Source organism: Saccopteryx bilineata, chromosome 4 (genome assembly GCF_036850765.1).
Source record: "Saccopteryx bilineata isolate mSacBil1 chromosome 4, mSacBil1_pri_phased_curated, whole genome shotgun sequence".
Lineage (NCBI taxonomy): Eukaryota > Metazoa > Chordata > Mammalia > Chiroptera > Emballonuridae > Saccopteryx > Saccopteryx bilineata.
The window spans coordinates 198,941,524-199,063,419 of NC_089493.1; the positions used below are offsets into that span (position 1 = coordinate 198,941,524).

The following is a 121,896-nucleotide window of genomic DNA, read 5'->3' on the forward strand; positions in this document are numbered from 1 at the left end:
AGATAAAATATTTAGGAATAAGCCAGATATACAGAGGTGGTCAAACGTAGGTTTATAGTTGGGAGTATATGAAACAGTTTATTCTTGTATTATTAACCTACTTTTTCCCCACCCCTGTATGCCTCAGGCAAAACTTAAACACACTCATGAAAGACACAAAAGCAGACACCAGCCCTGGCGGGGTAGCTCAGCTGGTTAGAGCATCATCCTGATACACAAAGGTTGTGGGTTCAATCCAGGTCAGGGCACATACAGAAACAGATCGATGTTTCTATCTTTCTCTCTCTCCCTTCCTCTCTAAAACCAATACATTAAAAATAATAAAGATATTATAAAAGTAGACACAAGTGCAAAAAAAAAAAAAAAAAGAAAAGAAATAGACACAAGTGCATGAAAAGACAGCTTGTACTTAGAAAAGATCCAGTATCATAAACATGAACTTTTTATTTAAGGTAATTTTAAATTGGAGAGGATTCTAATAGAAATACCAACAAGCTTTTCTTCTGAAACTGGACAAGCTGTCACTCGAGTTCATCTGGAAAACTAAGCATGAAATAATAGCAGAGGGAACACGAAGAAAGGGTTGCAGAGAGGTGGCCGTACTTGATGTGCCAGCATACCACGGGACCTCTGTCGTTACAGCAGTGTTGTGCTGCACAGGGGCAGAGGGGCCGAAGGGGATGGAAAATTCAGAAACAGACCAGGTGCTTGGGAACTTAGGACATGATGAAAGGCATATCAGCAGTGGTCCAAGAGAGACTGGTGTTGCTTCATCTGGTAGCCATTTAAAAAACGGTAAGATTGGATCTAGACCTGAGATCATCGAGTTTCCGTCTTCATACGTCAAGGTGGTTAATTCTTTCGTGAACTGGTGTGCAGGTTCTATGGCAGATTGACACCCGTCTGGGGCTGGCAATTGAGAAACACTGCCTTAGCTCACACACAGAAAAGGACTCATCAGAAACCTGAATGTAAGAAATGAAACCCAGTGCTCTGGGTCAGATAGCTCAGTTGGTTGGAGCGTTGTCCTGATAACGCCAGAGTTGCAGGTTCGATCCCCGGTCAGGGCACATACAGACACAGATCGATGTTTCTGTCTCTCTCCCAAATCAAATTTTAAAAAAGTGAAACCCAGTAAGTACTAGAAGAAAACACGGGTGGAGTTTCTATAACTGGGGATGGAGAATGGTTTTGCAGCAAAGAAGCATCATAAGCAACATCAAAGGACAAGCTTGGAGAAAGTGTTTGCAACATACACCACAGATAAAGGTTGATGTCTACAATGTATAAAGAGCTTAAACCCCAAGGGAAAAAGATCAGACACCAATAGAAAGACGGGTGACGGGCATGAGCTGAGACACTAAAGTATCTAAGGATGACCCTTTGATATAAAGGCATGTTGAAGCCTCACTCATGTTAGCAGAGATGCAAAATACAGTGTGTTCGTCAAGTCATGATGCACTTTTGACCGGTCACAGGAAAGCAACAAAAGACGATAGAAATGTGAAATCTGCACCAAATAAAAGGAAAACCCTCCCTGTTTCATAGCTATTCAGTGCAGTTTGATGTGGGCTCACGCATAGATTTTTTAGAGCTCCCTAGGTAGCTATCCCGTATAGCCTCTACAGACTCGTCACTGATGGCCTACCAGAACGGGGTTTCTCCACCAAACTGCCGGTTTCCTTCCACTGCTTATCCCACCGAGTCATGTTATTCCTATGTAGTGGCGCTTCGTTATAAACACGCCGATATTCACAGTGCACTTTGGTCGTGGATTCGAATTGAGCGAGCCACAGAACACACTGAACTTTCCTCTGTACCGTCCACATCTCGACTGGCATGGCCGTGGGCTGCTCCGCTGTATACACGGTGTTATGTCATCATCTGCGCATGTGCACATGCTGCCACATCATCCTACAGACACTGGGAGGGTTTTCCTTTTATTTGGTGCAAATTTCAGATTTCTGTCGTCTTTTGTTGCTTTTCTGTGACCAGCCAAAAGTGCACCCTGACTTTACGGACACACTGTATCATCACACCGAGTTCCCATTTCTGGGGTAGACTAGCAGAAATGCAGATGTGGACAGCCTAATCTGTTGGCGAGGCTGTGCGATCAGGGTCCAACTTCATTCTTCTGTATGTGGGAGGCCAGTTGTCCCAGCGCCGTTCCTCTGTTCCTATGTCACAATCACTTCCTTTATAACTGGCCAGGAAGGACCTCTTCCAAGCACGTCTTGCACTTTCTCTGCCCCAGCCCTGGAATCAGCCATCTCTCCCAGGAGCCCTGGTTTTTTGTCTGCAGGGATGCTATTTAGAAACCAGGATCTCGCTGACCTGAGGTGGTCCAGTGGATAAAGCATCGACCTGGAACGCTGAGGTCGCCAGTTCAAATCCCTGGGCTTGCCTGGTCAAGGCACATACAGGAAGCAACTACTAATTGTAGATGCTTCCTGCTTCTCCCCCATCTTTCTCACTCTCCCACTCTTTCTCTCTCTGTCTCCCTCCTCTATCCAAAAATCAACAAATAAAATCTAAAAAATAAATAAAGAAACCAGGATCTCTCTGGGTACTAGGAGTGCTCAGTGCTACCAAATATCATTGCCTCTAAACCTTTCAGCATTCAGAGATACTTTACACTCCTATATCCTCCCTCAGTTACTTGAGATGACTTTAGGGGGGGCTTGGATGTAATGGTGGTCATCAAAAAATAGGTGGAGATGCCAGATCTGCCTTGATAGGGGCCAGGATGCATGGAGAGGTGAGCTTGTTAGTACACATTTATTACCAAGAGACCAGAGGACCCATCACTGATTTTGATCCCTAGAGGGCCCAAAGGACCTGCTTTTCACTAGTGGTAAGGGACATGCTGGCGAGGGAAACCTTGCCTAGTTGAGCAGCTCAGTGGTGGCTGTTCTCTATGGGAGGGAGCAGCAGAAGACACTGCCTTGGGGTTGAGCTGCGCAGTGTCGAATGGGACATGAGATTTTGGAATAGCAGAGACTGGCAAGTGCACCTGCCTGTCACAGGCACAGTGGATGATCTGGCCTTGCAGGTTTTCGACATTTACAAGTACCTTCTGCCTTAGCCACAAAGCTGTCAAAACCTCTGTTCAGGTTCTCAGCCTTGCAGTTGCTTCTTCCAGAACTGACTGATCCCTGAGTAAAAAATAGCCCCGAATGTAAGGCTTACTTCTTTGGGTTTCCCTTTTTTTTTCCTTCCTGTTTATCGGTCCCATATATGATTTCACTGTCATACTAATGCCATAGAACAGGATTTTAAAATATATATTTTGACCAGCTTTTAAAAATCGGTTCTCAGTAGGAGGGTGATCTGAATCACCTATTCCTGCATTACCAGAGCTAAAATGAAAAGCACAAGTAAATTATATTATTTGAGTTTATGGATAGATAAAACCTTTTTTTTTCTTTTTCTTATTTGTGTGTGTGTGTGTGTGTGTAGTCGTGAGGCCCAGTGGAACCAGTTTGAATAGTTTCTCCTACAGTCAGTAAAGTTGGACATGCTCATACCTGGGGCCCAGAAATTCTGAGTACCTGCCTTGCAGAAACTCTCACATATGTGGCCAAGAGACAGGCAGGATGTTTTTTTTTTTTTAAGATTTTATTTATTCATTATAGAGAGGTAAGAGAGAGAGAGAGAGAGAGAAAGAGAGAGAGAGACAGAGAGAGATAGAAGGGGGGAGGAGCAGGAAGCATCAACTCCCATATGTGCCTTGACCAGGCAAGCCCAGGGTTTTGAACCAGCAACCTCAGCGATTCCAGGTTGAGGCCTTATCCACAGATCAGGCCAGGATGTTTATTGTAAATTGTAACACCTCACAATTAAGAACAAGCTAGTTAATTATCCACAGAGAGTGACACTAGAGAATACTACTAGCTTGCTATTATTTCCCATCTAAGCACCTCCCCACGAGCTGCTGCCTCGCTTCCCTGTCCTCACCTTAGCAGTGAGCCTCAGAGGCTATCCTCCCCACCCGGCCCAGTTCCCTAAGTGTCAGGACTGTTAAATATCTCTAAGAACCGAACACGGATTTAACTCAGGTATCTGCCACTCATCTGGTTAATTTTACCAGTTTTGAATCAGAGACACCTCTATCCTTTACCTCCAACCTGAGGTGACCACTAGTCTGAATTTACAAAATTCTTGAAGATAGGACTCTAGAAAACCTTCGTACACGTGTAACGTTGGTGACATTTAAACATCGTGCGCAGTTTAAATTACAGCATTTATAATTTATATAAATTTATTACGTTTGAGACGAATCCTCGTAGATCACAAGAGGCGTCATCCATTCAAGCCCACCGAACCCCAGAATAGCAGCCTCACCAAAGGCCAGAAACCTCGGTGTGGGGCTGGAACCCTGACGGCCACACGTGAGGGGTTGCCTGGCAACCGGCGGCTCTCAGCGACTGGCGGCATCTAGAGATGACGTCACTTTCCCGGCCCCGCGCAACCGCTGCTTGCTATTGGTCATTAGGGAGACGGAGGCGGTCCCCGACCAATGGGCGGCGCCGCTCCGGAGGGCGGGACGGCGTTACCTGGGCACCGCCCCTGCCGGAAGCCGGAGTCGGCGGCCACGCGCAGGTAGGCGAGCGCGGTGGAGTCTGTGAGTGGCGGGGTGGCGGCGGTGCAGGAGCGTCGGCGGGGCTGGAGGCCCTCCGGGGGCGGCGGGAGGGACACGCGGAGGGCCTTGGCGTCCTTCGCCTCCGGGCAGCCCTGCGGAACCCCAGGACTGAGCCATCGGCCGCCTGGATCTTCCTGTCACCGCGCTTCGCGGGCTCCCAGCGCTCGAGGCCCCGCGCGACTGCCGTGCACAGGTCTGGCGCGCGTGCATGCACCAGGGAAGGGCCCGGCGGGGCCGAAGGGGCGGTGATGAGCGCCGGGGAGAAACATCCCGCGTGGTAGCTGGCGGAGCAGCGGGTGCGGGAGCTCGCGTGCGGGGGACCCGCAGGAGCGCGGCGTGGCCCGGCCACGTGGGCACAGGGGCGGGATGGAGAGGACACGGACCCGGAGCACCGCGGCGGGCGGCCGTGGCCGGGACCTGCAGGCCCGGGGGAGGACGCCCGCTTTCCCCTGGTGAGTGGGGGCCGGGGGCCGGGCGGGGCCGTGGAACGGGGCTGGGAGACCGGCCCTGTCTTTAGGGGTCGGCTGGGTTATTTTTGGCGGCCTTGTTTTTCTCCGGCAGGCAGTTTTAGGGGGGATTGGGGTCATTGTAAAGGTGTGGCCTTGGCTGTTAGAAACTGTGTGCTTTATTCAGGTCTTCGCAGGGAAAGGCCGAGGTCTAAGTGGGGAGAGGGCTCAGAGGGGCCGGGCCGCCGTGGGGCCAGGAGAGGACCTTTGTTATTTGTCAGCACGAGGGTGTCGTCGGTGGTTGCGATGAGAACACATTTGGTAGCGTGGTTGGAAGCGGGGACAAGGGGGAACGGCAGGAGGGGAGTTCGACAGTGCAAGTGGACCCGTCTTGAGGGTTTTTCCAGAGATGGAAGCGGGCGCGGGGTGAGGAGCGCATGGAACGAGGAGTTTGCAAGATGTGGGACCTTGTGGTTGATTCGCTGGAAGGGATGGAGAAATGATTTCAGGAGGGGAAGGGCCTAGTGCGCTGCCGCGGGGTAGGCAGGGGGGATGGGCCCCAGCGCACAAGAAAAGGGTTTGGCCTTGATGTGGGAGTGTGGACAGTTTCCATCGTAACAGCGGAGAAGGACAGATGATCCGTGGGTGTGGGACCTTGTGAAAGTTCAGTGATCGGGAATTGAAGACTTCCCGCGGAGAATGGAGAAGGGGAGGCGATACTGGAGCTTGAGGGATGAGGAGAGGTGAAAGAACGGCGGGTGGTCGGTCGTCCAGACGAGTGGCTGCAGGTGGGAAGAGTGGTGGAACTACTGGTCAGCACTAGAGATCCCCCTTGAGGCTAGTGAGACCAATCACCCTGGTCCTGAGGGTTTCTAGCCAGCAGGAGCAGGTAGGAGAGTTGGGGTTTTGACAGAGAAGGAGCTGAGAGTGTGTGTAAAGGTGAGTTGAACTAATGGACCATGGACATGAAGTGGATGAAGAGGGGTGAGGGTCTTGGTGAAGTTGGGTTATTGGACCTCACGGTGCCAAGAGGTGGTGAGCAGGAAAGAGCTAGAAGGATGGGAGGTGGGCTTGGAGGTAGGATGCTTCTTGTAACAGAGTTCAGAGTTTGGTGTGTGTGTGTGGGGGGAGTAGGGTCAGGGAGCGGAGGAGCAGAAGCTGGAGGCTGTTTGTCTAGGTGGGCAGGTCAGTCCTGGAATAGTCCTGCATCAAAGTGGACAGGAGCAAAGCACAGCCCTGGGTCCAGGAACTGGGACTCCGCACATGTGCTGCTGGGACTGGTCTCCTAGAGGGCTGTGGATTGTGAGGGCCCAGACCCTCCTTCTGGGGGGGCTCTGCCCAGTGAGTCCGGAGGTGCCTTTCCTGCCGAGACATAAGAAGTAACTTAGATGCTCTGGGTGAGAGGGGCGGTCTGGACTAGAAGGGATTATTTTCAGATTTAAAAAAAAGATTTTTCTTCCTAGAGCTGATTTTATTTTTTTATGGTCCTGTGCTGTTGCTCTTCAGCCGTGGCTCTCTGGCAGCCTGCTGGCTTTGACTTGTCCTGATCGGTAATTGCAGCCCAGCCCAGCCCAGACATTGAGCAGCCTCTCCTGTCTGTCTGACCTGGGCTGTCAGCTTTGTGCTGATGGAATGGTTTCCTTCACTGAGCAATTTTTTCCCCTCTTATTGCAGAAATTACAAGAAAATATAAAGGGGGGGTATTTTATATGTCTAATTTCTAAAAATGCATTTCCTTCTAGTTTTTTCCTGTGTACATATTTGTATAGAGTTTTTCTTACAACATAAGGGTTATATTGTATCTAGTCCATCCTTTTTTTTTTAATTTTTTTCTTTTTTTTTAATTTATTCATTTTAGAAAGGAGAGAGAGAGGGGGAGAGAGAAGAGAGAGAGAGGGAGAGAGAGAGAGAGAGAGAGAAGGGGAGGAGCGAGAAGCATCAACTCCCATATGTGCCTTGACCAGGCAAGCCCAGGGTTTCGAACCAGCAACCTCAGCATTTCCAGGTTGACGCTTTATCCACTGCACCACCACAGGTCTAACTAGTCCATCCTTTTGTTGCATTGTGAGCACTTACTTGTATGGCTGACTGATACTCCAGTGCATGGATAGACCACCATCAGTAGGTTGTTTTCATGTTTCCACCCTTTAGGATTAGGATATTATTGCTAATGCTGTAATGGACATTAGCGTTTAAAGTGCTGTGCGGATGTGTGCATTTTCCTGAGTAGATAACCAGGGGTGGAATTGCTGGGTCATCACATATGTGCGTTTAGGTTTTTGAAGACCTGCCAGACTGTTGACAAAGTGGCTGACCATTTTCTATCCCACCAACAGCAAGTGAGAACTCTGGTTTCCCCACATCATCACCAGTATTTATTGTTCTTACTTGTCTTTGAGTCTAGCCGTCCTTGTGACTGTGACGTGGTATGTCCCGTGGTTTGCATTTCTCTAATGACAAGTGGTGTTGAGCATCTTTTCATGTACTTCTTGGCCACGTGTGTATCTTCTTTTTTTTTTTTTTTTCATTTTTCTGAAGCTGGAAACAGGGAGAGACAGTCAGACAGACTCCTGCATGCGCCCGACCGGGATCCACCCGGCACGCCCACCATGGGGCCACGCTCTGCCCACCAGGGGGCGATGCTCTGCCCATCCTGGGTGTCGCCATGTTGCGACCAGAGCCACTCTAGCGCCTGGGGCAGAGGCCAAGGAGCCATCCCCAGCGCCCGGGCCATCTTTGCTCCAGTGGAGCCTTGGCTGCGGGAGGGGAAGAGAGAGACAGAGAGGAAAGCGCGGTGGAGGGGTGGAGAAGCAAATGGGCGCTTCTCCTATGTGCCCTGGCCGGGAATCGAACCCGGGTCCCCCGCACGCTAGGCCAAACGCTCTACCGCTGAGCCAACTGGCCAGGGCTTGGTTTTTTATTTTTTATTCTTTTTTTTTTTTTTTTTTGTATTTTTCTGAAGCTGGAAACGGGGAGAGACAGTCAGACAGACTCCCACATGCGCCCGACCGGGATCCACCCGGCACGCCCACCAGGGGGCGATGCTCTGCCCCTCCAGGGCGTCGCTCTGCTGCGACCAGAGCCACTCCAGCGCCTGGGGCAGAGGCCAAGGAGCCATCCCCAGCGCCCGGGCCATCTTTGCTCCAATGGAGCCTTGGCTGCGGGAGGGGAAGAGAGAGACAGAGAGGAAGGAGGGGGGGGGTGGAGAAGCAAATGGGCGCTTCTCATATGTGCCCTGGCCGGGAATCGAACCCGGGTCCCCCGCACGCCAGGCCGACACTCTACCGCTGAGCCAACCGGCCAGGGCCTTTTTATTCATTTTAGAAAGGAGACAGAGAGGGAGAGAGAGAGAAGGGGGGAGGAGCAGGAAGCATCAACTCCCATATGTGCCTTGACCAGGCAAGCCCAGGGTTTCGAGCCGGTGACCTCAGCATTTCCAGGTCAACGCTTTATCCACTGCGCCACCACAGGTCAGGCCATGTGTGTATCTTCTTTAGAAAAATGTATATTCAGATCTCTGCCCATTTTAAAATGAGGTTATTTGTCTTTTTTTTTTTTTTTTTGGTTGAGTCGCAAAGGCTGATACATTCTGTGTACAAGCCTCTTGTCAGATGTAGACTTGCAGGTGTTGCTCCAGGTCTGTGTGCAGGATGCCTTTTTACTTTCTTGCTGGCGTCATTTGTAGTACAGACATTTTGTTGTTGTTTGTATTTTTCCAAAGTGAGAAGCGGGGTGGGGGGGTTGGGGGGAGAGGCAGACAGACTCCTGCATGCGCCTGACCGGGATCCACTCGGCACGCCCACCAGGGGGCGACGCTCTGCCCACCAGGGGGCGATGCTCTGCCCATCTGGGGTGTCGTTCCGTTGCAAGTGGGGCCATTCTAGCGCCTGAGGCGGAGGCCATGGAGCCATCCTCAGTGCCCCAGCCAACTTTGCTCCAATGGAGCCTTGGCTGCCGTAGGGGAAGAGAGTGACAGAGAAAGGAGAGGGGGAGGGGTGGAGAAGCAGATGGGCGCTTCTCCTGTGTGCCCTGGCCGGGAATCAAACCCAGGACTTCCGCACGCTGGGCTGACGCCCTACCGCTGAGCCATCCAGCCAGGGCCAGCACAGACATTTTTAATTATGAGTCAAATTTGCCTGCTCTTTTTTTTTTTTTTTTTTTAATTTTAGAGAAGAGAGAGAAAGGGTGAGAGAGAGAAGGAGGGAGGAGCAGGAAGCATCAACTCCCATATGTGCCTTGACCAGGCAAGCCCAGGGTTTCGAACCGGCGACCTCAGCATTTCCAGGTCGACGCTTTATCCATTGCTCCACCACAGGTCAAATTTGCCTCCTCTTTTGCTGCTTATGTTTTTGGTGTATAGCTGAGAAACCATTGTCTAATGCAAGGGCATGAAGAGTTACTGCTGTGTTTTCTTCTTAGACTTTCATAGTTCAGCTCTGACATTTAGGTTTTTTATCCTTTCTGAGTTAAGTTTGTGTAGGGTGTGAGGTGGGGTTCCAATGCGGATGTTCAGTTGTCCCAGTTCCATTCTTGAAAAGACTGCTCTTTTCAATCAGGTGGTCTCAGCCTCTTGTCAATAGTCAATTAACTATAACTGTAAGGAATGGTCTTCTATACAAACATTGCCTCGAAATTAGAAGTCACCATCCCTTGGAACTGTTAAAAGGAACCTTTTTATAATTTGGCAGAGTCCCACTGCCCCCCCCCCCCTTTAGCAAGCAGGCTTAGTGATTAAACTTTTAAATAACTTACAGAGTGAATATAGGTTTAACTTAATTTTTTTTCTTTTTTTTCTTTTTAAAAGCAGGGAGAGACAGACAGACTCCCGAATGCGCTGGACAGGGATCCACCCGGCACGCCCACCAGGGGCGAAGCTCTGCCCACCAGGGGGCGATGCTCTGCCCACCAGGGGGCGTCGCTCTGCCGCCTGGGGCAGAGGCCAAGGAGCCATCCCCAGCGCCCAGGCCATCTTTGCTCCAATGGAGCCTTGGCTGCGGGAGGGGAAAAGAGAGACAGAGAGGAAGGAGGGGAGGGGAGTGGAGAAGCAAAGGGTGCTTCTCCTGTGTGCCCTGGCCGGGAATCGAACCCGGGTCCCCCGTACGCCAGGCCAACGCTCTACCGCTGAGCCAACTGGCCAGGGCCAGATTTAACTTAATTTTTATGGTAATTGTTAGGTAAATAATAAGCTTCTATTATTTCTCCAAGGTAATTTGCTGGCAGAGTTCTCTGTCTTTTCAAAGTCCCTGTGTCAACAGTTTCATTCTTTCTAGATTTCTTATCACACTGCTAATTATACATTTCAAAATATAAAGTCTTGAAAAAAGCAAAATAAAACTGAGTTATGAAAAAATAGTTTCTTGAAATACCACCCCCTTAGGTAAAGGCTTTGTTTGTATCCTTCAGACGTTGTCATATGTGTGTGACTGTGTGTACACAAATGGAACTTTCTCTGTTATTCTCTTAAAAATAAAATTGGATAACAGTACACATAGTGTTGTGTATTTTTCATCCTCTGTCTGTATGTAGCACAGTCTCATTTGTTGTAATTATTGAATGGGTCCCCTTGTGTTGGTTTGCCCTGGTTTTTCTATGTCGCCTTTTGTTTGTGTGTGATGGGTTGTGCCTTACAAGACCAGAAAGCAGCCTGACCAGGCGGTGGCGCAGTGGATAGAGCGTCGGACTGGGATGCGGAGGACCCAGGTTCGAGACCCCGAGGTTGCCAGCTTGAGCACGGGCTCATCTGGTTTGAGCAAGAGCCCACCAGCTTGAACCCAAGGTCGCTGGCTCCAGCAAGGGGTCACTCGATCTGCTGAAGGCCCGCAGTCAAGGCACATATGAGAAAGCAATCAATGAACAACTAAGGTGTTGCAACACGCAATGAAAAACTAATGATTGATGCTTCTCATCTCTCTCCGTTCCTGTCTGTCTATCCCTGTCTATCCCTCTCTCTGACTTTCGCTGTCTCTGTAAAAAAAACCAGAAAGCAATGTGTGTTTGCACACACTGGTCATCACACTGTCTCAGTCCAGGGGCACCATTTCCTTCCGTATGGGCGTGCCCGCATGGCTACTTCTGGGACTATGGGAAATGCTCTTCTGTTTCCAGCTCCCTGTTAGGCTCCACCCAGAGGGGCTAGAGCCGTCCAGGGGTGGGGAGGGGTGGGCTTCAACTTGCTCCTGCCGTTCTGCCAGGGCCAGCCTAGCCTGCACTGCTGCAGCTGGAGTCGGCTCCGTTCCTGCTCCTCCCGCCAAGGGTCGGCCTGGTCCCCCTCAGATGGCCGCCCCGAGCCCTCCGACCTGCCCTCGGGACCCTGACCTCCATCTTGGCTCTGGGTTCCCCATCACATGGTCCCACGAAGGCACTTGGTATTAGAATTCGTGGGCTTTTCTGTTACCACACTCAGAGTTCTAGCTCCTCAGGTCACGTGGCAGCCCGTCGTGTGGCCCCAGCTGCTGCTCCTCCCTCCCAGGAGGCCACCCCAGACACACTGTGAGCCTCCAGTGTGGGCAACCCATCGCCCTGCTGACGGTGCGTGTGGCCACGGGCAGCCTCCCTCGCTGGTGGGGAAGTGTGAGTCAGTCCATAAGAGCAGAAAATAAAAATAACCTCAAATTGTCAAAAATTAGGAAATAGACAAATTTTTATAATTTTCACTTCAGGAAAATTTTGACGGTCATTAAACTGATGTTTCTGCTTTGGCTCAAATAAAACCATAAAAAAATTTAAAATTATATTTCTCTTAATGTTCAACAGCTTCCTGTTGATGTTTTGTTAGAAATACAGAGTGTACAGTGTGCTAAAACACTCAGAAAAGAGAAAAGACATTCAGTTGTCTAAGGCAATGGTCCCCAACCCCTGGGCTGCGGACCGGTACCAGTCTGGGAGCCATTTGGTACCAGTCTGCAGAGAAAGAATAAGTAACTTACATTATTTCCGTTTTATTTATATTTAAGTCTGAACGATGTTTTATTTTTTTTAAATGACCAGATTCTCTGTTACATCCGCCTAAGGCTCACTCTGGACGCTTGTCTCGATCACGTGATATATTTATCCGTCCCACCCTAAAGGCCGGTCCGTGGCCCAGAAAAGGTTGGGGACCACTGGCCTAAGGTGATGAGCCTAGAGGTCTGAGTCTTCCCACCTTTTATGCAGTCTCCTAGTTTCTGAGACACCTTTGTGTTCCTCTCACGCGGGAGAATATGAAAAGACTGGCTCAAGACCTCTCATTCCCCGCTCGCTGTCTGTCTGTTGCAGGATGGCGAAGCAGAAGAGGGCCGCCCGCGTGCCCAAGAGAAGGAACAAAAAGGTGAAGACCGCGTCGGCCTTGGAGCCAAGGCCGCTGCCGGCGCCTGACTCCGCACAGGGCTCCACGGAGGTGCGTCCTGAGGTAGGTGCTGCGCTCCCGCGGGCCTCTCCTCGTGTCCTGGCCTGGAGGGACAGTGAAGGGTCACATCGCCGCGTCTGTCCGCATGGTGCAGAGGGTGGAATAAGTCACACGTGGTCATACTCAGTGCTCACCAAAGCAGCTTAGGACAAATAAGCATTTCACCACTTTTGGGTGGGAACACCATGGCTGTCTTTCTTCAGCCACCCAATCTATGTTTTCAAGGGGCTGTTCATGGCTCAGGGGAGGCGCCAGGGTGGCGACGGCTGGAGCTGGGATCTGGGCTGTGCCCTGGGGAGCGGGTGGCCTGGCGCACAGAGGGAGGCGGAGAAGTGCCGCCCGGGAACCGCACTGAAGTGTGTAGAAGTTCGCATCTAAAAATCTCATCTCGAGCTTAACGTAAATTCACCACAAAAATACCTGTACACATTTCAGTTTGTCGTCTGTTACCACCAAGTTCTGAGCATTCCCGTTTTTCTCGGTCTCAAGCTCTTTGTAATTCCTGGTGTGCGGCAGTCAGAGCAGCAGAAGACAGTGCACACTGTTCACCGTGTAGTCAGGTGTGACGAGGCGAGCAGCACTGGCTGCGCTGGGGAGGCGGGGATCAGCACTGCTCTGTCCCGTCCCCCGTCCCCCACTTCTCGTGCCTGCGGCAAGCCCGAGTGATCTGATTCCCACAGAATGGTAAGGGGAGTGAGTGGCTGGATCCTGAACCCCAAGAGCTTCTGGGGTATTTGGCACATGTCCTCAAAGTAAACTTTCATAGATCTCCTGAGAGCTTGATTGGGTCCTTCATTCTCTTCAGAAGGGAGATTGGAAACCGCCTGGCTTGGCCAAGGGTTTGTTCGCTGTTTGTACAGCAGTGTTTCAGACTGAGCCTGTGTGACGTGCAGTGTGACAGGTAGCCTTTCTTGAGAATGTGGGAAGGACCATTGTGCAGGGACATGGGACCAGTGAGCAAGCCCTCTTGAGCCTCTCAGAGTAGGTGTGAGCTTGAGTACGTGTGGCAGCAAGGTCCAGGAGTGGGATCCCTGAGACCACCGTGTTGGGGACACCTTGAGAGTCTGGAGGTCCCGCCGGGCCTGATGGCTGCTGGTCCGGATCACTCCAGGCCTCCATCCAGGAAGGCAGCTCTGCTCTTGGGAGGCGGCATGCACTGATTCATCCGTCTGGCTGGGCAGACAAGTGCAGGGTGTGTGTACAGAGGGCACTCACTGTGTCGGGGCACCTCCTCTCAGCTGCCACTGCCCAGGGCCTGGGGGAGGAAGCCCCCTAGTCCTGGGCACCCCAAGAACCTGCAAGGTCTGGGGGGTGCACAAGATCCCAGGCACCTTTCCTCCTGTTTCCGTGGCTCCTAGGTCAGGAGGCCCCCGCCGATGCGGCCGCCTGCCTTTCTGTGAATGCAGACTCTCGCAAACCTGTCCCTGGCTGACTCACTGCTCTCCCTTTCTCCACCGCTGGTCCCCGGGCGTCTGCTCTGTGGCCCGTATTCCCGCTGAAGCTGGTTTGTAGAGTGACCAGCGCTCCCATGGTCCAGAGCCGCGCAGGCCCTGCGGAGCCTCGGCCACACGTATTTCCTCGGACCGTTTCTCTCGGCCGCACGTGGTTCCTCGGACCGTTTCTCTTGGCCGCACGTGGTTTCCTCGGCCGCACGTGTTTCCTCGGACCGTTTCTCTCGGCCGCACGTGTTTCCTCGGACCGTTTCTCTCGGCCGCACGTGTTTCCTCGGACCGTTTCTCTCGGCCGCACGTGGTTTCCTCGGACCGTTTCTCTCGGCCGCACGTGGTTTCCTCGGACCGTTTCTCTCGGCCGCACGTGGTTTCCTCGGACCGTTTCTCTCGGCCGCACGTGGTTTCCTCGGACCGTTTCTCTCGGCCGCACGTGGTTTCCTTGGACCATTACTCTCGCACTTCCCTGCTTTCTAGACTCCCCAGTTTCTTCAGAGTGAACTCTACATGATCACCTCGGTGACTTTTAATTTTGTCATTAACTCACAATTTTCCTTTCTTCGTGATCTCTGCTTATTGCTGCTGGTCTCTGGTGGGACCCACAGAGCAGTGTGGCCTAATGGGAAATACTGGCACAGTCTTTTTTGTTAAAAGTGATTGTTTTTTGTCGTTAAAATACATGTTGATTAAAAGAAATTTGGAAAACAAAGGGGAAAAGCAAGCCTTTGGCTGTTTCTCTCCAGGCTGCTGTGTTGCCCAGGAGCTCATTAGGTCTGGGTCAGTGGACGGGTCCCTAGAGAGTCCCGTGCACTTCTGGTCAGTGTTCTGAGGGGCAGGACCAGCCCTGCGAGCCCCGGCACCGCCCTGATTGGCCAGCAGGGGGCGCTCTGGTTTCCTTTCAGGTGCTGGGGAGCCCAGACGTCTGGGACTTCCAGGGTTTTCAGGTGGGTTTTGGTGACTTGGGTGCTGACTTGTGTTCCCAAGATCCCTCTTGTCTTGTGGGGTCAGTCTCCCGTGGAAGAGGAAAGGCTCTTCCTGGGAGCACAGCCTGCTCTCTGCTGGTACAGGGTTTACTCACTCACACTCTTGTTCTCACGGGAAACAGGAAAAGAGGTGCCAGTGTCATAAAGGACAGAGTGTTGATCGCTACGCCTCAACTTACTGAGGGTGGGCCTACTGGGCCCAGAGCCTTGTCCTGCCCCAGGAGCTGTGGAAAAGTACTGTGCTGTCCCCGCCACCCCAGCCTGCAGGAGCCTCTGGAATCCAGTGGAGAGTGGAGACGCCCCTGTCCCCATGGGGGTCACTGTGTTGTCCTCCCGGAAATGTCCGTCTGGGGAGGCCTGCGGGTCCCTGTGTGGTCACATCCCGTAGCACAAGCTTGTGCCAGGATGGCTGAAGTATCCCCAACCAGTGACCCTTCGACTCCCCAGGGGTGTCCCCAAGTTAGAGTCCCCACCCCTGCTGGGCCCCGGGCTGTGTCCGCTGTCTCTCTGGTCCAGCTTCCACCATGTTCCATCTAGGGGCCGTTTGTGCTGCTCGGGGGTCGTGAGGGCCCCTGGCCACTCCTCACTGCTGAGTGTGCCTCGCTCACTAGCCGTTAGCCTGTGCTGACCCTGTGGGCCTGAACTGGTGGAGAAGAAGGGTGCTTTGTGAAGTCCCGTGTCCACAGCGTGGTTGTCATGGTGACTGCTTAGAGAGGACCCCGGTGAGACAGAGAGGGCATTCAGAGATGGGCTTCCAGGTCTCTCCTCTGAGGGAGATGCCCTCCACCAGGGGCTCAGTGTGCCCTGTCCCTGCCCTTCTCATTTATAGCTTCTTGAACCTTCCTCATGAGTTTGTGCTTAGGGGCTGGACAAACCAGGTCCCATCCTGTTTCTTCTAAGACCAGTTTCTTACTTGAAAGAAGGGGTTGTGAGGAGTTAATGTTAGATCAGTGCATGTTCAGACAGGGCTGCTGGCTCTGGTGCACCTGGCTGGTTGGAAGGGCAGGCTGGGCTGTGGGTTCTGCAGGCCTCTGCGTCCCCTCTGCCCTTGCTGGGGGTGGGGTCTCTGTTCTGCCCTCGACACCCAGCCCCACGAGGCACACTGCCACCACAGCCTGGCCTGTCAGGTGTCTGCACGCTTTGGAGGGCGCCTAGGCTGGCTGGACTGTGGGTTCTGCAGGCCTCTGCGTCCCCTCTGCCCTTGCTGGGGGCAGGGTCTCTGTTCTGCTCTCGACACCCAGCCCCACGAGGCACACTGCCGCCACAGCCTGGCCTGTCAGGTGTCTGCACGCTTTGGAGGGCACCTGGGCTGGCTGGCTGCCTCTCTGCTGCTGTAAGTGCATGTCAGCTGCCTGCAGACGGGAGGGGCTCTCGGCCGTGGTTCCGGAGCTCCCCTCACTGGTCTCGGCCGCGGTTCCGGAGCTCGCCTCACTGGTCTCCGTCGCGGTTCCGGAGCTCCCCTCACTGGTCTCGGCCGCGGTTCCGGAGCTCGCCTCACTGGTCTCCGTCGCGGTTCCGGAGCTCGCCTCACTGGTCTCCGTCGCGGTTCCGGAGCTCCCCTCACTGGTCTCCCTCGTGGTTCCGGAGCTCTCCTCACTGGTCTCCGTCGTGGTTCCGGAGCTCGCCTCACTGGTCTCGGCTGCGGTTCCGGAGCTCGCCTCACTGGTCTCCGTCGCGGTTCCGGAGCTCCCCTCACTGGTCTCCGTCGTGGTTCCGGAGCTCGCCTCACTGGTCTCCGTCGTGGTTCCGGAGCTCGCCTCACTGGTCTCCATCGTGGTTCCGGAGCTCGCCTCACTGGTCTCGGCTGCGGTTCCGGAGCTCGCCTCACTGGTCTCCGTCGTGGTTCCGGAGCTCCCCTCACTGGTCTCCGTCGTGGTTCCGGAGCTCGCCTCACTGGTCTCCGTTGGAGGCTCCCTGTGTGCAGAGCACTCCTCCATCACAGATCACCTCAGTCCTGGGTGCTCGGGGGCCTTGAGGTCTTGTGGCCAAGTGCACGTGCTGGGCTTCACAGACGAGTCCATCAGAGAGGCTGGGTCACCCACAGTCACCTCCGTCCAACTGGTGGTGGAGAAGACTCACTCGACGGGTTTCCAGTCTCTGGCTACGGGTTTCCAGTCTCTGGCTATGGGTTTCCAGTCTCTGGCTACGGGTTTCCAGTCTCTGGCTACGGGTTTCCAGTCTCTGGCTACAGCACGGCGCATTGCCTGCCCTGGTTCCGAGTGTACTGCTGAGCACTGTCAGCGAGGTGGCGTGGCTCCTGGGTCAGCCTTGCAAGCCCCATATAAGGAACTCACATACCTCATTTATCTTCTTGATGGTATTGTTGGGAGAAAGGCCTGTCATGTGCTGACCACACTGTCCTTCTCAGGGGGGGTCTGGAGTGCACAGTGACAGGTCACCTCTGGAAGGGTCATGACCCCTTTTCTTCCTTCAGAGTATCACGTATGCTCTCCATAGGCAGTTGGTCCCAAGTGCCCAGTGCAGTCTCGGTCCATGGGCTTGGCTGACATGCGGCCAGTGGGACAGCTGGGCTGGGGAGCCAGTGCTTTGCCCGTGGACTCCTTGGATCCTGGGTGCGGTTTATACGGAGAGGAAGCAAAGCTGCCTCCTGCAGACCATCTTTTCCTTTGTAATCTTGACAGCCCACCAAGAGCCTCCAGAGTCTCCTCCGAGCCAGGGTGCTCCCCACCAGTGCTGTTCTGCCTGGTCCGGCAGCAGACTGCTTGTCCTTACACCAGTGGGGGCGGGCTGCTCCTCTTGCAAGCAGTTCCCTGGGAGCCTGGTGGTTTTTCTCCGCAGAATGTCCCCTCTTGCATTGTTCTTGCTTTCTCCTCTGTGACTGCTGAGAGCTGGGTTGCCAGCACTGGAATTGTAGTTGATGGACTGGTGGGCTGAACGTGGGCTGAACGGGAACCGGAGACAGTCATCAAGCACATGTGAGAGACCAGAGATGCTCAGCGACGTCCCGGAGGTCCCAGCAGCTCCCCAGGAGAGCCCGTGTGTCGCTGCGCTCCTGTGTGACCCCTGGGAAGGCAGGGCTGCAGGGCAGGGGCTGTGCGGAGTTGAAACGAGGTGCCCCGGGCCCCACTCGACCTCCCAGGGCGCCTTTCCTCACGTTCCCACGGGGCAGAGTCTGTTTTAATTTACTCTCCTGCTCTCTAGCGAAGCAGGCATTTTTCTACTATTTATTTGCCTTTTGTCTTTTCTCCATAAGTTTTCTCGTCACATCTTTTGCCTATTTTCTTGTTGAAATGATTACCTTTTTTCAATAAGGACTTGAGCCCTGGCTGGACAGCTCAGTTGGTTAGAGCATTATCCTGAAGCACAAGAGGTTGCCGGTTCAATCCCCGTCAAGAACATCAATCTATTCCTCTCTGTCTCTGCTCTCTCTTTTCCTCTCTCTAAAATCAATAAAACATTAAAAAAAAGACAAAAATGATTTTTTGGTGTATATCTTATGCATACATTTTTCCAATTTGTTTCATGGTTTTTGATGATATTAATTTTAAATTTTTAACTTTTTTTAAAACTGAAGTTTGACATATGACATTAGTTTCATGTGTACAACAATTATTAACAAGTCTTTTTTTCAGTTAATTAAAAACATTTTCTTATATACTTTTCTCCAAATTTGGAGTCTTGATTTTTGTATTTTGCTTTCTAAACTAATTGAAATATATGTCTGTGTTTCATGTGAGGTAGCAGTCTGACTTAATCTTTTTCGAAAGGAAAGATGCAGTTGTCCCGCGGCACTTAGTGGACGTTCTGCCCTTGGTAAACATTTTTAACCCTTCTCCGAATTTTCCTGGGCTTGCATTCCATTCCAGTGGTTGGTCTGTTCTTCTGTTTTGTGTACAGTGCTTAAAAGTTGTGCTTTGATTAGGTAACATGGGCGTGATGGCAGAGTCCAAAGATATCGAAGGGTCCCGGCGAGACGCCGGAGCTCACCCTTCCGGCACCGGCACACGGCCCCAGGGCTCAGTGCCTGCCTGTCTGTTCTGGGCACCCACAGTCTGGGCCTGAAGTGTCCTGCCCCCGTCAGCTGTCATGTTTTATGAAGTAGTTATTTACAGTTTGGTCAGTGTTTTTGGTCACTATCCATCTCCCCCCTCATCAGAGAGCTGGTCCTAACCACATGCGTGTTTGGTAGATTTCTCCTGTCAGGCCAGCTCGGAAGGGCCTTGGGCTTGGTGGGCCACGGGGTCTCCGTCGCACGGCTCAGGGCTGCAGACGTGCATAAGCCAGTGGACGTGGTTGTGCCGACAAGTGTGTTTACCGAAGCTGCTGGGGGCGGGGCGGGGGCTGTGGTTTGCTGTCTCCTGGTCTGAGCCGCCGAGACCACCAGAGTGGAACGGGAGTTGGCTGGGCTCACAGCTGTGGCAGGTGTGACCTCCAGTCAGTCTGGCCCCAAGTCTGGATTGTCAGCTTCAACCAGCCCCCCCCCCCCGAGCTCTGGTCGCTCAGGCAGCAGACCCCGTGCCCCACCTTGCTGGGAGTCCTGTCCTCCTGAAAGAAAGCCCGGGGTTGTACTTGGAGTCAAGGACACAAGCCCTCTCCTGGGCCCGTGGCCTTCCTGAGCGGATGCTGGGTTTGTGGCAGGCGCTGGTGAGGCATGTGTCATCGCCGCAGTGACACAGGTTGCCATGGGCACCGCTTCATGGAGGGCTAATTAGGGAAAGAGTACGGCTTCTGTGAGCTGCAAGAGAACATTTGGTTTGAAATATAAAATTAGCATCTAGATAGATGGGAAGTTCAACCACTGGAGATTTGTGCTGTGGTCACTTTCCTGAGCTTGGGCTCGTACGTGCTGTCTCAGGACAGAGGCCCCCGTGTCCCGAGCCTAAGTGAGGGCCCCCAGCGCTCCTGTCTTACAGGAGGCTATTGAGTGGCGTCGCTGCAGTGGCCAGGACTGGCAGGCACACACACGGAGCTGCAGTGGCCAGGACTGGCAGGCACACACACGGAGCTGCAGTGGCCAGGACTGGCAGGCACACACGGAGCACAGAAGCCCTGATGGAGACTCCAGACGGAGCCTTGTTCCAGGACTCAGGCTGATGTACTGGGGTCACCCTGGCCCTGCTGCCTAGGCTCCACGTGGGGACGGCCAGCACAGGGCTGAACTCGGTGGGGAGAGCTGTGTGCTGTGTCCCTGGCATGGCCATTTAGTTCTCGAGGGGCCGTGTTGTCTGGTGGGCTCTGCACTGCTCTCTCTGGAGGTGTCAGAACCGGGAGCAGTGAGAAGTCACAGGGAGGAGTGCTGGCTTGCAGCAAGGTGGTGCTTCCCAAAACCCAGCCTCTGGGACAAGTGGAAGAGGGTTTGTCTGTGCCGGAGTTGCTCTGCTGAGACAGGGACGGTGTTTCCCGCGTGCACAGATGGATTCAGGCGTGTGTGGGAAGTGGGTGACATCTGAGCCCCCCCCCCCCCGCACTCCACATTCTGTCCCATCCACTGTGGTCCCCTAGGCGTGACAGAGACGGGTCTCACGAGCCGCGTGTCGAGCTTCTGTGTTCTGAACGTTGGTCTAAGCGCTGGGCCTGCACCTGGAGCCCCTGGGCCGGTGGACGTGGTGGGCGGAGCCTTTGGGTAAACAGGTCACCCTGTGACAGTGCACACAGAAAGAGCTGGGGGTCGTGTCACCCTGTGACAGTGCGCACAGGAAGGGCTGGGGGACGTGTCACCCTGTGACAGTGCGCACAGGAAGGGCTGGGGGACGTGTCACCCTGTGACAGTGCGCACAGGAAGGGCTGGGGGACGTGTCACCCTGTGACAGTGCGCACAGGAAGGGCTGGGGACATGTGCCATGGTGTACTTGATTTTGTTTCCTTAAAGAAATTTATTTTTGAAATTATTGTAGATACATAGTAAGTTGTAAAACAGTTATAAGGAGGTCTTTGCCTGTGTGTCCTTTGCCTGGTTCCATGTTGATAACAGGCTATGGTGTCAGAATCGGAAGGTGGCCTGACCAGGCGGTGGCGCAGTGGATAGAGCATCGGACTGGGATGCAGAGAACCCAGGTTTGCGACCCCGAGGTCGCCAGCTTGAGCGCGGGCTCATCTGGCTTGAGCAAAAGCCCACCAGCTTGGAATCTAAGGTCACTGGCTCCAGCAAGGGGTTACTCGGTCTGCTGAAGGCCCATGGTCAAGGCACATATGAGAAAGCAATCAATGAACAACTAAGGTGTTGCAACACACAATGAAAAACTGATTGATGCTTCTCATCTCTCTCCGTTCCTGTCTGTCTGTCCCTGTCTATCCCTCTCTCTGTAAAAAATAAATAAATTAAAAAAAAAAAAAAAGAACCGGAAAGTGGACACGGTGCTACCCCAGCCCTCATTCCGAGGTCACTGGCTTTGCATGCACCTGTGTGTGTGTGTGTGTGTGGGGGGGTTCTGTGACCACCATCACAGTCAAGATACAGAAATGTTCAGTCAGCACAGGGCTCCCTCAGGCCCCACCTCCCAGCCTCTCGCCCCGGGGATGAAGGACATTTGGGTTGTTCTCAGGGCTCTGCTCTAACGAATAAAGTGGTGAGAAGCATCCTGCCTCGGGAGAACGTCTAGGAGTCTCGCTGCTGGGTGACTTCGTATGTGCCTGTTTAGTTTCTGGAGAAACTTCCAGATTCCAGAGTGGCCGTCCCATCTGACCTCCTGCCGTCCTTGTGTGAGAGAGCCAGCCTCCAGCCTCCTCACCAGCACTGGTGTCTCACTGTTTTGTATCTTAGTCATCTGATCACAGGGCTCACATTTGGAAGAAGGTAGCCAAAACTGTCCTCGGAATCTGGAGAAGCATAATTGGAACTGCTGTTCCGGCCCTGGGGATGTGCGATTGGCTCTTTTGTCTGGGGTGGGCTGGTGTTGGGGAATTTCCTGGCCTTGTGGCGGGGCTGTCCTGCTGGGTCCGTGTTTGCCATCGCCTTCGTGGGCCTTGCCTGTGTGTGACATCCATGTCTTTCTCCAGGAGCTTTTGGGGCATCGTTCAGAAGCAGAGGTGGAGGCTGGGGCCCATGCTCTGTGAGCAGGCGGGCCACACGCGTGTGTGCCGCTCAGACTCCGGAAGGGCGCTCAGCTCCCGTTAACCCTGCAGACCTGTAGGAGCACTGGGAGCCGAGCTGCTTTTTCCCACTGCTGCAGGGACCCGGCGTCCCCATCGGGCCAAAGAAAACAGGCTCCTCCAGCTGTCCTCATGCCGACATCTGAGGCTGTAATTGCTGCTGCGGTCAGCCGGGGAGATATTTGTGAGCTTTGCTTCCTTGTGGTCAGCAGAAAATAACTCAGCAAAATATAATTTTAAAAGAGTGATGTTTATTGTTTTTCCTGAGCTATACATGACCAGTGTTAGAGAGAGAGAGAGAGAGAGAGAGAGAGAGAACACGGAGAGACATCCGGAAGGAGCCACCGGGCACATATCCACGCCATCCGTGAGGGCGCCCACGTCGACCTGCGCACAGTGTTCCTCGTGTCTTCCAGGGTGGCAGAGAAAGTGGCTCACGGTTGTTCTCATGCAGTTTCCTTGATTCCCACCGTGAACGGTCCTTCTCCACACGCGTGTGCTGGTCATCTGTGCGCTTTTTTTTTTTTTTTTTGTATTTTTCTGAAGCTGGAAACGGGGAGAGACAGACTCCCGCATGCGCCCGACTGGGATCCACCCGGCACACCCACCAGGGGCGACGCTCTGCCCACCAGGGGGCGATGCTCTGTCCCTCCGGGGCGTCGCTCTGCCACGACCAGAGCCACTCTAGCGCCTGGGGCAGAGGCCAAGGAGCCATCCCCAGCGCCCGGGCCATCTTTGCTCCAATGGAGCCTCGGCTGCGGGAGGGGAAGAGAGAGACAAAGAGGAAGGAGAGGAGGAGGGGTGGAGAAGCAGATGGGCGCCTCTCCTGTGTGCCCTGGCCAGGAATCGAACCCAGGACCCCTGCACGCCAGGCTGACGCTCTACCACTGAGCCAACCGGCCAGGGCCATCTGTGCACTTTTCATCTGTGACTGTCATCTGTTTCATGGGTTCTGGTGCAAAGCTGGTCCTCTGGGGTGACATGCAGACACACCTTTACACTAACAGCTCTTTGTCTTTCTTTATGAATCAAGTATTTCCTCAGTCAGGTTATTTTTGTTTGTGGCTTTTGCACTAAACAAACAGCTCCCAGGCTGTGGGGCCCTCTGCTCACTCGGGGCCCTGCCCCAAGAGCCAGGAGCCACTGTCTTCAAATGTGAATTAGAAAATCCCGTCCTCTGGGCAGACAGAGCAGGAAGCTGGTCAGCAGTGTGATAGTCACTCAGGGCAGCAGGCCCAGGTTCATGCCACCCACTGTGGGAGCCCCAGTCAAGAAGTTAGCCCACAGTGTTGTTTGATTGTTTGGACCGGTGAGTTCCTGGGCTCTCCAGCAGAGACAAACACGGAACCACCCACAGGGGCTCCTGAGAGTGACCGTCACGGTGTCAGAGTGGCTAGCTTGTTCGCAGCCAGCAGGACATTTCTGGCCGACTGTCACTGGCCCAGAGACCGGTGGTGGGAAGACCTCGCTGTTGGGCCCGGCTGGAAGTGAGAGGGTGCAGTGTCTCTGTTTGAGTCCGGGCAGCAGGCTCTGCGCTGGGGCCCAGGCCCGTCACACTGAGGATTAAAGAGATTGTCAACAACATGTCAGTTCCGTGCAGTTTGGAGAGAGCATTTCATCTGAGTTTCCTGGGGGCGTGCCTGTGGGCCTGGGGCTGTGGACGGCCAGCAGGAGGCTCTGCTCCACAGTTGTGTCTTCTGTGGGGTGGACACAGAGTCTCACTCCTGGTGTGGGAGGCTCAGGCACAGCTCCCTGGTCAGAGCTCAGTGCCGTCCACTTCTACACCTCAGGCTCTGAGGAAACAGCCCTGGCCTTTGTTTCTGTGGATGGCTGTGACCGTCTGTGGAGCCCCACGGTCAGGGCAGGCCTCCCGGGGACGTGCACCCAGGGCCCCCACAGCAGCTGCTCTCTTTCTGGTTCTGTGTGCCCCCCTCTCCTCTGACGACGGGGCTGCCTCCCCCAGGCGTCTTGACAGAGCCGACACCAGTGCCACGTGTGGGTGCTGGGCTCCCGCCCTGCTCCTCCTGGGGCAGAGGCAACCGTCTCAGCCGCCCTGTACGGTGGGCTGCGTGCTCCCCTTCACCATCTGTCACTCAGTCCAGCTGCCCAGACACGCCCAGAGCAGGACAGGGACGGCATGGGTGCGGGGAGTGCGACCGTGGGTTCCCCTCCCCACCTGGGCGTCTCCTCTGGGCCCTTTCCACTGTCCCCCCACGCGCAGCCCTGTCTGCACGCAGTCCCAGCCCATCCCCTCTACCCGGACGGACCCTGCTGTCCTCACGTTCCTCCCCACTGCTCGCCATGGAGCACAGGCCTCACGCTCCCCACACGGGGGTGGGGCTGCCCTGGCCTCGGGACAGATGGCCTCTCCCACTACATGGGCCTGGACGCAGAGGCACTCGGACGGCGCACGTCTGAGCTCCATCCTGGCCGTGCTGTGGTCTAGGTGGACACCACAGACACCCGGCATCTGTAGGGAGACCCACTCACCAGTCTTTGTCCAGAGAGGGCCTGGTGACGTCCCCACAGGGCTAGGGCTCCCCGGTCTCAGGTCTCTTGGCCTGGGGGTGGCAGAGCGGCCAGTGTCAGAATCGGGGAGTGGTGAAAAAACCCAGTTTGAATAAAGTGCGTGTTGTGCATCCTGGAAGACCCTGCCTGTTTGCTGAGTAAACAGCGTCCGAGTAATAAACACAGAGCGTTAGGAAAGCAAGGCCCAGGTCTGCTTTCCCGGCCCCCTCCCAGGCGCTCCACGCCAACGAGTCTGCCCTACACGGGGAACTCGTGTTTCTGTAAGGACTCGACATGTGAGTGCTCACCACTAACATCACGGTCAATTTAATTCTTTTTTTTTTTACAGAGACAGAAAGAGAGAGGGATAGATAAGGACAGACAGACAGGAATGGAGAGAGATGAGAAGCATCAATCTTTAATTTTTTGTTGTGACACCTTAGTTGTTCATTGATTGCTTTCTCATGTGTGCCTTGACCGGGGGGCTACAGCAGACCAAGTAACCCCTTGCTCTAGCCAGCGACCTTGGGTCCAAGCTGGTGAACTTTTTTGTATTTTTCTGAAGCCGGAAACGGGGAGAGACAGTCAGACTCCCGCATGCGCCCGACCGGGATCCACCCGGCACGCCCACCAGGGGCAACGCTCTGCCGCAACCAGAGCCACTCTAGCACCTGGGGCAGAGGACAAGGAGCCATCCCCAGCGCTCGGGCCATCTTTGCTCCAATGGAGCCTTGGCTGTGGGAGGGGAAGAGAGAGACAGAGAGGAAGGGGTGGGGGGAGAAGCAAATGGGCGCTTCTCCTGTGTGCCCTGGCCGGGAATCGAACCCGGGTCCCCCGCACGCCAGGCTGACGCTCTACCACTGAGCCAACCGGCCAGGGCTTCAAGCTGGTGAACTTTTGCTCAAACCAGATGAGCCCGTGCTCAAGCTGGCTACCTTGGGGTCTCGAACCTGGGTCCTCTGTGTCCCAGTCTGACACTCTATCCACTGTGCCACCGTCTGGTCAGGCTCAATTTAATTCTTGAAAACAAAGCTCCCCCTTCGTGGAGTAAACATACCATTGTGAAAAATCCAGAAAACGCGGGAAATTTGGCGAGAGGAACGTGTGGCCGTTGGCGCGTGTGCCGTTTTTCCCGGTGTGTTTTTAAGAGCATGTTTGGCTCTCAGCTCTCACATGTCGCCTTCTCTCAGATAACTTTGAACTAATGAATGAGGAACTCACTTTTTTTAGTCCCTTTGCCATTTTTGAGGTTGAACTGGGTTTGGGAGGTCCATCCTTCCCAGCGTTTCCAGAGGCCAGGGGCTGGGACTGTCCCCTTCCGCCCCGAGCTGAGTCCCTCACGTGGCCGACGGAGGAGCCGGCCAGGACAGAGGACCCCTGCCCTCTGGAATGAGTCTGTTTCAGTGGTCTGCTTTTTCTCTTTCTTTAGAAGAGGGAGGTGGTGTCGTCTGGGTCTCGAGATTGCGGGTCATGGTCGAATTTGGGCATTTTAAAGCTTACGGGAAATTTTGCCCCAGAAGTGCCAGGAGCTGACTTGGGGTTTGTGTAGGTCCCCTCCCAGGTAGTTCTGCCCTGTGCCATCCAGTGTGTCCTCGATTGTGACTGCTGAGTGTTTCCCTGCCACTGGACAGGACATGCTCACGAGACAGAGACACAGCGAGCTCCCTGTCGCGTCCATTCTTCTGTGAGGTTGTCTCCACTTCTGAGCCGTTCAAAGGAGCCCCAGAATTGGCTATTCCCGGGGAGGGGAGCAGACACCACGTTTATGTAGGGAAGCTTATGTCATTGTAACATTCACTCTGACGGTCATGAGGAGCATTAGTCACTGCCTGATCAGACAGTAGACACAAGAAACCTCCAGTTCAGGGTCTAAAATACCAGAATGGGCAGATCAGGCTGAATATTTGTTCAGTCTTTTCAGAATTATTTTTGTAATGATATGAAAAGATTTCCCAGGATGGAGTCTTCACAGCTGGGAAAACAGTTGCTGCTTTGAAGCGGTTTTCCCAGGCACAGAGCTCGTCTCCTGCTGTTCACAGCGTAAACAGTGGCTAGTTTAGCTCCCCGTTCTTGTGGTCAGCTGCAGTGGCACGGAGCCTTTCTCGTCTGCATGGTCCCCTCAGGACGCGGCTCCGTGGCTGGCCCCACACACCCGAGCGGCTCGGACGGTGTGGCCGCTGGAGCATGAGCAGCAGAGGCCCCTGTGCAGAACATTACAGGCCGAAGATCACTGAGGTGGAGGGCCTGCTCACCACTGACCATCCCGCGCTGTGTGAACAGTGCTGCCCGCCGGGATCGCTGTGGCAGGCCCCCACCAGGGCAGTTCTCGGGCAGGGACTGCGTCGGCCATGACCAGGAACGTGGCAGATGACCAGCACAGGGCCCCACGTGGAACGTGCACTCAGCAGATGTGTGGGAATGAGCCAAACAGGGTCTGAGACCAAGGTCTGCAGACACCTCCAGTTAGGGCAGGGGCCAGCCACTGGAACACGGGTGTAGAGCCTGACGTCCAGAGCCTCACGTCGGGGGAACATTACTCCACAGTCCAGAGGGAGAGGAGGGCTCAGACAGCTGTCCTGGGTTGTTGAGGGGCCTGGCTGTGTGGTCAGAGCCCCCCTTCCCCACGTGATTTGTTGTTGTTGTTGTTCTGGGGCAGGGGACAGACCAAGTGATGGCCAATGGCTGCACCTTGATGGTGACTGGGACCCACAGACATGCCCTTCGTGCATGCCCACTGACCTCACCTTAGTGTTTGTCATATCTGGCTGCAGACGCAGCCTGGGTAGCAAGAGTACAGTAAAAACCTGGGGGCTTCTCTGTCCCTGTGAGCAGGGGGAGCAGGCACGGGGGCGGGTCTTTGTCTGAGGTGAGATTGCCCTGCTATCCCATCCAGAGAAGGTCTCTCGAGCAGGTAGATGCTCCAACAGGGCAGCTGGAGGGGTGGTGGCTTCTCTCTGAGACTGCCAGTGGGGGCAATGTGTACTTCCCATGAAGGGTGACATAGGATGCCATGAGGGGCTGTGCTGCAGTGGGTGGTAGTGACAGCTGTGCCCCCTTGGTGGTTAGACATATGGATGGGAGCTTGGTGTGTGGCACAGAAACTTACTGGAGTGAACTGCTATGTCTATTCAGAGCTAGCAGTTTTATTAAGTAGTCTTTCTTTCCATTGTTACTGTAAAAACGGTGAATTCTTAGTAGCGCCCTTGCTGGGGGTTAGAACCCACCCCACAGAAGTCTCCTGCCCCCCTGTGCTAGCTCTGTGGCTGACGCCTCTGTGGTCACCTCCACTCTGTGGTCACCTCTGTGGAGTGGAGGTGACCATCGACCCACCGTGGGCACCAGGAAGAGCACGTGAGGTAACGCACGAGACCCAGTGCTCGATGGGGGCGGCACCCGGACGTGTCTCTGTGCTGTCTGCAATCAGGTCACAGGTGGGAGCGTGGCTTGAGGTTTGGAGCTCTCGGATCTCGTGCCCGAACCAGCGCCTGCACAGCTCCATCAGAGATGTCTGAGCCAGGGCAGCCGTGGGGACGCACAGCTCATCAGAGATGTCTGCGCCAGGGCAGCCGTGGGGACGCACAGCTCATCAGAGATGTCTGCGCCAGGGCAGCCGTGGGGACGCACAGCTCATCGGAGATGTCTGAGCCAGGGCAGCCGTGGGGACGCACAGCTCATCGGAGATGTCTGAGCCAGGGCAGCCGTGGGGACGCACAGCTCATCGGAGATGTCTGAGCCAGGGCAGCCGTGGGGACGCACAGCTCATCGGAGATGTCTGAGCCAGGGCAGCCGTGGGGACGCACAGCTCATCGGAGATGTCTGAGCCAGGGCAGCCGTGGGGACGCACAGCTCATCGGAGATGTCTGAGCCAGGGCAGCCGTGGGGACGCACAGCTCATCGGAGATGTCTGAGCCAGGGCAGCCGTGGGGACGCACAGCTCATCGGAGATGTCTGAGCCAGGGAGCCGTGGGGACGCACAGCTCACTCATCAGAGATGTCTGAGCCAGGACAGCCGTGGGGACGCACAGCTCACTCATCAGAGATGTCTGAGCCAGGACAGCCGTGGGGATGCACAGCTCATCAGAGATGTCTGAGCCAGGGCAGCCGTGGGGACGCACAGCTCATCGGAGATGTCTGAGCCAGGGCAGCCGTGGGGACGCACAGCTCATCGGAGATGTCTGAGCCAGGGCAGCCGTGGGGACGCACAGCTCATCAGAGATGTCTGAGCCCGGGCAGCTGTGGGGACGCACAGCTCATCGGAGATGTCTGAGCCAGGGAGCCGTGGGGACGCACAGCTCATCGAAGATGTCTGAGCCCGGGCAGCTGTGGGGACACACAGCGCAGACGTTCCCACTGCCCGTGTGCTTCTGTGTGCTCCTGTCACCCTGACGGTCCCTGCTGTCCCCGAGAGCCCAGGGTGATTGTCACAGGGCTGCGTCTGCTTCTCCACTCTGACCTGGGAGAGGTCTCAGCCATGAGGAGGCGCTGCTCCTGGCCCCACGTGGACTCTGGGTTTTGCCACACAGGCTGAACTGTCATCATTACTCTGACGCCTGAGTGCAAGTCAGTTGTGAGTACAGTCGGCAAAGAGACCGCTGGTGCTGGGCTGTCTGAGCTGACAGCACCTTCCTGAGGACCCGCGACAGGCTTTTGGGGCGTGTCACTTTGGCAGTGACTTGAGTGCCTCCCTTTTGTGTATACAGGTGTCTGCCACCTCCAGACGGAACAGGCTGGGTGCTCCCAGTCTGGCTCGGGTAGGCCAGGCCAGCCAAGACGTGAGGGCACGCGGGGAGTGTGTGTGAGCACATGTATGAGTGTGTGAGCACGTGTATGAGTGTGTGATCACGTGTATGAGTGTGCGAGCACGTGTATGAGTGTGCGTGCACGTGTATGAGTGTGTGTGAGCACATGTATGAGTGTGCGTGCCCATCTGTCCCCTCCCCCCCAGTGGCCTGGCACTTGGTGACGTCCTCAGGCTTGAGTCTGCGTCCTGCCCCCCTCACTGAGCCTGGCTTCCTGGACCGAGATCCCTTCAGAACATGTCCTCGCTGTCGAAGTCCAGCCCCAACCAGGCTGAAAAGCAAGTGTTGCTAAGCGGTTAGTTTTCTGTCCCTGGGTCTGCTGGTGCTGGACACACGAGCCTCCCAGAGCGCCCATTCTGTCTTCCCTTGCGACATGGCTGACGCCAGCATGTCTGAGGAGGGAGCAGGAATTTGTGATGATGGTGGAGGTTGGAGATGTGCCCGTGCATCCAAATGAAGTCTCTCCGCCGTGTGTGGTGTGGGAAAGAAGCCCAGATGCCCGTTTTCTTCCTCACCACCTGCTCCTCTGGGCCTGGCAGCCCGGCCTGGGTCTCAGCTGCCTGTCTGTGCTCACGGCCTCAGCAACCTGGTCTCGGCCCTCCTTGCCCCGCTGCCCACTCTGCTGTGGTCAGGAGTGGGGTGACTGGGATTCCGAGAAGCCACAGTGGACTTTCTGGTGGATTTGGGGGTTGCTCTGAAAGTGGGTCTCCCAGTTCAGGGACACACACACATGGCCGCCCTGGGCGAGTTCAGTGCTGGGACTTCAAGGGGAGGACCTTCTGCATTGCAGCTGCTGAGGGATGGGGTCAGCTGGGCCCTCATCCTTGTTTCTTGGAAGGAAGAGGCTGAAACCAATGTCCTCCCTGAGACAGTGGCCTGGTGGGGTTTTCATTCCTGTGTGATGGACATTTTTGAGTCAGCAAAGAAAAATGCCGTGTTTGCTAAGCACAGAGTGTCTGAGCGGGCCGCTCCGTGGAGGGATGTGCGCTGCTGCTGGTTGGTCACAGCCCTGACTTTCCTGGAAGAGCCTGAGTCCCCTGGCGCTCTGGGCCACTCACCTGTGTTCCAGCTGATGGCTCAGATCGAGACAGGTGTGAGTGCTGGCTGCTCAGCTCCATAAAACAGGCTTCCTGCAGAGCCTGCGGCCAGGGCACAGAACTAAAGACTGGCTCAGGACAGCACTGGATGGGGACTCCCGGGTGGCAGAGGGGGCGGGACTCATTCACAGCTGTGCAGGTGGGGGAGGGGGAAGGGGAGCTACGCTTCCCCATCCGCGGTGTTCCTGCTCAACAGAACCGCGCCTCGGAGGATGGCACATTGCCTTTTCTTGTGATGACTGGACGCCTTCCAGGACTCCCACAGCCGATGCCACATGATAAGGTTCACGCGGAGTCCGCCCGGTAGAAACCCTTAGAATTAGTCAAATCTGTGGACTCTTGTTTTCTGTTCCTTTGGCTTTTAAAACCGTTGTTCCCAGACGAGATCCCCCACCCACTGGACAATGGCAGAGGTCAGATCACTTGGAGAGCAGACGTCTTTCTGGATGTGTGATGGCTAAGGCTGCAGGCCTGTGCGCACATGCCCGCTCACCCACCAGCCTGCCTGCGTGGTCTGTGTGTGGGCCCAGGAGCATTGTGGGAAGCCTGGGACTTCTACGGGCTCTCCCAGGCCTCGGGCCTCTGGAAGCGGGTGCTGTCTGTCTGGTGCACCCGGGCAGCCTGGCTGTCACGGGACCCGTCCTGCTCTGATGGGCAGGGCTGCCCCACTTCTCTGGGCACCCCGTCTGCGGGCTCGCTGACTGACTGGGCTGTGGGCTGTGCCTGTGGTGAGAGGGGTCTGGTGCTCCCAGGGCTTTGAACAAGAAGCTGCAGGCGCACAGCCCGGGACACGCTGAGTGTGTGGTGGACAAGGCCCTTCCTCCCCCCTTCCCTTTCTCTCTGCCTGGCTGGGCTAGCTGACTCCCTGCCCACCGAGAAACTGGGACGGCAGAGAGCTGGTTTAGTCTGCAGACGGGCCCCAGGGACGGCCTCTGGGAAGGTGCTCAGCACTAGTTATGTCTCAGTTGACCAGTCGGGTCAGGACCCTAAACCTTTCTTCCCTGGTCTCTCGTCAGTGACCACGGACACTTTCTAGTGCAGGGGACGCCTCAGCTGTTCCTACGTCTCCCCTGACCTGGGCGGAGGGCTGGGGACACCAGTGTGTGAGCAGAGCCTTGCTCTCCTTGCTGAGAGCAGGTCAGCACAGGAAGTGAGCACAGGAAGTGGCCAGGGTAACGCTCATCCGCATCATGGGGACAGTGCCTGGGCTGCTGCACCTGGCAGTGTGTGTGGTGTCCTCAGACCTGGGGGGTGGCTTCGTGAGCGTGCCAGTCCGCTCACCTGTAATGGTCACTGGAGTTTTTTGGTTATTTCCAACTTTTAATTTAAAAGCTTATCAAAAGACACCCCAGATAATTAGTTCCCACTGTGGAAAAGAAAATAAAGTTTGAATTTCTTAGCAGTAAATAAGAAGAGAGACTTTAATTAGGAGACACAAAGTAACTGTTAGCGGCAGCTTCTAGGCCTCCATCTTTAGGGTGTAGCTGCCAGTGAAGGCCCCCGCCCCCACTCCCCTGCGTGGGGAAAGTTGACAGCCTGTCTACAGTGGCCTCTATGGTAGGAAAAGTGTGCCTGGGTGTTTTCTTTTTAAATCACAGCTCCACTGAGATGTGTACCATACAATCATCCCTTCAAAGTGTGCGCTTCCGTGGTTCTCGGTACATTCACAGTAATGTCACCGTCACTGCTTTCCAGTTTTAGGAGATTTTCTCACCCTGTGCCCACTAGCCGACACTCCCGTCCCTCCCCTGACCCCTGGGGACCCCGTTTGCTTTCTGTGTCTGTGGAAGTGCCTGCTCTGGGCATTGCGTACAGATGGAGTCCCACAGCCTAGGGTCCTCTGTGTGTGGCTGTCACTCAGCATCAAGCTTTCAGGGTTCCCCCGTGTCATTCGTGCACACCTGCATACTATGTCCCCTTTCCTGGCCGAGGAATATTCCACCGTGTGTGTGGACCACACTCAGTGTCTCCATTCGTCCGCTAGTGGGCGTTGGGCTCGCTCCCTCTGTGCCCGTCGTGAGTGGCGCTAATGAGCATTCTTGTACAAGTGTCTGTTGGACACCTGTTCTGGGTCCCTGGGGTCAGTACCTGGGCACACAGTTGGCTTTCTGTATGTTTTGTCCCGTGTGCTCTGACATTTCTGTGTGTGCTTGAAGCATCCCCACCCTACCTCTGTGTGCCCAGTCCCACGGGCACTGTGAGTGTGTCCCCCAGACAGAGGTTGCCCCCGTGGCCCGGTGTTGCCCTGCCTCTGTGTGCCCAGTCCCACAGGCACTGTGAGTGTATCTCCCAGACAGAGCTTGCCCCCCATGGCCTGGGGCTGCCCCTCCTCTGTGTGCCCAGTCCCACAGGCACTGTGAGTATATCTCCCAGACAGAGCTTGCCCACCATGGCCCGGTGCTGCCCCTCCTCTGTGTGCCCAGTCCCACAGGCACTGTGAGTGTGTCCCCCAGACAGAGCTTGCCCCCCATGGCCTGGGGCTGCCCCTCCTCTGTGTGCCCAGTCCCACAGGCACTGTGAGTGTGTCTCCCAGACAGAGCTTGCCCCCCGTGGCCCGGTGTTGCCCTGCCTCTGTGTGCCCAGTCCCACGGGCACTGTGAGTGTGTCCCCCAGACAGAGCTTGCCCCCCGTGGCCCGGTGCTGCCCCTCCTCTGTGTGCCCAGTCCCACGGGCACTGTGAGTGTGTCTCCCAGACAGAGCTTGCCCCCCGTGGCCCGGTGTTGCCCTGCCTCTGTGTGCCCAGTCCCACGGGCACTGTGAGTGTGTCTCCCAGACAGAGCTTGCCCCGCGTGGCCTGGGGCTGCCCCTCCTCTGTGTGCCCAGTCCCACGGGCACTGTGAGTGTGTCTCCCAGACAGAGCTTGCCCCGCGTGGCCTGGGGCTGCCCCTCCTCTGTGTGCCCAGTCCCACGGGCACTGTGAGTGTGTCTCCCAGACAGAGCTTGCCCCCCGTGGCCCGGTGTTGCCCTGCCTCTGTGTGCCCAGTCCCACAGGCACTGTGAGTGTGTCCCCCAGACAGAGCTTGCCCCCCGTGGCCCGGTGTTGCCCTGCCTCTGTGTGCCCAGTCCCACGGGCACTGTGAGCGTGTCTCCCAGACAGAGCTTGCCCCCCGTGGCCCGGTGCTGCCCTGCCTCTGTGTGCCCAGTCCCACGGGCACTGTGAGCGTGTCTCCCAGACAGAGCTTGCCCCCCGTGGCCCGGTGTTGCCCTGCCTCTGTGTGCCCAGTCCCACAGACACTGTGAGCGTGTCTCCCAGACAGAGCTTGCCCCCCGTGGCCTGGGGCTGCCTGCTTCTGTCCTTTAGGATGTCGACATTTTCTGTGAGTCTCTTGGCTCCCTGTCCCCACACAGGGATTCCCGGTGTTCGCCTGATTAGATGCAGGTTCCACCCCAGAATGGGAAGTGAGGGCACCTCCTGGCATCCACATCTGGACTCCCCTTCTTTCCGGGGGACTCCTCCCCAGCTCAGTTGAGAGCCATCCTCTCTCTCTGCTGTGTGGTCACTGTCCCCAGTGTGACAGCAGAGGGGAGACACAAGGCTCTGCAGGTGTCCTTTCCCTTGTTGATGTCCCTGGGTGAGCCTGCATTTGGGTGCCTGCCTGCCCCCACGTCACAGGGGCAGCTGTAGGTCACTCTGTCCCAGCATCCTCCAGCTACGGTCAGCACCGGCCCCTCCCGTTCACGCGTCCACTGATTCAGTCCTGTGAGTTGTAAATAAATGTATGTACACCTGTTTATTTTTGGAATGGACTCCTGGATTCTTGTTTTTTCAGTGCTGTATAATTACTATTCCTTATTATCTTAATGCTCAAACTGCCCCAGATCTCCCAGGGAGCCCTTCTAAGCAGACAAGTCCCAAGGCTCATCCTGCCCCTTCTGCCCCAGCCGGTTGGCCATTTCTCCCAGGAGCCTGTTTCTTTTTGAGGGCAAGGGTGTTAAAGACCAAGGGCTGGGCACAGGGATGGGTGGGCAGGGCCACTCGGGTCCTGCAGCCCTGTGAGCTGACGGAGCTGTGGGCACTGTCAGTCACGCACACGCTCCTGCACATGCTGTTGTTGGGGAAATCTTGCATTGAGACCGATACCTTCTGTTCCGTTCGTCCCCACAGCCTCTCTGGCCGCCCTCTCCTGCGTCTGCACCAACGTCCCCCCTGTGAGGACTCTGCTGTGAGGGCTGCACACACTCACTGGGGTGCTCAGTTCATACTCTGCCTGAACTGGCTCAGAAGTGCCCCCTGCCACAACCCCGGAGAGGCCGTGCCCTGCTCCCCCGCCCTGCCCTGGACGGAGGGTGCCGTGCTCAGGGGTCCGGAGAGGCCATGCACTGCTCCCCCGCCCTGCCCTGGATGGAGGGTCTCTGCACTGCTCCCCCGCCCTGCCCTGGACGGAGGGTCCCTGCACTGCTCCCCCGCCCTGCCCTGGACGGATGGTCCCTGCACAGGGGTCTGGAGAGGCCGTGCACTGCTCCCCCGCCCTGCCCTGGACAGAGGGTCCCTGCCCTGCTCCCCCGCCCTGCCCTGGATGGAGGGTGCCCTGCTCAGGGGTCCGGAGAGGCCATGCACTGCTCCCCTGCCCTGCCCTGGACGGAGGGTCTCTGCACAGGGGTCTGGAGAGGCCGTGCACTGCTCCCCCGCCCTGCCTTGGACGGAGGGTCCCTGCACAGGGGTCTGGAGAGGCCGTGCACTGCTCCCCCGCCCTGCCCTGGATGGAGGGTCTCTGCACTGCTCCCCCGCCCTGCCCTGGATAGAGGGTCCCTGCACAGGGGTCTGGAGAGGCCGTGCACTGCTCCCCCGCCCTGCCCTGGACGGAGGGTCCCTGCACTGCTCCCCCGCCCTGCCCTGGATGGAGGGTCTCTGCACAGGGGTCTGGAGAGGCCAATCACTGCTCCCCCGCCCTGCCCTGGACGGAGGGTCTCTGCACAGGGGCTGGAGAGGCCGTGCACTGCTCCCCCACCCTGCCCTGGACGGAGGGTCTCTGCACAGGGGTCTGGAGAGGCCGTGCACTGCTCCCCCGCCCTGCCCTGGACGGAGGGTCTCTGCACAGGGGTCTGGAGAGGCCAATCACTGCTCCCCCGCCCTGCCCTGGACAGAGGGTCTCTGCACAGGGGTCTGGAGAGGCCGTGCACTGCTCCCCCGCCCTGCCCTGGACAGAGGGTCTCTGCACAGGGGTCTGGAGAGGCCGTGCACTGCTCCCCCGCCCTGCCCTGGACGGAGGGTCTCTGCACTGCTCCCCCGCCCTGCCCTGGATGGAGGGTCTCTGCACTGCTCCCCCGCCCTGCCCTGGACGGAGGGTCCCTGCACAGGGGCCCGGAGAGGCCGTGCACTGCTCCCCCGCCCTGCCCTGGACAGAGGGTCTCTGTTCAGGGGAGGTTTAGTGAGCCCAGCACCCCACTCCTGGAATAGGTAGCTCTCACAGCTGCCCCATGAGTGCTCTGACCAGTGTGATGCCACAACCTGTGCTGACAGCCAGCCTGCTAGAGTCACACTCCTGCTCAGAGACAGAGCAGTGGTCAGATGCCTCAGATGCTGCCACATCGGCAGCTGCGTTCAGACGCTGGCCTCTGAGGTCTCTCAGGAGGGGAGGGGGCGAGCCCTGCTGTGCTGGGGACACCTGTCCTTTGCGAGGAAGCAGTGATTCTGTGGCTGAAGCTCTGAGGGCCACCCCCACCTCCTGCCCTCACCCTCACCACCCCTACCCAGGAGGGAATTGCTCAGAAAGAATCTAGAATCCACACACGCAGTTTACTGACAAATGCAGAACATTGCTGGCAACCCGTAGCTGTTATTTCTTTACATTTTAATGGGAACTGTTTACATGGTCATGTCATTGTTCCCACTGTCACCACACGTACCAGGGCATGTTGCTGGGCCATCCTCGGTGTCACTCCACACTGACATAGTGCAGAGACACTGTGAGCAAACACAGCCCCCAGATGGGCATCTCAGAGATGTGGCCGACCTGTCCCTGGAGAAGAGTCCCCTCGCCCAGGCAACCTGGCACACAAGCGTCACTCACCAGGTGTGGGCAGGGCGGCCACCGGAGACCGAGCAGGTGTGGGAGCTCAGACGTGGAGGTGGGCACAGTGACCCATAGACCAGTCTCCAGGCCCCTTTTCCCAGAGTGGCAGGTTCACAGCTGAGACACTCCATCCAGAGTGCCCTCCTGTTGCTCTCAGTGGCCACCCTCAGAAGTGCCCTCTGCTGTGAGGTGCAGTTTGTGCAGAGAGGACGCGAGGGCCATGCCGGTCATCCTGGGGCCTACCATTGGGAACATGGTGGGTGGGCACAGCTCTGCGCTGGAGCCATGTGGCAGTGGGAGCTGGTGGTGTGCCCAAGCCTGACGGTGCTGAGGCCCAGGGAGGCCCCCGTGGTGCTCTGACCGGCCCTGTGCCCCTGGCCCAGGAGCAGTGCTGAGGCCCAGGGAGGCCCCCTTGGTGCCCTGACCGGCCCTGTGCCCCTGGCCCAGGAGCGGTGCTGAGTCGCTGGAGCAGCTCGCTGTCTAGGCCGCGCTGCTGAACTTCACCTCTGGCTGCTCCGCGCCGTCTGGGATGACTGCCTTGAGGGCCGAGTGGCAGAAGCGGTTCAGAGCCGACATGTTTGTTTTCTGCGCGATGTACAGCCTCAGCTTGTCCCTGAAGGTCTCCCCGAGGAAGCTGTAGATGAGGGGGTTCAGGCAGCTGTTGGAGAAGGCCGCGAGGTTGACGATGTGGCCGGTGAGGGGGTAGGCGTGGCGGAAGGACTGCTGGCAGGGCGCGGCCCCTGGCTGGGTGCGCCGCAGCAGGTGCACGCTGATGAAGACGTTCTCGGGCAGCCAGCAGACGAAGAAGACGAGGACCACGGCCAGGATCATCCGCAGGGCCTTCTGCCGGCGGGGGCGCAGGCCCCGGTGTCGGTGGGCCGTGACCAGCGCCCGCACGATGAGCGAGTAGCAGAGGCCGATGATGGCGAAGGGGATGACGAAGCCCAGGGTGACCTCCAGCCACTGGATCTCCTTGACGTCCGCGAAGCAGAAGCAGACGTCCCCCGTGTGCTGCAGGTGCACCGCGGTGAAGGGCACCAGCGTGGCGGAGACCGAGGCCATCCAGATGAGGCCACAGCTGAGCCTGGCGTGCTGCTTGGTGCGGAAGAGGCTGCAGCGCATGGCCCTCGCCAGCGCCAGGTAGCGGTCGAAGCTCATCCAGGTGAGGAAGAAGACGCTGCTGTACATGTTGATCTGCAGGAAGAGGGACATGAAGGTGCACAGCACGGCGATGTCGTAGTACTGCTCGTCCAGGTTGAACACCTCGATCAGGGAGTCGGCCACCAGGATGAGGTCCGCCGCCGCCAGGTTGATGAAGTACAGGTCGGGGACGGTCATCTTCTCCCGGAAGCTGATGTTCACCACCAGGATCAGCAGGTTCCCCACGAAGCCGATGGGGAAGAGGAAGACGGTGTAGAGGCAGGACAGGAAGAGCCCGATGGCATACTGCTGGTGTGCCGAGAGCTCGCCTGTCTGGTTCGCCAGCGCCCGGCCGGCCAGGCTATGGGACAGGTTGAGGGCCGCTGGGGTGCCGTTGTAGGCGGTGGTGCTCATCTCCATGCCGAAGACGGGCTCTGGAGAACTCACACCCGTACCTTCACACGCGTGACCTTCAGGATCTGCCGCGGGGCTCCCGGAAGCCCGTGCTGAACAGCAAGCCCGTCCTTAGGAAGAAAGCTGCTGCCTTTGGAAGTGAGCCGGACATTTGTCCAGGTGGAGCCGGTCCCCAGCAGCCCTTGCAGCAGCAGGGTTTGCTTTGCACAGAGAGCGTGGGGGATGAGGTGAGCGTCCACTCCACGTAGCCCCGGCCCGTGCTCCGCCACCTGCCCGACACCCCTCTGCAGGGAACCTGGAGAAACAGAGGGATAGGTCGTCATTGACACTCAGACGCCAGGCCAGGTGGCCGCAGAGCTACGGGGCGGCACCTGCGTGTGCCGGGAAGGGCCACCCTGGAGGGACCGCGGTCGCTGACGGGGGGCAGAGTTAAATGTAGAAACTGCCTGTTTCCTCCCCACGGGCTCCCGGAGACGCAGAGTCCGTGTCGCAGACGGACGTGAGTCTTCCTCACCCCTGGCTGCCCGTGTATTTAATTGTCGAATGGCTGCTGGTGGCCACGGGGACGGGAAAGCCGCTGCGTCAGGAGGGGAAAGGAGGTCCTCTCAGCGGCTGTGGGGGGAGGACTGCGCGGGGAGGGGGAGCCAGCGCCCGACGCCCTCGGAAGACCAGGGCAGGACCTGTTCCTGACCCCAGTGATCGAGGAAATCGAGCTTCTTTGCTCATTCTAGTACTAAGCTTAGATCCTGAAATGAAAATGTTTTCATAATGTGGCAAAAAAAGACTAAGGAATAAAAAATGGTAATTGTCTTATGAAGTACTATTGATATTTTAATATTTTGACAAATATTGTCAAACCTAATATATTTTTGTAGTGCTGTTTGTAGCCTAGAAACTCGGTAACCGGGAAGGGGAAAGGAAGCCGTCCTCGCGGCTTGCTTCTGCGGGGCTGCGTCCGCGCTGCTCACCCCGGACGGGCGCTGCTCTGCTGGACGGGGCCTCTGCCCTGCTGCTTGTCACCATGCTCCCAGTTCCGTGTGGCCTCAGCCAGGGGCACATGTGTGCTGAGGCGTCTGGGTCTTCACAGTGGGGAGGGTGCCCCTGGCCGTGAGGACTTCCCGCAGGCACGGGACGGCCCTGCCCAGGAGGGAGCCAGCCGTGGGACAGCAGCACAGGGGTCAGAAGCCCAGGGCCCGGCGACTGGACAGGTCGCATGGCAGTGGATTTGATTTGGTTTTTAAGAGTTTTCTTTTCACCCCATGAGGTCATTAGTAACTATTTTTGAAGTGCTGCCAAACCAGACTGGACGGTTACTGACCAGTGGCTGTGGCTTGAGAATACCACTTTAAAAAAAAAAGGAAAAGACTGATCATGACCGGGGTGATTATTCTAACATGTTCAATACCCTTTGCTTAGCTGGGGTGGATAAATTTGACTTGAGTAGCATTTTGTTTAAAGCCTCTGTATTTTATTTCTCTGTAAAAACTGCCCAGACCCTTTGTTGTGCTCTGGAAAGTTCTAGACTGGCCACATTTAGAGGAAAACTTAGAGGTGAGAGAACACACAGTTCCGCCTGGTCTTGTGCCCATAGTGGCTACACAGGCTGCAAGGGAGGACCTCCGTCTGCGTCCCTCCCTTCTCTCCAAGTGGCTGGAGTCTCTGGTCCGTGACGAGTGTTATCCGCGGTCTCATGGGAAGATGCAGGGACTCAGGGTTAAACCCTCTGCTGACCCGGCATCCTTGTGAGAACTGACCGCAGGTGTTTTGTGTCAGATGCCCACTGCTTGTCCAGATCTAGAGAAGTACGACCGCATTTCTGTCCGCTCCACTAGGCGTGTGCCTCCACGCAGGAGCATGACCGTCTGCACTTCCTGGGCTGGGCGGGCGTTTTTGCTGGAAGAGGACAAGGGCTGTGCCCGAGGGCAGAGCGGGTGGCCTTGCTGCCCACAGCGCACAGTGTGGACACCGCATCGTGGGCACGCAGCGCGAGGCGAGCCTGCCGCTCCGCCTCCCTTCTCCAGCCACGCCGCATGTGAGAGCTGAGCCAGGTCCCCCCTGAGAGCGCGGCTGAGCCCGCGGTGCCATCTCCCCGAGTCTGCGTCTGCACCCTCTGCCGCACGGTGCTGGCAGGGCCCGAAGGCAGAGCCAGGAACCCCGACACACTCACCTGGGCTGCACGGGTGTCCCAGCCTGCTGTCCTCCCGGGCTCACGGCGGGCTGGCTGGGTGGATGGAGGCATGCTGGGGCCTTCCTGGGCGTGGAGACTTGCCTGTCATTGTCACTGGGAGCCGGCCCTCCCCAGCAGCAGCAGCAGCAGCAGCAGCAGCAGCACAGGGAGCAGGGGGAGCTGGCTTTATAGGCTTCCCGGTGCCCCTCCTGCTCTGGGCGCTGCTGCGTCCCTAGAAGGCCAGTGTTAACCATTTTTTTGCTGGTCTTTTTTCTCCCACTCTGGCAGTGAGCTCCGTCACACTGATGGAAGTTTCCAGTTCAACTGCTTTCTTCACCCAGTGATAGAATTGTTTTTAAGTTTGAAGGCATTGTAAGTAGGTCTTTTTTATCATTTAGGTAATAACCTACCATCATTTGTTGAAACTTTAAATATTCTTGCTTGTTTTAGCAACTGAGTGGACTTAAAACTAAACACTAAGTTTTCTCAGGTTAGAGAATAGCATGTAGAGACTTTAACCTAGGAGTTTCAGGAATTCACAGAAAGAAACTGAAACCCAAGAAATAGCAGGTATCTGACAAGTAAATTAGAAACTAGAGTCACTTTTCTGCCCCCAACGTTAGCCCTGTTTCAGCTCCCCCCGTCCTTTGCTCCGGAGGCCACCTGCGTGCACCTGCCTTGCAGGTATTGGTGACAGACCTCAGAGGCTTCCCACCGAGCCCCTGTTGCCCACTGCCTGCCTGTGTGGTCAGGATAAACTTAGTCCCGGTTCCTGGCGCCCACCTCCTGCTGGTCAGCACTGTACCGCCGGCCTGGATGAGGGCTCAGAGCCCGGGCAGAGGGCCGAGGCTCCCAGACGTCCCGGCCGCGTGCGGCTCAGGACCGCAGGGACCGCAGGGACCGCGGGGCCCACGTGCAGGCTGCTCGCCAAGTCGCACAGTTTCACAAACAGTACATTTTAACGGATCTCGTGCTTTCTCCTCGGAGTCTTTTTTTACCTTTTCAGTTTGTTGAAACCGTGGGGTTGAACTCTGAGTGATCTTTTGTATTCCTGAATAAGCAGGTTGCTCCCTTCCCGGGGACAAGGTCATTCCCAGCTTGAAGTCAGGGCTCCCGGAGGGGCCCGGGCTCGAGGGGCGTGGGAGCACCTCAGGGCTCGAGGGGCGTGGGAGCACCTCAGGGCCCGCAGGCCTGGTGGCCAGAGTGGGTGCCACGAGCTTCCTGTTTTGTATGAGTCACTTGCAGAGGAGCTTGGAGATGTTCTGAGTGATAACAACTACTATCTTTCAGAGATATGTTTGGGAAATACACACATTTTTCAACAGAGAATTCTGAATAAATTTTTTATGGAAAAACACCACGTTCAGGGTTCCTTCCAGCTCTAGAATTCCAGCCATGGTCCTAGCGCGTCAGCCTCCTAAACATCTGAGTGACGCGGGGCGTGAGCAGGGTGCCGAGATTCCAGACATGCTCTGGCCAGCTGCACACAAGTTGGCTTCAGTTCCGACAGGACTGAGCCACCGTTTTGAAAGAAATGAGCCATGAGAAAGTCCAGCTTCCTCATCAGCTAAATAAATAAGATGAAGTCCTGACCTTAAATAGTCAAACATGTCACTTAAAAATAGCCGCTCATGCCTGACCAAGCAGTGGTGCAGCGGATAGAGCGTCGACCGATGAAGAGGACTCAGGTTCAAAACCCCAAGGTTGCCAGCTTGAGCGTGGGGTCGCTGGCTTGAGCGTGGGATTACAGACATGACCCCATGGTCACTGGCTTGAGCAATGGGTCACTTGCTCTGCTGTAGCCTCCCCCCTCCCCACGGTCAAGGCACATATGAGAAAGCAATCAGTGAACAACTAAAGTGCTGCAATGAAAAACTGATGCTTCTCATCTCTCCCTTCGTGTGTGTGTGTGTGTCTCTCTCTCTCTCTCTCTCTCTTTCTCTCAATAACAGTCGCTCACCACTGGCACGCCCTGGCCTGTCCCACTGCCACCCCGGTGGCAGCTCTGGAGTAGCTGCCGTATCTTTGTGTTTGCTGCTGGGTCTGCTCTGAGACCGCGGTGCTGTGGCTGGTCCCCCAGGTTTGTGCTTTGGCTTATACTTCGCTGAACGGGGCTGCCGGGTCTCGGGCCCCTCCATCTCTCCCTGGGTGGCCAGTGACTCGTCAGCCCGCACAGCAGTGTTAGCGTGCAGTACAGGACCCTTGTTGCAGGGGGTTCAGTCCAGTGAAACCTGGTTCCGTTGGCATGAATGCACACAGCGGCACACTCCAGGCTCTGCCCTGGGGAGGATCACCGAGTTCCCAGGGGGGGAGTGTGGGTGGAATGTTCTGAATGTCAGGCTGAAGATCAGGGTCCTTGTCCCAGCCCACGTTACAGGATCTGCAAGCTGTGTCCTCAGGGAGAGGCGAGGCTCAGGAGCCACAGGAAATGGCCTCCCCCTCTCCCAGTCAGATCTGATTTGTGCCTTTACAGTTAAGTTTTCTCGCCCCCGTTCTCCAGGACCGAAGGGTCCTCCCATGCTGAAGAGCCCGCTCCTGCCTGTTCTTGGTTCCCTGTCGGCTGCACCGCTTTCTCTTGGCTCTGTGCTCAGTGTGTCTGGTCTGCGCAGGGTGAGGGGTCACTGGACCGGGGTCCCTCGGTGCACCTGGTGGCTGGGGTCATAGAGCCTGGATGTGCTGGCTGTCGGCCCCCCACCCGTCGGTCCATTCCAGTCAGCAGTGCCTCGTGTGGGGCTCAGTGTAAAGAAAGAACCCCCCCCCCCCCGCCAAAGGGAAAATGTTTGAGAGCATACCTTTCCATTCTTTTTTTTTTTAATATTTTATTTATTGATTTTTTAGAGAGAGAAGAGTGAGAGAGAGAGAGACAGAGAGAGAGAGAAGGGGGAGGAGCAGGAAGCATCAACTCCCATATGTGCCTTGACCAGGCAAGCCCAATACCTTTCCATTCTTGCAGTTGGTTTTGAAAGTTACTTCTTTAGCTGAAATACGTACTTAGAAACTCTGGGATCCGTTCTCCAGGCTCAGCTTGCACGTCTGCTGTCCCGTTCCTGGAGTCAGCCGTTCCCGGGCGGCCTGCGTGCCCGTGAGCTGGCAGTCACCTTCACTTCTGAAACTGCCAAGTTGTTGGCATCTGCTGTTGTGTTTTTATAAGTTAGCTTAGGCCCTCTGCTTCCAGCCATGCATGAGATGCGGAGGGCAGCTCGCACTCTTGCTGTAAATTGTTAAGTCAGATAAAACACAGGAGACAATGGTTTCAGACATTGGAGCGATAGACAGCCGGGAGCTCTGTGCCACCTGGGCCTGTCCCAGCCCTGGAGAGGAAGGGGCCACCTCGCAGAAGAGCTCCTGAGATCAGTGGCCGTCCCTGGAGCCTTGGGCTGAGTCTGTGAGTCTGTGCTCACACAGCATGAAGATGCTTCTGGCGGGGCCGAGCCGTGGTGCGACCTGCTGTGAGCAGGGCAACCCAGAGCTTACAGGAGGCTGGCCCGAGATTCAGGTCCGTCAGCTGGACAGCAGGACACTCTGAGGCCCCAGAACAGGGAGGCGACAGCAAAGCCTAACGGCAGCTCAGAAGGACCACGCTGCCCCACAGGCCGCCTGCCGCATGGGCGTCAGGAGACTCACAGTTCAGTTGCGAGCCGGGAGCCTCTGCACCCAGCCTGACAAAGCGTGACTCTGTCGTGTGAAGAAGTGGCTCCACACGTCCACCCAGCTGCTGCTGGTCCGCGCTGGACCATCCTGGCGGGGGGGGCGTCCTTGCCACCAGGCCTCAGCCTGACACAGCGTGACTGTCGTGTGAAGAAGGGAGGGCGTCCTCGCCACCAGGCCCCAGCCTGACACAGCGTGACTGTCGTGTGAAGAAGGGAGGGCGTCCTCGCCACCAGGCCCCAGCCTGACAATGCGTGACTGTCGTGTGAAGAAGGGAGGGCGTCCTCGCCACCAGGCCCCAGCCTGACACAGCGTGACTGTCGTGTGAAGAAGGGAGGGCGTCCTCGCCACCAGGCCCCAGCCTGACACAGCGTGACTGTCGTGTGAAGAAGTGAGGGCGTCCTCGCCACCAGGCCCCAGTCTGACACAGCGTGACTGTCGTGTGAAAAAGGGAGGGCGTCCTCGCCACCAGGCCCCAGCCTGTCCCACTCCTGCTCAGCCCGCGCAGGCACGCGGGGTGCAGACTCGCTCCTGCTCATGCCTCACGGGAGGCTTTGTGGGTGTGTGAGTGAATGAAGGAGAGCGCATGGGAGCTGTGGGGGCCTTTCCATGTGTGTGTAGGTGTCTGGTAGATGTGTGGGTTTGGGTTTTGGTTTTTTTAGTGAGAGGCAAGAAGGAAGAGAGATAAGAAGCAGAAACTCATAGTTGGGGCACTCTAGTTGTTCATGGATAGCTTCTCATATGGACCTTGTTGAGGGGTGGGGAGGCTACCTGAGCCAGTGACCCCTTGCTCAAGCAGGTGACCTTGGGCATGAAGCCAGCGCCCATGGGATCATGTCGATGATCTCACACTCAAACTAGTGACCCCGCACTCAAGCTGGCAACCTTGGGGTTTTGAACCTGGGACCTCAGCGTCCCAGGTCAACACTCTTTATCCACCGTGCCACCACTGGCCAAGCAGGAAGCATTTGTATTTTAACGTATGTTACAGAGCCACTTAAATGACTGAGATCCAAATCCTTCTTCAACAGAAATAATGCAGACACACAAATGTGGAAACAGTGTGCATGCAGAGGCACACCCTTGTCTGTAGTTTTCAGGCTGATATTAACATAGACAGCCCAGACAGGGGAATACTGTTCAGCGGTGAAAAGGCACAAGCTGCCAAGCCGTGAAAAGACGTGGAAGAACCCAAAATGCACACAGCCAAGTCACAAGCCCGTCTGACAAGGCGACACGCCGTGTGATTCCACCTCTGACGCTGGACTGGGAGGGTGGGGGTGGGGGTAGGCAAGTGGAGAACAGAGTCAGGGCTGCGAGTACCTGTGTGACATTGGGCTGGTGGACATGTATCACTGCACATCAGTCTGAACCTGTGGAAGTACAGCACCGAGGGTGGCCACGTGCAGCTCTGGACTCTGGGTGACAGTGCGGGCTCACGGACCACCACAGACGCACCATCTGGTGGAGGTGCCAGTACTGGGGAGTCTGCATGTCGGGGCAGGAAGTACCTGGGGATTCTCCCAATTCCTCTTAATTTTATTGTGAACCTAAAAATCCTCTGATAAGGTCGTCTTTTTTTGTGTGTGACAGAGACAGAAAGATGGACAGGGACAGACAGACAGACAGGAAGGGAGAGAGATGAGAAGCATCAGTTCTTTGTTGTGGCACCTTAGTTCATTGATTGATTTCTCATATGTGCCTTGACCATGACCCCTTGCTCAAGCCAGCGACCTTGGGCTCAAGCTGGTGAACCTTGCTCAAACCAGATGAGCCCGCGCTCAAGCTGGTGACCTCGGATTTCGAACCCAGGTCTTCCACGTCCCAGTCCAACGCTCTATGTACTGCACTACTGCCTAGTCAGGCGATAAAGTCATAATTTTTTTTAAAAAAAAGAAGCTCTGAAGGCAGGTCTCGCAGAGCCAGAGAGACGCTGTTTCTGGCTTTTCTCTTCTCTGTTCAACCAAGTCAGTTTCAAAATATTGTAAATGCAGTGGGAATGACGAGTGTATTTTGGAGTAAGACTGGCTGCTGAACCTTGTGTTTCCACATGTCCTCTGTCCTGGCCCTCCTGCAGATGCGGTCACACCCCCAGGTGGGCTTCCGGGGCAGAGCTCCTCCCTGGCCAGCCTGGAGCACCCGGGAAGGGGGGGGGCGGGGGGGCGGGGGGGGCAGCGTCAGATCCGCAGTGATGGCGGCAGCCTGCGTGGGTCTTGGCCTGGTTGATGTGCCCAAACCCCAGGCCCTGGGAATCAACCAGCGAAGGCGTTAAAGACGAGATTCTAAGGTGGGCGTGAGCTTATGTGAAGAATGTCTTTATCTTCAAGATTTCTTCTTTGTCAGGGCGGAGGGCGGTGCCAGCGGCAGCGGACGACGCGTGGGTCCCTGTCACCGTTGAGAACATTGCCACCCACTCTCGCCTGGGCTGCACCAGCTTCCCCCACGTTCACCGCGTCCCAGACTCGCAGGGTGTCAGTGCTGGTTTGGGTCAAGGTGTCGTACTTTTGCACAGATCGGCTTGAATGCCAGGAAGCTCGTCTCTAGTAAGTGCTTCCTAAGCAGTCCCATCAGCTCTCCTCTGGCAGACCGGAGTTTCGGCAGGTGCCTGGTGCCCCCTCCCTGCCAGAAAGGCATCCGCTCGAGTCCGGCTGCCCCCAGCAGGCAGGACTCGCCTCAGCTCCCTACCCGCTGTAAGGAGAAGCCACCACGGGCCTCTCCTCTGTGGCAGCTCCGGGAGAGCCGCCCGGGGAGTGTCCGCAGTGCCAGCCTGCAGGGCTGGTGCAGCAGCAGGGTGGCCAGGGCGTTCACACAGCCCTCCCCCCCCAGCACCAGCTCCGCCAGGCTCATGAGCAGCTCGTCCCTGGGGAAGCCGATGTCCTGCTGCAGCTTCAGCCGGGCCCGCCGCAGGAGCGCCGCGTTGTAGAGGAGACAGCAGGTGAACGTGGTCAGGGCGATGGCCAGCACTGCTGGGTGGGCAGAGCCCGGGCCCCTCTGGGGTGGGGCGGCCCGCCGGGTTCGTCGAATGACCAGCAGGGCAAAGAACGCCAGCTCCAGGATGAGCGCAAGCCCAAAGCCCAGGCTGACCTTCACGATTTCGTACTCGGGCCAGGCGGTCAGCGGGTCCAGCTGGCACAGGATGGTTCTGTGCAGCTCCCCGGACGTGCCCAGCAGGACCACCACGGCCAGGGAGCTGCAGAGGGCGCAGGCTGCAAGGGCAGCCAGGCCCAGCGCGGGCCCCCGGGCCCCTGTGGTCGCCGGGCGCAAGCAGGACGGGGGGCCCTGCGGCAGGAACACGAGCGTGGCCAGCTGCACGTACTGACCGTTGAAGTAGCAGAGGTTGGACAGGAAGGAGAGGGCCGTGCAGCGCAGGTGGGTGGTGGCCAGGTAGTCGGGGCGGCTGGCGGCGGAGAGCGAGAGCAGTGTCCCCAGCAGGTTGGTGACGGTGAGGTCTAAGAGGAGGGCGTCCAGGCCCCCTAGCCTGGCGCGGCCCCGTAGGAAGGTGCTCAGGTTGAAGAGTCCAGCCACCAAGCTCAGCGGGACAAACAGGGCCACGTAGATGTGCACGCACCTGGCGATGACGCTCTGCGCTGCAATGACGTCCTCCACGGCCGGGAAGACACGGCTCGGGTACTGCACCCAGGACATGTTGTGGGAGGCCATCTAGGGCAGTGTGGCTGCAACAATACCGCAGGGTTACCAGGGTCCCGTGGCTGGGTCACCCTCTGCTGGGGGTCCACCGCCCCCCACACCCCTGAGCATTATGGCTCAGAAGCTGAGACCCGTCCCAGCGCGCATGGTGTCTAGGTGCTGCCCGGAGTGTGTGTAGAGGCCTTGCCCCCCCCCAGGGCTTGTTGAGGGATTGGTGGGGGTGGGGTTCTAGGTGCCCCTCCAGGCTTGTTGAGGGATTGGTGGGGTGGGGTTCTAGGTGCCCCCCACAGGCTTGGTGGGGGCTTGGTGGGGTGGGGTTCTAGGTGCCCCCCACAGGCTTGGTGAGGGATTGGTGGGGGTGGGGTTCTAGGTGCCCCCCTGTGGGATTGGTGAGGGATTGGTGGGGTGGGGTTCTAGGTGCCCCCCTGCAGGCTTGGTGGGGGATTGGTGGGGTGGGGTTCTAGGTGCCCACAGGCTTGGTGGGGGATTGGTGGGGTGGGGTTCTAGGTGCCCCCCACAGGCTTGGTGAGGGATTGGTGGGGGTGGGGTTCTAGGTGCCCCCCCCGCAGGCTTGGTGGGGGTGGGGTTCCAGGACCCGGACTGCGAGCCCGTCCGGTGCGCCTGCTCCTTTCAGTCGGGCCTCTGCTGCGTGAGGGAACAGCTGGACCCCCGTTGCTGGGGGCTGGGCAGAGTCCAGTTTGCACGCATTGTCAGCTTCAGACCCAGAGAGATTCTGACCGACTGGCCGTGCGAGGGAGGCGCCCGTGGGGGTGGTGTTGCAGCTGAGCTGGGGCGTCCCGGTCCAGGGCGGACAGGCGCATACTTCGCGGCCCGTCTTGTCCCACAGCACTCAGGTCCTCGCCGTGGAGACGTCCCTGCTCCCTTAGATCTGAACTGAGGGGCAGGTGAGACTGGGCCATAGCTTTGCTGTTGATCAGAGAAAACGGAAGCCTGGATAGGAGGCTTAACTTTAAGGGAATGCTCAGAGGTGGCCCGACCCACAGCTCCTTCATCTGGGCTGCTGGGCAGCGGCGGTTCCGTGTCTGGTGGTCTGTAAGGGGCGCGAGGGCCCGTCCAGTGTTGAAGTGCGTTTTTGCTTTAGGCAGGCTGGCTGAGTCACACAGTGACCACAGATCACAAACACGTAATTCATAGGTAGCAGAAGTGAAAGGCCTTTCTTCCCGACATGACAACAAGAAGGGTTTGGCCACGTGTGCGTCACACACACAGACTGACCTCGTCGTGGGCTCTCCTCACTGAATTGTGGGAAATGACATTGGGGCCAGAGTGGCCATCCCAGGGGATGACCTCGAGCCTTTGGACTGGGCCAAACCTGATGGCCTCACAGTTGTATGTCAAGTGAACGGAGCCTAGCACGAGGGACTTCTGTCTGAGGATGGCAGACAGTCAGCGGCCGTTGGTGGCGGAGAGCAGCCCAGCTCGTTGGCACAGTGGGAACCTGCCCTCCTCTCGTGCCACGTCCTTCCCCCGTCCCCAGAGCACCCGGTCTCCTCCGAGTCGGGGCCTGGGTCGTGTCTGCCCGGATCTGTGCTCCCACCTTGCACGTTGGTCCCAGTGACAAAGACTGACAGCGTCACAGGCAGCGCCTGGTCGCCGTGCACCGTGGGCTGTGGCTGTGTGTGCGTTGCTGGCACAGAGCCGCTCCTGCCCCATGGCCCGCGGGGGCCGGGGACCTCGTGCTCCAGGTGCTCTGGGCACTCACGCTGACGTTTCCCAGCTGCCGGCGCCCGTGGCGGTGAGCAATGGCCCGGACACCAGGCGACAGCGAAATGAAGAGTAGTGACTGGGCCAGAGGAAGTGACTCGTGACGTCTCATTAATTACAGCAAATTGGAAGAAGGCTTTTGTGAACATTCACAGCCAGTCAGGAAATAGCATCGGGCTGCCCCGGAACCCTGCAGCAGCCAGAGCTGCAGGCGCCTCCTGGGGCATCCACATTAGCCACCCTGCCTGTGGCGGTCAGCTCTGCCATCTGATGTGTCCAGGTGCTGGTCACCTGGCCAGTGGAGGGAAGCATGTGTCCCAACCTGGCCTCAAGGCTCTCGCCTTTCTCCAGAGACGAGTTGGGGGCCTTTCTGGGGTGGAGGAGGTCCAGCTATCCTGTCTCCCCTCCCCTAGCTCCCCACCCCCCAGTCGTGAGCCTCATGGCTCCACAGATGGGACTGGTGTTCTGGCGGAAACCTCCTGGCCACACACGGGCTCCCTAACCTCTGGGCTCTCAGCCCCCCTAGATAGTGGGTGCCAGGACGAGCATGCTGACCCAGGGTAGGTCCCGGGCACGGCTGCTGGCCCAGGGTAGGTCCCGGGTGCGGTGGGCACCGGGCGCGGCTGCTGGCCCAGGGTGGGCACCGGGCGCGGCTGCTGACCCAGGGTAGGTCCCGGGTGCGGTGGGCACCGGGCGCGGCTGCTGGCCCGGGGTGGGCACTGGGCGCGGCTGCGGCAGGGCTCAGCTTTCTGCTTGCCTTGCACACCTGGCCCTGCTGTGGCCTCTTCCACCCATGCAGCCGGGCCCCTCAGAGGTGGGGTGACGCCCGGGGGTGGGCTTGGCCAGCACCTCATCTGCTGTGCCAGCCACCACTTTTGGGTTTTATTTGGAAAGGTAACATAACAAAACATGGAAGACGTTCCTTGTGAAACTGGCTCCAGTCCTGGCTCTTCACTCCAGCTCTCACCCCCGATTCCTGGCTCCTTCATGACCGGGGCTTCTCTTTGGCTTCGACAGACTCCCCTCCGGCCCCCAGCGAGGGGCAGGCAGCGCACAGAGACGAGGTTGAGATGGGCTCTCGGAAGTCGGGGCCTTAGTGTTCCCCACGTGCCAGGCCCTGTGGAAGCACTTCCTGTGAGAAATCCACCCAGACTTGAGGGTTGCCCCCACGAGGCAGTGCAGCTGGAAGCCACCTTGCAGCTGTGGCAGCTCAGTCACCAAGCCCAGTTCCACACAAAGCAAATGACGGTGTCCAGGAGGCCCAGGGACCTAGGCACTTTAAAATTCACACACAGTAAAACGTACTGGTCTGAGTGTGTCCCACACATGCCTCTGGTTGTGGAAACGCCAGCGCCTCCGCCCTGAGCCCGGCACACGGCCTCCTGTCCCCGTGCTCGGCTCCCCCAGGGTCCACACGAGGGGCCCTGGGTCTGGAGCTGTTCTCTCGGCGTCCTGCACGGAGACTTGCCCGTGACAGGTGGGCCTGAGCCTCAGTACCCAGCAGACTGGACGGTGTGGATGTACCAGTCAGTTTATCTGTCTGTCCTGTGAGTGACGTCTGGGTCGTTTCCAGGTCTGGGCTGTTATAAATGAAGCTGCTTCAAGTATTTGCACACCGCTCTTACGTGACAGTGTCTCCTTTTCTCGGGTCCACACAAGAGGGGCGTTGTTGGCTCCTGCGTACGTGTGTGTGCTTCCCAGTGTGCACAGCCGTGCGGCGTGTGTCCCTCCCGACCAGCCCTCTGGGCCTGTGCTGTGCACGCCAGCAGGGGCTCTTACCCGAGGCTCGGGCCCGCCCGTGGCTCCTCTGGTGCCGATTGCAGGCCAAGATCCAGGGCATCTGGGGCCTCCCCTGAGCCACGCAGGGGGGCTGCCAGCGTCCGGCCCCAGGCTCCCCGGGGGTTCCCAGCAGGAGTGCTGAGATTCTGTGTTCCTTGCGGCAGCTCTGGGCTGCGGCTCCTCGGTCTTTCAGGACAGGTCTAAGGGAGCGTGGCCCCTTCCCCGGGACTGCTTCCCGCACTTAGAGGGCCTGGAGAGCGGTGGGCCCCGTGAGGGGTGGAGGCACGGGGGAGGGACGGCGTACAGGTGTGCCCCGCCCGGACCCGGGCCAGGCCCTGTCCCCTGGGCCCTCCACTGTCTGGGACGGGCCTGTGTGTCCGTGGTCGAGCGTTGCATCCAGGGAGCTGTGCCCCTTCCAGTGTTCCTCGTGCCTCCACAGTTGTGTTGTCATCAGGAGGGGCGGGTGACTGCCTGGTGCTGAGACAGCAGCTCACTCAGAACTCCCCCTCTGGACCTTTGTCCTGTGGTTTGTCCTCATGGTTCCTTTCCAGTCCTGTGCTGGACCTCAGGCTCACAGGTGGTGGGTTTTGTGCAAACAGCGGTAACCCTGAGAGGTCAGGATTCTCCTTAGCGACTCTGACGTGTCCTCCACTGCTGGACGGGTGCAATGGACCCTCCCCGCCAAGACCCCCTGGACACCCTGCGTCTCCGACTCGGGCCCCGGGGGCTGTCGCCCTCACTCCTTCACCTGAGGGTCCTCAGCACACGGCCCGGGCTGGGTTTGCCGCTGTGCCACCCACTCGTAGTGAAGTGGATGCGGGCGTGGTGACCGCATGGAGCACTCCCACTCAGCTGGCGGGAGTCCCGGGGACAGGGCCGTGGGCGGGGCAGCCAGCTTCCTGGGCACCAGCCCTTCCTTATAGCCAGCGCTCCCACCCCCACCCCTGGTCCCTGGCTGGACTCGGCTCTGTTAGCGCCTCTGGTCTTGGCTGTGTAAATGTTTTCAGTCCTCCCGGAGACCAGGAGCCAAACCTGATGAGTCACCACGTCAGCCATATGTGGCTGGCCCTGCGCCCTCCAGTCCTGGCGGGCTTCCTGGCCCTGCAGTGTGGGGCGTGACCTGGATGGAGGTCACGGTTGTGTCTGGTGCTTGTCTCGGTGTCACGGACAGCGGCTCGCCCATGACGTGCTAAGCAGTGTGGGACTGTGTGGATTACACACAGCCTGTTCGCCGTTTGAGTGATTTGAATTTCTTCCAAGTTTGGGCTCCATGCATCCCCACCCCATAGCCTCAGGTCTGATGCCCTGAACGCAGGGCACCCATCTGTGCCCTCCTTGTCACCTCTCTGCAGTCGTGCCCGAGGGTGAGAGCAGTGGTGTAAGTCACCTGCCACAGGTGACAAACCTTTTCTGGCCCTGTATTCGTGAGACAGAGCTAGGGCTACTGGTCACCCTTCCTGAGTGAGGACCCGAGCTGGCTGCCTGGGACCACCCTGCAGCACAAACTGACTGCGTCTCAGGGCTCAGGGCTCCCCCAGCCACCATTAAATACCACAAATAGAGCGGAGGGGCGCGGGGCAGGGGTGGGGCCGCTGCGTCCTGCGGACCACGCTCACCTGGGCTCCCTGCGCCGTCCTGTGAGGGGTCTCCCAGGCCTGTCTCTTCTGCTTCCAGTCTCGGCCTCTCTCAGCGGCTCTGTGCCCGGGGAAGGCTGGCAGGCGCGGAAACCTTACAGTTTCGTAAGGAAAACAGGGATTCGGCCTTAATTCAAACCACACACTGTATTTTAAGCAGAGTATGGTCTTGCCACGTGACCCAGAGGCGTTCAGACGGACCCGGGAGGGAGGTCGCTGCGCGGAGACAGGAAAGGCAGTCCCTCCCAGAGAGCGGGCCCCTGTCTGAACTAAAATAGGACCTCACACCCCACCCAGCACACAGAAGAAGGGCTCACAACCTGTCTAGCCACGCACAGCCCCCTGGACGCTCCCCGAGCACACCACCCAGTACACGGGAGAAGGGCTCACAACCTGTCTAGCCACGCACAGCCCCCTGGACGCTCCCCGAGCACACCACCCAGCACACGGGAGAAGGGCTCACAACCTGTCTAGCCACGCACAGTCCCCCAGACGCTCCCCGAGCACACCAGCTCCAGGGCCCCCACTGGCGCCACCCGGACCAGGGCTCTGCCCGCTGCTGTTCACAAGGGGTGGAGGTCGGGGCACTGGCATCCTGAACTCAGGACTGGGAGGCTCCTCCCCACCCCGGCCCTGCAGGCCTGTGCCCAGCACCCTGCTGTGTGGTCGCCTGGAGGACCGTTGGGAAGCAGGTCCCCTGCATCTGGTCACCAGCACATCCTCTCCGCACCTGGCAGGAGGCCGGGCACTGGGCAGGTAAGGCTTTTGGAGGCAGTCACGAGGACAGGGTCAGTGAAGTCCCAAGCAGCGGGGAAACGGGGCACAGCCCAGAGCCCTCGGTCCCTGGAGGAGGGAGGCCCTGCCAGGCGGAGCCACGAGCTCCCACGGTGGCTTGCTCCGGCTGGCTGGGAACTTGGAGTGCGATCGATTCCCCTTGAAGTGCCTCGCCGCTTGGCAGCCGTGTCCCATCTGTGAAGCTAGCCCTGTGAGATGTGTGAGCCTGGGGGCACTTTCTGAGCAGTGCCCAGCCCCCCTCTGCGGCCCCTGCCGGCGGCAGCACAGCCGGTGGGAGCTCTGTGGGCCGAGTCTGGGCCCAGGAGCTGCACTGGAGCTCGCTTGGGAGTGGGAAGGCCTTGCAGGGGTTTGACAACCACGAGGGTTCACCCCCCCTGGGGGTGAGAGGCCTGAGGCTGGAGGGGCAGCTGGGCTCTTGTCAGTCTCTGTCCTGGGTATTCCCAGCTTCCAGAGGTGAGGTGCCTTGTCGTTGGGCCCCGTGGCCATCAAGCTCACCCCGACCTGTGTGCCCCAGAAGGACCCAGCCACAGGCAGGCCCTGAGAGCAAGCTCAGCCAGTGTAGGAGGAAGGGCCTCCAGCTTGACTGGCAGTCAGCCCCAGGTCTGACTGGGGGAACCCATCTGGGACAGGCACTCAGGAGCCCCGGGCCCCGAGCTGGCCCCTGACTCTGAGCCCAGGGCAGGAGAGGCGGGCACAGGCCTGGCCAGGCTGCGGGTTCTGCGTAGGACGTGCAGCTGCAGGCCCCGCCCTGCACTCAGGCTACTGACTGGGGCCTCGCGTCCTCCTGGTGCTGTGCAGGCTTGCTGAGGGCGGGCGCTGGCCGGGGAGTAAGACCAGGGCACTGCCTGAGGCAGGACCTTCCTGGGGACAGGGGAGGGGCGGGGTCATGAGATGAGGCAGGACCTTCCTGGGGACAGGGAGGGGTGGGGTCATGAGATGAGAGTGCTGCCCCTGCTCTGCTCACGCCTGCTCCTGCTCAGTGGTGTGGGCCTTGTTGTGCCCCAGGAGCATGTGGCACCTGGGCTTCTGTGGGAGGAATGTGGCTTCCTGCACTGTAGGGGTGACCCGCCTCCGCTCCTGGAGCTCAGGCCCAGGGCTTTCTTCCCTGAGCCCCGGTTCACATCTGTAGCTCTCCCTGGGACCTCTCCAGCTTTGCAGGAGGTTTCTGGCTGGCCAGCTGCCTTTCCCTCGCCCAACCCCAGTCTCGCTTGGTGTGTCCTGTGGCTCCTCTGGTCTCGAAGGGTGGGGGATCGGCTTCATTGGTGCTGTAGCTGCCGCCGGTGGACAGTGAAGGCTCTCCAGGCCACCAGCTGGGCCAGCCATGGCTGTGAGGTCTCCGCCTTCCCGAGTGAAGGGGAGTGTGTACTCAGGCGCTAGGATCAGGTGGGCAGGTGCTCCTCCACCCGTGACACATCCTCTGTCCTTACTAGTGTGGTCTTCCTCCTGTGGTCGCTGCGCCCTGGGGCTGTCCGCCCTGGATGGGACGGGCTGCAGGATGACAGGTGTGCTGTGGGCCTTGTCCTGCCTGCAAAGCCCCTGTCGTGGCCCAGGCTCCCTTGACCCCAACACGGGGTCAGGCAAGGACTCTGCAGACACCCCTGGCGGGCGGAGGCACGCAGGAGCCCCGCACACGCGACTGCACGTCGTGTCCGGAGCAGTGACCGGAGTGGACAGAGGCTGAGCTCATCCTCACTCCTGGAGCCCAGCCTGGCCTGGGACGTGGCAATGGAGCGGGAGGCACCCAGGGACCTGGTTTCCTCAGTTCTCCACTACCTGGTCTGAGCCCTGTGTCGAGAGGGCGGTGGACACCTTGTCCTAAGGAACAGGGACTCCCCTTCTGCCCACCCTTTTCCAGGACACACTGTTGGCATCTTGGCAGGAGCTCTGCACAACCAGGCTTCCTGTTCTCTGGCTCGTCCTGCGGGCACCACACAGGCTGGGACAGCTGCTGTGCTGTCCTGCGCGAGTCCCTAAACGGCCCTCTTCCACACAAACACTGGTGCACGCGGCGCAGCAGCCAGAGTGTGGAAGCAACCCCATGCTTAGCGGCGGGTGGCGTACGGCACACACAGTGTGGTCCCCGTGCACCACGGGACCTGGTCCTGCCAGGAGAAGGGGCAGAGCCTGGCACAACCTCACCCAGGATGGACCTTGCAGACTGCTCAGTGAGAGGAGCCGACACACAAGGCCCCGCGTGGCTCCACTCGCAGGAGAGGCCGTGCGTGCGGAGACGGGCAGCGCGGTGGTTGCCAGGCTGGGGGCGTTTCGTGTCAGTTGCTGTAGTACCAGCACCCGTGACCTCTGTCTGTGTTGGCTTTGTCCCTCGGACGTGTTTAACAAAAGCCTTATTTGAAGTATACTCTACGTACCATATTATCCACCTGTTTTAAAAACATAATTCAGGCCCGGGCCGGTTTGGTCAATGGATGGAATGTTGGTCCAGCGTGTGGATGTCCCAGGCTTGATCAGCAGTCAGGACACACAGGAGAAGTGACCATCTGCTTCTCTGTCCCTTCTCTCCCTTTTCTCTGCCTCAGCCAGTGGCTCAGCTGGTGGAGTGTCAGCCCCAGACAGGTCTTGCCGGGTGGATCCGTCGGGGTGCATGTGGGAGTCTGTCTTCACTCTTTTCAAAATAAAAATACAGTTCAGTGTCTTTCAATAAAAATCATGTACACCAGGAGCACAACACACTTTAGGAACATTGCCACCATCTCAGAAGGCTCTGCCTGCCCCTCCGGCCCCTGTCACCACGTGTCACAGGCTTCTGCCCCCTCCCCCCACACACACACATTCCCAGGTCCTGCTGGAGGCCGTTGTGGAGGAAGCTGGCAGCTGGCTGTGGATTGGCGGGCGGGGCAGGGCGGGGCGTGGGCAGGTTAGGGTTAGGGTTAGGGTCCCGCCGGGCCACAAAGCTCTGCGGCAGACTGTGGGATGGGCCTCTGGGTGGCGCTGGCCACGGTGCTGACAGGCCCTGCAGGTCTCCTGCTCCCAGAGAATCAAAAGGGCCCCGGAAACGGGGGCCTGCCGGAGGTCCCACAGTCCCGTGGGCTCCTGGCTGGGCGTCTCATTCTGGCCTCGAGGGACCTGTGGAATTGCAGACTTGGGGGCTCTTTGGATGGACCTGTGGCAGGGAGCTGGCTGGTCCCTCGGGAGTGGGGTCTGTGCACTGCTCAAGGGGTTTTTGGGGTTCGTGGACAGATGTTTTTATGAAGAGAACACTTGAGTGTTGTTATGTGGCTCCTCCCTCCTTCTCTTCTAGCAGCAAGCTAACAGCAGCAGCCCCAGCGCAGCAGACCCGCCAGGTCTTCCTGCGGCGTTGCCAGTGCCCTCTGCTGGGCACCTCCGGGCTGCACCCCTCCCCGTCGAGTACAGTGCTCACAGCCCCACGCGAGCCGCACGCACCAGGCGTCTGCGGGAACCAGACTTGCCCTCTCACTAAGCAGAAGTCGTGTGCACGCCCCTCTGCTCCTGACCTGAGGGTGTGCTGTCCTCACATGGGCAGCATGTGTATGTGCCTGTGTGTCTCTGCATCGTGTGTGTGCATACAGGTGTGCAGGTGTGTGTGCGTGCATTCACACATGCAGAACAGCACCGGGCGGCTGTGCATGTGTTTGTAAAAGCAGAATTCCCTGAGACTTCTGAGAGTCTGTGTGGATTCTGGGCTAAGTGTCCGCAGGGGACAGTTTCCGAACAACTCGCACTTCCTCCTCCCACTACCTCAGGAATACGGGATGGGTGTTCCCTTTGCTCTCCGCAGACAGGCCGGGGAGGTGCGGTGGGGATGAAAGCCTCCTGAAGTCGTTGAATTGTGCTCTGAGGCCCCATCGCCTCCATGGGCAGCTGTGAAGCCTGTGAGCAGCCTGCCTGTGGCACAGACAGGGTCTCCTCCCTCCTGCTCCGCCCCCGGTGCCGTGGGGGGCAGCTCCCTCTGCCTGTGGGTCCTGATTGCCCCGCCATGCTCCTGGGCTCTGAAGAGATTCCGCCCACGACCACTGGGGGGAGCTCCACAAACGCCTGCTCGGGCTGGGAGCAGGGGACCTGGGAGGTGGCTCTCCATCACCTCCTGCTCAGAGCTTCAGGACTCACAGCTCTCACGTCTGCAGCGTTTGGGACGTTCTTATGTTGTAGGCCCACTCAGCTCCTGAGCATGGGGTCCCCCTCATTCAGCAGAGGTGCAGCCCCAGCCCTTCCAGCTGTGGCTCTGAGGGGCATCCTGGCCCTTATCACAGTTCACGGTGAGCACAGGCCATCTCCAGGAACAGAAGTCACCCTAGGTCAGCGAGGACCTTTCTTCCTCGCTGCGGCTCTAGCTTCCCGCAGAGCCAAGGGAATGGTCCCCGCAGTCCAGGCACTGAGCAGCCAGGCTGCCTGGTCAGGGGAGGGCTGACCTGGGGTGCTGACCTAGGGTAGGGTGGGCTCTGGGGCAGGCCCTCAGCTTTGCGCTTCCGTCTCGTCTATGAAAAGAGGTGACAGTACCCACCCCTTGGGGAAGTTGGGGTGTTGCATTTAGGGTTATGAGAAGCTTGGGTGCAGGGCCAGGAACCTAGTGCACACTCCAAGCCCCATGCCCCTTCCTCCCTCCCCTCCCTTCCCCTCCCCTCCCCTCCCCTCCCCTCCCTCCCTCCCTCCCCTCCCCTCCCCTCCCCTCCCCTCCCTCCCTCCCTCCCCTCCCCTCCCCTCCCCTCCCCTCCCCTCCCCAGAGCTCGGTGCTAGCTGGCTGGCTGGTTCCTGCACCTACAGCTACTCTGACTGACGTTCCCTTTGAGGGCCTGGCGTGTTGGTGCCTTGGGAGGGGGGACGATGCCTGGTTTATTCCAGAGCACATACTTTGTCAGTCTGCATTCTTGGCAGGCCTGCTCTGGGACCCTGTCTCTTCCTATGAGCAGCAGAGTTCTTAGGGCCTGGAAGTCACTTAGGATATGTCTTTGTTCCCTCCGGCAGCATGTGGCACCCACCTGCCAGGTGCCCCGTCCCGTGCAGCCTCGGCAGCTCCCAGTACCCCATGGGAGAGAGCATGAGGTGGTCCCCGTAGAGCAGTGGTCCCCAACCTTTTTTGGGCCACAGACCATTTTAATGTCAGAAAATATTTTCACGGACCAGCCTTTAGGGTGGGACGGATAAATGTATCACGTGACCGAGACAAGTGTCAAGAGTGAGTCTTTTTTTTTCATTGTTGATGATTATTTATTTTTAATTAATTTTAATGGGGTGACATTGATAAATCAGGGAAGAGTGAGTCTTAGACGGATGTAACAGGGAACCATGTCATTTAAAAAAATAAAACATCATTCAGACTTAAATATAAATAAAACAAATAATGTAGGTTATTTATTCTTTCTCTGCGGACCGGTACCAAATGGCCCACGGACCGATTCCGGTCTGCGGCCGGGGGTTGGGGACCACTGCCACAGAGAATCACTAAGCTGAGCTCAGGCTCACAGAGCAGGTGCGGGTGTCTGGCTCCCTGCCTCGTGCTTCCCAGAGTCGCCCACGTGCTCGGCAGAGGAGGGAAGGGGCAGAGCAGCGGCCGAGGCAGGTCTGGGCGCTGGGCGTCCTCAGCCCACACTGGGCGCGGGGTGTCCCTGCATCTTCACCGCACAGCCTGTCCTCCAGGGCCTGGCGGGCTGAGGCAGGCAGCGTGGGCCACACAGGTGAAAAGACAAACCGTGAAGGTTCTCTGGGGTAGTAGCCTCACCTTAAGTCGAGTGGCGTCTGGAATGTAGATCTCCCAGGCCTGGGCCTCGCTTCCTGAAAGCAGACTGCACTGAGCGGGGTGGACACAGGGCGCTCAGCCAGGGTCCTGTGGGCACCTGTTCTGTACACCCCTGGTCGGCCAAGCACAGCAAGCTCACAGAGTCCTTTGAGCTGCCCACTCTCTATTATTGTGAAGTGGGTGCTTCAGGTTCTCTTGTCCCTGGACGATTTGCTTCTTTACCCAGCTCTGAAATACTGAGTGCTATGCGCAGAGTGATGCTGGGCTTCACCCAGCTCTGAAATACTGAGTGCTATGCGCAGAGTGATGCTGGGCTCTGGTGAGTCAGGCCCCTTGCAGAGGGGTGGGGGACACTCGGCTCCCACCCACGCTGGCTGGGGGCACCATAGAGCTGCTGGGGTCATGGGGATGCCTCCAGTTCTGTCACACTCAGTGTGTGCAGGCAATAAGCTTTAAGTTGCATCTGGAGAGGCCCTGGCCGGGTAGCTCAGTTAAGAATGTCATCCCAAAACAACAAGGTTGAGGGTTCGATCCCGGACAAGACACATACATTAAGCAACCAATGAATGCACATCTAAGTGGAACAACAAATCTATGTTTCTCTCCCCCCGCCCCAATCAGTCAATTAAAAAAATTTAAATTGTATTCAAAGAGCTATAAGGCTCATGGATGCCATAACCTCTGGCCAACTCTCCAGACACATGTGGGCACTGTGTCCACATTGGAGGCTGTGGCCAAGCTTCTGTGGGTCTGATGCACAGGTTGGAGGAAGGAGGAACTGCAGAAAAGGAACTAAGAAGGGTGAGCTTCTTGTTAGGAGAAATGCCAGCTCTCTCATACATATCACAGAATCCCGGAGATATAAAGTTAAACATTCAGGAAGTGGATAATAAGTATCAAACAATTTAAAGTCTTCAAATGTGTGATTTCCTTCAGCAGTTTCTTCTTTCTTGAGCTATAGAACTTGAGGCAAGCCCGTGGGGCAGGTGTCACAGATTACTGATGAGAAATCCCACATTTCAACGACTTTCCATTCAAGAACTTGACATATAACTTAGCTTCTTAAATAATGAAGCATGGCAAGGCAAATGAGTTTTTGTTAATAAAAATAAGATAGCTAATTTAAAAATTACAACAGTTAAGTGTCAGCAGCAGAATTAATGACCTTGGGACATAAAGTTGAGAACGCTATCCTGACAACTTGCAAACTCACAGCATGGGTCAGTTAAAAAAATAGGATAGAGCCCGGCCAGCAGTGGCACAATTCATAGAGCGTCGACCTGGGATGCTAAGGTTCGAGGTTCAAAACCCTGAAGTCGCCAACTTGAGCCCAAAGGTCGCTGGCTAGAAGCCCAAGATCACTGGCTTGAGCAAGGGGTCACTTGCTCGGCTAGAGCCCCTCCCTGGTCAAGGCATGTATGAGAAGCAATCAGTGAATAACTAAGGAGCTGCAACTATGAGTTGATGCTTCTCATCTCTCTCCCTTCCTGTGTCTCCTTTTCTCTCGCACACACAAAAAAATAATAGGCCCTGGCCAGTTGGCTCAGCTGTAGAGCGTCGGCCTGGCGTGCGGGGGACCCGGGTTCGATTCCCAGCCAGGGCACATAGGAGAAGCGCCCATTTGCTTCTCCACCCCCCCTTCCTCTCTGTCTCTCTCTTCCCCTCCCGCAGCCAAGGCTCCATTGGAGCAAAGATGGCCTGGGCGCTGGGGATGGCTCCTCGGCCTCTGCCCCAGGCACTAGAGTGGCTCTGGTCACGGCAGAGCGACACCCCGGAGGGGCAGAGCATCGCCCCCTGGTGGGCAGAGCTTCGCCCCTGGTGGGCGTGCCGGGTGGATCCTGGTCAGGCGCATGCGGGAGTCTATCTGACTGTCTCTCCCCATTTCCAGCTTCAGAAAAATACACACAAAAAAAATAGGATTTAGTTCACCAAACAGCTCCTCATTCTCCTGATAGCTCAGAATTCCTTCCATTTTTGGCAGTGCAGTGCCGGCCCTGGGAGTCAGGCGTTCTGGGAGCCAGAGAAATGCACACCACTCAGACTCTTCCGGGAGGGGCAGGTGCCAAATGCAAAGTCGGTGCTGGGCGCCCTGGGAGAAGAGGAGGGCCGAGGTTTGCTCCTGCGCCAGGCAGACCTGCAGGGTTGCAGCGTGAGCAGCATAGAGGCTCTCTGTGAGAGGGGGGTGTCTGCAGGGGGGCCCAGTCTGTTGTGGTCTAGTGCCCTACCAGGAAGAGCTGCCCACATCCATGGACCCCTCTGTCATCTGAGGTGGGCACCAGGATAGGGCCAGGGGCCTTCCCAGACCCCCAGGAAGCCACCAAAATAGCCAGTTTGCAGCCAAAGCCTTTGAGAAATTGAAAAGGAAAAACAGTGATTCCTCCTCCCCCTTATCAGTTTGGGGAAGACCAGCTGGGCTAAGGGTCGGGCTGAGGGCAGAGACCGCAGGTTTGTTCGGGATTTCCCCTCACCCGGGCTCCTTGTGCTAGAGCCGGGGAGAAAGACGGCCAAGGGAAGGGGCTTTTATAACCCTGACACCAGCTCTCTGACCAGCCCCGCGCTGCCTGGGGGACCTTGGCCCCAGGTTTCGGTGTCAAGAGAGCTCCTGCAGCTCTGTGCGAGGGCCTCGGGGGCTGCACTCTCACTCAGCCGGCCTCAGGGTGCCCAGCTAGAGCGGGATGTGGAGTCCTTGCTGCCACCCTGGTGTCCTGTGTTTGGGGTGGTGGGGTCAGGCCTGAGGCTTTGGGGACCTAGAAGCAGTGCTGGCACCGTGTAGCCCTGGGTGGCAGACAAGCTGCACCCTTGAGCAGAAGCAGCCCAGTCAGCGAGGAGCTGCAACCAGGGCCTGGTGTCCAGTGCATGTTTGTGGAGCAGGCACACTGCGTGCCATGGAAGAAGGGCAACTCGCCCATGGACACTTCTGTCCTCGAGCCACGGCATCTGGGCTCCCTGGGGGATAGCTTGCTGCTGGATACTGCAGAGTACACTCTGCCTCCTGCACCACTTCCCATCAAGGTTTGCAACCGTGTGGGTTTGCTGCAAACAGAAAAATTCTGTTTATAGGGCCTTTGGGGTTTCAAAACTGGGATCAGAGGCTGGTGGGCATGTACTCAGGCCACAAGGACCTGGGGTGGGGGTTAGAGGACCAGGGAAGAGGCCTCCTCATTCCACGTGCAGCCCTGCTTGTAAGCAGGCCTCCTCAGGTCACCGCGACCTGAGCTGATGGAGACCTGGGGGGTGGGGGTGGTGACCTCGGCTCGTGCTCAGGAGCAGTTACTCCTGCGTCCCTGCATCTGGACCACACGACTCTCCTGGTCGCTCCTGTGGGGAGGCCCTTCCAGCTGTATGTTGGGTTGGTTATAAGTCCTCACAGTGTTTTCTTGCCTTGTTTTTGTGCCCACTGTGGGGTCTGGTTTAGGACAGCTCTACAGTGAACAGCGTTCCCTGTGAGGTGGCAGGGGCGGTGGGCATACTTGGTGGGTAAGGGAGCACCTCAGTGCCACTCAGGCAGACCTTTCCTTGGTGATGCACTCTGTCAGCCTGCGTATGGCACAGGCACATGCCCACGTGGCTGTGGCCTCCTCCTCCGCGGACCCGTCAGTAGCCATGGCCACCCACCCCCATCAACATGTGCTCTTTGTCCTGTTTCCTTCATTTTAATACTTTGTGACTTTTCTTTCAAACATCTCTTTTTATAAACAAACATAAGAAGGGGAATCAAGTATTTTAAACAATACACACGAAGTATAAATACTGGCTTTAACTTCCATCACTTCATTTGGAAAACCCTGTCAGGGGGCTGTGTGAGCAGGAGGAGGGTGTGGACCTGCAGGCTGTCCTGGGAGGTGCACACGCCTCCAGGAGCCCCAGAGGGGCAGCTCTTCACAGGGGCTCCCGTGCTCTTTTCTGCACAAACACAGGAAAGGTCAAGAGCACAGGGCTTGAGTTGCTGCGCATCCTCGCCTTGGTGCGCCTCCGCTGGGGGCGAGGAGAGCAGGCGGCGGCAAAGTGCTGTGCGTGCGGCAGACGCGCCGCCCTGTCCCCCAAGATACGAGACCCAGCAGGGGACGTGCAGGCCCATGCACCCGCAGTGCGCTGTGCGTGGGCGGACGCCTACGCCAGCACCTGCTGGACCCCTGCTGGGTCCGCGTGGCAGCCCCGGCGCCCACAGGGTGTCTTCTTGAGCAGCCGCCGCAGCTTGCTGGGGAAGTTTCTGTTGATGTAGCGGTACAGCAGCGGCGTCACGGAGCTGCTGGAGAAGGCCAGGCACCTTGACAGGTCCTTAGCAAAGAGCAGTATCCCCAGGGGCTGCCCGCCCACGGGCTCCTCCCGCAAGGCCAGGGAGGTGTGCCCCAGCAGGGTCAAGTAGTGCGGTGTCCAGAGCCCAAACTGCGTGCACACGGTGGCCACCAGGAGCCTGTGCACCGAGGGGTCCAGCCTCCCCGAGTCCTGGTCCAGGGGCGTGTCCTCCTTGCGGATCCGTGAGATGAGCAGGAGGGCGTAGAGCACGGCCAGGCCGGGCACCAGGTACCCGATGAACACCATGATGGCATCGGCGGCCTCTGTGTGCTGCATCTTGGCGCACTCGACGATCCTGGCCGCCACGTGGCTGCAGATGTAGAAGAGCAGGGAGGAGAAGCTGGTGAGCAGCGCCCCGCCCCAGACAAAGCCGCACACGTGCCGGCTGTTGTAGACGCTGGACATGTAGGTGCGCGGCAGGGCCCGCTCGATGTAGTAGTCGAGGCTGAGCAGGGCCGTGGAGTACATGGTCACCAGGGAGCAGACGTTGAACAGGACCAGCAGCGTGACGTGTGCCTCGCTGCTGAAGCCCCACAGGGCCCACCCGGAGGCGCTGGGCCCCAGCAGGTACGCAGGCGCCAGGGCGCTGAGCACCAGGCCCGCGACGGCCATGTTCACGAAGTAGACGTCGGGCATGGTCATGCTGCCCTGGTCATGCAGGTTGACCAGGACCAGCAGGGAGTTGTAGCCCAGGCCGACAGGGACGCCGATGACCAGGTAGAGCAGAGAGAAGACGGACAGGACCAGGTGGAAGTGCTGGCAGAGGGGCTGGTCCTCGCCCCGGCCTGTGCTGTTGAGCGAGCTGCAGCTCCACATGGCAGTGGGCTCCGCAGGGCTGGGGGGAGAGCAGAAGGTTAGCTGTGACCCGGAGCCAGAGTCCCGGGCGAGCTCAGGAACAGCCAGAGAACAGGGCCTGTTCAAACAGGAAATTCTGTCCCCAGTTTTCTGTGACAGTGAACCTGCCATCACAGGCTGCTTATCCCAGGTTCTGAGTGCCCGGTGCCAGGAAGGTCACGGGCGACAGTGCTCTTGGTGGCCACGGCCAGTCTCCCTGACCCTGTTTCTGAGGGTGTCTGTGTCCCAGCCAGGGTGGGTATCCCTACCTGCTCACCCTCAGCAGTGGCTGGTGGGATTCAGGGGCTTCTCTCCACCAGGAGAGGGTGCCCTGCTGACCTGGGCCCAGAGCCCTCTGCAAGGTAGGGTCTGTGCCAGGACTCAGATCTGCTGCGTGAATGGCAGCCAGTCTGTCCACCTGCCCCTCCCCAGCTTTCTTACGGAGAGGTGGGGTTACGAAGACCAAGTGCCCATAGGCCACGAGGGGGTCAGTCAGGGCAGACCTGCAGGCCACGTCAGGGACAGGTGGGACTCAGACAAGGTCAGAAGGGCCTCAGGCCCGCCCTCTCACTGCCAGCCCTGCCTCACCAGCCCCTCAGCAGCCACCTGGGGGTGGGGGGGAGCCGTCCTGCCAAGGAGGAGGCATGTGTGAGCATCGACAGCTCTTCTGCCCGCCCTCACACCTGTCCTCATGGCGCCCAGGTAGCACAGAACGCCACGCCCACCAAGCCCCCCGTGGCTGGGCGTGCAGAGCCTGGTGTGCAGGCCCCCAGTGCACTGAGCCTAAGCCGTGCTGGTGAGAAGGGCCGCTTCCGGGGAGAGGCCGGGTGGGGGACCTCCAGTGGGGGGCCTGCAGCGCTGCCCTGGTCTCCACGTGAGAGCCCTTGGTGAACCTGGGGTGCCCGGGCGGGGACGGCAAGCACCGTGGCTGGCAGCAGTGGGCGCATGCCCTGCACGCATGGAGTGCTTGGGTGGCCGGCCTGTCCTGGCGTCTGGGAGGCCTGAGCGTGGACTCGGCCTTCAGTCTGAGACTGACAGGACTATCGCCACAGTTTAGAGGGAACCTTACGTTCAAAGTGCAGTTTGGTCCGAGCACATCTGCTCACAGACCAAGAAGAGGTCCTCTCAGCAAACGTGCGCAGAGCAGACGCCTGCTTCCCAGCCTCCAGCCACAGCGACAGCCAGCCCTGCCAAGTAGGCGCTGGCCCCACCGCGGGAGACAGGGATCAAGGGCTCTACGGCCTGTGGACAGCCTGGTCAGTCATGTCGTGTGCCCCACGGACTGCCCTGCTGTCTGCTACGTCCTGGCCCGTGGGCTGGTGTAACCAAGGAGATGGGGAGGCGGAGCTCTCCCCCACAGCCGGAGAGCGTCCTCTCCCTGCTCCCTGCGCCCAACCAGCCAGCCACCAAGGGGCAGGCGGGAGGGACACTGTGTCTTGGCAATATCTTGTGACCCTCGTGAGGACCCCCCGCAGCCCGAGACAGAGGGTGTCACAGCACAGGGGCTGGCCCAGGGCTCCACCCATGTGTCAGTGATGTCGCTGTCAGGAGTGTCCACTCTGCAGCCGGGAGACAGGTCCTGAAGTCTGGCCAGTGCTCTTCGCCTGTGGGGCCAGATTCCAGGGGAGAGGGTGCGCCAGGCAGGCAGGAAGACCCACGGGCAGTGCTGGTTGTCCACGGAGCTGCGGAAGCCAGGTATGGGGTCCTTCAGAGGCTCCTCCCATGTTTCTCCCCCGGAACATCTTGGGGCGGCTGCAGGTGTTTCAGTGCCATTGCTTCCTCCATCTCGAGGCTCCTGCTGCTGAGCCATGGGCACACAGGTTGTGGGGGTTCGTCCACCAGACTTCACTGGCCTCAAGTCCCCAGGAAATGGCATTCCTGCGGCCACTACAGACATTTTTACCCCAGGCTGTCCTGGTGTTGTCTGGCTCACATGGCCTCCAAAGACCCCTGGAGTCTACCCAGGGTGTTCCCACCCATTCTCGTCCACCTTCCTCCCCATGTAGGGTCAGGTGGGGCTGCGGCCCCTGAAAAGAAGGGGTGCCCCGCTGTCATCGGGACAGATGTCTTGTTGGGGGCACTTACAGGAGGGAGGCACAAGCCCTGCACCTGCTGCCAGGAACCATGGACCTGGTCCATCTCAGGCCTGCCCTGTCAACTTGCCTCTCACTCTGCTTGCTGACCCGGTGCCCGCTGACCCCGGGTGCCTGCTGACCTCGGGCGCAGGGCCTGCTCTCAGCAGTCCTCCCTCCTGACTTCTCAGCTTAGCCACCAGCTCCCAGCACAGCCCTGGCTTCTCTGAGGTCTGCACCCTCACCTTTACTCCGCACCCCTTGTGGCCTCATGCAGGACAGAGGCTTGGGCGCTCCTGGACACCAGTCTCTTCAGCGTAGCCATGCGGGCCTGCCAGTGTGGGCAGTGAGCTGTGCGTGGGGAAGGGCACCATGCTTTCCTAGTAAATCACTCCCAGTTTCTGTCTCCCCTGGCAGGAGCCACGGCCTCCCTAGCTCTGTTTACGGCTGGTCTCAGACCCGGGCTGCGGGCTGTGCCTGTGCAGCCAGTGACTCAGGCTGCTGCTATCCCCGCTGTGGCCCCGGCCCCTGCTCGCCTCGAGTCTACGTGTGGGGCACGTTCAGTTAGCAACTCCTTTCTCCTTGAGGAAATAAACCCAGCAGACATTTGTGGATGGAAACTAAAGACAGACGGACATTGCAGGACTCATGTTGGACGTCAGGGGGTCCCGCGCTTTGCGGGGGTGGGGGGGTGGGGGCGTGCACAGAGAATGTGGTCAAGGGCAGCTCCAAACTCTTAAGGGTGTAAGGGTCACTCAAGTGACAGGAGCCAGCGGAACGATCTCCCCCTGCAGGCCGCGGGGCTCCCCAGCTGATGGCCGGCAGGCAGAGCCGCCGGGAGCTCCGGTGCTGGGCCCACCCTGGCTCTGTTCTCGGGAAAACATCACGTGGAACAAAATCTGTTAAGCGTTTCCTTGAGGCACTCACGTGCCTCCTGGCCCGTCCTGCGCGCGGGGGCGTCGGGTCAGAAATGCTGCTTGCTGGCAGCGCCGAACCAGGGCTCACAGACCTGTGTGTGTGTGCGCGCGTGCGTGCGGCTTCCTGACATGTCCGCTAGGGGGATGACTGGTTTCTGGTGCCGGTCGCAGGCCCACAGCGAGTGTTCATTCCCGTCCAGTCTGGAAAGGACGCACTTTGCCATGTGCCCGGCATCCTTCCTGGGGGACAGACCTCGACTCTCCAGGGATTCTTAGAGATCGGGGAGCAAGAGACAGCCGTCGGAGCTGCCTTGTGCTACAAGCACAGGTGTGTGTTTGTGGAATGGGGACCACTCACCCCCACCTCTGTGAAGTTGAGGGGTGAGGGGGGCAGGCAGGAAGTGAGAGGCAGGGCTGCTAGAATAAGCACCGCCTCTCCGTGCCCGTTCCTGGTCCCCTGCAGCCACCCTCCTCCCACATCCCGGAAAGGGAGCAGTGTGGGAAGAGGGAGGGCCTGACGACCGTGCTGTGGCTCCTGCCCTCCTCCTGCCCTCCCCCCACCCCACCCCACCCAGGCACAGGCCTCAGGCACAGGCTTCCAGTTCCCGAGCGGCACCTTCCTGAGAAAGGGGAACTTGGAACTCAGCTGGGCAGACCTAGGGTTCCAGGAAGCCCCCCCCCCCCCCCTGCTTTTCTGTGCCCAGAGACACAGAACAGAGGAGGCAGCTACCCCAGCCCAGGGCTTTTCCTCCCGTGTGTTCTGTAAGTGTCCCTGCCACCTGCTATGTCCTCCGCTGAAGGAAGCCAGGTCAGCAAGGGCCCCCATGGTCCTCTCCTCTGGCCTGGCCTGAGGAACAGGATGGTGTCCCGTCCTCACACACACCCCTGCCCACCTGCCTCCACCTGCCAGGCCCTCGGTGCTGCTGTGGCCTGGCAGCTGCTCCTCCCTCCCCACCCTCTTCCTCTCCTGCTGCCTCTGCAGCCACCTCCACACTCACCGGTTCTCATCACTGCCTCGCCTGCTCGAGACACTCCCCCACGATTCTTTAGGACTAGCGCCCACGTGAAATGTCCTCAGGTCCCATACCATGGTCCCAGCGACAGCCCAGTCCACGCCCCTTCCTCAGATGAGGCACCGGGAGTGGCCAGCCTGCTTGCTCTCTGTCCTGCCTCTCCCCAGGACGGCACCCCAGGGCCCCATGCTCCCCCCAGCTGTCTCACCTCGGCTGGATCCCGGCTCTGTTTCTGGACCTCTCCCTTCTGCCTGGTCAGGTTCCCCTTCTGACCTCACTGCACTGGAGCCTAGGGACACAGGAAGTGGCTGTGTGCTGGCTTGGGGTGCACGTGCCCCTCTCACTGCCCTCCGTCTGAGACCTTCATGGGGACACAGGAAGTGGCTGTGTGCTGGCTTGGGGTGCTCGTGCCCCTCTCACTGCCCTCCGTCTGAGACCTTCATGGGGACACAGGAAGTGGCTGTGTGCTGGCTTGGGGTGCTCGTGCCCCTCTCACTCCCCTCCGTCTCAGACTGTCATGGGGACAGGAGAGCAGCTCTACTGTGAGAGCGTTGCACCCCAGCTGGCCCCAGTGAGCTCCCCAATCAGGCGGGGGGCTCCTCTTTGTGATGTGACGGGGAAGTGCTCAGACCTCCTGCCACGTGCTGCCTGGGGGCCAGGGCTGTGGGCACCTTGGAAAGGAACAGAGCTGTGGCACTTCCGCTGGGGGCTGGGGGTGCCTCACGGACCCCAGCAGCCCTACGTTAGGGGAAAGCTAGGTGGAGGCTCGCGAGGCCAGAGTTCCACAGTCAGAAAAACTCGAGTCCCATTTGTGTCACCTGATGCCGAGGCACTGCTGTCCCGGCCTCTGATGGCTTGCTGTGACCTTGGGTCAGCCTGTCTGAGGGGCATGATAACAGCAGCCCCTCTGACAGAGCGGGCTCAGACCGAGGCCAGTGCATGCACAGGCAGCTGCTTGTCTCTGAGCACCACTACAGGTCATAGGGAATGGAGCCCTTCTGGGGTCCTGTGTCCTATCCCAGTGTCTAAGCACCCAGCTGTTTCCAGAATGGAGCCCTTCTGGGGCCCTGTGCGGTCAGCTGGAGGGCCATGGCCTTGACAGATGCTCCTGAGCATGGAGGGAAAGTGGTGTTCTTCCAACACCCCCCTGGGTGCCAACCAGTCCTTCCCAAAAAGGTCTGCCGCAGACCAGCAATTTCCAGCCCCAGGCCTGCACTCGCCCCTGGGCTGGCCGGGCTCTCTGGACAGGCTCTCTGGACAGGTTCTCAGGGCTCCAGGTCTGGGTGTGCGGAGTTGGAAGGGTCTGCCTCCAGAGCAGCCCAGCGCTGGCCTGCACCCTCTGCCAGTGCCCAGGCTGGCTAGGGATTTGTGGCGGTGCTGCCCAGGTCACACGGTTCCCTGCTGGGCCCTGGGCCCTGAGCCCTGGGCAGGGGCAGGGGCTGCTGTGCCTGTGGCTTCTCCCTTGTGGGCACACGCAGGACCCTCGACCACGCGGCCTCTTTAGGAACCTCCTCCTGTCACACAGCCTGGAGGTCCGAGAGCAGCACACACCTGCGTGCCCGGACCCTGTACAGGCCCGCGCTGTGGCAGCAGGGGGACTGACGAGTCCGTGTGCGGGGCAGAAGGCCCTGCAGGACGTGAGTGTAGACTGGAAGCCTGTTGTGCCACAGGAAAGGTGAGCTGGCAGCCCAGGTCCCGAAAGACTGTGGGGCCAGTGTCCCGAGCAGCACGGGACACAGACGACAGCAGCCCTCCCTGAAACTGGGAGTGAGTGCCAGGTCGGCCATGGCCAGCAGGCCTGGGTGACAGTGGGACAGACAGGGCCAGGTGCACAGTGGCCAGCAGGGCCCAGGACCCACTGCACAAGGGGGTGTGAGTTGACACACCAGCACCAGTAAGCATCCTCACTGCGAGAAGGCAGCTCTGACTCTGAGACACTTGACCCTGGGCCTACCTGCTCCTGCCCATGTGCAGGGAGCCAAGGTGACCGAGGCTGCTCTGTGAGGGCCACAGAGGCCGTCAGTGCCAGTGTGAACTGTCCCACTCCATGCTCTCAGCCTCCCAGTGTCTCCACATGGTGGAGCGTTTGGACTCTGTGGCCAGATGCTGGGACGGGCATCCAGACTCACACTTTGATGACGCTAGTTACTTCCTGCCTCAGTTTCCAGGTTTAGAAAAATCCTCACGAGATGGCCTGTGGGAGGGTTTACAGACACACGCAGAGCACGGAGGACGGCCTGGCTGTCCTGGTGTGGGGAGGGTTAGTGCAGATGCTCACCCTCCTTCCACTCAGGGAGCTGCTGTTAACTGACACCCGGAAAGGGAACCAGGGCAGGAAGGCTGTGAGCACCGTCAGAGCCATGTGTCAAGTTCTCCTGGGAGAGGACCCCCCCACGAGAAGGGACGCGCTGGCACCCCTCCACGCGCACTGACTGCAGAGGCTGTGGCTCAGATCTGTGGGTGCGTCAGCACCTGTGGGTGCTCAGGTCATCACACAACAGCGACCTCCCGAGCGTGCCCTCGTCCAGAGGTCCTGGCCCAGTTCACAGTGGTCACAGGAATGGGACCGGGAGGGGCCGGGCTCAGGGCTGTCATTGGCTCCGTCATCCAGACTCTCAGCCTGTTTTCTCCAGCCCTGGCAGGGCCACACGCCCTCCGGCTGAGGCCGCAGCTCAGGAGCTCTGGGCTTTCTTCCTGTGCCTTTCTGAACCAGCCGTTGCATATCCTTAAGCAGATAAAATGAACCTTGCTAAAATCCAGGACTAATGTAAATCGAGATCCCTATGGAAACAGTGCAGGCGTGGTCAGAGCAGCCGGCTGAGGGGATAGGGGAGCTGGGCCTGCCCCTAGGGACTTTGTGTATGTGTGTGTGTGTGTGTGCAGGAGTGTGCAAGGCCAGAAGTGAGCAACCAGCAAAGACGGCCATCCTGCTCCCACGGAGCTGCACGAGCGTCACCATCCTCACCTTTCACCCCCTTGCCTCTGTGAGTCAGAGGTTCTGTCCTGTGTCCAGGGCCCGTCAGGGCTGGGCCTCCACGGCCTCCCCGGCTGTCTGCACGCCCTTCCTCACTTCCCCTCCGTCACTCGGCCAACACAAACTCCCCCTCGAAGTTCTGCTCAGGCAGCGTCAGCACCCGGCCAGCGGGCTGGGAGGGAAGGGAGGGCTTTCTTGTTCGTGACCTGCAGCCTCCTGGCGGGCTCTGTCCAGAAGGACATGCTTTGGGTGACACACAGGCTCTCCCCACGTGAGCCACAGGATATGCCGAGTGCAAGGCAGAGGCCAGGAGACCCTCTGTGGTCCTGACAGCAATGTGCCCCTTGACACTTCAGAGACCTGGGAGTGGGCACAAGAGGCCAGGCCAGGCTGTGCCTCCTGAGGGGGCCGACGGCTCTGTCCGGCTGCTGGTCCTGTTGACCTGCTGTGCACCCTGAGACTCCACCTCACATGTTCTGGAACAACCAAAATGCTTTGAAAATGACTCCTGAATGTTTATTTCCTTTGTACTAATGGGCAGGGAGGCGTTAGCTACAATTAGCACCCAGCTGGTAGGAGCCAGACGCTCCGGAAGGCTGGTGTTTTCATAGGTCTCTCGCTGGAGCCTACGCACACTGATCCCTATCACAAACGAGGTGCCTTCTCGGCGTGATAAGAAACGGTTCATTATATAGATGGCTGTTTTGATTTTGTAGCCCTTTTGCTTTTCACGGTTCCAGAGCCAGCAGTCAGCAAGAAGACAGGTTGGGCCAAAGAGCAGTGAGAATGAACCAGGCAGCCTGGCTCAGACGCACAAACAGAGGGCTGCGTCTCTCTTCACAGAGGACGGGCCTGTGTGCTGGCTCGGAGGGGGCCGCGGGGACTGAGGCCAGGCAGCTGGGTCCTGGCCAGTGGGTCAGCGGGGTGCCTGTGCGGGCCACGGACTTCCTCTCCTTGGAGAAGATGGGACACACACTCTTGTTTATGGAGCACTGGTTACTTGGGCTTTCTTGTCACCTGAGTACCTTGGTTTGAGGCTAAGGCGCCCCCCAGGTACACCAGGCCAAGGGGAACGGGAACAAAAAGAGGCTCAGACACTCAAGGGCCAGCCCAAGAACAGCTTGTCTTCATTTCTCTCTGGGCTCCCTGTCCACCCTGGCTTTTCACCAGGTGTGCTCTTACCTGGCTGAGTGCTCAGCCAGTGTCACCACCTGTGGTTCTTTCCAAGGGCGGAGCCAGCCAGCTATTTTTACTTGAACTGTCGCTTCCTCAGTTTATGGAGCTTAATCAAACCCCGGAAGCTCCTAGGCATGCTCTGCTGATGTGTGGGAGGAGGGGGACCCAGGGTGGACCTTCTGGGGACACAGAGGACATCCGGCCCATGCCACCCTGCCCTCAGCCACTCGGGGCATTCTGTTTGCACTTGGATTCCCAGTGTCGTCGCATTCCAGGGACTCAGATTAGAGAGAAGATCGCTTTTACCCTCTAGACGGCATCCTCTCTGCTCTCGGATGCCTGGGCCTGTGAGACCCCGTGAATGAATGCAGCCCGAGGCTGCCCAGTCACGCAGCAGCTTCAGCCTTAGGAGCTTAGGAGCCGGCAGTCAGCAAGAAGACAGGTTGGACCAAAGGAGCATGACTTTGTCACGTGCACTCACACAGTAGCCTGAGTCTCCGGGCGGAATGTCCCCACCCCAAAGACATGGCCGGCGGCAGTTCCTCTGTCAGGATTCCAGGGCTGTGCGGTGGATGCAGCTTCCCCCAGAAAGCAGCAGGTCCCTCTTCCTGCCCATGAGCGTTCTTTGTAAGTTTGTCCCCTTTTCACTGTATGATAGGTACAACCAATGAGGACACTGTGACTCAAAATCTCATGTGCACCCGCAGGAGGTGGATGATCCTTGCCTTTCTCTCGTGGTCAGCCTAGCAAGGGCTTTTGAGTTACAGGGACAGCAGGTCACTGTTAATGTCTACATCCTCCCCAAAGCTGTGCACCTCTGTCCTCGGGGAATTTCTGCCACACTGGAGGCAGGACAACACGTGTGTGGACACAAGCAAGCGCCCCTCGGCAGCATGTGGCGCTGAGCGATGGGCCTCGCTGCTGTGGTGTCCTGTCTGTGCTGGTGGCACTCACAGACTAGAACCACGGTTGTTAAAAGCCAGTATCTTATCTTCAGAGGCCTCACCACTTGGGAAGATACCTGAGATTCTGGTTTGGAGTGCAGCCCGTGGAGAGTGTATTATTAGTAATAATGCCTCTCTTCACTCTCTGCGGTGCCCCAGCAGGGACCTGGTGAGGACAACAGCGGACCTGCTCACCGTCATGCGTGAGCAGCCTGGGAAACATGGTCAGAGCTATTTTATTCATAGTCCGTGTGTGCAGAGGCTGTAAAACAAGCTTCTTGCCACCTGTGGGTCAATCTAGCATCCCCCAGATGCAGGAGAGGGGTGGGGGTGGGGGAGGCATCAGGCTGCTCAGTTAAGATAGGGAGCTGGTTATTTACAGGTGGATCGGCGCCCATCAACAGACAAATGGATAAAAATGGCTTATGCATACGATGGAATATTACTTGGCCATAAAAAGAGTGAAAGCTCACCATTTGTGACCCCATGGATGAACCTAGAGAGTATTGTGCTAGATGACAAGTCATTCAGATGAAAGACAAATACGTATGGTCTCACTTATATGTGGAATCTGAAGAACAAAACTGACACGGGGGTCCAGTGGGAAGGGGGAGCTGAGAGGGATGGGTGCTGTCAGGCCGTGCACCTGTGTGCCCTACAGATGAGTTAGATCCACACCGGATGGGGACCGAGCGCGGGTATGACAGTAGGGCCAGGCTGGGTCTCTGACCCCAGGGAGCCTGAGCAGCGGGCATGGCCGTCCTCTGACATCTGCAGAGCCTGTCCATGCCCAGAGAGTTAATACTTGTATCAAGTAGCAGAGACAGTTAACAACAGGCTTGATTCTCCTTTGGGCCCTAGTTCCAGAACTTACTAAACTGTTGTAATCATGAAGGGGACAAGCTATTATAACCACGGTGACCCGGAGGGCCCGGCCAGTCCACGAAGCATGTGAGAACCAGCTGCCGCTGGCCTCTGGCTCGGGCAGAGCGCTCATCTGCCCCTCCGCAGGTTAACGACCGCGGGGCGGCTGCCCGGCGCTGGCTGTCCTCCCGGCTCCGCGCGCAGCCGTCCGGAGGGGATAGCGCCCCCACCCTGAAGGGACAGCGCAGGGCGGGGCCGCGGGACCCGGCAGTTGAGCGAAGCACCCGGACGGGGCCACCGCAACCCGGGATTCGACCCCCGCGCGGGCCAGGACCCCCAGAGTGCCGGGCCGATCCCGACCCCACGCCCGGCCCCCACTCACCGGCTCGTTGGGCCGCGCAGTCGCCGCGGGTGGGCAGCTCGGGGCTCCGAGGAGGCGGCGGAGCTCACGGCGCGCACGCCGCGCGGGGCCTGTGTACACACGTGACCGCCGCCGGCCCCGCCCCCGCCCGCCCAGCGCGGCGCCGCCGGTCCCGCCCCGCGTGGCCCCGCCCCCTCGCGCGCGGGCCGCGGGGGGTGGCCGGGCGGGGAGGCCGGCGGGTCCGTGACGCGGGGTCAGCCGTGTGCAGGACGCAGGCCCAGTGGCGCTCCGTGCGCGGCGCCGGGGCCGTTGTGCTGAGTCAGGCGCGCTCTATCTGCAGGGGACAGACCTCCGCGCGCGGAAGGTTGTAATCTACTGCGTCCGGGCGCACCTGCTCCTCTTCCCCTGAGTGTGCGGCTCCCAGATGCCCGTCGCTCCCTGGAGTCAGGAATTTCTTTGTAAACTGAACTGGCCGCAGGAGACCGCTTAAAGAGACAGTACATCGTTTGCGGCCTGGTTAACGTAGCTGTTGCTGTAATTAAATGTTGGGAAAGTTTAAAGAACAAGATCAGTCACTCTGCTATAATTCTTGCGGCGTAGTAGGGCACATGGCAGCACGTTCATGCTCAGGATCTAAGAACCTTTTTCGAAAATCCAGGTACACAGGTTGTGGAATTTAATGCAGACTTACTCTGTTGCCAGGAGTTCAATAGAATAGGAATAATAATAGCCAAGACAGACCGGGACAGAATGGCTTCCTAACTCGGGTTGGAGAGAGAATAAGGGCTCGGAGCGAGGGAGGGGGCACACTCTGGTTGAAAGGCAGGGTGGAGTCTTACTCTTTCTGCAGGCCATTTGTAGACCCCTTAGGCCCCACCACCCCCATACCCCCATGCCCTGTTGTTAATACCTTAAAATATCTTAACTTGCTCCTTAGCCCAACACCAGTGTTGGGGGGGGGGCAGACATTTACCCCAAGGCTAAGATTAGTGATTGCGAGCACTGATGTCTTGCAGATAGGGAGGACTTCTTTCCTAGTCTCTCAGAACAACCTTTCAAGGCATATACGCCCATAATTTCTCAAATCTGCGACCTCACTCACATAACATACACCATTATTTTATGGACCTCTACAAAGAAAACAATTTGCCAGTTAAGTTCTGACACTATCAGTTATTAGCAGCACCCTGACTTGAGAGCTGTTAAGATGAGAGATGAATGAAATGTGTTAGCATCAATGAGACGCAGTGTTTCATTTTTAATTATTTTGCATCAGAAACTTTAAGCAACTTGCCCAAGGTCACAGAGTGGATAGCGGAGCAGGACATGAATCCAGATGGTCTTTGTCTTTCTAGATCAGAGTTGGGGACTTTGGCTTCTCCTAGCACAATGCCTGAACAATAGGGTTGTCTCCTTTGTATGAACTGGTTTCAGACCCTAGAATTCCTGGTTAAAGTCCCTGGAATATCAGGCTGGCCAAGCCCTGCCCCACAGGGTGTCCTGTGGGAGGCACCTGACTTTTGGCTACATCAAGCCACTTAGATCTCAGGGCGCCCAGACCACCTTATCTGCAAAGAAAGATTTCCTCTGTGAGCAGGCAAACAAAGTCAGGGAGGTTGGCAAGGTCGGTCTGTCTGCGTGTGTCCGGAGATCTTCAAAGTCGGCCCACCCTCCCTCAGGCTGAGCTGGGATCGGCATCTCACAGTCAGGAGTGCACGTGGCTCCTGAGTGCTGCAGCTGTGTACCTTGCTGCTTGCTGTCCCCCACCTGCTCAGGCCAACTCCTGAGTGAAACCCCAGTGACTTCAGGGACAGCCGCACCGCCCTGGGCACACATGGACCGGGCTGTAGGAGACATGTGAAGCTGAACCTGCCTCTGGGGTGTGCGACGGCATCGTGGTCCAGTGCTGAATTTTGGAAACCACGTGAAGCTGGCATCCCCTGCCTTGCTGGTAACCCAGGAGATGGGTGCCCTCATTGGGCACCATGCTCTGCTGTGAGAAGGGAGACTCCAGCAGGGCTCTGCTGAGGTGGCAGAGGTGCTGCTCCATGGGTTGTGGAAGCGTCACAGTTGCCATGCTGACCACAGTCCTGAGACTCGTCACCCTTCCTGTTTGTTCTGGATGACAGTTGACATGATTGGCTGCATTCCACACGGGGGGATGGGAGGGTGGCTGGACTGCTGGTCAGAAACTTGAGAGTAGCCTGCTAGCCAGAATGTTTGCATCCAGCCTTCCTCTCGGGGGGCTGGGAGGGTGACATGCGGGTTACAGCACCCTGGAGAAATGGCAGGCTGGCTTTCCTTCTGAAAGTGCACCCCACAGTCACGTGCTTACTAGGTGAATGGGATCCTGTGTGTCATGTGCATCAGGGACAAGGAACGTTTCAAGTTGTTTTAGTAGCTCTGAGAGTATGGTCTGTAATAAGGCTACATTTTGACCTCTGTGTGGCCCCAGTAAGGTGTAAACTTGGATAAAGGAAGTGCGCAGTCCCTCGCTGCTCTCCAAATGCTGTCCTTCCTGGCTTCTGCCAGCACCTCTCTGTCCTGTTAGTAACTGGGCAAGGACCCATGATGGCTATGGGACTGTGTACCGAGCATTCTGGCCTAATAGTGACCTAGTGACATTTTTGTAGCTGGTGGCCATGAGACCTGCCTTTGGTTTTGTGGCCAGCAGCACCAGGTATCTATCTGCAGAGTGTCTCCCCTTCTTGGTCCTGGAGGAGCCGCGCCTTCTGTGGTGTGGGTGAGCTGAGAGTATTAGAGACCAGCGGCTGTGTTTTGAGTGTTTGCTGTGACGCGGGCCCAGCCTCCAGGAGTCCCAGGCCAGGGCAGACAGGCAGGCGAGCAGGGGCTCTGGTTCCACAGGGGCCGGGGTGGGGGCAGTACGGACACCAGGAGTCGGCCTGGGGAGTGTGAGTGGGAGCACGCAGGGCTTTGGAGCCCAGTGAACCCGAAGCCATGGCTTCAGTGGTGCTCAGAGGCCTCGTTCCTCAAGGCCTCTCCCTCCCAGCACCCTTTCCAGCCCGAGGTGTCGCTCCGCATGCCAGCACCCCTGGCACGGCCTGTGGTGGCGCTGCGTGGGTCTGGGGAGTTGGCTCCTTCCTGCAGTCACCGGTGGCAGCTGGGACGTAGGGACAGGAGGCTTTCTGCTCACAGGGGGCTGTATGCCCAGCAGCCCTCCCCCACCGCTGACCAGCTTCTCCCCTCCCGGTTTGCATGTGCCACTCCCCAGCAGGACCCAGAACAGGTCACGGTGTATCGTTCCTTTTATATGTTGCTGAATAGGGATTTTGCATTTATAGTATATTCATGAGGGATTTGGGTTTATGCTGGTTTTGTCCTCACAGGATGCATTGGGAAGGGATCCCTCCGCTTCCATTTTCTAGAAGAGACTGTAGAGTTGGTGATGATTCTTCCTTAGGTGTTTCCTAGAATTCCAGTAAGACCACTGGGGCCATGAGGCCCTGGAGTCAGACACTGGGAGCTGGCCCTTCCTGAGGCCCTCCCCAAGGCCAGGGACAGTGAGGCCCTGCCATGCCAGTGAGAGGAAGGGGTCCAGCTGACCGAGAGAGGAGACAGCCTCGGCTCCGGACAGGTGGCCTTGTGGAGGCCTTGAGCACTGTCTGGCTTTGCTCCCTCCTGCCTGTGGCCAACAGCAGACCCCGCTCACCTGGGCCCAGGAGGTGCTTTGCTTCTGAGCAGGGCTGTTTCTGGCAGCAGGCTGAGGGGCGGGGAGTGGTGTTGGAGGAGTCGTGTGGGCTGCAACCAGGTGTCTGTGTCCAGGTGGTGCTCCTGCCGTTTCCACAGGGACTGTTCCCCGGGAGGCAGCATGCCGGGAAAGGGGTTCAGCATGTGTATGGAGGACACACTGAGTCTTTCAACGGTGACTCAGAAGGCTCCACAGGACCTTGGGTGCCAGGTGCCAGATGTTGAAAGCTAATTCCTACTGCCCCTGGGAGGAGGTTTGGTAGCAATTCTGTGCTTCTAGAATGCCAGCCTGCCAGGTTTGCTCAACACCCCACGTGCATGTCCGCTGCCACCCTGACTTCTCCTGCCTCACAGGGGCTTCTGCACCCCTCCCCAGGACTTGGGTGGTAGTGACTCCCTCTGCCTAGATCGCCGCTCTCCCAGAGAGCCAGGTTGTGCCCTTACCTCCAGGTCTTGACTCAGGTGGCACCTTCCTGGCGCCCTTTTCTTTGACCTCCATCCTCCCACAACCATTTTAAGTTATAAAACATAAATAAACCTACTCTGTCTAACATACCTCATTACTTTGCTCACTGTTATAGCCTTCCAGGGTAATCTCACTGCCCGAGTCTGTTCAGGCCGCTGTGACAGAACACCACTGCCTGGGTGGCTTATAAGCCACAGACATTTATTCCTCTTGGTTGTGGAGGCTGGTGTCCAGCACCAAGGTGCCCACAGATCCCATGTCTGCTGAGGGCCGTCTTATCACTGTGTCCTTCCATGCCAGAGGGGCCTCTTGTTATAAGGCACTAATGCCATTCATGAGGGCCCCACCCTGCCACCTAATCACCCTGTAGCCCACCTCCTGACACTGTCACAGTGGGGGCTGGGGGGCCGCATGTCAGTCCGCACCAGCAACGTTCGTTCTGTTCCCCGCAGTATACTAGCACTCAGACAACCTAGTGAAGAGAAGATGCTTAACAAATATTTGTGCAGTGCATGTGGGTCCCTGTCATGTACCCACTCTTCCTGGCTAGGAGCTGCTGAGTGAATTTGGGGTGTGGGGGTTCTAGGGTCTCTCAGTTCCCTTGGGGTGCACCTAGTCTCTGCCCCCAGGTTCATGCAGTAGGTAGGCTTCTTGGTCATGCCCGCACCCAGCCTCTGCCCCCAGGTTCATGCAGTAGGTAGGTCTCTCAGTTCCCTTGGGGTGCACCTAGCCTCTGCCTCCAGGTTCATGCAGTAGGCAGGCTTCTTGGTCATGCCCGCACCCAGCCTCTGCCCCCAGGTTCATGCAGTAGGCAGGCTTCTTGGTCATGCCCGCACCTAGCCTCTGCCTCCAGGTTCATGCAGTAGGTAGGCTTCTTGGTCATGCCCGCACCCAGCCTCTGCCCCCAGGTTCATGCAGTAGGTAGGTCTCTCAGTTCCCTTGGGGTGCACCTAGCCTCTGCCTCCAGGTTCATGCAGTAGGCAGGCTTCTTGGTCATGCCCGCACCCAGCCTCTGCCCCCAGGTTCATGCAGTAGGCAGGCTTCTTGGTCATGCCCGCACCTAGCCTCTGCCTCCAGGTTCATGCAGTAGGTAGGTCTCTCAGTTCCCTTGGGGTGCACCCAGCCTCTGCCTCCAGGTTCATGCAGTAGGCAGGCTTCTTGGTCATGCCCGCACCCAGCCTCTGCCCCCAGGTTCATGCAGTAGGCAGGCTTCTTGGTCATGCCCTCCCATTCCACCAGCTAGACCTTGTCCCCAAAGCTCTTGGGGTTGTATAAGGTACCATTCCTCTTGGGGCTCCCGTGCTGGAAACCCCAGGGGTGCAGCGAGCAGCCCAGTGCCTTGGTCTGTGGCGTAGGGAGGGATAGAGCACATCCTGCTGACTGGTCCCAGATCAAAGGGGCCCAGGAGGGAACGCTGGATCAGAAGTAGGCAGACCTGGTGCGCTTCATATCACACTCTCTCTGAGCCTCGGTTTTCTTCTCTGTAAAGTGGGTGACGGGGTGGCTGGGAGCGTGAGTAAAAGCCCTCTCTGAGCTGTACTTCCCTGCATGTAGTGTCCGCCAGCACCTCTGTGCCTGTCCACCTGGCTGCCAAGCCAGCTATCTCCTTCATCCCCCAAGGCATCCCATGGAGCCACAGATACAGCAGTGAGGTTTAGAAAGCAAATGAGCTGGCCGGGCCCCTGGGTCAGAGGACTTGGCAGTGGAAAGGCACTAGGACGTCAGCACACGCATCCTCTGGCACTCTGAAGACCCAGAACTGAGTCCATCCCATGAAACCTGCATTCTTGGGAACTTTTAAAAACATTTCTGAATCTCAGTCTTATCTGTAAAGTGGAGCCGCCAATGCCAGCGTCACAGGGATTAAACAAGGCACCAGTGAGCTCGCCTGGCAGGGAGACTGTTGCAGTGGGCAGGCGCCCACCCTGCCCTCGGTCTTCCTTGCATCCATCTAGCTCTGGTCAAGGCCTTGGCAGTCCCTGGCTTGCCCCCGCCTCCGCCTCCAGGATTGAGCAAGCCTCTGTGTGTGGCTCTCTGTGGGCAGCGGGAAATAGCCGAGAGGAAAAGCACAAAGAGACACCCGCTTGGCTCTGGACCTTGGAGATCCTTATCAGGTTGGGAAGCCTGGATACATACATACCCACACCCAAAGCGGGAAGCCCACACCCACTAGCATGCACAGCGGACAAAGGCAGAAAGGGCTTCTAGAGCTTGCTTCAGCAGCCTGAGAACAGGGTGTCCTGCGGCTGCTGGCGTCTGACCTTTGCCAGAGAAAGGGTGGATGACACAGGCCCGGCCATTCCTGGAACCCGCTTGGCCTCCAGAGCCTACTCTAGACCTCGGGTGGGTTTGGCAGGTTCCTGGCTGCTGGAGTGTGGTTTTTCCTTGGATCACAATAATTGACGTGCAGCCTTGCCTTAGGGGAGGGAACACAAGCTGTAGAAGAGGCTTAAGGTGCTCACATGGTGAGGAAACCTCATGACTCATTCGTTGGTTCCGTAAGCCTTTATTGATTGAGCGCCTGCTTTTTTGTGGGCAACGGCAGTACAGTGGTGAGCAGCTTCCTGCCCTTGTGGAGCTCACAGTATGGGGGGCTGGACATTAATCAGAACTCTGGGAGGTTGTGTCGCTGCTCTGCGGAGTGCAGCGGTGACCATGGTATTGGATTGTGAGGCTGGCTGTTCAGTGGGTGAAGCAGACATGTCCCTGAAGCTGTGGATGACCCGGGACCTGAAGTGATGAGGAGTTGTGAGGGTCGCAGGCACAACGGGATTCTGCCCTCTGAACCCCTTTGTTAAGTAGGGAACCCGGCAGGGTGGGTGTCAGCCCGCGCCCATCACCCCCTCCGCCGCGCCTCCCCACGCTGCCGGGTTGGGTGTAGGAGTCCGTGCCCGCAGGCAGCGACTGACTCCGCCCACCGCTCTGGTCCCGCCCACCGCGCGGACCACGCCCACACCGTAAGCCACGCCCGCCTCCCGGCCCTACTCCGAGAGCGCCCGTGGGGGGCCCCGCCCACAGGCCGAGCGCGGGCGCACTGGCGTCACCTTCCAGCCGGTTGTATCTGGTTCCAGCCGCGCCGGGCTGGCCTGACATGCGCTGTGCGCGGGCGGCGCGGGCGGTGAGGGCGGGGGTGGGACTGGGCAGACGTGAAGGCCCGGGACGCGGAGGTCAGTGCGCCGAGCGCGGGCGGGCGGCGGCGGGGGTCCGTCCTGCACCTGCGCGCGGGGGCGGGGGAGGCTCTCCCGGGGGCAGCAGGGGTCCTGGCCCGGGTGGACGTCGCAGGTGATGCCCAGACCGCGCCGGACCCGCGGCGTCACCGGGAGGGCGTGGCGCCCGCCCCCGCGGGGTCTCCGGTCCCCTTGTGCAGACGGGAGGGGTGCCTGCCCCGCGGGCTGCTGGGGAGGAAAGCAGCGGGCCAGTGACCAGCGGTCACGTCTGCCCCGCCCAGGTCGCCCGGCCATGCCGTCCCTCCCGGGAAGAGCCGTGGTCGTCGTGACCGGTGTCCGGGGCCCCGATTTGGAGCCCTCGCGTCTCACCTTTGGCACATTAAACCTCTGTGTTTTGGAACAAAATCCCACCAGGGTATTGACCATTTTGCTTGTGAAATTATTTGGCTGTGAGTCACTTGTTACTTAACAACGTGATCGGTTTTTTAAAAAGTTACTGTGTACACTTAACGTTGCAAGGAATTCTTGCACAGTAAGAAAAAAACCTAAGGCGCATAAAGAGTTTTTGCACATGTAATGAAACCATTTTGAAAATTACATTCAACGAGTGAGGTTGACATAATGCTACACTTTATAGAAACTTAATGAAACATTTGATTTTGCTGTTTCTTTATCTTATAGAGCCGGTGGCGTGTTTTGTTTGATTGTTTCCCCGTAGCCCAGAGCTTCCGCAGGCCCTGAACGCGGGGAAGGCGGCAGCACAGCACCCCTTCCAGCCTGGAGTTAGGGTGGGGGAGGGCGGGGCCTGAGATGAGAACTTGTTTTGTGTGTTTGCTTTGCACTTGGTCGTTGCATTTTTCTCTCCTAACAGCACAGGACGCAGAAACCATTGAGGAGGAGCACAGTCCAGGGACTGCTGGGTAGAAACAGGATGAAAATATATTTGACAATCTTATACAAATTTGTATTTTTTTGTGCGGGGGGGGGGGGAGCAGCTGCTGTCAGCTTTCTTCCTGCACCTGCTCCTATAGCCACAGGTCCACCTTTGAGAGGTAGGGAGATAGATGTCATTTCGCTTTGAGGTTATGTTTTGCCAAAATTTAGAATCAGACTGTCGCCTGACCAGGCGATGGCACAGAGGATAGAGTATCATCCTGGTGTGCAGAGGGCCCAGGTTTGAAACCCCAAAAGCTCCAACTTGAGCACGGGCTGATCTGGCCTGGGCTCGGGGTCGCTGGCTTGAGCGTAGGATCATAGACACAACCCCATGATCGCAGGACTGAGCCAAGGGTCGCTGGCTCAGCTGGAGCCCTCGGTCAAGTCACAGATGAGAAAGCGATCGATGAAGAACTAAGGTGTTGCAGCTAAGAATTGATGCTTCTCATCTCTCTCCCTTTCTGTCTGTCCCTATCTGTCCTCCTCTCTGTCTCGTTCGCTCACTAAAAAGAAAAAAATAATCAGATTGTTGTTAAAATGGCACAGTTAGCATTGACTCCGCTAGTTTTTGAAAGTTGAGAAGTGCATTTTATGTCTGTTAGCTGTGATTTCTAGACTTGTTTACAGCTCTTGTGCTTCGTGCTGGCCAGCTCTGCCCATGCTGTCCGGCCATCGGCCTGCCAGAACTGCATGTCCAGATGAAGAACAAGTGCAGCCATGGGATCCTAGTCAGTCACGTGTCTCCACAGAGGAAAGGGAGGAGGTGGGCCGGGCTGGGCCTGCAGAGCACAGCAGCCTTCAGTACAGGGAAGCAGGATGTGCCTGTGACCTTTGTCCTCCCGTATGGAGCCCTAACTGTCACATTCCACTTCGACTGTGGACCCTGCGGAGTTCAGATGGCTCCGGGCCTGCCTGGGCCTCCTCGTAGTGAAAGGAATGCCCGTATGTGTAAAATCAAAGGACGGCCACTGGGCAGACCTGCGTGTGCGTGAATAAAACTCGTGCAAAGGGGACCTCCAGGGGCCTGTTTGCTTGCCCCTGACGTAGGTGAGGTCAGCCCAGAGTCCCAGCTAAGATCCCAGGGGACAGTGGGCACGTGGGGCAGGCAGCCCTGGAGACCTGGGAGTCCAGGAAGACCAAACTTGGAGCCAGGAGACTCAGCTTGGGTCCCTGTTGCTGCTGAGCATTTCGCTGTTTCCCTCAGGGTGGCCGCACAGTCTCTGCAGCTGTGAGGGGCTGCCAGGCCCAGGGCAGTGTCCTGAGGTGTTGCCTCCTGTGCCTGGGCTGCAGAAGGGGACTCCTCCAGGGACCCCTCACGCTCTCAAGGCCTAAAGACTGGACATGAAGGAGTGGGTTTCTGCTAAAAATTGGCAAAGGAAAGTCATTCTTGCATGAATCTCTTGTAGCGAGACCTGGGGCTCAGGAAAAGCAGGAGTCTCCCTAGAAGTGGAACCGCTACCAGGTGCTGAGTAGACCACGAGGCCCTCTTAGCATCTTTTTCTGCTGAGATGTGTTCTGTGGTCTCACCCAGGACCTCAGCAGAGGCCTCTCCGCAGCACCCATACTCCCTGCCTGCAGGCAGCACGGCTCCCATCTGAGCGCGGCTGTGAGCCATCCACAGCCACTGCTCCTCGTTCTTCCCCTGACCACGGTCTCCACTGTCAGAGTCGCCGCCCGGTCACCACCGTCCCGGTCACCAGCTCAGGCAGAGCCTCAGTCACAGCTCAGTGTGTTCACGTGTTGAGCCTCCAGGCCCACGCTGTGCCCTGGCCCGCTGGCTTCGGGCGATTCTCCAAAACTGTTCTGGGGCCGTATGCCCTTTAGTGATGATGCTGAGCTGTCCCTCCTGGGCAGGCCCACCACAGCCACCTGTGGGAGGGGCAGCGTGTTGCAATTTCTACAGGTGGGGTCTGAGCTGTGGCAGAGAGAGATCTGTCTGCTGACTGGTGCTCCTGGGCTTACAGGGCTTAAAAGGGAGGTGCTGTGCTTTGCATTGTCGCTGACACCTGCCATTTGGCTCTCCCGGCCAGCCACAGGTCTCTGTGGGCACTCCTGCCGCCTGCCCTGTCAGGGACGTGGGAGCTTTCCCCTGCTGCCCTCATCAGCTTAGAGCTCTGAGGAGATCCCTAGCCCATCTCTGGTCCTTTTCCATCTGTCCATATGTCTGTCTGCCTCCACTGGGGAGTGAGCCCTCTTAGGACAGGACCGGCATGCTGTGACTTTGAGGTGGTGAAATGTGCACTAATGAAAAATCACACCTTGCTATACCGGAAACCTTTTTGTTTCCATAAACCCAGTTGGATCTTTGTGAGAAGCAGTCCCTTCTCAGTCAGACCAGGTTTGCCTCCTGCCCAGGGACATTCCCCGTGGCTGGAGGCACCTGCTGTGGCCAGGCTGACGGGTGTGCTGGGTGCACTGAGCCCACCCAGCCCTGTGCAGACCCTGCCTTCCTTGGCAGAGGGCAGAGCAGGTCCAGTCTAGCCCTTCTCTTGCAGGTGGGGGGTGGGAGCAGGGCCAAGCCCACCCAGTGAGCAGAGAGGTTGATCACAGCCTTGGCAGAGCCAGGGGCCCAGACGAGTGTTCCCGGCTGAAGCTCTGGGACATTGACAAGGTTGTGTAGTGCTGGTCCTCTCCCATCCAACTTTGGTACCAGAGCTGTTCATCCATGTGCCTTCTGGCGTTCCCGGTGCATATTGGCAACCCTGTTTAATGGTTGGGTTAAAAGATGAGAATAAAGTTAAGATTTTGGTATTCTTTCTGAAATCCAGCCTGGCTGCCAAAAGGGGGTCCTGGGGCCACCCCATCTGTAATGAGCTAGGCTTCCAGCTGATGGGCTGTTTCAGGTCACCTACTGAGCACAGCTGTGCTGTGACACCCTGGGGGTGAATCTGGCCCCACACGTGGCCTTTGTCCTAAAGCAGCTTCTGATAAGGGCCAGTGTGCCCAGTACCCGCAGGAGCTGAGACAAGGGCCCACGGGCCCACCACACTGCACAGGAGTCTCGGAGAAGCTGAGCTCTGCCAGGCAGGCCGCCGCCCGCACAGCCATGGACGGGGCAGCCGCTCTCCCTGTCCTCCAGGAGCTCACTTGGGTCTGGCCGTGAGCTCCTCGGGGCCAGAGCCTGCGTCTGCCTCAGTGACAGCACCAGCCTGGGGCCCCTGAAGGGCGACATGCTTGTCCCATGGAGTTGTCCAACTTGTGGGGGCCTGGCTGTGTTTCCACAGCAGCTTATATATGGTTCATCGAAGCATCCTGAATTGTCCAAGTGCAGGTTCTCTGAAATAACATTTCTTTTAGTCAAGATACTGACAAATGAAGAGGGGAGAGTGTGCCATTGTTTCAACCTATAGCAGAAAGAAGGCTACTCAGTATCACTCAGTTTCCTTTAGCCATATGTTTTGGCTGAGTGAGGAAGTTAGGGGGAATTAGCCTTTCAAGAATGTAACAGTTTGTATCTGCAGATTTTGTATCATTCACTATAATAGATGTACTATTTACTGTGTATGCAATTCTGGCCTTTAAAAAGGGGGTTATGCTGGTGGAGTCTTGGCTCTGGTTCTGCAGGTATTAGCACGAGGGAAGCTGGGTGCAGGGAACATGGGGTGCATCTGGATATTTCTAAATAAAAAATATATATATATATTCTTTAAATTTTGGGAGGCTGACCAAGTGGTGGCACAATGGATAGAGCGTCAGCCTGGGATGCAGAGGACCCAGGTTTGAAACCCCTTAGGTTGCTGGCTTGAGGCCCAAGGTCACTGGCTTGAGCAAGGGGTCACTCACATGGCTGTAGCGCCCCCCCCCCCACATATGAGAAAGCAATCAATGAACAACTAAGGAGCTATCATGAAGAATTGATGCTTCTCAGCTCACTCCCTTCATGTCTGTCTGTCTCAGGAAAAATAAATATATTAGTTAAATAAAAATTGTGGGAAATGTTCTTTTTGTTCATTACTTTTAGAAAAGGAAAAAAGTAATTTGGTGCCGTGAGTTACCCTTTTGAATTTTAATACTTGGAAAGTAAGTCTGGTCAAAGTTTATTCTCTGATGCACAGGTGGAGATGCAGGCTTACAACCTGCAGAACCTCTGGCTTCAAGAAGAAAGGGGGGCTTTTGAGCTGGGAGGTGTGGTTCTGGGACCAGGCTCCAGTGTCCGTCTGTCCCTGAGCTCTGGGCTCCACAAGGGCCGGCTCCAGGACCCTCAGGACTCCAGGGTCCGCAGAGGACCCAGAGGCACGGCGGATGGACAGATGGTTGTGGTTAGGAACCCCTCTGCCCGAGGAGCCTCTGGCAAAGCTCTGGGGGCGGGGCTCTGTCCAGCTCAGGCCAGTGGCTGCCCTTTGGGACTGTCCACATCTGTAAACAAGGCTGAGCCAGGAGCTGTGCCTCTCCCACAGCGCAGGCGTCCACTGGCTGCCCCCCAGCCCGCATCCCTTTCCTCCTTACCCCAGCCCTCGCGTGAGTGCCACATGTGCACGGCACGTTTTTGTCAGTTACTTTCACTGCTCTTGTCTGACCCAATAATGTCATGGGTAGTGGAGTTGCTGGGGTTTTTGCCTTGGTTTGGGGAGAAGGTGGGTGGAGTGCTCGGCACCCCTGCAGCAGCCCACCCCCCAGCCCTGGGCCTCCACTGTGGTCCAAGTTGTTGACAAGTAACAGGCCACCGCTCTGGGGACAGGCCCGCCGATACCACCGCAATCCCTGCCCTCCTGGGGTAGGGTTGCCGGATGTGGCTGCGGAGCTGGCTCCAACCCCAGGCCCTCTGTCAAAGCAGCGTGCTCGCAGCCACCACCTCCTGGTGGCACTTTCTAGACGGAGGAGCAGACCCCAGAGTCCTGACACTTGTTTTGATGTTCCTTAAGTAAAGTGTGGTTCTGCCACCATGATGAAAGGGTTCTGTGGGACAGAGTCTGGTCTCGGGTGACGGGCCTTGGGCTCCCCACACCGGGTCAGTCCCTCTCCGCGCCCTCACTCCTGTGAGTGCAGGCTTTCTGGCTGTCCGTCCTGTCCCTGACCCCTCTGCCAGCATCCGGATTGTGCAAGTGGCGTGACTTCCAAGAGCTTCTAGAGTTTGCTGACTCCTGCCAAAGCCAAAGCGCTCGTCCTGGCGGGGCAGGCACCCGGCTACGGAGGAGCTCGCGAAAGCCGGTGTGCTCACGGTGTGGGTGTGCACACGTGTGCCTGCACACGTGTGTGGGGTTCAGTCGGAATGTCAAGAGGGTCTGGTTTGGTGGACCTTAGGGACAGCCCAGAGTCAAGGGTTTGGGTCATTATTTAAATTGGGACTAAATTCTAGAATTCTCCTGCTGGAGTTATTTTTCTTTTTCTTTTTCTTTTTTTTTTCTTTTTTTTTTCCTGAAGCTGGAATTGGGGAGAGACAGGCAGACAGACTCCCGCATGCGCCCGACTGGGATCCACCCGGCATCCACCCGGCACGCCCACCAGGGGCGATGCTCTGCCCATCCTGGGCGTCGCCATGTTGCAACCAGAGCCACTCTAGCGCCTGGGGCAGAGGCCACAGAGCCATCCCCAGCGCCCAGGCCATCTTTGCTCCAATGGAGCCTTGGCTGCGGGAGGGGAAGAGAGAGACAGAGAGGAAGGAGGGGGGGTGGAGAAGCAAATGGGCGCTTTTCCTATGTGCCCTGGCCGGGAATCGAGCTGGGGTCCCCCGCACGCCAGGCCAACGCTCTACCGCTGAGCCAACCAGCCAGGGCCTTATTTTTTTTTTATACCACATTTTGGAAAATATGCCCAGCAAACGTGAGGCAGCGTCGCTCCAGCATGTAGACAGGCAGAGGGAGGTCCACCGTGCACCCTGGATGCTGGCCCCAGGACTGCCTGCACCCCCCCACCCACCAAGCTGTGGGCTTCCACACAGATCTCAGCAAGGAACCGCTTCTAAGTGGGAAACTCCAGAGGGTGCCATGGTTTGTCCCTGCTCTCTGCAGCTGGTGGCAGTGCCGGCATCCTGGGTTCTGACAGCGGGCACATCCAGGGACTGCAGCTTGGTCCCCTATGTCCTCAGCAGGAAGCTCCTCTGCCCACGGGTCCAGGGCCAGGCTGGTGGCCTCCTTCCCCAGCTCTCCCTGTAAAGGAGAGCGCTTTATCTTTGCTCCAGGGAGCTCTGGGAAGGACAATGGGCCCTTTCTCTGGGACACACAGACCCACTGTTGACCCTCATGGAGCCTGAGCTTGGGCCAGAGGTGATTGCTGGCCAACTGCACTGGAGCGGCTGCTGTCCCCTCAGCCCAGGACCACAGGGCTCAGAGCCTCTCCTCCAGCCCTGTGGTTCAGAGCAGCTGGGCAGGCAGTTCAACCGGGGCACTGAGCACATTCTGTAAACTGTGTAATCCACTGGAACGCTGAGGTCACCGGCTCAAAACCCCGGGCTTGCCCGGTCAAGGCACATAGGAGAAGCGACTATGAATCTATGAATGGATACTTCCTGCTCCTCCCCTCCTCCTCTCACTAAAATCAATAAATAAAATCTTAAAAAACAAAAAGAAAAATGTGAGGAGGGGGAAAAAATGGTAGAAACAATGTCAGCCTGTGTCACCGAGCGTGTGCTGTGTATGACCGCAATGTGGGGAGGGGTGACAGCCCCCAGCCCCACTGAGTGAATGTGTGTGACGTCTCATGTCCCTCTCTCCAGGGGAAGCCAGGGTCCTTCTGGGGTACCCTGCCTGGGCTACACTTAGAGCCACCCCCAAAAGAGGAGAGCAGAGAGATGGCACCCAGGTGTCCTTGGTGCTGTGGACAGCCCTCAGTCCCATTGCTACTTGACCTGAACAAGCCCAGGCCTCCCACAGGTACCAGGGCCAAAGTCACAGGCCCTCAGAGCACAGACCTGGTATGGCCACACTGGGTGTGCGACAGCCAGGTCACCTCCCCTCTGCCCTCAGCCACGCTGCCCTCTCTGCTCCTGGTTGCCAGCAGGTGAGTGTGCTGACCCAAGCCCACCGGTGTGCTGCCTGTGACTGGCAGTCTGGCCACCCAGTGCAGAGAGCGAGTTGCAAACTGGGTGTCCCAAAGGCTGGGAGGAAGAGCTGTGGGTGGGAGGTGCTGCCCTCCCTGCTCTGAGGGTCTGTTGCCCCCAGAGCTCCCTGGAGAACGGGCCCTGTCGAGGAACCAAAGGGCTGCACAGAGCAGTGTGGCTGGAACAGCTTGGCTCACCCCTTCCCACCCCGTACAGCTTCCTTAAGCCCCTCCCATCCTTCCCACCCAGGCCCAGCCAAGCAGCGTCACTTTCTAGTCCTTTCTGCTGCCCTGGTCTGCCCCCTGCAACCTCCTTCCTGTGCCCACCTCATCGGCTGGCTGGCGCAGGGCCTGCAAAGCACACAAGGAATCCTTCGGGGAGCAGGCCAGGGCTCCCTTCTCTCATGTGACACGGCTCCTGCAGCCCTGGCAGCAGCCAGTACCCTGCAGGGTCATGGGGCCAGTGGCAGGGGCTGTGTCCCGGGACAGCTGGAGCCATGGGTGGGGGCTGCCCCACTGTGGGGCAAGTGTAATCCCCCCCCCAGACCTTCCAACCTGCTGCCTCCCACAGACTCAGTGTGGGCAGAGCCCAGGCAGCGGCCGCAGGGAGGGCTGGCCTGCCCCGTCCACTACCAGAGTTTCTGTGCTGCCTGACTAGCTGGTCAGCCAGAGGCTTGCATGCTTATCACCACTCCTCAGCTGCCCTGGACCTCAGCACAGCCCGCTTCAAATGCAGATGCCCCTCAGAGCCCCTGCTGCCTCGTCCCCTGGGCCCTCTGGCCAGCAGCCAAGCTGTCTGCATGCGCCGCACGCGCACGGAGCTGTGGCCACTCCGTCCAGACGGGGGAGTCCAGAGGCCCCGTCTGGACGCGCCTCCTGGGCTGGCAGTCGGTGGCGTAAGAGCCAGAGGTCGTGTTTCCTGTGCAGCCTGTCACCCAGCACAGCCCTGCTGCTGGTGAGGTCCAGCTGGTGTCCAGGGAGGAAGGGAAAGAGGACCTGGGCAGAGCTGGGTTCTGTTTGTTTAGAAGACTCCAGAAGGAGTCGGGTGTTAAGTGGGAGCACAAAGACTGTCAAAGGGGGCAGAGGAAGGAGGGGAGAGGACGGGAGGAGCCTAGTGCGGGTCTCTGCAGGCCCCTGCCTGAATCAGACTAAAGCAGGGGTCCCCAAACTACGGCCCGCGGGCCACATGCAGCCCCCTGAGGCCATTTATCTGGCCCCCGCTGCACTTCCGGAAGGGGCACCTCTTTCATTGGTGGTCAATGAAAGGAGCACATTGACCATCTCATTAGCCAAAAGCAGGCCCATAGTTCCCATTGAAATACTGGTCAGTTTCTTGATTTAAATTTACTTGTTTTTATTTTAAATATTGTATTTGTTCCCGTTTTGTTTTTTTACTTTAAAATAAGATATGTGCAGTGTGCATAGGGATTTGTTCCTAGTTTTTTTTTATAGTCCGGCCCTCCAACGGTCTGAGGGACAGTGAACTGGCCCCCTGTGTAAAAAGTTTGGGGACCCCTGGACTAAAGGGTGTTCTGCCTTCCTGAGGATGAAGTGTATGGCATCACCCCCCAGAAACCAGCCCTCAAGCATGGCACTCGTTTGGTGGGTTAGTTGGGGAGGGGGCCGCAGTTGCGCTTTCTTGGTGAGGTGATTGGGGAAAGGTGGCTTCAGGGGGCCACGGCCCTGTCTGTTCCAGAGGAGAGCCAAAGGCCACCAGTGTGCCCCCTGCCCTGCAGCCCCCCAGCCCAGGGAAGGGTGGGCACTCCTGCCGTCCTCAGTCCAAGGGGCTCATGTGCAGAAGGGTCTCAGGAACCCTGGGCTGAAGAAACTCCGGACCCCCAGAGTGTGCTTCAGCCAGGACTGCACGCCTTGAGCGGGGGCTTCTCACGGAGCCCAGGGCGCTGGCTCTGCAGCCACTCAAGTTTGACCATGCTGGGATGGGTCAGCTACGCAGGTGCTGGGCTCTGGGTGCCCTGGAGCGTGGGGTCTGAGCAGCCTCTTACGCTGGACCTCACCTAAGGGTCCTGGGGCGAGGGCGGGACCAGGAGCGCAGGGTGGCTTCCTGCAGCCCTGACAGGCCGGCCTGTAACTTTCAGGGAGGAGGAGAGACCTCAGACCCGGAGCTGTCCCCAGAGGAGAGGAGAGTCCTGGAGAGGAAGCTGAAGAAGGAACGGAAGAAAGAGGAGCGGAAGCGTCTGCGGGAGGCGGGCGTGGCCACGGCCTCACACCTGCCGGCCAAGCGCTCGGGCGCCCAGCTGGCCCTCGACTACCTCTGTGGGTAAGAGGCCACAGCGGGGGGCTGGCTGGGCTGCACCCCGGGTCCCCGGTGCCCTGGGAGGGGTGCAGGCTGTGGGCACCTTGCAGGAGTCCAGCGCTCCTGGGACAGCTGGTTGTACGCCACTTCCCAGCATCACTGCGGGTGGACGCAGGTGGCCTGAGGCCCACAGAGGTGGAGCACCGCACGGGGACTGCCAACCCTCCCCAGCACAGCGGGCAGGCAGGGAGGGCGCAGAGGACGCTGCAGCCGTGTAGGAATCTACTGTCAAGGGGACAGGAAGGGCGTCCCAGGAGCCATTGGCTGGGCCCCAGCGTGGGTGCCTGGCATCTTCTCACCAGAACTCGGGCCCCATGGTGTGCCCAGGGGCTGGCCTGGTTGTCACATGCATGGCTGACGGCTTTGGACAAGGGTCCCAGAGGCGCCTGGAGCTGGGGCCACTGTGAGATCACTAGTTCCTGTGTGCAGGGCAACATGGGAGGTGTTCCAGCCTAGCCTCCTGGCTCCCTCCTGCTCTGCTGCTCGCAGAGCGAGACCAGACTCACTGCACGTGAGGTCGAGATGGTCACCTTCCCCGGGACGCCACCAGGCCACCTGCGTCACTGGTTTTGGGGGGCAGCATTGTTCCGGTGTTTGCATAGCACACATCTTGCCCATTCAGAGTGGGCAGTTCAGTGGTTGTTAGTGTGTTCAGTCACGATACCATCATCATGGTCAGTTTTAGACCATTTTCCTCCTCCCCACCCCCCCCAAGTCTGAGGCAGCCACTGATCTACCTCCCGTCTCTGGACCTTCCGTATGCACACACGGCTGGCAGCTGGTGTGCAGAGTGGCGGGGACAGAGGATTGTTCGCTCCTGGGCGCCAGGGCCCTGGGCGCCCTGCAGGGCTGGGCACAGGTGTGAGCGGAAGCCCCACCTGCTGAGTGAACTGGCACACACGCCGTTCCGCTCCCCTCCCCCCTCATTGCAGGTGTCCTGTCCCGGCCACAGCACACCGCCACAGCCCCACCCCACCCAGGTGCGCGCTGCGCCCACATTCAGGCTGACGGTGCCTCTGCCCGTGCCTGCCCCTGCCCACTGCCCTGGGTGCCTGCGCTCTCTCTGGGCACCGGCTCTGCTGCCATGTCCAGCTGTGCCGGCCCCTCTGAGGGTGTGGGGCTCTGCTGGCCTCTCCAGCTGTGCCGGCCCCTCTGAGGGTGTGGGGCTCTGCTGCCGTCTCCAGCTGTGCTGGCCCCTCTGAGGGCGTGGGGCTCTGCTGCCGTCTCCAGCTGTGCTGGCCCCTCTGAGGGCGTGGGGCTCTGCTGGCATGTCTAGCTGTGCCGGCCCCTCTGAGGGCGTGGGGCTCTGCTGCCGTCTCCAGCTGTGCCGGCCCCTCTGAGGGCGTGGGGCTCTGCTGCCGTCTCCAGCTGTGCCGGCCCCTCTGAGGGCGTGGGGCTCTGCTGCCGTCTCCAGCTGTGCCGGCCCCTCTGAGGGCGTGGGGCTCTGCTGCCATGTCCAGCTGTGCCGGCCCCTCTGAGGGCGTGGGGCTCTGCTGGCCTCTCCAGCTGTGCCGGCCCCTCTGAGGGCGTGGGGCTCTGCTGCCGTCTCCAGCTGTGCCGGCCCCTCTGAGGACGTGGGGCTCTGCTGCCGTCTCCAGCTGTGCCGGCCCCTCTGAGGACGTGGGGCTCTGCTGCCGTCTCCAGCTGTGCCGGCCCCTCTGAGGGCGTGGGGCTCTGCTGGCCTCTCCAGCTGTGCCGGCCCCTCAGAGGGCGTGGGGCTCTGCTGCCGTCTCCAGCTGTGCCGGCCCCTCTGAGGGCGTGGGGCTCTGCTGCCGTCTCCAGCTGTGCCGGCCCCTCTGAGGGCGTGGGGCTCTGCTGCCGTCTCCAGCTGTGCCGGCCCCTCTGAGGGCGTGGGGCTCTGCTGGCCTCTCCAGCTGTGCCGGCCCCTCTGAGGGCGTGGGGCTCTGCTGCCGTCTCCAGCTGTGCCGGCCCCTCTGAGGGCGTGGGGCTCTGCTGCCGTCTCCAGCTGTGCCGGCCCCTCTGAGGGCGTGGGGCTCTGCTGGCCTCTCCAGCTGTGCCGGCCCCTCTGAGGGCGTGGGGCTCTGCTGCCGTCTCCAGCTGTGCCGGCCCCTCTGAGGGCGTGGGGCTCTGCTGCCGTCTCCAGCTGTGCCGGCCCCTCTGAGGACGTGGGGCTCTGCTGCCGTCTCCAGCTGTGCCGGCCCCTCTGAGGGCGTGGGGCTCTGCTGCCGTCTCCAGCTGTGCCGGCCCCTCTGAGGGCGTGGGGCTCTGCTGCCGTCTCCAGCTGTGCCGGCCCCTCTGAGGGCGTGGGGCTCTGCTGCCGTCTCCAGCTGTGCCGGCCCCTCTGAGGGCGTGGGGCTCTGCTGCCGTCTCCAGCTGTGCCGGCCCCTCTGAGGGCGTGGGGCTCTGCTGCCGTCTCCAGCTGTGCCGGCCCCTCTGAGGGCGTGGGGCTCTGCTGCCGTCTCCAGCTGTGCCGGCCCCTCTGAGGGCGTGTTGCTCTGCTGCCGTCTCCAGCTGTGCCGGCCCCTCTGAGGGCGTGGGGCTCTGCTGCCGTCTCCAGCTGTGCCGGCCCCTCTGAGGGCGTGGGGCTCTGCTGCCGTCTCCAGCTGTGCCGGCCCCTCTGAGGGCGTGGGGCTCTGCTGCCGTCTCCAGCTGTGCCGGCCCCTCTGAGGGCGTGGGGCTCTGCTGCCGTCTCCAGCTGTGCCGGCCCCTCTGAGGGCGTGGGGCTCTGCTGCCGTCTCCAGCTGTGCCGGCCCCTCTGAGGGCGTGGGGCTCTGCTGCCGTCTCCAGCTGTGCCGGCCCCTCTGAGGGCGTGGGGCTCTGCTGCCGTCTCCAGCTGTGCCGGCCCCTCTGAGGGCGTGGGGCTCTGCTGCCGTCTCCAGCTGTGCCGGCCCCTCTGAGGGCGTGGGGCTCTGCTGCCGTCTCCAGCTGTGCCGGCCCCTCTGAGGGCGTGGGGCTCTGCTGGCCTCTCCAGCTGTGCCGGCCCCTCTGAGGGCGTGGGGCTCTGCTGCCGTCTCCAGCTGTGCCGGCCCCTCTGAGGGCGTGGGGCTCTGCTGCCGTCTCCAGCTGTGCTGGCCCCTCTGAGGGCGTGGGGCTCTGCTGCCGTCTCCAGCTGTGCTGGCCCCTCTGAGGGCGTGGGGCTCTGCTGCCGTCTCCAGCTGTGCTGGCCCCTCTGAGGGCGTGGGGCTCTGCTGCCGTCTCCAGCTGTGCTGGCCCCTCTGAGGGCGTGGGGCTCTGCTGGCGTGTCTAGCTGTGCCGGCCCCTCTGAGGGCGTGGGGCTCTGCTGGTGTGCCTAGCTGTGCCGTCCCCTCTGAGGGCGTGGGGCTCTGCTGCCGTCTCCAGCTGTGCCGGCCCCTCTGAGGGCGTGGGGCTCTGCTGCCGTCTCCAGCTGTGCCGGCCCCTCTGAGGGCGTGGGGCTCTGCTGCCGTCTCCAGCTGTGCCAGCCCGTCTGAGGGCGTGGGGCTCTGCTGGCGTGTCTAGCTGTGCTGGCTCCTCTGAGGGCGTGGGGCTCTGCTGCTGTCTCCAGCTGTGCTGGCCCCTCTGAGGGTGTGGGTTCTGCTGGCGTGTCCAGCTGTGCCGGCCCCTCTGAGGGCGTGGGGCTGCGGGTGTGCACGAGTGAGGGTGGGTATTTCTCCTCAAAACCAACAATTTCCCTATAGGAAGGACGTCTTCAGTTAGAGCAGGGGTAGTCAACCTTTTTATACCTACCGCCCACTTTTGTATCTCTGTTAGTAGTAAAATTTTCTAACTGCCCACTGGTTCCACAGTCATGATGATTTATAAAGTAGGGAAGTCGCTTTACTTTAAAAATTTATAAAGCAAAGTAATTATAATGATAATTACTTACCAAGTACTTTATGTCGGATTTTTACTAAGTTTGGCAGAATAAATCTTTGTTAAATCTATCTTTTTATTTATACTTTGGTTGCTCTGCTACTGTCCACCATGAAAGCTGGAGCGCCCACTAGGGGGCGGTAGGGACCAGGCTGACCACCACCGAGTTAAAGTACGCCTTTCCTCATGGTGCAGTTCTGTGTGTCTGTCCCCAACCTGCAGAAGCCAGTTTGCCAGTTGGGCCAGATGGCACCGGGGGGCGCAGCATGAAGCTGTCTTATGCACCGGGGTCACAGGCCTGCCCCTCAGAGGGCATGCTATGGAGGGGCCCTGTGTTTCTGGGCCAGGTCACTTTTAGGCACAATGAGGGACTCAGAACAGTGACACTGAGCCAGGGTGTCCACTTGGGTCCTGACCTCAGAGGGACGCAGCCACCTGCCCACTGCCCAGGGCCCTGGCCCATTCCTCAGGCCCAGCCCAGGCACCAGGGAGGACCCGCCTGGTCTGTCAATGAGGGCACACGTTCTGCAGTGACACAGATGAACAAAATCGTTTCTGCCGTTGCCAGGAGAGGGAGGTCTTGCTGCAGCGGCCACGTCAGCACCCCGGGCCTCCTCTGGTGGGGACTGAAGCAGGAGCTGCCACGTGTGAGGACAGCTGTGCAGGGAGGCCGAGTGGGAGACTCTGGTTAAAGGGGGTCACCCACAGCCACGCTGATAATTCCGGCTCGGGCCCTGGTGTTGGGTCCCTTGGGGGGACAGTGGTGGCTCGTTCTGGCCCAGGGCCTGCTCTGTAACTGCCAGTGAAGTGCCCGTGGTCCTGGGCAGACGGGTCTGCACTCGGTCAGCACACGTGACGAGCCATGTGCTGAGGGGCAGATGTGGCTATGCTTCCCCCAAGCCCCCAACAGCTCTGGTGCAGAGCGGGTCAGTCAGGCCCTCTCCACACGTCTGAGTGTGGGCTGTGAGTCTGCAGCTCGAACAGTGCTGGACACCCAGGCGCACGCCCCGCACCAGTCCCCCTTGACCATCCGCGCCCCCGAGTCCCAGACACGCAGACCCCCCTTCACCTCAGGGGCCTCTGTCCCTGTGTTCAGGCTTCAACTCTGAGAGCCAGCCCCGCTGCCTCGGCCAGAGCACCACCCAGCCTGGCCTTTCCTCCCCAGACTGGCACCTGGGTACCTGCTTCCTCACCCTTCAGCCCCTCCAGTGTGGGCCCCCCCTTGGGGTGGGTTAGCAAGGCCAGGGCATCTGAGCAGCCCAGACACGTGGCCCCTCCCAGCATCTCATCACCCTGCACGGGCGGCTCCCGGTCTCTAGGTTATGCCTGCTGCAGGGGGCGATCTCTGCCACAGCGCCCAGCGCACTCTTCCAGAGGAGTGACAGTTAACAAAGTTCAGGATGTTCACACAAAATCATCAAGCTGATAGGAAGTGGCCCTGAGCTTTCTAACCCTTTCATCCTGGCCCCTCTGCTCCGTGTCTGCAGCCTCGGGCTGGGAGGGACCCCCAGTATCCCCTGTGGACACCCAGGGTCCTGGACAGCCCCCCAGCCTAGGAGAGGCCCCCCACGTCAGTCAGTGCAGACAGACCCTCCTGCTCCCGTCTGGTGCCTGACACATCATGTCCTCACTTTCCCAGCTGGGCCCAAAAGCACAAGAACTGGAGATTTCAGAAGACACGGCAGACCTGGCTCCTGCTGCACATGTACGACAGTGACCAGGTGTGTGCCCGCGGGACGGGGTGGGAGCAGGGGTCTCGCAGCCCTGGCTGCACATGTACGACAGCGACCAGGTGTGTGCCCACGGGACGGGGTGGGAGCAGGGGTCTCGCAGCCCTGGCTGCACATGTATGACAGCGACCAGGTGTGTGCCCACGGGACGGGGTGGGAGCAGGGGTCTCGCGGCCCTGGCTGCACATGTACGACAGCGACCAGGTGTGTGCTCACGGGACGGGGTGGGGGCAGACCTGGCTCCTGCTGCACATGTACGACAGCGACCAGGTGTGTGCCCACGGGACGGGGTGGGGGCAGACCTGGCTCCTGCTGCACATGTACGACAGCGACCAGGTGTGTGCCCACGGGACGGGGACAGGGCAGACCTGGCTCTTGCTGCACATGTACGACAGCGACCAGGTGTGTGCTCACGGGACGGGGACATGGCAGACCTGGCTCTTGCTGCACATGTATGACAGCGACCAGGTGTGTGCCCACGGGACGGGGACAGGGCAGACCTGGCTCCTGCTGCACATGTACGACAGCGACCAGGTGTGTGCCCACGGGACGGGGACAGGGCAGACCTGGCTCTTGCTGCACATGTACGACAGCGACCAGGTGTGTGCTCACGGGACGGGGACACGGCAGACCTGGCTCTTGCTGCACATGTATGACAGCGACCAGGTGTGTGCCCACGGGACGGGGACAGGGCAGACCTGGCTCCTGCTGCATATGTATGACAGTGACCAGGTGTGTGCCCACGGGACGGGGTGGGGGCAGACCTGGCTCCTGCTGCACATGTATGACAGCGACCAGGTGTGTGCCCACGGGACGGGGACAGGGCAGACCTGGCTCCTGCTGCACATGTACGACAGCGACCAGGTGTGTGCTCACGGGACGGGGACAGGGCAGACCTGGCTCCTGCTGCACATGTACGACAGCGACCAGGTGTGTGCCCACGGGACACAGGAGACCTGGCTCCTGCTGCACATGTACGACAGCGACCAGGTGTGTGCCCACGGGACACGGGAGACCTGGCTCCTGCTGCACATGTACGACAGCGACCAGGTGTGTGCTCACGGGACGGGGACACGGCAGACCTGGCTCCTGCTGCACATGTATGACAGCGACCAGGTGTGTGCCCACGGGACGGGGACAGGGCAGACCTGGCTCCTGCTGCACATGTACGACAGCGACCAGGTGTGTGCCCACGGGACACAGGAGACCTGGCTCCTGCTGCACATGTACGACAGCGACCAGGTGTGTGCCCACGGGACGGGGACAGGGCAGACCTGGCTCCTGCTGCACATGTACGACAGCGACCAGGTGTGTGCCCACGGGACGGGGACACGGCAGACCTGGCTCCTGCTGCACATGTACGACAGCGACCAGGTGTGTGCCCACGGGACGGGGACACGGCAGACCTGGCTCCTGCTGCACATGTATGACAGCGACCAGGTGTGTGCTCACGGGACGGGGACACGGCAGACCTGGCTCCTGCTGCACATGTACGACAGCGACCAGGTGTGTGCCCACGGGACGGGGACACGGCAGACCTGGCTCCTGCTGCACATGTACGACAGCGACCAGGTGTGTGCCCACGGGACGGGGACAGGGCAGACCTGGCTCCTGCTGCACATGTACGACAGCGACCAGGTGTGTGCCCACGGGACGGGGACACGGGCAGACCTGGCTCCTGCTGCACATGTACGACAGCGACCAGGTGTGTGCCCACGGGACGGGGACAGGGCAGACCTGGCTCCTGCTGCACATGTACGACAGCGACCAGGTGTGTGCTCACGGGACAGGGACACGGCAGACCTGGCTCCTGCTGCACATGTACGACAGCGACCAGGTGTGTGCCCGCGGGACAGGGTGGGGGCAGGGGTCTCGCAGCCCTGGCTGCACGGCCTCTCCAGTGCCTCTCTAGCCCCTGCAGACGCCGATGCATCCTTCCTTTCTGCCCTGGGAGCTCAGGTGAAATAGAACTGGGCGTGAGGGGCTGGCCTCCAGCAGAGAAACTCTCAAACACCCCTCCCCTCCCTCGCTGCCCGTGGCCCAGACCTGACCCCCTGCCTCTGTCTCACTGTTTGGGAACCAGGGACGGTTGACCTGCTGATTCTAGCAGGTTAGGGTTCCACAGACCTAACCGCTCAGTTCTTAAAATTGAGATATCATTCATATACTGTAACATGCATCATGTTAAGTTATTAATTTGGATGAAGTCCAGTTTATCGGGGCTTTTCTAAGTTGCTTGTGCTTTTGGTGTGGAATGTAAGAAATCCTCACCTCACCCAAGTTCACAAATGTTTTTCATCTATGTTCTAACAATTTTATAGTTTTAACACTTGAGTTAATTTGTTTTCAATACGGTGTGAGGTAGGGGTCCCGCTTCATGCTTTTCTTTTTTTTCTTTTTTTTTTACAGAGACAGAGTGAGTCAGAGAGAGGGATAGACAGGGACAGACAGACAGGAAGGGAGAGAGATGAGAAGCATTAATCATTAGTTTTTCATTGCACTTTGCAACACCTTAGTTGTCCATTGATTGCTTTCTCATATGTGCCTTGACCGTGGGCCTTCAGCAGACCGAGTGACCCTTGCTGGAGCCAGAGATCTTGGGTTCAAGCTGGTGGGCTTTTCCTCAAACCAGATGAGCCCGTGCTCAAGCTGGCGACCTCGGGGTCGCAAACCTGGGTCCTCCGCATCCCAGTCCGACGCTCTATCCACTGCGCCACCGCCTGGTCAGGCGCTTCGTGCTTTTCTACGTGGATGTCAGTTGTTGGACAGATGCTTTCCCCATCGAGTGGCCTTGCACCTCATGGGAAATAGCTGCCCGTAGACGGGAGGGTTTGTTCCTGGGCCCTCTGTTCTGTTCCTCAGCCTGTTGGTCTGTCTGTCTGTTTGTCCTTATGCTCATGCCACACGACTTCATTGCTGTAACCTTGTGGTAGGTTTTGAAACCGAGGAGTGTGAGGTACTAACTGTGTCCTAAGTGCACTTGCGGCCACTCTGGGTTTGGGGGGCGCCTGGGGCGGGGCTGGGGTGAGCGTGTCCTCAGGTCGGCTATGCCGGCGTCCTTAATCTCCGGCCCCCAGGGCTGCACTGATCTCTTCTGTGCAGTTCTTCACCTCGCACGTCTGTCTCCTTAAACATTCCTACGCAGCGTTGATTTACTGGCGTCCCAGGGGCCTGGAAGCAGGGTGGCTCCAGCTCTGTAAGGCAAGCTGGAGCCTGACATTTGGGAGGACACAGCCCCAGGCTGGTGGACTGCTCCCCGGCTAGTGGACTGCTCCCCGGCTAGTGGACTGCCCCCCGGCTGGTGGACTGCTCCCCGGCTGGTGGACTGCCCCCCGGCTAGTGGACTGCTCCCCGGCTGGTGGACTGCCCCCCGGCTGGTGGACTGCTCCCCAGCTGGTGGACTACCCCCCGGCTAGTGGACTGCTCCCCGGCTGGTGGACTGCTCCCCGGCTAATGGACTGCTCCCCGGCTAGTGGACTGTCCTGTCCTGTCCCGGAGCGACGGGAGCAGGGAGCAGGTGTGGCGTGGGCTCTTTTCCGAGGCTGTGGGCTGGGCCTGGGACTCCGGCTGCAGGGCCAGGACCCTGGGCGCACACCGCAAGCGCCTCCTCTCCCCACTGCTCAGAGTCCACGTCCCCATGCCCCCCACCTGGCTGCTGACCTGCGCTTGTCCCCTCCCGTCCAGGTTCCTGACGAGCACTTCTCCACCCTGCTGGCCTACCTAGAGGGGATGAGAGGCCAGGCCCGCGAGCTGACCGTGCAGAAGGCTGAAGCTCTGATGCAGGAGCTGGACAAGGCGGGTGCCGGCCACCTGGACCGCCCCCTGCGGGAGAAGACCCAGCGCCTCCGGCAGGTGCTGCAGCTGCTCTCCTAGGGGCCAGGGCTGCAAGGGCCCCCCTCCGGCCACGGTGCTCCTGCCGCTGACCGCCCCCTCCCGGTGTGGGGGGGCGACTCAGGACAGCAGAGTTACAGCAGCCCGGGGCTCCCAGGTGCTGGGTCCGGTTCTTCCTGGCGCCAGGCCCCTGGGAGGACCACCTCTCTCCCCTGACCCTCCTCGGTCAGAGCTGCTCTCGGACAACGGTGGGTTCTAACCCCTATACAGCGGCCGCGGTCACTCAGATAGCCTGGAGATGCCAGTGCTGGCTCCAGCTGCCTTCGGGCCCTGCCTGGGGAGTTGCTGGGGAGGGGAATGTCTGTTTTCCTACCAGGGGATCTCAGAGATTAGCAGGAGACTGCTCCCCACCAGCTGTGGTCCATCTGTGTTAGGCTGCGGGGGACACCCCAGGTTTGGGTCCTGCACGGTGGTCTGGGGGCTCCTCCCGTGCAGGCCACATGTTTCCTGGCCACCAGCCTGCCCTCACCGAGCCTCCCAGCTGTGGCTGTCCACCTCTCACCTCCCTCCTCAGGCCAAGCCACGCTTCACCACCTGGCTGCAGGGAAAACTGGTTACATTTTAATAAAGCGGCCTGTGCCAGCGTGTCTCTTGTCCTGTGGGGCTCGTCACCCTCACTTGTGGGTGGGGAGAGCTCTTCCTGCCTGGGACAGTGTGCAGGCCATGAGGCCATCTGTGGCTGTGGCCTCCCAGGACACAGGAGAGCTGTCAGCTGACCCTCACTCTGCAGGTGGAGGCACTGGCCACGCACAGCCCCTCCCACAGCCCCTCTGGGTCACACCTGCCATCTGTCTGCACAGAGACAGGACCTGCTCTCCTGTTCTCAGAGCAGCGCACATGTCGGACCCGTGGGACTCAGCGCTGAGTGCTAGGGGCTACACTCGGGGCGAGTGGATGAAGCCACAGGCAGCAGGGCCGGCCTCCATGCAGCAGGCCCTCAGGACCCGTGGAGGGTTGGGAGTGTGGGTGGTGGACACGTGGTCATTGTAACACTTGTTCACCAGGTCTTTGCACCCCCCCCGTTTAACATGGTCAGCTGTTGGCATGGGAGGAGGCAGAAATGGGGCCCTGTGACTTCTGAGGGGAGGGCAGAGGACACCGCTGCCACCTGGTGCTCAGAACAGTCGCCTTTGAGTCACGGCTGCGTGGGGAGGTCATGTGTAGAGGTCACGTGGGGTCATGGCCATGTGGGGATGTCACGTGTGGGTGCTCGGGTGGTGGTGAGCCCCAGATGGCTGCGGCCCCAGTCTCAAGCACCCCAGGTGACAGAGTGGAGCAGAGGGGACCTATCCCCACCAAGTGTTGCTCACCTGTCAGGTCTGTGAGCCACACTGTTGGGGTGCAGTGGGTCGCAGAACACAGACTGCATGATGTGAACTGGTCACATTGTTGGCAACAGTATGACAGGCCTGTGCATACATTGTTTATTCCAGAGGACAGTCGGGCCTCCCTGCGGATGTTCTGAGCTGGGACAGGCCTCCCAGCCGAGGCCTCGGGTACTGCGCAGAGCAGGGTCCCAGTCTTGGCTCGAGCCCTGCAGGCCCCTGTGCTCCAGCCTCGGTTGCCCTGAAACACTGTGCTGAGGGCGTGTCTGAGAGATGAGGGTAGGAGGGACCCTGAGGAGGCGTGACCCCAGCCCAGGCGGGGCCCAACGTCCAAAGGGGTCTGGGCAGGTTCCTCGCTGACTACCTGGGGTCTTGGACTTCTACTCACCTGCAACCCAGAGCCCTCGTCTCTGAGGATCACAGCACCCCTCCCTCCGACATCCAGGTCTCGCCAGCACCCCCATGGTGCTGTGATGCAACTTGGGAGGAGCCTCCCCTGCCCACTGGTGCAGCTGAAGTCCTGATGACACACACTCACAACATGCACACCTGCTCACACATGGTCACACGTGCACATCCACGCCAGGCAGAGAACTGGAGGGGCTTTGGAACCAAGACAGCCGCTGCATCAGGCCCTGGGGGGTTTGTTCCCAGTCGGGGGGTGTGGTTACGGTGTTTGTGGGCTCAGGAGGCACCTGCAGTGTGGCTGGGCCAGGACTGGAGCCACCCCCCAGCCTCGAAGGCCGTCCCCTCCAGACCTGGAGGAGGAAGGGGTGTGAGCACAGACGCCCGGAGAGCCTGTCTGCCCACCGTCTCAGTCCTGCGTCCACCACTTCTGGCTCCTCCTGACCCACAGTCTAGGGGGGCCGTTGTGGTGCGCCTGGTCGGGGCCAGACCGCATGCTGTTCCGAGGGTTGGTGGGTGGCCGAGTCACGTCTGGCCGGTGGACGGCCTGCATCCCAGGTCTCGGTGGTGAGATGAAGCCCAGCAGCTGCTCGCTGTTCTATTAAACTGTTCTGCGCCTGAGGTGGCACTTTGGTGCTGCCACGCTGGGGGCCCTGGCAGCCCCGCTTGGAGGTCCCTGTGCCTCGACGGCCCCTTCATGAGGGGAGGTGAGGGGAGAGGGCACAGAGCCGGGCCAGTGGGGCCCGGGGTGGGGGGGGTGAGTTCTGCGGATCAGACACTTCAAGGAGGAGAGGTTGCCGGCACCAGTGGGCCATGGGGGACCCGGACGGGGCTGGTGGGCGTCCTGGTGCAGATGCAGGCAGCAGCTGAAACCCAGGGGCTGGGGGTAGGAGGGGCAGATGAAGAGAGTGGGGGCCTTGGCTGCCCTGGGGGGAAGAGGGGAGGGGTCGAGTACTGGGGTGCCGGGGCCTGGAGGAGGGCCTGCCCCCACAGGTCCACAGTCACACTTGTCCCTGGAACGGGCTAGGGGCCTGGTGAGGGACCATCTGTCTTCAGGCTGCAAGCCAGGGTCCGGGGCCTGGGTACTGCACACAGGACTTGGGCCGGTGGCCGCATGGTGAAGGCAGGGGCTGGCCTAGTGTCCAGCCCACCAGGGCTGAGGCCAGGCGGGGGCAGCAGACGGAACCGGTAGAGGAGGCCGGCGAACAGCAGGAACAGCTCCATCCTGGCCAGGCTCTCCCCAACGCAGACACGGCGGCCTGTGGGAAACCAAGGCCGGGCGGGTTGTGTGCCCGGCAAGAGCGAGGGAGGGCAACTTGAGAGCAAGGCCTGGAGTGACCGGGACGGCGTCAGCTCCAAGCAGGCAGCAGCGGAGGTGGGAGCTGGGAGGTCCCTGCAGGCCGGTGAGCCTGAGCTCCCGAGGTCCCTGGCGAGCAAGCCACCAGAGGGGGGTGAGACCCCAGTGAGGGCCGCCATACCTGCAGAGAAAGGCAGGAAGGCCTCCCGCTTCACGAAGTGCCCCTGGGCATCCAGGAAGTGTCCTGGGTTGAACTGGTGGGGGGTCTCCCACTGCGTCTTGTCCAGGAGCACAGAGCTCAGCAGGGGGACCACAGGCGTGCCCTGGGGGGGGGGGCAGCAGGTGGGCTCAGCTGGGGCACCCTGTCCACCTGGGCAGGCCCCAGGTGAGAGCACAGAGAGGGTCCCCGAGGAGGACAGGAAGGTGGGTGGACACCCTCTTGGCCCTGCCTGGTGGAGACCTCCCAGACGGATCCCCGATGCACAGGTGACCCTCGGGCCACACAGCAAGGACTCAGGTCTACTCCAACACCCCCTCCTGCATCCCCATGTGAGCCCTGGCACCAGGATGCCAGGGTCCCCCTCCCCCAAGCGAGAGGAAAGAGCAAGTGAGGGTCCAGGGCTGGGGCGAGACCTGACCATCCCACCTTGGGGAGCAGATAGCCGCCCAGCCGGGTGTCGGCCGCTGTGCAGCGGGGCATGTGGGGCAGGAGGGTGATGAACCTCTGCACCTCGTGCAGCACGGCGTTGGTGTAGGGCAGTGACCGCTGGTCCTCTGGCCGGGGTGGCCGCCCGGGCCCCAGCACACGGTCCAGCTCCTCCTGCACCTGGCCTGTGGGCAGGAGGGTGGGCACCAGCCAGCGTCCCCAGGAGCCTCCACCCCCCCACTGGGTGTGGAACGCGAGCGGCACAGCTGCACACTCACCCTGGACGTGCGGGTGCCTGCCCATCAGGAGGGCGGCCCACTGCAGGGTGGCGGAGGTGGTCTCCGTGCCAGCCATGACCATGTCCAGCACACAGGCCACCACGTTGTCCTCGCCAAACAAGCCGTCAGGGTCTCCCCCCTGCAGAGGCAGGGGGGGCAGGGCTCAGTGGGAGGCTGTGCCCCGTGGGGTCCCCCGCCAGCCCTGGACCCAAGACAAGGGGTAGAAGACAGACTCGGCGGAAAGGGCAGAGCCAGGGTCCACCGAGCCCCAGCTGTGTTCTGGCCTGAGGCAGGCAACATGAAGCCCCACTTTACAAGTGAGGAGACTAGAGGGATTTGTCCTGCAGCGGGGCCCCCAGACCTCTTAGGGGGTGGGTCTCGCCCACACCTGCCCTTGCTGGAGCAGGGCGTCCACGTAGCTGCGCACAGGGCCTGGCCCGGGGGCAGGGGGCCGCCGTGCCTCCAGTAGGGTCCTCAGGATGGCTCGCACCTCCTCGATCTTCCTCAGGACAGGCTGGTGCAGCTGGAGGAGGGCCCCGAGCCGGGGGTAGATGTTGAACAGCTGGGGGGCAGGGAGGAGGAGGTCAGGCCCTACAACCCCACCTGGCAAAGGGGTGGGTCCAGTCTCCAGGATGTTTGTTTGCTTGTCAGGCTGGCACGAGTGCCACCTGCAGCCACAAGAGGGCACCAGGCATGAGGCCCCACAGCTCTACCACGTGGGACCAGCCACCCAGGGCTCAGAGGAAACCCTCAGACTGAGGGCAGGAAGGAGGGGCCTGGGGACAGGTGACACACCCGGAGTTTCTTGCAGGTCACAGCAGGCCCTGCTCTCCACCCACCGAAGCTGGGAGATGGGGGAGGGTTGCTGCAGCTGGAATAACTGAGTGCTGCAGCCGTTAAAAAAAAAGAATTTGGCCCTGGCCGGTTGGCTCAGCGGTAGAGCGTCGGCCTGGCATGCGGGGGACCAGGGTTCGATTACTGGCCAGGGCACATAGGAGAAGCGCCCATTTGCTTCTCCGCCCCCCACCCCCCTCCTTCCTCTCTGTCTCTCTCTTCCCCTCCCGCAGCCAAGGCTCCATTGGAGCAAAGATAGCCCGGGCGCTGGGGATGGCTCCTTGGCCTCTGCCCCAGGCACTAGAGTGGCTCTGGTCACAGCGGAGCGACGCCCCGGAGGGGCAGAGCATCGCCCCCTGGTGGGCATGCCGGGTGGATCCCGGTCGGGCGCATGCGGGAGTCTGTCTGACTGTCTCTCCCCGTTTCCAGCTTCAGAAAAAAACAAAAAAGAAAAAGAAAAAAACAAACAAAAAAAAAGAATTTGCCCACTTCTGAGAGTGGGCCAGCAGGGCTGGCACGCAGTCAGTGCTCAGGAGATGCTGGCTATACCTGCACAGCTGTGTCCCAGGGACGTGATTGATCCCTGGGAGCACCCTATGGGGCACCTTGGCGGTGAGGAGCCGGCACAGGGACAGAAGGCCGCGTAGAACATTTTGCTGCCCTGGGAGCTGCCAGCCCCCACCCTTCTGAGACTCCCCGGTGGGACAGGGTCAGCCTGGCCTTCCAAGGGGACCAACTCCACCTGCCCAGGAGACACGGAGGCTCCTCCACCCGCTCCCCTGTCCAGAATTAGGGCTCAGCCACACTCCAGGAATGGCAGCTGTGACTTACGTTGGAGGGGTGAGGATGGGAGGGACCTGTGAGCTGTGACCCCACTGTAAGCACATGCACACACAGACATGAGCTCACGTGAGGTACAGTGGGAAATGGTACTGACGTTTGCAAACATGAGAATCAGGACCTTTGTGATTCCTCTGACTATAAAGGACCCCTGGGCCTGGGAGGGCTGGTGGGGGGAGGGCCTGGAGGCATTCCATACTCAGATCCTGGCCCCTCTCCCCCACTCTGAGCTGATGGGAGGGTGTGGGGTGGAGGAGGACCCCTGCCCCAGACTCCCTCACTTCCCAGGTTCCTCAAGGGCCTGGTGATGTGGACACAGGACCTGCATGGGTCCTGTGCCAGCTTGGTAAGCCGGAGCTCACTTCTCCCAGCTGGGACCCACTGAGACCTCCCCCCCACCTGTCTCAGGCTGGGCAGCAGGGACCTCTCACCTGCAGGCCGGGAGTCCCCAGGAGGACCATGACCTCATCAATGAGGCCCAGCAGGGACACAAACACAGGGTCCCCGTAGTCAAACCGCTGGCCGAAGAGGAGCGTGAACGTGAGGTTGGAGGGAGCCCAGCCGAGCAGGGCCAGGGGGAAGGGCTGGCCTGGAGGGAGGAGACAGGCCTCAGCGGGGAGGGGCCCCCAGGAACGGGGCAGCCCTGGCCCCCACTCACCTCTGTGCTGCTCCAGCTGGTCCACCAGGCACCTGAGCTCCTGCAGGGTTTTGTTGGCCATGGGCTCCCTGCCTGCCCCCAGGCTGTGGAGGGTGCGCACGGTGAACTGGCGGGCCCTCTTCCAGCCTGCCCCCGAGGAGAAGAAGATGCCTGTGGCCGACAGGGTGAGGAGGGCTGCTCACCTCGGTCCCAGGAGACTGGCCCCATGCCCTCCTGCTGTGCTGTGGTCCCCTGGGCACCCCACCACCACCACCACCACCAGCCACATGGACACCTTCCTTCTCCCCAAGAGCAGAGCTGGTGACTGCCCCTCCCCACCTGGTGGGGCCCCCGCCAAAAACCTACCCATGCCTCCCTGGATGAGCTGGAAGATGGCGATGGGGGGCCGATCAGCCAGCCGCTGCCCTGTGCCCACCAGGGCCTCCCTCACTGCCTCATAGCCGGTCAGCACCACTGTCTTCTGGAGTCCCATGTGGACAGTGAACACTGGCCCGTACTGTTCTGAGAGCTGGCGGGGGGGGGGGTAGTCAGGGATCACCCAGGGCCCCCCCCAGTCCAGCCCCTCAGGGATCACCCAGGGCCCCCCCCAGTCCAGCCCCTCAGGTCATGCCGTGCAGGGTGGGGGCCCAGGCAGGGCCTGTGGAAACCAGCGGGCAGTCAGGCAGGCGGAAGCAGTGTCCAGTAGGCCCCTACAGAGCCCGCCCTCCCAGTGGGGCACTGCCTCTGGGCTGGGTGTGGCTGTCATGGGCTCTATTTTTCAGAGAAAACACTCCAGGGGGCCACAGAGTGGGAGGGCCGTGTACTGGGGCAGCCACTGCCAGAGCTCGGGTCTGCACAGGAGTGATCTCCAGGCCTCATGCCTCGCAAGCCCAGTCTGTCTCACTCTGACCTCCCCTGGCCAGCCTGAGGGCCCAGAATGACAGTGCCAGCAAGTGCTGGCCTTGGGGGTCTCCGTGTGTGCCCGTCCCCATCCCCTCCTGTCACCACAGCATCCCTGCCCGAGGTGAGGAGGGCTGTCATCTCCCTACTGCTGTGCCAGGGCTCCGACCTCAGCCAGCTGCTCCAGTCCATTGCCCACTGTGGCCGTAGGTTGAGTGGCCATCTCCGGGACTGAGAACCCTGGTGCCTGCAGCCTGGTGAGCGGCTGCTTCAGTCCTGGCCACTCTGTGGGCCATCAGCAGCCCCCGCCCACACACACACCCCTGCAGGCACCCCAGCTGCCCCTCTCGGGGGGGTGGACAGGTCCTGTGCGTGCTGTCCTGCTGCTGCTGCTGCTGCACTGTGCTGTGCCCTGGAGCACCTGTGCCCTCCCCTTCGATGCCCGGAACCTGGCCCTTCAGGGTCTCTTCACCTCTGCCTCTTCCAGGGAGCCGCCCTGGCTCTGTGCTCCTTGGATACGGCCCATCTTCTTCATGTGCGGTGGGGTGTCTCTCTCCTCCCCAAGGGAGGTGGGCGCTTGGGCCCCTTGTGTCCCATGCCAGGCCAGTGCCTGACTGGACCGTGAACCTTCCTACCCACAGGGGTCCCAGAAAACTGGGGCTGTGCTTCCCCAGATGTGGGGGGGTGGGCGATGGCACAAGGGCCGCTTGCAGGACGGCCTGCCCCTCTTACCTCCATCAGTGAGCGCTCCTGCTGGGACACCCGCAGCAAGTGCAGGTTCCCGATGAGGGGCAGCGGGCGCGGCCCAGGGGGCCAGCCTGGGGCTGGGGCGCGGGCGCGGAGCAGCACCCAGAGTCCCAGCAGCGCCAGGAGCCCCAGGAGCAGCAGTGGGGCCATGAGGACGGCAGCAGTGGGGCCCCAGCTCCCTCCCTGGGCCCACCGTCCCGCCCTGTGCCTTATAGGCCTCCGGGAGGGCGTGCCGGCACCCCACCCACCCCACCACCCCGAGAATGTGGAACAAGCAGTTTGCAGGGGACAGCCAGGCGGCTTAAAGCAACAGGCGTGTGTGGGATGTGGGGTCGAGCCTGTGCAGGGACCGGGTGCTGTCTAGGGGGGCAGATGTGCCAGCCCCGTGCTTGAGGCATCTCATCATGCTGCTGGAAGGGACAAGCCGCCGTGGCCTGTCTGCCCCTCCTGGCCAGTCTCAGCCCTCTCTGCCTCTGTCTCCCATCAGAGCTGACACTCCAGGGCTTAGGGCTCAGCTCTGCCCCCTCATGCGCTGACCTCCTTCTATGGGGCCCCACAGGTATGGGTACAAAGTCGCCACCTGTGCCCACCCAGCTCCTCTGATGGGCCGGGGGCAGGGTGCCAGGTGCGGAGAGCTCGGTGCGGAGACCCTTGAGGGTCTGCACAGCAGATGCCCTCAACTCCCAGGGTCTTCAGAGGTCGCCAGCAGTGCCCACCCACCAAGGCTCTGAGGTGAGCTCACGCCGAGTGATAGTCTGTTCCTGGGTGGCTTTGTCACCTGGGGCAGGAGGCACCAGCCTGTGCCAGGACTGGGTGGGGCTGGCCCGCCAGAGGGCCCCACACTGCAGCCAGGGTGGGGCTGAGGCCCGACCCTGGGTGACAGGTGGCCGGGTTTACGAGCCCTCTGTCTGTGCCACACTCTTGTCCTCTAACCCTTGGTGGCCCGGTTGGGAGGGGAGAAGACACCACTTTGGAAGTGAGCTGGGAGGGGCGTGAAGCTGTTGGCACCAGAAGTGGCTGGGCCTGCTCCAAGCCACCTGCCCCGACACGAGGCTCTGCAACCCCGTCCCCTCACTGTGGGGCCTGTCCCCCCAGGGTGCCATCCGTGCCCCTGCACCAACCCCAGAGCCACCCACACCCTGCCTTGATTTGCACCCTTCCAGTGCTGGGTGCTCACTCCCTCGCACGTAGCCTGTACTATTGCACAGCTGTGAGGTGTAGGGGGAGAGGGTGGCTCTCTGACTGTTGGGTCTTTGAGTCATTCGGGCTGAGTGCAGGGTACCAAGAGCATGCAGGCTGGGGGTCCGGTCTGCCCAGGAAAGTTCACTGAATGTGGCAAGCATTTATGGAGCACCTGTGTGTGCTAGCCTCAGCCAGGAGATAGGGCTACAGAAACTGGGGGTGCAGGGGCCCTAAAAGGGCCCACACAGCTCAGTGGGAGGAGCTGATAGAGCAGTGACTTTGTAACCCCGAAAACCCTTCGGGTACAGTGGGGACACCAGGAGTCAAGAAGGCCAAGGGTCCTTAGAGGCCCAGCCTCCCAGCTGAGTCACAGAGGTCTCCCAGAGACAGCAGCCTGTGCAAAGCCTGGAAGTGTGATAAGCGGGGGGCCAGGACAGGTGTTGGGGTGTTGCTGGGCAGGTGGAGCCCGAGCCCAGAATGTGCCTGGGGCGCACTGCAATGGGTGGACACAGCAGGCAGGAAGCTCCAGGTCCTGGGGCGGGGGGCTCTGTCCTGCACAGTCTCCTCCTTCAGGTAGGCGAATCCTGGGTACCTGCAGGGTGTGCTGGGCTCCAGGTCCAGGTCTTGGCATAGCACCCACCCCTAGGAGCAGGCACCGTTCCCAGCAAGGGGCACCTGTGCAGATAGCAGGCCTTCCGGAACCATCCAGCTGGGCCAGTTTCTGCCTTTGCCGACGGAGCCAAGCTTGGACAGGTGTTTTACCTGCAGGACCCTTTAGCTCCTGACAGCCTAGCAGGGTGGCCCTTGTGTCACAGAGGAGGAAGCAGTGGCTCAGCTGAGAGGTGCTGGGGGGGTACCCACAGGTGAGGCGGATTGGGGCACGACCCTGGTATTGACCACTTTGACCCCTGCTCCGTGAGCAAGGATTCAAGAGGCAGAGGCCACAACCTATGACCCATAAGACTTGGAGTCATGCGGCTGTGTCCCCTCACGGGAGTCAGCCCAGATCCCAGGCCAAGGGAAGTGGGTGTGGGAGAGTCAAGGGTCTAGAATATTCTGTGGGATGAGGGAGGTGAACAGCACCTTCCCCACGATCAGGATGGTGATCAATCCATCAATCCAAGTTCCTCTGCCCAACATCCCTCCCTCCCCCTGCCGGGATCAGACAGGACCCTGCTACTCTGTAACTGCTGCCTGCCTGGGGCTGTCAGGAGCATGCTGCTCAAAGTACCTGTGTGCCAATTCCTGTGTTCACAGTTGCAAAGGTTGCTACACAAAAAATCTCTAGAAATGGGATCTCTGGGCCAAGGGACTGCTGCTTGTTAGATGCCCTTAGACATCCCCACCATGATGGGGCGAGGTCGCGGTTCCCCCGCTGACCCACCCAGAGCCAAGCCACGTATGAAGGTTGTCAGGAGAAACCTCCACCTCTTGGTCCCCAGCTCTGAGTGCCCCCACCTGTCTTCTGCTCCTGCATTTCCTCCGGCCAAGGTCATGGGTGTGCCCTATCTTAAAGCTGGGTGGGCTGTCTTCCCAAGACCTGCCTACATTGCAAATTCATGAGCAAAGCCAGTGATCACTGCCCACCACCTCCAGTTTGGTAAGTAACCATACGCTGGCTCCTCCCTCGGCAGGAGTGAGACCTCTCTGTGCTTCGATGTGTGATGTGAGGACAGTGATAGGGACCGACTGGGTTCATTCTTCTAGGAATATCAGCCGAATACCTACCGCGTGCCAGGCACTGTGTTTGGCCCCAGGTGCCATGTGAAACAGCCTAGCACACAGGATGGGCTTCTAAAAACATTAGTTCCTTCTCCGCTTTTCCTATCTGTGCAGCTAAAAATACCCCACCCCTCCCACAGCTGAACACCTGAGAAAGCAATAATCATTTTCCAGGTGTGGAGGAGTCAATAAAAGCTGGCTGTCACCTTGAGGTCAATAATCCCTGGGGCCACGAGGTCAGAGGCTGTGGGCACCCTGCGGGGAGGGGCGGCCCCTTTTGCTGCTGTGTGGTTCCGTGTAGTCAAGTGTCAGAGTGCTACCTGCTGGGTAATAAAGCCACGATTGTTCACAGCCCTGGAAACTATTAGTGAATAACCGTGTGTGGCCCTGGCTCCAGCCGTGTAAAACAGTTGTTTATGTGACAAGAACAAGGTGCAGTTTTTCTTCCGTAGTTTTAAGTGGGCCCAGAGCCCCAGGCCGATCAAGGCCCAGATGACTGCAGTGTGTTCCCAGCAGCCCGGAGCTGTCCCTGTGGAACCAACCCTGGGTGCCTGCTCTGTGCTGGCCCCGGACACAGAACGGGTACAGCCTCGGGCACGGTGGTCACTGCAGAGGGGACCCTGTGAGGTGGGGGGAGCGTCCTGGAGTTGGGGGACACCCATGTGAGGCTGCTCTGGCTGGTTGGCTGGCACCTCTCCAGGAGTCCCTCAGTGTCTGGAGCTGACTCCCCCTCCCGACCTGAGGGGGAGCGGAGGTGCGGGGTGACCCGTAAGGATGTCCGAGGGGACCAACTGGTGCTTATTGCATGGCCCGGCACACACTGGTGCTCAGTGAATGGTCACCAGGTGGACGGGCTGTGAACAGAGTACCCAGCAGAACTGTAGGCGTTGGCCTGTGTCAGGAGGCGGTGACCCAACTCCCCATCGTCTAGATCAGGGGTCTCAAACTCGCGGCCTGCAGACTAATCCACGAAGTTCAAAATATTTTGGATAAAATTAAGTAAGCCTAGGGGCCTACTTGTATTTTTCATTTCTCTAGCATCCTAGCTAGATATTAGCTTAGTTAACAGCAGTTGTGATGCGAACTACAGTTTCTGGTCGTTTTGTGACACTGAGTAAACTGCATGTACGATTGTGCTTGCTGTACTGATTTTTTTTTGTTTTCAACTGCAGTGAGAAAAGTGTTGCGTAACAGTTGCCTTTTGTAGACCTAGTGCAGCCCGCCGAACGGCTGTGATCTTGCTCTGCGGCCCATATGCTGAGTTGAGTTTGAGACCCCTGGTCTAGATGAAAAGTGGAGGCACAGAGTGGGGGTGCCCAGGGTTTGGGCCTCAGGGGAGAGCTGGGGTCTCACTGTTGTCATTGTTGCCACACACAACAAGGAATGAATGCCAGGGCCTTAGAGACAGGGTCATGGCAGAAGCAAGCAGCTAAGGTGAGGTTATCAGGGTGGGCCCTGACCCCGGACCGGTGGAGAAATCTGGACACAGACACGCCCCCAGGGAGAAGCAGGTGATGATGGGTCACAATCCAAGGAGCGCCAAAGATTGCCTGCAAGCCACCAGAAAAGAGGGGAGAGACCACGAACAGAGGGGACCAGTCCTGCCGGCATCCTGATCTTGGACTGCTGACCTCCAGACTGAGAGGTTAAATTGCTGTCGTCCTGAGCCGCCCCAGGAAGCTCATACACACTCCCTCCTTCACTGTGTTTCTCACCAGGTGAGCGCCAAGATCAGAGGCTGGGCGCCCTTGACACTTGGACGCAGAGAGTCTCTCCACCACGGCGCACGCGCACAGCCAAGATGTGCCGGCGCCTGCCCTGCAGCTTGTGTGGATTGAAGCTGTGTGTCCTTGGGCAAGTTGCTGAACCCCTCTGAACTTCCGTTTCACTGCCCCTGGGTTGCTGTGAGGGTCAGAGGGGCTGGGACAGGAGGAGGCCTGACGGAGCAAGCCGGATCCCACGCGGGGTCAGGGCCTTTCAGAGCCAGTTGAAGGACGAGACTGCGCCGGGGTGAGAGGGCGTGGCCCACGAGCCAGGGGCGTGGCCTGGCTGCCGGGACCGCTCGACGTGCTCGGCGCTCGCTCGGGGTCTGCTCGGCGCTCGGCCGGCTGGCCTGCGTAGTGCGAGCGTCGCTCTCCGAGACTCGGGTGCCACCATCATGTCGACGGCCATGAACTTCGGGACCAAGAGCTTCCAGCCGCGGCCCCCGGACAAGGGCAGCTTCCCGCTGGACCACTTTGGTGAGCGGCGGGAGGTCTCGGACCGTGAGAGGTGCCTCGTCGCGCGTCTCGCGAGACGTCAAATGCCTAAGTCTCTTCTCTGGTTTTGAAGTCTGCGGTTTGCTAAGCATAAGCCCGTGGAAGTCAAGGTTTCGGAAGAAGTTCGGTTACTTTTGTCCGCAGCATTTTTCGGAGGACGTCTCCAAGCACAGCCCGGGCCGCGCGACGGGTGGTCCTCGTGCTCCCGACGGCGAAGCGGTGCGCCGGCCGGCGGCTGTGTGAGCGCGTCCGGTGTGCGCTTCAGAGACGAAATGCTGTTTTCTCTTTCCCAGGTGAATGCAAAGGCTTCAAGGAGAAATTCATGAAGTGTCTCCGTGACAATAATTTTGAAAACGGCTTGTGCAGAAGTGAATCAAAAGAATATTTAGAATGTAGAATGGAAAGGCAAGTACAGCTGCCAGCGCCGCCCCTCGGCTCCGCCCCTTCCCAGCGCCGCCCCTCGGCCCCGCCCCCTCCTTGGACCCTGCTTCTTCGACCCCGCCCCTTCCTCGGACCCGGCTCCTCCGGACCCGCCCCTTCCCAGCTCCGCCCCCTCGGACCCACCCAGCTTCTCCGGACCCGCCCCTTCTCAGCTCCGCTCCCTCGGACCCACCCAGCTTCTCCGGACCCGCCCCTTCCCAGCTCCGCCCCCTCGGACCCACCCAGCTTCTCCGGACCCTCCCCTTCTCAGCTCCGCTCCCTCCGGACCCGCCCCCGCCCCTTCTCGGACCCTGCTTCTCCGACTCCTCCCCCTCCTCTGCTCCAGCTTCTCCGGACCCGCCCCTTCTCAGCTCCGCTCCCTCCGGCTCCGCCCCCTCCTCGGACCCGGCTTCTCCTCCGGCTCCTCCCCCTCCTCTGCTCCAGCTTCTCCGGGCCCGCCCCTTCTCAGCTCCGCTCCCTCCGGCTCCGCCCCCTCCTCGGACCCGGCTTCTCCTCCGGCTCCTCCCCCTCCTCTGCTCAGGTATTCGCCGGCTCCGCCCCCTCCTCGTGCGCCGCTACCCCAGGCTCCGCCCCCTCCTCGGTGCCGTCTTCTCCGGCTCCGCCCCCTCCTCGGCTCCAGCTTCTTCCGCCCCGCCCCCTCCAGCGCCGCTCCCCCTCCGCCCAGCCCTGAGACCCGCAGCCTGTGAAAAGGGAGCCTTTCCCAGCGGGGTCGCGTTACGTGGGGCTGCATTCTTCCCTGTAGTCTCTTTGCAGACTTGGGTGGGTGCTGTCATTAGGTGTCAGAATCATAAAAGTGCTGACGGAGCCAAAAGGTGGAAAGGTTGTGGGTGCAGTGGCTTCCCGTCCCCTTCGCAGACCGCACAGATAGGCACTGTGTCAGTTTTGTCGTTTGGAATGTGACGGGAAGACAATGGGTTACTTAAGAAACCATGAAAGGTGCGTGACTCTTCCTGACTTCGCCACAATTCAGCTGAACTCACTTAAACACAACACGTGTCTTGTGTTCCATGGAGATTGTATTTAAAATGAGAGCCGTCCTGACCCATGAATGGGGAAAGCTGTAACTACTGTTTTGCAGTGGGAGTGGGCAGTCATCTGCTCCCTGAGAGATCCGGCCTTCAGACAGCCTTGTCAGCGAGGGGGGACGTAAACCAACCCATGCGGCGCCCCATGTCCACTTTCCCAGGACAGGTGCCGTGATGGCGTTTCTCTCAAGGCAAAAATACGTCGTGTGTTCAGGGCGTCCGGGGACATTTGGGATTTTGAGGGTGCGGCCATTTGCAGCGTGGTCCTCACGTGGGGCCCCTGTTCCACCTTCCGAGTTGCTCTGCTGACCACAGTGAAGTGTCAGACCACAGTTTTCAGAACTGCTGGCCAGGTGCCTTCTTTACCAAGGCATGAGACTGTCACTGTGCCTGCCTTGAGTGTCTTGTGAGTCCACTGCTCTACCAGGCTAAACTGTGCTGACCGGGCTTTGCTGTTCTTGGGACATACATTTTCCTGAGGGGGTTTCGCTGGCCTGCTGCTCAGAGCCTGTGATGTGCTTTTACTGCTACATGCGGGTGCTCACCGCCAGGTCCTGTATACGGGCCTTGGGGTCCTCAATTGGCTTTTCTCTCTGCCAGCACCAGAGTTCAGAGGCCATACGGGAGGAGGTTGTTGCTGGGAGGACACATGCACCTGCTGTCTCAGCCTCAGCCCACCATGGCTTTGCACCTGCCCGCCTGCAGGCATTTGCTGTTGAGGCTGACCTCTGCCCTTTAAGTCCTGTGCTCTGCCTCCCTGCCACCCCACCTTGTTTCCCAGCTGTGGGCCCCTCGCCACCTCCCCATGAAACTTCCTGCTGGGCGAGGCCTTTCTGGGGAGCTTCCCAGATGTAATCTGAAACCAGCTGAAGACCAGGCAGACAGGTCCACCTTGGTAGGTGGCAGGTGGTAAGCAAGGAACTTACCTCCCAGGCTGGTGGTGAAGGACAAGAGTTTTCCACACCCAACTGCCAGGATCTGCCAGGTTTTGATGAGGCCTGATGGGAGTCAGGTTCTAGTGTGGGAGAGACAAACAGAGCAGGTATTGCAAGCACAGAGGACCGGTGGGGAGCCTCCAACTGCCCAGGTCCAACTGGAGGGTCAAACTGGCAGCCATGTCTTCCGGACGGCCACTCTACATGCTCTAATTTCCCCGACAGGAGAGGATCCTCCATCTCCTGAGATTATGTAAAGTGGGTGCTGGAGGCCTCATGCCGGCTGGGCTGCTGTTTGGTTTTTGTTGCACATGCGCTGCCTTCCCTGCCGATTGCTGGTGGCCTGAGGGCGGTGCCTGCTCCAGCTCTGGGTCTGCATGGCACCCACAGGCTGTGAGACTGAGAATATGGAGCCTTCTGGCCAGACCCCTGCTCCTGGTGCAAAGATAGAGACCCAGGGGTGCAGGCCTCGAGGAGCATAGGGAGCCACTGCCCAGGCACCCCGTCCACTTGTCCATCACTTTCTGACTTTTTACTTTTAAACAGATTCTGGCTTTTTTTTTTTTTTTTAATATTTTTTTTTCATTTTTCTGAAGCTGGAAACAGGGAGAGACAGTCAGACAGACTCCCGCATGCGCCCGACCGGGATCCACCCGGCACGCCCACCAGGGGCAACGCTCTGCCCACCAGGGGGCGATGCTCTGCCCATCCTGGGCGTCGCCATGTTGCGACCAGAGCCACTCTAGCGCCTGAGGCAGAAGCCACAGAGCCATCCCCAGCGCCCGGGCCATCTTTGCTCCAATGGAGCCTCGGCTGCGGGAGGGGAGGAGAGAGACAGAGAGAAAAGCGCGGCGGAGGGGTGGAGAAGCAAATGGGCGCTTCTCCTGTGTGCCCTGGCCGAAATCGAACCCGGGTCCTCCACACGCTAGGCCGACGCTCTACCGCTGAGCCAACCGGCCAGGGCTGATTCTGGCTTTTTTAATAGCGACAGAGAGAGAATGAGAGAGAGGGATAGATAGGGACAGAAAGACGGGAACAGAGAGAGATGAGAAGCATCAATCATCAGTTTTTTGTTGCAACACCTTAGTTGTTCATTGATTGCTTTCTCATATGTACCCTGACCGTGGGGCTACAGCAGACAGAGTGACCCCTTGCTTGAGCCAGCGACCTTGGGTCCAAGCTGGTGAGCTTTTTGCTCAAATCAGATGAGCCCGCGCTCAAGCTGGCGACCTCGGGGTCTCGAACCTGGGTCCTCCACATCCCAGACCTATGCTCTATCCACTGGGCAACCGCCCGGTCAGGCGATTCTGGCTTTTTGTAATGGAGATTGTCCGGCACAGTCCAGTGAGTCCCTGCTCTTGTCCCCTGGTGTCACTAATTGCCCACATTTCTTCGTTTTTCTCTCACCCCCTCTCCTCCTTCCACTTGTTCTTTCTTCTGCATAACCCTTTGAAAGCAAGTCCCAAACTTCCCGGCTGTAGGGAGTGATTCCAGTTAGTTTTCCAAATGGGGATGGCCTGCTGAGAACTGGGGAAGCTTGGGGAACACGAGCTTCGTGTCCCCACAGAAGTGTGGCCAGCTTGCCCGGCCCTCAGAACCTTCAGGATCGTGGCTGTCTGAGCCCCACAGGTGTTCTTAGGTGCCCAGCGTGCCCCCGGGCAGCTCATCCGCGGGGTTGTGGGGGTGCACGCTCTCTGCTGGAAGGTGGGGTGGTGATGACCGTAGCCAGCATGCGGTGGGGTACCCGCATGTATAGAAGGTGGCAGGGGCCCTCTGGAAGCTGAAACAATACAGAACTCGGCCCCAGCTCTTTCCCGGGAGTGTGAGCCGGGGGCAGAAGGGGCTCAGGCCCGGCAGGCACCGGGCGACCGGCACAGAAGCTGTGGGAGGCTGGGGGACCTGGGTCCAGCACTGCCACTCAGGGCAGGACGGTGCTCCTCACTCTCCACCATCACCTTGACAACTGTCCGTCTGTCTTTCAGGCAACTGATGGCACAGGAACCGCTGGAAAAGCTGGGGTTTGCAGATTTGATGGCTGGAAAAGCAGACAGACGCTAAGTTTTCATGGGAGACCGTCGGGCTGGGCGTCTGGGATGGAGCCGTGGCACCGACCTTCACCCTGACGGTCACTTCTAGGGGGCGTGACTGAGAAAGGGGCGTCTGGATGCCCTGAAACACCTGGATGGGCTTGGCTCACAGCTGGAAGGGGGCTCATCCTCTGAGCCCACCTCCCTGACGTTTTTGGGGAAGTGTTTTTCCTGTAGCTTCTCCTTTCCCCCGAGAGTGTTAAGTTCCGTCTTTAATCCACATTTGTGATGGGGTCCCTGGGGGGGCCCAGGATGACCCGACAGGGTTTCGTCAGCGAGCGGACTCTCGGGCCTCCTGTGCAATGGTGGCTCTGTCCTGTGACACTGAATGTCCTGTGACACTGAATGTCTTGATACTGATGTCCTGTGTGTTTGTGAACTTCAGAAAGCTGTTCCCTAGCAAAATGGCTTTTTGGTTGTTTTTTTTAAATAAGTGGAAAAGCAAAATGCAAGAGTATCTTTAGTATGTTAGAAAGAGATATAGAAAACTCTAGAAACGTCTGTGTGTTGATACAAAAGGAGACTCAGGAAGGACAAAGCAGAAACTAAGGAGAATGGTCCCCAACCAACAGTTCAGTCCTGACACTGAACCGTATTTATGTTTCACACGCTCGAAAAATAAGCCGGGGCGTGCCGGACCCCAACTGGAGCGCCAGTCCGTGTCACAGACGTGCACTCGGACCGCACCGAGGGGGTGGGAGGCAGGAGGTTGGGAAGGGGGCCGGGACGAAAGCCAGCGAGGAGAGACAGGAGTTTGAGCCCCACTCAGTTTGTTTTCCACGCGAAGGGCAGCTCTGCAGCTGTTCTCTCACATCAAAAAGCTGGGGGTGTGAGCGGGTGACACGCGGCACCAGCTAGGTGTGCACAGGTGTGCGTGTGTGTGCATGCCTCCGTGCAGACGTTCCAGCTCTGAGCACTGAGGGCCTGAAGCAGCGAGACCCAGCGGTGGGCACACCCGGCGCCCAGACCCCGGGTTCCAGCACCGGCTGCCATGCAGGGAGAGGGCTCCTTGCAGGAGGGCGGCTCCAGGGCCAGAATGTCCAGGGTGAGTGCAGGCTGTCCCCTGTCAGAAAGTCAGGAGCTGCTGAGGAAATGGAGGGGGCTTTGTTCCAGGAGCACCCCCAAAGGAGAAATCTGAGATGGTTTGAGCAGCAGCCTAAAGCCTCGTGGGTTACAGCCCTCAGAGTCAGTCACGACCCAGGAGTCCCTACCGACACGAATGATCGGATGAGTATGTCAGCAGTGCAGGGGACAGCTCCTGCTTACTGTGACCAACACGGAAGGACTGAGGGGGACGGGTCACTGCAGACAAACACTGCGGTAGCCATGGTTGGTGGAGTCGAGGGTGGTGGGCGGAGCGCCCTCTGGACGGAATGCTGGCCTAGACTAGAGGACCAGGGCACCCAGATTTCTAGGACACTTCCCACGTGTCCCGAGGCAGGAGAGAAGCCAGGCTGCCATGGTCAGGCCTGTGTGTCCCCTCCCCTCTGCTGGCCGCGTGCCAGCCTTCAGGAGCAAGCAGCACTCTCCCCTCCTTGGGGCGTCCTGTGCTCACCAGTCACCGTGAACTCAGTGGCTTAAACAGCACAAATGTATTACAGTCTGGAGTCCCAAGTCTGAAATGCTCCTATAGGGGCCACGTGTCTTCGGGGGACTCGGGTAGCCCCCTGGCTTTCCCAGCATCTAGGTGCCCACGTGCTGAGGCCTGTGGGATTGTTCCTCCTCCTCCCTGACCTCTGCTTCTGACTCTGGCCCTCCTGTTACGAGGCCTCCCTCTTACAAGGGCCCTGTGACGCTGCTGGCCACCGGGTCCCGGTCATGGGTGGCGTTTCTCACGCTCTTCTGGGGTCTGTGGCAGGCACTTGCTTTGTTGGCAGATGACAGAGGATAGGGCTGCTCTTTCAGTCAAAGGATCAGAGGATCAGGAAGCTAGAGCCCACCACTGCGGGCAGGACGTGGCCGCTGGTCCTGTAGAGTGTCCACCTCGACGGTGCCTGAGTTGGTGTGGACAGGAGACCCATCTGGAGTCCTGCGCGCCGAGGTTCGCGGCACCTGTCCAGGCAGCAGCACCGCTGAGTTCACGTGGCTTTCTTCCTCACGTTTTTCTCTATGACTCGTTTAGAACAAGCATGTCTCGTTTTTATAGGAGTAATAAACTCATTAGTTTAAAGGAGTTCGTTGTGTGATTTTATATGACCTATAAATGATGTATGTGCCTGTGGTTGTAATTTTATGTCGTCTATAAATGCAGCCTGGTTTGTTTTTCCTGGGTCATGTGTTGGAATGCATGGTGGCCCTTGCCGGCATCTGCAGAGCATGGGGCTGGCCGAGGGGCTCCTTGGGGCAGGGCCCTGGCGGTCAGCTCGTCTCCCCTGGAGGACTCCGGGGGCGTGGTCACCTCCGTGGCCTCCCACAGAGGATTTCTGTCCAAAGCGCATCACGTGCTTTATGCTGGCCCACCCACCTGGTGCTGGGAGAAGATGGAGCGAGGTGAGCTACTTACAGATGAGAAGGCAGGGGTGTTTCAAGAGAGATTAGAGCACCTTCTGCTGAGCCGGGTGCTCTTGCTGAGGGGTGGGTCTGTGCTCGGGCCTGGCCCACGCCATGAGCTTCACCAGGAATGCTCGAGGTCCCTCCAGACCCTGGACTTGGGGAGGAGCCAGCAGAATGGTCACCACCCCCAGCCACCTGCAGGTGGGTCTCACTCATGTCTGAGCCACCAAAGTTGTGAGAATTCTTAACCAGAGCGGCAGGCACCACTGGGCTGGGACCTGGGCCAGCACCTAGGGAGGCCTGACCCACAGTGGACAGCAGCAGACCTGAACTCAGCGGGAAGACAGAGCTGTCCCCAGGCAGAGGGCATGCTCCAGGTG

At 59.1% G+C, this 121,896-nt stretch overlaps 5 protein-coding genes across 18 annotated transcripts; 2 read left to right on the forward strand and 3 right to left on the reverse strand.

Moving 5' to 3' along the window:
- The first annotated feature begins 4,982 nt into the window (after positions 1 to 4,982).
- On the forward strand, positions 4,983 to 102,051 carry C4H7orf50 (chromosome 4 C7orf50 homolog). Of its 3 annotated transcripts, XM_066273559.1 has the most exons (5): positions 4,983 to 5,094; positions 12,343 to 12,475; positions 91,834 to 92,015; positions 97,483 to 97,564; positions 101,258 to 102,051. In XM_066273559.1, the coding sequence occupies exons 1-5, from the start codon at positions 5,009 to 5,011 to the stop codon at positions 101,444 to 101,446; spliced, it is 672 nt and encodes a 223-aa protein (XP_066129656.1). In that variant the 5' UTR covers positions 4,983 to 5,008; the 3' UTR covers positions 101,447 to 102,051. The 3 variants fall into 3 exon arrangements, with proteins under 3 accessions (XP_066129656.1, XP_066129657.1, XP_066129658.1); XM_066273560.1 differs by lacking the exon at positions 4,983 to 5,094; XM_066273561.1 differs by lacking the exons at positions 4,983 to 5,094; positions 12,343 to 12,475; positions 91,834 to 92,015; positions 97,483 to 97,564 and adding an exon at positions 99,310 to 99,410.
- Positions 36,128 to 40,246, reverse strand: GPER1 (G protein-coupled estrogen receptor 1). Its single transcript, XM_066277679.1, has 2 exons — positions 40,093 to 40,246; positions 36,128 to 38,220 (listed from the first exon to the last, which is right to left on the reverse strand). Exon 2 carries the CDS (start codon positions 37,929 to 37,931, stop codon positions 36,852 to 36,854), a length of 1,080 nt encoding a protein of 359 aa, XP_066133776.1. The 5' UTR covers positions 37,932 to 38,220; positions 40,093 to 40,246; the 3' UTR covers positions 36,128 to 36,851.
- Positions 60,837 to 75,158, reverse strand: GPR146 (G protein-coupled receptor 146). Of its 7 annotated transcripts, XM_066273549.1 has the most exons (4): positions 74,507 to 74,804; positions 68,375 to 68,455; positions 65,823 to 65,962; positions 60,837 to 64,165 (listed from the first exon to the last, which is right to left on the reverse strand). In XM_066273549.1, the coding sequence occupies exon 4, from the start codon at positions 64,144 to 64,146 to the stop codon at positions 63,145 to 63,147; it is 1,002 nt and encodes a 333-aa protein (XP_066129646.1). In that variant the 5' UTR covers positions 64,147 to 64,165; positions 65,823 to 65,962; positions 68,375 to 68,455; positions 74,507 to 74,804; the 3' UTR covers positions 60,837 to 63,144. The 7 variants fall into 7 exon arrangements, with proteins under 7 accessions (XP_066129646.1, XP_066129645.1, XP_066129648.1 ...); XM_066273548.1 differs by lacking the exon at positions 65,823 to 65,962; XM_066273551.1 differs by lacking the exons at positions 65,823 to 65,962; positions 68,375 to 68,455; positions 74,507 to 74,804 and adding an exon at positions 74,835 to 75,158.
- A 138-nt stretch (positions 102,052 to 102,189) lies between the features above and the next one.
- CYP2W1 (cytochrome P450 family 2 subfamily W member 1) lies at positions 102,190 to 114,291 on the reverse strand. Of its 6 annotated transcripts, none has more exons than XM_066273557.1 (9): positions 113,993 to 114,291; positions 108,093 to 108,255; positions 107,748 to 107,897; positions 107,521 to 107,678; positions 105,804 to 105,977; positions 105,416 to 105,554; positions 105,138 to 105,322; positions 104,673 to 104,814; positions 102,190 to 104,453 (listed from the first exon to the last, which is right to left on the reverse strand). In XM_066273557.1, exons 2-9 carry the CDS (start codon positions 108,217 to 108,219, stop codon positions 104,218 to 104,220), a joined length of 1,311 nt encoding a protein of 436 aa, XP_066129654.1. In that variant the 5' UTR covers positions 108,220 to 108,255; positions 113,993 to 114,291; the 3' UTR covers positions 102,190 to 104,217. The 6 variants fall into 6 exon arrangements, with proteins under 6 accessions (XP_066129654.1, XP_066129652.1, XP_066129651.1 ...); XM_066273555.1 differs by lacking the exon at positions 113,993 to 114,291 and adding an exon at positions 109,359 to 109,560 and having other exon boundaries at positions 107,521 to 107,607; positions 107,748 to 107,830; XM_066273554.1 differs by lacking the exon at positions 113,993 to 114,291 and adding an exon at positions 109,359 to 109,560 and having other exon boundaries at positions 107,748 to 107,873.
- Positions 114,292 to 114,295: 4 nt separating this feature from the next.
- COX19 (cytochrome c oxidase assembly factor COX19) lies at positions 114,296 to 121,196 on the forward strand. The gene is made up of 3 exons (XM_066273562.1): positions 114,296 to 114,517; positions 114,829 to 114,940; positions 118,919 to 121,196. The coding sequence occupies exons 1-3, from the start codon at positions 114,436 to 114,438 to the stop codon at positions 118,992 to 118,994; spliced, it is 270 nt and encodes an 89-aa protein (XP_066129659.1). The 5' UTR covers positions 114,296 to 114,435; the 3' UTR covers positions 118,995 to 121,196.
- Positions 121,197 to 121,896: the final 700 nt, after the last annotated feature.

What these genes read in the sequence shown, in the direction of transcription:
- C4H7orf50 (XM_066273559.1), top strand. Translation starts at nt 5,009, where the DNA reads ATGGAGAGGACACGGACCCGGAGCACCGCGGCGGGCGGCCGTGGCCGG. An exon ending in GCCCTCGACTACCTCTGTGG is followed by an intron (nt 92,016 to 97,482) that starts GTAAGAGGCCAC and finishes TCACTTTCCCAG; the next exon opens with CTGGGCCCAAAAGCACAAGA. An exon ending in ACATGTACGACAGTGACCAG is followed by an intron (nt 97,565 to 101,257) that starts GTGTGTGCCCGC and finishes CCTCCCGTCCAG; the next exon opens with GTTCCTGACGAGCACTTCTC.
- GPER1 (XM_066277679.1), bottom strand. Translation starts at nt 37,931, where the DNA reads ATGGAGATGAGCACCACCGCCTACAACGGCACCCCAGCGGCCCTCAAC.
- GPR146 (XM_066273545.1), bottom strand. Translation starts at nt 66,061, where the DNA reads ATGTCTGTAGTGGCCGCAGGAATGCCATTTCCTGGGGACTTGAGGCCA. An exon ending in GTGGACAACCAGCACTGCCC is followed by an intron (nt 64,166 to 65,822) that starts GTGGGTCTTCCT and finishes CTCTCCCCCCAG; the next exon opens with CCCTGCGGAGCCCACTGCCA.
- CYP2W1 (XM_066273553.1), bottom strand. Translation starts at nt 109,523, where the DNA reads ATGGCCCCACTGCTGCTCCTGGGGCTCCTGGCGCTGCTGGGACTCTGG. An exon ending in AGGAGCGCTCACTGATGGAG is followed by an intron (nt 108,256 to 109,358) that starts GTAAGAGGGGCA and finishes CCCCCCCGCCAG; the next exon opens with CTCTCAGAACAGTACGGGCC. An exon ending in CCCTGCTCCAGCAAGGGCAG is followed by an intron (nt 105,555 to 105,803) that starts GTGTGGGCGAGA and finishes CTGCCTCTGCAG; the next exon opens with GGGGGAGACCCTGACGGCTT.
- COX19 (XM_066273562.1), top strand. Translation starts at nt 114,436, where the DNA reads ATGTCGACGGCCATGAACTTCGGGACCAAGAGCTTCCAGCCGCGGCCC. An exon ending in CTTCCCGCTGGACCACTTTG is followed by an intron (nt 114,518 to 114,828) that starts GTGAGCGGCGGG and finishes TCTCTTTCCCAG; the next exon opens with GTGAATGCAAAGGCTTCAAG. An exon ending in TTAGAATGTAGAATGGAAAG is followed by an intron (nt 114,941 to 118,918) that starts GCAAGTACAGCT and finishes TCTGTCTTTCAG; the next exon opens with GCAACTGATGGCACAGGAAC.